Here is a 142,697-nt window from a genome sequence, read left to right on the forward strand (position 1 = left end):
TGTGATAAGGAGAAACACATTAGAGACCATGAAGGGTTCATCTGCTAAGGCAAAAGAAGGACATGTAAGGGCCTGAACCAGCTAATGAAGACAGAGGAGGGCTGTCAGAGGTTCACATTTGCCAGAGGCATTCAACTGAAGACGAGCCAGTGAAATGGGCAACTTTCCATACACTTACAGAGAAGCCCTGCACACACGACAGTGTAACCATGGTATAGTTGGAGGGGAAAGGATGTGTGGAGGTGAACAGTGAAATGTAGCCCCAGGGTTGCTGCGGACAACTCTCAATCTGAGTCTGAAATGTATCAGCTATGCTGAATCCATCAAATGGCAACTGCCTGATGTGGGGTCACCTGTTTCACCTCATCATGCTCCCCAACTAAATGGAGTGCATGAGTACTATGTGGTCTTTACAAACTTCTGCAAGACCCACAGACTTCTGAGGTGGAATGGATGGTGGCAGAAGGCTACTGTCTAACAAGAGGTGCTAACTGCTCATCCTTCAATGATAAAGCACTGGCAACAGTTGTCACAAAACTTGTCACTAACTTGAAAATTCCCGTTTGCACATGCTTGCTGTGGAACGTGTCAGGGAGATGCTGCCTATGTGGTGGCAGGAGAAGCTACTGTTGGATTTCCCTCTGACTGCCCCTACCAAAGCCATAAGCACTTATCTTGCTTGCTTGCTTTCTTGTTTTCTGTTCTATCTGCTAATCATTCTAACTGCCCGTCTGGTTTCAGGTTGCTCATCAGTTTTCTTGCCTAGGAACATGAAACCACAAAAGCTCTTCAAGCACTGACGTCGGTTTTCTGGATAAAACACTTCTGCAGCTGGGTATTCTACTTGGAATCATAGAATCATAGAACATTTTCAGTTGGAAGAGACCTTCAAGATCATCGAGTCCAACCTTTGCCCTAGCATAGAGCAGAAACTCAGCATCCTATTGTTGCTACTGTAAGCACTGGTCTCTTCTGATGGAATGTACACGATGGCAAAATGAGAATGGTTTTGATGTAACGATTTGCCTTTTAGGGAGCATACAGTACTGGTTAAGGCAGTATAACCCACAGACCAGAACACTCTTATGGGATGAGCATTACACTTTTGGCTTGCCAGATGCTAGCTGAGTCTGGGCCAAGTTGCTGAACAAGTGATAGTTTTTCACTTTTGTCTTCCTGACAGGTTTCAGTGCTAACTGTTTTAAAGCAACTTGGTAAACTTAGACAGGTCTAATGATTGCATGGATTTGCAATCAATACACGTGAAATGGAGAGGTTGTGACATCATGTGTCAGAAAGGGACCTTCCGCTAATACTAGCTGCAAGTGATTCCCCCTTTGGCTTAGAAAGCCTGGGACTCTGGTTTGGTACCTAAAGGAAGTGTATGTGATTTAACTATTAATAGTATCCATCTCTGGTACATTTCCTTACAGTGTCATTTAATGTTTAGAAAAAGCAATCTCATCACAAAGTCATTCTGCTGCTGCAGCCCATCAAATAAAATGAATGTAGGTTCAGAGAATTAATATAATAGTTGAACAACACTCAGCGAAGCTCATGTGCCAAGAGCAAGTTGTAAGATGTAGCGTGTGCTGCAACTGCACGATGCATTACCTGGACACAAGAAGACAGAAGTACCACCTCCTTTGAGGATGCCTTCCCTACACAAAGCTTCCCTGTAGAAGGAGATGCTGCTTTACCCCATGTGCCTTTCCATGCTGGAGGCCATAAGTAGCCATTTGGCAACTGGCTCTTGCTTGCTTTTTGCCCTCTCTTTTGCTGGTAAGCAATTTAAACTGCTTTGATACTCTCCTCTACCTGCTCTGAAAGTGGGGTGCTTTGTTTCTCTGGTGTTTTTTGTTTTGCATTGTGTTTTTTGACTTGCATCAGAAATAATATAGAACAAAAAATGGGATGCAGAGAGTGAAGCTCTAAAGTTCCCCTGCAGGTTCCTGCATTGTGGTAATGAGTAGTTTGCCAAGGGGGTGTGTGTGCTTTAATATAGTGTGTCTCCTGGGACTAGAGGAGTCTTAATTAATATTGAAAGTGTTATTCTGGCAATATACCTGCCCATTACCCTGGTTAAAGTGAAAAAAACTTTCCATAAAACCCTAATATTTGCCATGTTTTTAGTGTTCTTTCTTAATTAATAATGTTCTTTGCAGTTGTATTGTATTTGTCTGATATCACCCAGCTTTTAATTTGTGATAACTAGCACCTTTGTAACAATAAGAAAATAACTGTTTCACAGTGTCTGGCACCCCAGCAGGAAAAAGCTCTAAGTTGTAGTCTTAACTCTCCCACAAATGTGTTTCATCTTCTACTTGCTGTCTGAATTGTGGAGCTGCCAGTACTGTTTCAGCTATAAGACAGAGGTGTTGAGTGCCCTGAAAGGGTTATGAGGTTCTAGAACTGTGTAAAGCATCATTATTATTGCTATTTTATAGATAAGAAAAAAGCACGTTTGCAGCAAACAACAAAAAAGTATTTCCCAGCTTTGAATGTGATGTATAGAAAGCGCTATATTGTTCAGCTATTATGGTACCTCATAACAGTGAAATATAGGGTGTTCCTCAAGTTGTACTACAGCTGCAAAACGTGTCTCCTGAAATATTAGGCATGCCAGCCAGTTTGGATGTAAATAGTAAGCATGTGCATAGTTAGCATTTTAGAAGCACAGGAAAGCCATTTGTTCAAGTGCCATCTTGAGCCTTCAGTTCCTAGGAGTAACTGTTTGGTTGTCTCTGTGTGCTCTGGAAATGCTCACAGGTCTCCTTTGCTCCACTTCGGACTATGTTCTTAAGAGAGGTTAAGCTGTACTTCAGGTAGCAATATGCCCTGAGAACACAAAACAATTTATTGAGGGTTTCATAGCAATATTAATCTGGAGCAGGTGTTTGCATCAAAACATCAAAAGCTAGGTATCCTAAAATCAAGATACTGACCTAAAATCTCTGATATTTACAAACATGCACATTTATAGAAACCACAGAAGTATATCTATTTAGTTTTTTGAGCATAATAAACATACATGCTCTGGGGTTTTTTCATGCTTTCCTTTTCAATGAAGTATTCTAGAAATTTTGTTTTAAAATTAAATTGCTGTTTAGCAAAGACACTGGAGCTTTAGTGAAAGGCTCAGATATGGTTCGGTCCCTGATAAAATAGGTGAAATTTGACAGTGCCATTTTAGGGGGTTTGCTTGGATTGTTTTCTCATGCTCTTTTCCTTTTCTGTGAATTTATTGTAGTTACAAACCAGTGCAACGGGTCCATAGTCTGTTAGACTCCTATCACTAGTTTAGCTGTATCCTAAAAATAAACACATGCAGAAACTTATTATTCTGACTGGCAGGCTGTTTGGTCCGAGGGAGGGAGCAGACTTTTGAGGACAGCAGATGAGCTGTGTTACTTTAATGGGATTGATTTCGCTAGGGCTCTGTAGTAAGAGTCTGGAGGCCACTGTCATAAGCAGTATCCTCTTTTCTGTGCTCCAGAGGGATGGGGTTTTATGCAGGAAACTGCCTTTTTCAACAAGCAAAGGAAACTGTTCCTGCCTCATTGCGGATATGTAGGACCTACAGAAAGAAAAGGCATGAACGCCCAAGTGAGAAGACACTTTTTTCGTTCCACATGTGAGACCTATAGCACACAGGAACATGAGATAATTGCACAGCGGTCAAGAAATAAAGCAAATATGGAAATGTATAGTACTGTGCAATCTGTAATCTCACTTCTTCCACCCCCTTCCCTCAAGTCTGAGCACTGCTCACAGCAAAGTACTTAAAGTACTTTTTTTTTTTTTTTTTTTTTTTTGCTTTTCTTATACTGTCAAACATTCCATATCCCAAACCCTGCGTGTATAAAGCAGCACCCTGCTGGAGTCGATGAAAAGCATCAGTGCACACAGTCACAAGAGACACTCGGTAACATCTCCATTGTAAGCTCTGTTGTGCAGGATGAAGAGACAAAAGTAAAAACTCTAGGGAGGAAAAGTATTAGATTTATTTTAGTATCATGATGCTGGTACGACTGTCAGTGTTTCCTGGAATTTGTACACATTAGAAAATGTGACCTTTATATAAGCTTTTATTGATGTTGTCTCAGTGATGGTGATTAATAGTAATTTTACCCCAAAATGTCAGATCTGCTGACAAACCTGAATTTTTACCTTTCCATTCTACTGTTCCTTCAGTCCCTGGAGAGGACTGACATGAGATGAAACTGAAGCTGAGGGGGAATGCACCACCATATGCAACTCCATTAACCCCATCAAGTACCTTCATTATTACCTTTTATTGCTGTAGCATTTTGCATCTACTAAGTGGGGGACATCTGTGTTAGATTTTTGTATGGATGATAGAAAGGGGGTTCTTATTTCAAAGAATTTAGTGCCTAATGAGCTGTGCATGGGGATAGTATCAAACTATATACAAAGACTGTTAGGACTACACCGGTTGGAGACTGAAGTATTTTATAGCTTTTAGAGGAATATATTTAAATGCTGTGTTTATTTCAGAAGGACTCTGCGGTATTTCATTTCTTGGGCAGGCAGGCAATTGCTTCCTAATCACTAATCAAACAAAAGGTGATGCAACAGCAATACATCATCTGCATACCTAATTTGTATGTTGAAATGTAGTCTCTGCTGGTCTATCCCTTAGTGTTAAAGCTAAGGGAAGCTGCAGTTCAGCAGTAGCTTCTAGCTTAAAGCAGATTATTCATCAGAACTGGAAGACTTGTTTTCCTCTCACTTGCCAAAACATACACTTTTTTTTTAAAAAAAAAATCAAGCTCAGAGCTGTATGGCATTTAGCTAACTTCCTTCTGTTTGGAGCTTGAGGTAAACTGAGGTACCTAAATATCTTTGTGGGCTGTCTTAAACACCCGCTGGAGAGGAAAAATAAACATAGTGTGCGTTACTGCTCTGTTTGTGAGTCTTTGAGCAGTCAGAGGTCTTGCAGCTAAATTGCTATTAAAGCTGAATGCTGCTAAGGGTTAGGCTGGTCTGGAATGAGTGATTCTCTGAACACCAGGTGGGATACCACGAAAGGGAAACCCACCGTTATCCAATTTCTCCCTTGGGTCAGGAAAAATAACTCCAGGAACAAGGGAATTTGTGATTCTTTCGCTTCTGAAGCAGAGAGAATTTCTGGGATATAGGTTGAGAGAACCAATCAATAAGTAAAATGATTGAAGATGAAGTTGAATGCTTTTCACCTTTGCCCATCAGAAAATGGGAATGTTCTGTGGATCAGTTTGCCTGCTGCTTGACACAGTTACTGCTGTCTACCGTCAAGTCAGTAATGTTCGATAGTATTAATATGTTGACGGGGCAATATACGTATCTCTCTCCCCACAGTCATACTTGGATGCATGCCTCTTAAGTACAGCCTACTTTTTTAATTGCTGTTTTGCCTGTGGTTCATAGCATGCAATGTTAAGGTGCTGAGGTCAGAATAAACAGGCTGCATCGGAGGCTGTGACCTCAGCAGAGATTTTCTCATTAACTGGTGATGAACTTGTGTTTCCTCGTAGGTTTGCACATGCTAATGTGGATTCTTCATAAATTATTATAATATGTGTGTGTTCCCAAAGGATGTATGTGTGTGTTTTACCAGTAGGTGTGTAAAACTATGCTGCCAATTTCTCGCAAAATATTTACTTTAGATACAACTTCTGAGACTGAAGAGGCAAAACTGGAAATATTTGTGTAATAATTACTGATGGAAGGCCAGTATCTGAGCACGTCGGAAATTAATTTGGTGGAATGTGTATGTGATTAATCTGGATGCTGATGCTATCTTGTTGAGTACTTTCCTTCACTGTTACTGATTCTTTTTCATGCGGAATATAAAACAACAATTGTAATGTTGAGTTAATGAAGGGTTTTTGTGGGTTTTTTTTTTTTTTTTTTTTTGGAGGACATATATATAATTGCTGGGAAATAAAACATCTGTGCAATGTATATTACATATCTGTATCTGTCCTTAATTGTTACCGTTTTTCCCTTTGGATTTTCAGAACTAGAGACTGTGGAGTGTTATTGAATCTTTATTGCTTCTAAGAGCCTGGATTGATCTTTGGAAATAGTGGGCTATATAACATCACTGATCTGATTTTGCTTTCTGTGCTCTGCAGCTTTAAATTTCTAAAAAGTCAAGGCAGCATCTTAAAATAAGAAGCGAGTGCAGACTCTACTTCCTGGAGCCTTCGTTTTTGTTCTTTCTTGGTTTTAGTCTAAAATAAGTCATTCAGAATAAAAGCCTATTTTTGTTCTTTGTGGGTGGAAAAAACTTACATCCCTCAGTTCCCATACTGTGCACATTACTGTGATATATGTACAGCCAGTGTTAGTATCTGGGAGATACCAGATAAAGCCTTCAATTACTTTGATCTACTAGTCATGTGTTGAAAGTAGGAATAAAAGTTCGTCTTTAAAATATGGAGATTTTTAGGTATTTGCAGCATTGTGTTTTCCATCCCTCAGCATTTTGTAAATGTAGGAAACTAATGTGAAGGGATCACTTGAGCTGTTGCATGAAGGCCACCCTTGATGTAGAATGGAGTTTTTGTAACACATGGACATGCAAGACAAGGGCTTAGGAGAAGGTGTGCTGTGGTCAGCTGAGGGGGCAAGTGGAATTTCTAGAGTCTGCAGAGGAGGTATTTAAATTACAGAAATAGAAAATAGAGCTTATGAGGTCATTTCTTCCTTTCCCTCTGCTCCCCAAGGCAGGATTTTTAATACTTAAACCCTTTTTGACAGATGACTGTTTAGCCTGTTCAGAAAAAATCAAATGGTGGATACTCCACAAGTTCCCAAGGCAATCTATTCCAGGGCTCAACTGTCCTAACCATTATTCACGTTTAATTTGTGGAGGACACAAAGGCTGACGTAGCTTGCGTACTAAAAGGAAGGGACTTTTAGAAAATACAGCATCTTCAATTTCATTGGGCTGGTTCTCCTGTGATGTGAAAGATGGTTCTCTCCCAGCACACAGTGCTTTGTGGCACAGATTGGGCACCTGGAAGAAAGCAGCTGCTAAATCACTGTTTCCAGAGCTGCTTGCAAGCCCTCCTTGTGGTGTGAGACTAGAGCATGGGTGCAAACATGTTCCTTGTTCTTGCAGAAATTTTGTATAGCTACAGGGTCTAAATTTTGTCCATTTTTCTGGAATTTCTGGACATGTGCAGAACATAAGCAGTAAATAAACAAACATGAGAGACCTACAGGAGGATGGGACAGCAGCATGTGAAGAGCAACTGCAGCTGCAGGGACATTTAGCACCCACCTGTCATATATGCAGGGAGGGAAAGGAAAAGAAGAGAGGAAGGAATAGAAAAATATGCTAGAAGTGCTGAGAGATACTAAAAACATTCACACAAGGAAGAGAGGCAAAGATGCATAGGAAGGGATTTAGAGTAGTGGTAGCTGTATGCTATTGTCAAAGAAGAAATGCAGAAGCTCAGTACAATTTGTGTCTGTGTCAGTTCCCCTCTGCAGAAGCATGGCTATGTGAACTGGAAGTGCTGATGTGGTAAGCTGTCATGCAGGGCATGTTTCAGCCGTGAGGTACAATTCATGTTACATTTGAGTAGGATTCTTGGAAAGTGGTCCAACATGGTTCTTCTGGACCAGCAGCTTATAGCTTGTTCTGCAGGCCAGAAACTGTCTCCCACTTCGTGCCATATCTCATGCACGCTCTGTGCTGCCACCAAACAAGCTGCAAGAGGAATGATATGTATTTTTTCTAGTGAAATGGGTTCTGAGAGGAAAATCTGCAGGCCTAGGAAGGTGTACTGTTAGGGGTTGCACTGTCACAATCACAGCTTGGAGGAAAAAAGTGCCAGCCACACTGCCTTGCTTTTACAATAGTTGGATGCCTCAAAGATCAGTTAAGTCTCTTTGGAAAATGGCCATCTGGATTTATTCATATTCTGGGCTAGAGCGAATACCTGGTCTTGTGCTGTTTAGCAAGCCATCAGTGGAGATTTGGAATCTGAAGCAGACAAAGCCACCTGAGATCCTGGCTGTGTGCACTGGCTGTGGTTTTTGGTTTTTTCCCCCTAGATGCACACAGGGTAGCTGAGGTGCTCCCACTATAACTGTTGTGCCTAACATATGTCCCAAAATATTCTTTCTTAGATGGCCTGAGAGCTGTCCCTAGCCAGTACCTTTGTTTCTCTTGTTGGAGGAATAGCGTATGTGGACATCCACAGCTTCTGCCCCCTTCTTGCTTATGTGGGGTAGATACTGAATCGGGAGAAGCTCAGAGCTGTGACAGCACCCTCTCTGACAGGTACCTATTTTTGCTAATGGTTTCCTGGCATCTTGGACTAGCAATACATTCTCAGCCCTTAAAAGTTTATTGTCAAAATTTTAAGCTATGACTGTTAAATTTTACTGTTGCATTTGGTTTGAATCTGTTGCAAATTAAATCTTACTTCCTCAACCGGTCTTTACAATGCCATCTGCTGGAAGCGATACGAGAGTACTACCTTAGCCAGTGCCAGATCTGGTAGCTTTCCCTGAACTCTCTTTGTGGATGAAGCAGATAAGATCTTCCCTTAGCTCTCATCCTGTCAGGTATTTCAGTGCATCAGTAATATTTTAATTAAAATGGCAAAGTGGAGTAAATCTAGTAGATATCTCTACGTTATACAAATACCTTAGACTGGAGCATGTTTTAATGTACAAAATGGTTAACTGCACACGGTTTCATACTTGCATGGAAAAAGAATGGCACCTTTTTCTTTATCAGCTGTTTTGGTGTTGTCTTCTTTTAATCATGTCAGACTTTGAACTCCTGCTCTGAAAGAGAGTCTCTGTCTCTTCATCTTCAGTGGCTGCCAGATCTGGAGGCCTAATCAATGCAGGTTATTGATAGCAAATCAATTAATGCAGACAAAGGATCAAAATTAAGGAGCTTTCACTAAATTAATAAGTGATTCCAAGTCTTTTAACAAAGTGCCTCAGATAAGGGCAGCTCAGTCGTCTGGGACAGCAGCCTTCAGTCCTGTGTTTCCAAAGGCAATCAGCTGGAGAGAGCGAGCTCTGCTTTTACATTCCCCCCCACCCCCCCATTTAAATAATGTGTTTTGTTCCATAGGAAGTGCTTAAAATCTGAGTCTGGAAACGCTGCCAGGAAGCAGGTCCTAACTGAAAAGAGCAGATTTATCTGCGTAGGGATGTAATGGTCTTGTTCATCTGATTCAGGGAGGACCAGTTATCTCAAAAGCCAGATTTATATTAGGTACCAGCCAACACCAGAGTTAAGGTTTGCTTCTATAGTAGATATATCTGAATTTGGACTAGAGATGTCCTTGGAAACCACTAGATGCAGGAGAGCCTAGAATATTTTGGAGCTCCTGCCAGAGCCAGACCTTCTCATGTCCTCCTGGGAGAAGGTGGGCCAGGCTCAATCCAAACTCCTTGCAGTTGGTTTCCCTGCCCTGTTTCCTGCCAGGAAGGGTTAGACAAGGTGTTTGTTTCTCCTAATACAGCCAGCATTCCTGCCCCATCATCCTCAACCTGTCCTAGGGGGCTGAGTGGAGAATCTGAAGGCTGGCAGCTCCCTGACAGTTACTGCAGCTTTTCTACCTTCTCTCCTGCTTCAAGGAGAAGGAAAGGGAAACCCACCAACAGTGCTATGCAGGAAGAAGAGAGTATCTCTGTCAGTTTCTCTGTGTGTAGTGCTGCCTGCTATTTCCTCCTATTTTCCTGCTTAATAAGAAGGGTCTTGCTTTGAAATGCCACGAGCTCTCCTGCTGTGACAGTAATTAACAGGGGTGGAGATGCAGCTGGGAAGTAGATTACAGGAGTACAAATACAGCGTGTAGCTCACTGGCAATGAAGAATGGTTCAGGTCACTCCGTGAGCCCCCCTTGCAGTGCAGTGGAGACACTGTCTCCCTCTTTGGCCCTAACTGGGTCACATCAGGTTCATGTGCTGCTGGTGCTTGGTGCAGTCCACCTGGGGCTGGATGCTGTCCCCAGGTGCTGTGTAGGCCAGCACAGTGCTCAGTGGGCTGGGAAGCAGAGGTGAGAGTTGTCTGCTGGCACTTCCCAAGGGACCACAAGAAGGGATCCAGTGGCCTGGCCTTGTTTATGCACTTGATCCCATGATGCCAGGGCAAATTCTGAATTAAATTCCTGTAGGTTTTGATTGTAAGCCTAACTGCATGCCATTGCCTGTTAAAGAATATTTTTTAATATGCTGTGTGAAAGATTCCTCGTAACTAAAATGGCTGCAGCTTGCAAAACTTCTGACAAGAAGCTTATGCCAGAGGTGCTAATATTTAGATGAATATAGGAGATTGCAAATTTAGCCCTTGTCGTTGCTGATGGCAGAGTTATACCTGAATTCTCAGCTTATTGGGTCAAATTTCATATAATCAAAGGATCATCTTCTCTTCTTTCTGCTGCACTGTCTGCTGATCTCTGCCTGGCTGTCTGTTGCCACCCATTGCCTATTCTATTACTGGCACTGAAATCCAGTCTGTTATCTTCATCTGCCTGCCTGTGGACTTAAAACAGCAATGCAGCTGATGTTTGATCTAATCCGCTGGTGATGATCTGCTCCTGCCAAAGAGTTACGGAGCTGGACGCATGGTGTGGAGGCCAATGGACATTATAGTTGGTATTGCAGCCCAAAGCTTGGGTCACTTCTGAGAGAAGGACTAGGTTAACTTACAACCCTGAATGGAGTGGATGAGTTGTAATACTGTGAAAAGTGTTTCTCTGAGGGTACAGTGCTGCTGTTCTCTGTTTCTGTGCCTGTGGGAGTGACTGTCATTGCTATACCGCATCTTGCTTCAGGCAGGGTTTGCAGCCCTTAGATGTGCTATGCTTTGCCTTTCTTCCACCACTTTCAGTTTCCTCCTACAAACGCCTGCACTGACTGCAGTTCTCTGCAGCCACATGTCTCAGTAACTGCTTAACCTAGAAATTCATTGCTAAAAAGATCTGACATCATAACACCCTGGAAAAGACTCTTCTCTCCCCCTTCCCCCTCCCTGATCCTTCTCTTCTTTTCTCAGGATATATGAAAAGCTGTAACTACCAAATCAAAATCTATTTGATTTTTGTACTCCCTTGATAACTGGGCAGCTGATCTCTATCACCCAGCTAAGGCTTATCTGCCGCCTCCAGCCTCCTTGCTGTAGCAATTGGTTCCTGCGGGGACAGCATTGGGTTATAAAGTGAGACTGATACCATGGTCAGCGCGTTTTGCTTTCTAACTGTGACCATTATTGGGGAGATGTTCCTGAGCGAGCAGCTTGGTTTTCTGGGAGGACTAGAAGGAAGAACTGGGCCTCTGCGACTTAGAGGTTCAAAGATATATTTTTAATCCCTTTTTTTTTTCCTTTAAGTTGTGAGGTGATGTCAGGGCCCATACAGGGTGAACAGCATAGGCTAGAGCCAAGGTAAGTGGGTTGATGGTTTTGCTTTATCTCTTAAAGTTCCCAGGTGAGAACTTGGCCTTGTTAGGCAGGCGCTGACCCACATGTGTTTTATTCATGTCAACCTGTTCTGAAAACAGTTCTAGTAGAAGAAAAAATGACAACTGCTGTACTTAGTATATTACTTTCTAATTTTTAACTGTAATCGTAATTTTTCTGTACCTTTTGAATGAGTTTATCAGGGTGCTGAAGAGGCTGTAGATCCCTATCTGCACAGCTGGGTGTAGGTAGCTCACTCTCAGCTACAAAACGCTAGTAGGATGTGGGTATAAGAGTAAGAGCGTTCCCACCCCATCCCTTCTGGCTCAATCATATCCTAACTGTAGTGATTCACCTAACTGGAGCCACCGGTAAAGGCTGCACTCATGTAATCACCTTTTAATAACCAAGATGGGAGAAGAGAAAGCAGGGACTGCCACGGACACAACTGTGCTAGTATTATTTACCTTGTTCAGCCATCATGTGTAATTAGATTTCTGCTACTCTGATTGGGCACTAGCTTGGGGCGAGAGGGAACAGAGTTAAACCAAATTGCCTTTCTTCCCTAGAACTGAGCAGTCTGGGCAGCATGTGCAGCCTTTTTGGCAGTTTGGTTCAAGATTAGTTGGCAGTATACATAAAACTGCATTTTGCTGTCTCAAGGAGAAGGGTAATGTGGGGTAGTTCTTGCAATGGGTGGTATAAGAAGAAAACTGAGCTAGGCGAAGTGAGGCAGCTGATAAGACTCATCCAAATGACAGAGATCAGCTGCAAGAAATAAGAAAATAAAAAAAAAATGAAATAGTAATTATAGCATCTTCTGTGAAAGGCTCACCCACCCTCCCCATTCCCAGCAGAAGTCAGTGACCTGTATAACCTGTCCCTGCTTCAGCAGCAGCCACTTGGGTTGTACAGGGCTCCAGCAGAATACAGAGGGTCCACAGCCATTCTGCCATCCTGCCCGTCAGCTCTCCTGTACAGCTGCTGCTTTGCTGAAATGTAAAGCCACCCCCCTACCCTTTTTTTTATGCTGCAATGCTGTTTTTAAAACTAGCACAGCCAGGCTGGCAATGTGTTTAAGTGTGGTTCTGCCTACAGAGGAAGGTGAGGTGGAGACTTAACTCCTCGCTTTCAGTTTCTCCTTCTCTAGATCTGTTGTTGTGGCAATACTCTAACCCATCGCTAACAATACTGCCTAGCACAGTGATAGCCAGGCACTGGCAAGCTGCCTCAGTTTAGTGGCATGTGTATTGTCTGATTCCTCTCTTTGCTAGGTTGGTCTGCCATGTACATACAAGCAGATCTGTTCCGTTCACAACTTATCTCATTTTGAAACTATCTTACTTATGTCTAATAACTAATACAAATAGCATAGAAGTTAGAATGTTGAGGCTGGCTGCTTGCTGTATCAAGGTGTTCTCCCTGATATGACCTTACAGAGCTGAGTTATAAACCCTTCAGCCAGGCTGATAAATATTGTTTTGGCATTGCTCCCAAGCACTCGCATTGACCACTGAGATAAATGTAGGATTTTTTTTTGCTTTCAGGTGGGCAAAACTGTTCCAGTTGGTAGTCTTTATGTCTGCAACAGCCTAGAGCAAGCCAAAGACCTAATGTACCGTAGGACTCCACAGCTTGGCTCTGATACTGACACTCAGACATCCAACAGCATCAGCTGGATGTGTCTGAAACATTGCTTGCTACTGAGTGGGTTACAGGCCCCCTTCTCTGCACCTAGGTCTTGGACAAGGAGGCATTCTGGTAATGTTTTGATAAACCCTGGTAGTTTTATGGTTTGAAACAAATTCAGGAATAGATGCTTGCAACAAAGCTGTGCTTGGAAAAGAACAACTTCATACATAGGTAGTACTTCTCTATAGTCTAGACAGATTATTTTTTACTCTAAGACTGTATAATTGCAAGGGGTCAAGATACCACAGCTCAGCTTGGGCAGCAAATGACCACATGCATTGTTATCCTCAGTGAGCAGTGAAATGCCTTTGTTTAAACAACCAAAATGAAGAGCTACTACCTTCCCAGTGATTTAAACCACAATGTTGTGTTCTGCATTAGAGTTGACTTAAAAGGGTGTGTATAATATGTTGCCACAGCCCAGCAGACAAACAATAATTTGCTAAGCCAAGGAAACTTCACTGTTTTCAATCACATGGCCATGCCATGCTTCTCTGGTTGAATTAAAGTGACTTGATCACAGCTGCATAACCACTTGAGTTTTAAAAAGGCTTTTGAAATGTGTATGCTTGTATTTGCACGTATCAGAGCTCAACACGCAAATGCAGGAAGTGGATGTGCAGACACATTGGCTTTACATCCACAAAACCACACGTACGCATTCCAATGTCATGTATGTACCAGGAGGGTGCCTCAAATATGTGCTTTTTACCAATGGATTTCTGCAGCAGAAGAAGGATTATAGGCCAGAAATTCCTGGCATTCATTCCTGTCTGATACTGCTGATTGGCAGAGTGTTATAGTTGTGACAATGAAAATCTTTTTTCTTATAAGAAATGTTATATACGTAGCTGTTCCCTGTCATCCAATGCCTTCTAGGTCCTGTGTAGAGACCACTCAAAATCCAGAGAGAACCATGGGGTATTATTTTTGCAGGGCTTAGAAGGGGCAAAGCCTTCAGTGTTACAACAGTGATTGCGCTTTTCCTGTGTTTTACTTTTCTCTTCACAACTGACACAGATGTCCTTGTGTTCATCACCCAAAAGCTTGTGGAGAGCTGAGACAGCCTTATAGCCCTGACTGCAATGAAAGGTCTAAAGTTCCACCCATGTTTGGATGTGACCACAGTTCAGCTGCCAGAAGTGAGTCCTTGCTGGTTGGTTGTTTCACATCAGAAATGGCAATAATAAACTCTGCTGAGACTTTGTTCTGCAAGTGTTCCCTGGTGGGCAAAGGGTTAGCTGTTTTTCCAAAATGCAGTTAGACTCCAAATCTACAAAAATACAAATCACTGCGTTATTCTTTTCCCAGAAAGAGAAAACAAGGTCTAACAAGTGTGTTACAGAACTCAGATGCATCCCACTATCATTTTTTTCTGTTGTGCGTACCCCAAACAGTGTTGCCTTCCCACGAAGCTAATGCACTGAAGTCTGCAAAAGGCACTAAAATGACTTCAGGATTGTGGGAATTTCCATAGCGTGGCAGCAAGCCGTTGTGTAGCAGTTGACAGAATTAAAACCATTTGTCCTTACAGTATGGCAGCATATCCTGTCTCCAACCAAAATGCAAACTCGTATCAAATAGATGCGTTGGGTGGAAGCTAGAGGGGAAAGGATGGCACAGAGACAGTGGCAGAGCTAAGGGGAGACTGACCTTGTTGGGCTGCTGCCTGTTAGAGCCCTACCCACTGGAAGGTATGGTTTTGGCAATGACTTTAGTACGCAGCTGGACATTATTTTGTATCTAGCGTAATTTGAAAGTAGTCAGGATCTAAAAAGCTGTCAAGAGCAATGATACTGAGCAACTGGCACTGCTGCCAGCATTGATAGAAGCACAGATTTGAGCTGGCACTGAGAACAGAAAACTGTGCTTTAAAAAATATTTGACATTGGAAAACAAAGAGTTTGCCACCATTGTCCTACTTAGTCAGGTAATAACTCATCAGGGCAAGCTGAATACAAGTGACTGCTACAGTCCAGCTGCTGGACACCAGCATTCTCTGTATTGGAAGCAGCTCTGATTTTTGCTTGTTTAGCAGTTCTCAATTTTGCTTGCCGGAAAAGCAAATAAACAAAATATCCCAGCACCACCACCCCTGGCGGTGATTGTTCCAACGTACGTCTGTCAAAAAAAAGGCGTAGCAAGGGATTGGGCTGGGCTTGCCCAAGGTTTCTGTTTCTTAGGTCATGGAGAGCAGTGCCAAAATGCTCAGCACTGAAAACTCTCTGACTTCATCTGCTAGGAGAGAGCATGGCAGGGGACAGCCTTCCCTGTTCACTGTTAACAACAGGGGAGGGAGCTGTTTGCAGGTGAATGGGAGACGGTACCAGTGCAATTAAAAAAAATAATAAAAGCAGGGACAGAATCACTCCCCTCCATATGAGTATTTTGTAGGGCCCAAGATGAGCAAGAACACAGGTACTGGTACAACTTTGAGACATAAGGAACTCCTCATTACAAATCCTGCGTTTCTTTGCACTAATGCTTTTAAAATTACCACTTTCCTCGTCTTCCCACTCCTTGAAGAAAAAGCATCCTTTTATTCCTTGTAGAATACACACACACAATTATTTTTGCAAAGACCACATTCCCTTACTAAATTGAAATTCAAAATTTCAGCCTGACGTCCCAGAAAAGGTGGAGATGCTCAGTGTAAGGTAGTTTATTCCATCACTCACTTTGCTTTCTTCTTTTATCCCAAAGCAGTTGTTAAAGGAACTAGTGCACCCTTGCCATCCCTAGTTAGCAGGAAAACCCAAGTCTCTTTGTTTAGCAGCACAGGCTTTCCAAAGACTGTCATTTTACGGCTGCTTTTAGAAGAAATGGCCATGTCATTGGTTTTTTTGTACTGATTGGAATGATACTTATGTTCAGTATGGCCTGAATGGAGGCGAAAAGTGTGTGGTATGTGTACTCAGAACAGCTCTGCAGGGAGATCCAGGTGAAGAAGAAAAGACTGGGGTGGAAATGAAAGACCCTAAATGTAGACCAGTCCAGCTCTGGGTATAGACTCCACTCTCAACACACAAAGAGAAGGGAGCTAAAGCCTAGGAAAGGTGAAACTCTGTTTCTGATCTGGATCAAAACATTCAGAACGCTACTGTTTTGTTTGGTTTTGTTTTGTTTTTTTTTTTTATGCTGTACATGCACTCTTTCCTGCCTCCTCCAGTACCGTGAAATACTCAGATGGTTTCCTAGATAGAAGCTTACTCTCTGTGTGTATGTGTATAAATATGATATTTTCCTTCCAGTGTTTAAGAAATAAAAAGAGAAGTTACTCTCTGGTAGCAATGATGGATTCCAGAGTGCTTGAATGAAGCTCAGTAGCACCTGGTGAAGTATAACCTCCCCCTCTACAGGGGGGGGAAAGCTGAGCAACAGTGGTGAGGTGACTTGACTAAGACAACGTGAGACAGAATTAGGAACAGGAATCAGGACTTTTGTACCTAAGTCTTTGGCTTTCTGACAAGACCACCCGTCTATCATCAACAGATTGGAAACATATGAGTGGTGGCTTTGTCTTTAGGAAGAAGAGGTTAAATCCAAGAGGGTTATTTCAGTTTGGTCTGAAAGGCTCAGTGGCAGGTGCAAACTTTCTGCTTCCTGTCATCCAGCTCTTAATTGCAGTTTTTTTGCTGTTTGGTGTAACATTCTGAATTGCAATGATGTTATGCTACAGAAAGACCATAAAAACATTGCTCTGCTGCTGTCTGATAGCAAATTATTCTTGCAGGAGGACTCCATCACAGCATGAACTGCTAAGCATGATCAAGTGTCAGGGCTTGACTGCAAGTTCTTGGGAACTTGGTGTAGCTAGAGATGTGATATGACCTGACACTTGCTGCATGCAAAGTGGCTGACTTAGGCATGTGTAGCTATCGCCCTGTTCTCCTGACACCAGTGCAATGTTGTGAGATTTTTTTTAAGTAGACAGGAGGTCACATCCCCTTTCCCTCCTTCCCCTCCTTCCCCCCAGGTGAAGAGAAGGGTTGAAATGTGGGTTAAGGTTTGCAGTACAATGTATCTTGCTGACTCAGTTTCGCTTTGATGGAAGAGGTTAACAAGGAAGAGCAGAAAGCAGGAATATTTCACTGATGATACAGGGACTTTTGGAAAGAGAGTTAGGGGAGAAGGAAACAAGTTGTTCTTGGAGTACTCTGCAGGTCTGTGCATTTACTATCACTGCCTAATAACAGCAGTCGCTGTGGAGATGTTTGCTGCCTTGTGCCCTCCAAGAAAACATGAGTGATCCAAAGAACAGTAATCACTATGCCTAAGAAATGCTTGAGTTGCAAACGCTGCAGGATCAAAAAATTCTGTCTGTTCTTCATTTGCTCTACCCTCCACATTGGTCAGCGAGACATCTTTTCTGGTGGGCATAAAATGGGACACTGGCTGCTTGCTAATATTGACAATAAGGTGTGTTGGAGCACAGAGTTACTAAAGCTAGATGCCCCACTAGTGTCTGGTCCTTGCTGGCGGCTCAGGATCCCTCGGAGTTTCTAACATGGAGCACCATAGTGAGACTGGGCTGATCTCCACTTGAAACAGGTTTTAGCAGTGAGGCAGCTTGTTTTAATGGAAGAAGAGGTACCATAATCAGCAGTAGGAATCCTGACTCCTGCTGCCCTACTCTGGTGGAAGCTGGTGAAATTTGCTGTGGCTTCAGGAGTGCCTTGCACTGGCTGGCCCCAAGGGTCTGTCAGGATGTTGCTGTAGCCTTAGGCATATGTCCTAAGGAAAGGGGGAGAGAAGCTGTGATAGAGTGAGAGGAAAGGGGCAGGAATAGGGATTGAATCCAGCTTTGTATTCTGCAGGGGAAAATTAACATTTCTTTTAAGCCAGCAAGATGGCAGAATCTGGCTGCACAGAGGTAAGTGTGTATAGTAGCTGCCCAGCAGGATTTTACAGGTTGACAGTGTTTAGCATGCTGCATTTAAGTTTCATAGCTAGCTTTTCTCAGTGACATGACAAAAGGTGAAAAAGCTACAACAGGAAGGTGAGGTTCCTGTGCTGAAGCCTACAAGAAATGGTTTCTCCACTCTGTGGCCTAATGAATTCCTGGATGAAAGAAGAGGTCAAGCAAGCATGTGTGAAGGACAGGTAGCTCATAACACCTCTGTCTGGTGAAGTGACAAGGAGCTTAATGAGGACACCCTGACAACAGACTACAGCTATGCTGTCTGTACAGGCAGATCAGTGCTGTCATCGAGTTAGATGCTTAGAGTTTGTATGTCTTAATGGTGCCACCTCTGAGGAGGTGAACCTGCCGAATCGTTTGCAGTGGTGAAGCCAGTTTGCATATTCCTACCTTCTTGGCTGTTTGTCACCAGACAGTAAACTGGAACGCTGGAATTGTCTGACTTAAAGAGAACAACTTCTTCTTGGGAGGAAAGGAAAGAGTTGTTCCCAGAGGTCTCTGTAACATCGGTAAACAGGGTTTTTGTCTTGGTACATCTGAGGTGGTTCTGAACTTCTGCACAGAGATGGGAATGAAAAGCCAGAGGGTGATTGAAGAGGAGCTTCCCCCCACCCTCCCCCCTTCTCTGAATGTGACCTTTTTGAGGGCAAGGAAGAGTGTTTCTGGGTTTAAGAAATTCATAGCTTACATGGAAAGGCTAGGCAGCCATTGGTAACTGGGCCTATGTGAGTGCTTGAGCTCAGTGTAATGCTTGGAATGGGCCACCTGTGTTCACAGTACCTTAGCTTAAGTTAATTTCCTCTTGCTGCATCCAAACAGGCTGTTTGGGCTCACCAGTTTTCTGATGTACCTTGGCTCCTACCTGCAAGAAGCCCTTGTAGCACTCTGATCTCACCTAGCTTAACTTCATTGTGCCAACTTGACTTTCCCAGTGGGATACTGAGATGGGTCATTCTGGTGAGGCGGAAAGGTGAGGGCAGGACAACTAGATCTGCCGGAATTCCTTTGGAGGATCAGTGTGAGCTGGCTATAGCCAGTCTAGTATTGGTCATGATCAATGGGATTAAGGCTCATGTCTGAGCCCTGTTCTAGCACTACTTCGACATCTCCCATTCTGAATTTAGCTTGGGAAAAGAGGACAGCCAAGATGATTGGGGAAGAGAGATCCTGTCTAGTAAGAGAATGCTAAAAATTGACTCAGTGTAACTAGCAATAAAAGGCTGATGGGTCTGTGAAAGCTGTCTCCTCATGCATCCTAGGAAAAGGTACTGGGGAGGGAGATGAGTTATTTAAGATGAAGAAAAATGCCGACATAAGTCAACTGTATAACCTAGTCCTCAACAAATTGAGGCTGCAAGTGAGAAAAATGCTTCCAAGTGTCAGAGTGAAGCTGTGAAGCATCCTCCCCATAGAAATAGTGGGGAGAAAAACTAGTTGTCTAGAATGTTGCTGATGAATTACAGAGCATGAGACCCAACAGTAGCAGAGGCTGGACTCAGAAACACAGAACATCACTTCCAAGCCAGATCCCACTTTTTCAGTTTCCGTGCTAAGCTCCCAGCCTTTTGAAATGCAGTGAGAAATAAGCTTTTCTTCTACACTCAGGTTCTTCACCAAGAAGTGAGGCGAGACCACTTTCAGTGCATCTTCAGGAATAACAAATAATTTAGCGTGGAAACTTACTCTGAAGAGGAAGAGGTGTTTAATGTTAAGCTGTAGTTTAAATATGTTTTATCACCACTGGCTTGCTGTATAAAGAAATTACAAGATGGGAAGCTGTCTGCTCTAAGTACAAGTAAGTATATTTTGCACGTACTTTTTTTTAGAGAGCTGCGGGGCAATATTGACAATCTGAAGTTAGTCTGGGCAGAGGAAATTAACCATCAAATCTCAGCAGAGGATGAAGACTGTAATGCTAGCTGCTGAGAGCAGTACAAGATCCCTCTTGAATATCAGTGGAAAATGATGATATTTTCACAGCGTGGACATGCAAAACAAAATAGATACATGGTTCATAGTGAAACACTGGCAGGAATACCTTGGTATCAGGAAACGTTCTTTATATCTTCTGGGATTCTCCTAAATTAAATGGCTCGTGATTTAGAAAATTGATATTTCAGGGATGTATCCCCCAAGTTCTTATTACTGTGCTGTTAGGAGAATGTCCTGATTTTCTGCAATTAAACAAAGATACGTAACTTTTTAACATTCTGTGGCTGAAGCCAGTAGCTGTGTTAGATTACTGTATGTCCAGAGACAGATACCATCGATAGGAATGAAGTTGGCTGAAATGGGATAATTAAGAGGAATGGAGTGACTTACTGCCTCCGCTAGATTAGCAGCTGAACTGTTTGAGAAAGGAAAAGACCAAATGGCAGGGTTTGCTTTAACGTTTTTAATAGCAGTACTTTTTCTCAGCATCTACTCCGTCTCCACTCTTCTGACTCTTCTTTTAAATTGTTGTGGACAATCTTTACATGTAAAAATGCCTCATATGGTCGCTAACCTTGTTGCTCTTTAACAACAGGTACCATATAAAAGGGACTTAACTGCACCAGAGCACCAGACAGACATTAGTGCTGCAAATGTTGAATTGTTTCTGTAGTTAATAGGCAGTCTGGATGTTTCCCTGAATCAAGGCTCCCCCTATGTTGTTACTCATTGCCTCTCTGCATAGCTAAAAACAGATCTTAGCAAAATTTAGTAATGTTCTTCCATCATTGGGCCTGCCTGCATATATGATCGCCAATAATCAGTTGCACAGTAGTAACTTGTTTTCTGCTATCTGACTTGTTGGAGGTGATATATGAAGTATGAAGACTAGTGTGAGATGTTTTTCTTAAGCTACGTTAAGCCCACTGTGCTGACAGCACAAAACAGAACTTGTTTTGACAAGGAGTTCAGCTAACATGACACAAAAGCTAAATGCAGGAAAGATGAGGATCTCTATCAGACCCTAGTGATTTTTTTCTTTTTGAGGGTCATTTTTAAAAGCCTTTCACCAGTAGTCTCCTAGGTTCCCAGGGTTTATTTTCTGAGCTGTTACCTTCTCCACAGTGTGAAAAAGACTTCTTGGGGTTTATTCCATTGGTCTTTGTTGCTTCCAGTACAACGGCTCAAGATTTATTTTGAGACTTATAGATCATTACAATATTGGTAGTATTGCATCTTTATGCGGTTGTGATATGTCACCGTGAGTTGTTGCTTCCAAGGAGACTGATGCAGTTCAACAGCAGGAAGACAGTGTCATGTCTTATGATTTTTCTGCACCATGGGGCATATATGAGGAGTTAGGACCCCAGCACAGATGGTTTAATCCTGTAATCACTCTACATCTTCTCTCAGGCAAGCATGGGGAATTCAGATCATCTTCAGGGCATGGATCAGTCAGGACTTTCTTTTACTGTAACCATCAAGGGGCAATTGCTACCCGAACAGGTCATTGAACCAGCCTCATTGTGCCACAGTCTGAAAGATGGATTGCTTTAGGTCTGGCATTTGTTCATGCTGAGAAGGGTATGAATAAATCCTGTTGTGGTGGTTTGACCCTGGCTGCAGCTCCATCACTCCCCCTCCTCAGCTGGACAGAGGAGAGAAAAATATAACAGGCTTGTGGGTTGAGATAAGGACAGAGAGATCACTCAGCATTTACTGTCAAAGGCAAAAGAGACTTAACTTGGGGAAAAAATGTACTTTATTACCAATTAACTCAGAGAGGAGTAATGAGAAATAAAACCAAATCCTAAAACACCTTCCCTCCACCCCTCCCTTTATTCCCAGGCTTAACTTCATTCCAAATTTCTCTCCCTTCTCCCCCCAAGCAGTGCAGGGGGACAGGGAATAGGGGTTGGGGTAAGTTCATCACACTGTTTCTGCAGCTCCTTTGTCCTCAGGAGGAGGACTCCTCACACGCTTCCCTTGCTCCAATGTGGTGTTCCCTCTCATGGGAGGCAGTCCTCCATGACTTCTCCAGCATAAGTCCTTCCCATGGGCTGCAGTTCTTCACAAACTGCTCCAGTGTGGGTCTCCTTCATGGGGTGCAGTCCTTCAGGAACAGGCTGCTCCAGCCTGGGTCCCCCCATGGGGTCACTAGCAGCAAACCTGCTCCAATGTGGGCTTCTGTCTCTCCATGGGTCCACAGGTACTGCCAGGAGCCTGCTCCAGTGCAGGCTTCCCACAGGTTCACAGCTTCCTTCAGGCATCCACCTACTCCGGTGTGGAGTCCTCCGTGGGCTGCAGGCAGATATCTGCTCCACCACCCATGGGCTGCAGGGGGACAGCCTGCCTCACCATGGTCTTCACCACAGGCCGCAGGGGAATTGCTGCTTTGGTGCCTGGAGCACCTCCTCCCCCTCCTTCTGCACTGACCTTGGTGTCTGCAGACTTGTTTCTCTCACATATTCTCACTCCTCTCTCGCGCTGCAATTACTGCTGCACAATAACTTTTCCCTTTCTTAAACACGTTATCACAGAGGCGCTACCACTGTCGCTGACAGGCTCGGCCAGGGCCAGCAGCGGGTCCCTCTTGGAGCTGGCTGGCATTGGCTGTATCGGACATAGGGGAAACTTCTGGCAGTTTCTCATGGAAGTCACCCCTGTAACTCACCTGCTACCAAAACCTTGCCATGCAAACCTGTTACACCTGTGCTCCAGTGTGTAAGATGTTTGCATAGCAGAGGTTGGAAAGGTCCTGTTCTCTACCCCCCCACAATGTTGCATGAAGGCTTTGCATTACTTTAGAGGTTGAAATATTTGAGGTTACAAGAATCAGGGTGCTGAAGAGTAACAGACCCTAAGACCCTGACAAACAGCATTAATGCTTTTCCATTGATCACCTATACTGGCTGATCCTACTGGTATATACTGGGGTTCCCTCTGAGCCTGCCCAAATTCTCTTGCTGAAGGAAGGATGCATATGTTCAGGTATCTTCCCAGCATGAAGCCAGGAGGCTGCCATGGTCTGCACCTGGTAACCAGGGTTGCAGAGCCAATTGGAAAGTTGCCTATTCCATAGTTTAGAGCTGGTGAGTTCACTGGGGTCAGGATTTCATCCTATTACTGGATTTATTTTTATATTTTTTTGGTCTATGAATGTTTTCTTCTAGGTTCTATCCTCTGAGTAATAGGCTTGCTGCTGCTGTGTAGCAGGGAAATCACAGTGGTACACAGGAGCTGATCTTAATAAGGAACCACTCCAGTGTTGTCTGGTAGGCAAAGGTGACTTGAAAAACTGCTCACTAATAGAAGTATGTTAACAGAAGTCTTTTTTCCCCCAGTGCTTGTTATTCAGTGTTCATCAGTCACCAACATGTCATAACTAAAAATCAGTCTTCTGCAATGCCATAGGATTTGGATGACAGCCCAGTTCCCAATGGCCAGGTAACAAATGGGTGTTATATCAGTAACTGGGAATCCTTCTCCAGGGCTGCATGAGCCGCAGAGGCCTTGTGCCCTGCAAGGCCATCCTGACCTTATTGCAGTGAGGTGAGCTATAAAAGTGCCTTAATCTGTTGTATCTCTTCTCAAACTGCTAGTCCTCAAACAAAATACTGAGTAAAGTGGTAAGTATTGACAAAGCACTCTGGGGTTGTAAGCTGGGAGGAACACTGGGGTTCACAGAAGAATCTAGAAAACTCTTTGACCTTCATAATGCTGAGCGTCTTTCTGCTTTCACTGAAAGCAGCTGCAGAGCTCTCACTGGCCAGATCTGTGCAGGACAGAGACAGGAAATGCAGCACTTCTCTTGCTGCCTTGCCCATGGCGATGTAGAGCTGTCACCACTGTGAACCTGGTCCTGGCAGGTAGATAGCGGAAGGATGAGTCCTTTAATATGCAGGAGAAATGATTAATAAGTTTTATAATGTGTTATTATAACAACCATCTGTTTGGTTTTCGCCCTTGTGTGTCCATGTGCTTGTGCTGAGCAAGAGACAGAAATGAATAGCAATATGTGCAGCAGTCAAAGGGTCTGTGCAAATTCCTCTCAGAAGGAAACTGTCACCAGTGTAGATAGGAGCTGGGGAGAAGCAGAAGCCTTGGGGAGCAAGGAGTAGGGTGTGTGCAGGAAGGCTGCAGAGAATTAAAGGGCTGTGGCAGTTATGTTGGGATGTGGCTTAAATGGCGAGAAGAAATACAGCCAGAGGCTCAGCTCATGCAAATAGACCAGGCTTATAGGTCAGTAGAGTCCTAGCAATTTACAGCAAATGAAATATAGTGCACTGCAGCAGGAGCATAGTGTGAACGTACTCCTCTTGGGAACCTCAGAAGACATCACTGTCTCAACTGAAGGACTAAAGTAGGGAAGAGTGTCAAATAGCCCTCTGAACAGTGAGTCTTGCTGCTGGTGGAAGAGCCAGACTGCTGCTCAAAGCAGCTTCTAGGTGTGTACTACATTCAGTTGGAGTTGGTCTGTTATTTACTGCTTCGTACCACTTAACCTGCAGTCCTACTGTTCTGCAAAAAATTTTACCAGAACCATGTGTTAGGATATAGGAAGTGCAGGTACTCTTTTATCTACTTCTCTTCCTCTCCAGCTGAGATAGCACAGACAGAGACATGTTTCTCACATATGCAGAAGCATTGGGTCTGCATTACTGTCTGTATGCAGGAGTGCGACTGAGGGCCATGGCAGTATTGCTCTAGGCTCTGTATGAGCACATGGGTATGCCTGAATGAAAGAAAACATCTTCAGTAAAACAGAGATCACACTAGCAACCACTTCTGAATGTCAGAGGAGCAGCTAGTATTGTCATAATTGTTAAAGTCACAGTAACATCTTTTCTCAAGCTGAAGATGCAATGGGTGATGAGTGTCGGGCAACAGAGGTAATGGACCTGAATCACCTGAGGTGGCTGATTTGTTGAGTGGACCTCTATAAGTGTTTAGTGAGGAATTGGATCTGCTCCGTAGTTTTCTGAAGGACTGCTGTGCCCATCCAGTGTTGTCCTGCACAGCACATAGTTTATATGAGTACCGAAGACTTGTTTCTAACCTGTGCTTTCCAGTGTGGTAAGGGAGAGTATGAGATGCAGAGCACTGGGTTTCTCTGCCAGATCCTTGTGTGTGGTTCAGTGGAGGACCTCAAACCCAGGCTAGAGATGGATTATTGCTTCTTTGTGGTTATAATAAACCTCCTATCAGTGGCCAGTATAGTCTTATATTCGATAGTTGCTGCAGTATCACATGCAGGCTCAATGTTCCATACAGCCAAAAGCCAGGTGATAAGATAGGATGCTGTCGGCCTTGCTTTCAAAGACTTTGGCCCCTGTCAGAATCACTCCAGTCTCCTTAAGCATTTTCAAATAGCACCTGTGTGCAAGAACGCAGGTGCTGAGTTGCATCTCCAGTCTTGCTGAGATCTACTAGCTGCACACTGGAGTTTGACACTGTAATAATAGTTTTCTTTTGTCAGATGAAATTAATCTTGGATTATCTGCTTCACCAATCCAAATAGAGGCTTCTACATTAGCATCCACTTTCCTTAGGCTTAAATCTTTCAGGAAATAGATGCAAATTGGAAAACCTACATAAGTAACCAAGGTTGTAAATCCCAGCCACATGATACGTGAGCCCGGGAGGCAGAGAATAGCTTTCAAACTACTTCCCACAAATTGAGAGTGAGCACTACACTCTCATACATCTTATTAAAGCTATGGTGAGAAACAGGCTTGATAATACAATGCCCCTGCGCTTGAAGCAACCACTCCCATTTAAGGAACTAAAAATGCTGTCATCTACCTCCAGCCACTACCATCCAGATTAACTTCTGCCCTCTGAATTAACACACCAACACTTTGTAATGAGTCACTTGGGGCTGCACTCAACAGATCTGACACAAGCCTGCTGTGTCAAGAACGACGGTGAATAAGAGGAGCACTTTGCTCTGTCTCTCATTCTCCCTGCCCGAATTGCCTGCAACTTTGGCATTTTAATTTTGGCTGGTAGGTGATTCTGAGGGGAAAAAGTGTGAGAGGGTGTGTAGTGAGGAGTGTTAACACTGCACGTGTCAATGCAGAAATACCTGAGCTAGTGAAGAATCATTTAGAACCGGAAACATGATTGTCTAGGTGAAATATTTTTGTGCATGGGCCACTCAGATGTAAGATGCTCTGGCATAGCTTCCTGGATCAAACCAAGATATTCTGGCCTTTGCTACGCTGTGAGAATGTTGACCCCTTTGTCTTTGCACTACATAGTTGCTGAGTGTCAGACATACCCTAATTGCCTGAGATTTAATTTCAGGAAATTCTGTATTTTCCTGGTTGTTTATTTTCTCCCCTTTTTCTCAGTTCAGACTACATCACTCCAACTGAAACCTTAGAAACTTCAGGATTGTAGTCCAAGCATGATTTAAAAACATGCTTGAAGTGGAAATGCAATTAAGGTACCTTGACTGCCTTTACACTGCCCTGCAGCAATGCAAAGGAAAACAATTTGTTTTTAAAGGTTATTGTAATCTAGAGCTTTAAACTCTAACATGCCTTAATCATTACTGAATGGTTATTGAAGTTCTCCTTCACACAGTCATAAACAACTAAGTAAAATGCGCCTTTTACATTTTTATTAAACAAATAGCACAATAATAATGGTCATTGTGGCCATTTTGGAAAAGACTGAGGCAAGTATCAGATAGCAAATGAAACAATGTCAAGTCTCAGCTGACACTATTAGTGATAGTCATACCGAGCACAGGTATGATGCTCCTTACCTTTTTTGGCTTCATCTGAAGATACATTTCAAAACAAACTTCATGTTTCAGTCTGGTCCTGCAATCACTCACTCACCTGCTTAGCTTGATGTTCCTGGGTTCTACTCACACATTTAATGTGAAGACTGGCATCTATGTTTTTCTAGCACAAGGGCTGGATCTGTCTTCTCAAAGCTTCGCTTCCCATACATTTTGAAGCATAGGGACGAAGAGCAAAAGAAAGGTCTTTGTCAGGTGTGCAGCAGGGCTGGTTTGCTACGACCACATGGGACTGCACTCTGGGTAACTGCTACCAGCCTGTTCTTGCCTGATCTTCCACCATTTTGCTAGTATGATCTGGTAGGTTGTAGAGGACCACACAAGAGAAGAATCTGCCCCTTAAGTTGATACGTCTTAACAAGATGGAGAGCTTGAAGTGCATGTTTTTCCATTTTTTCAAGATCTTTCAAGACAAACCTGCTATTTTTCTCAAAGGGCAAGTTTTTTAATTTTTGGTTGAGTAAAGTGAAATTCTTCATATTGTATGAAGGCTTTGACTTCTCTATGTCTTTGCTATTAGATATCTTTCTGTGAGCTGCAGGCTGAGGATTTCAAGACCTGTCACTGTTGGTCTTGAGTGTTTTCTGTGGAGTGAGGAAAGTTGAACCAATCACATACTTGGAAATTTTCCACCTCTGTAGGAACGGGGACAGAATCCGGTGTGGATCTGTGCTGCTACAAACTCTTCTGCTGGCTGTGCTTGAGATCCAGTTGTACATCTGCAGCTCAGCTGTGCTGGGCAAGAGGGTTCATTACACATTGCCCTGCTTATCAGGTGCACCATTTTGTTAGTGCCTGAGCTGCCATAATCTGACATTTCATTTGGAAAGCATTTGCTGTCCTCTCCTGACAGCATTCTGTGATCCATATTTTTTTTCTTTTTACGGCTGGAATAATCAGAAAATCAAGTACTGCTGGCAGTTTTCATAGCTCCATGTAGTACACTATATTCATCTGAGCAACTGCCATTTGCCTTTAATCTGTCCAGTTCCGATTATTTTAAGCATCCACAGGTGAAGCATTAGAGACTGTGTTCTTTCCTTTTAAAAAAAGGGAATTATCTGTTTTATCTGTCATGGCTGGAGGTCGGAGCTCAGTTCTTGGTCACCCACTGGCATGTGATGTGACAAGCACTTCTCGGTGCATCATTTCTCTCATACATGCAGTAATACTGCACCACTCCTCCATTTAGAACATAGTTGGAATTCTACAATGTGCTTAATGTGACCAGAAGAGGCTTGTACATCTGGCCTCCTTCACTTCTTCAGTCCAGTTTCATTGGAGAACAAAAGTTTATTCAGTATTATCTTCCTTTTGAAAGTAAAAATAGTCTTCTGTAGCAGGCCTGGGCTGGACTGGGACAGTTAATGAGTGCAAGTGCACAGAGGTACTAGTGTTAACAGTGTTATGCCAGTATAATTGCTTTATATGTTTGTTTTAAGAGTCTGGCAAAGAGCTCTTGGCTATAAAGGGTTAGTGCAAGGTATGCAAGATCAAGATTTCTTTTGCCTGAGATCATAGCTGCATGTTCAGCATCTCTCTAATCCTCTTTTCTTCACTGGACTGTGTTTTTTGACCTTCTTGGGGGATTTTGATCCACCAGTAGAAAACCCCGACCTAATACTCAGCCATAACTGCCTGTGGAAATACACTGAACTAAAAGCTTGATTGGCAACACCTCTGAAATCTTAAGCCAGTCTGAATGAAAGGTCTCCATCTCTGGTGGGTTAAATACATTGCTTCAGTTTCCCCACTATTTCTCTGACTGGGCTGCAGTCCCTCATGGTTTGCGGTTGCAGGTACAGGACACATTGCTTATTTCTCAAGTAGCATACACTGTCCCAGCAGTTGTTCCACTCCTGTGTAAGGCCAGGTGGACCTGGTTGCTCTAAAAGAAATCTAGCATTAACATGTGTGCATGCTGTAGGGAACACCGCTGAAAGACTCTTCAGTGTCTTGCTCTGTGTATGGATGTGTACACCATACCACAGATGGCATTTTACAGTAGTGGCAGTGTTACAAGCACTCCAAATGTACAAGAGTGATGAGATGCCTAATTTTAAGCAGTATTGTCTCCTGAGCTCTGCAGTGATGCTGAGTCAGTGATGCCAGTTAGAAAATACTGGCACTTCTCTGGAAACAAAGCAATGTCTGGAGAGAGACCCCGGAACTGGACTTTTTGTCATGGATGTCCCCACCAAGAGTTGCAGCCTGTGCTCAGCTGATAGAGGATTTCTCCTCTCAGTAATTTCTGAGGTAGCAAAAAAAAGTTAATACTGTCTCTTTAGGGGCTATTTGATATTTAGCAAAAAAAAATTGTGGTCTCAGCTGTAAAACAAATAGGCTGTTTACCCCCTCACAGTAGTAGCTACCATAGTTGGCAGTAATTGTCCCTTCAGCCACTACTAGTTACCTCTCAGCCAGAGAGCTGAATTAAGGCCATGGAAACTGAATAATCTCTTTGCTTTGAGACATTTCTGCCAGCTCACCAGCAGCATGACAGAAAGTAGTGCTTGGACTGTGTCCCTTCTGGTGCCAGCAGAGCTCTCAGCCAAACACCATTCACCTGCTGTAGGTTGTCAGGACATCTTTAAAGAGGAAGAGCCTATGGGTTTACCTGCCTGACAGCCGTGTGAAGGACTTAAAAGAACCAGGCAGCTGTTTGATATGCCACCACCTCTGCTGGCTGCCTGCAAGGAGATCCAGTAAGCCCTGGGCGTGCTCAGCCAGCCCAGCTCGTGTGGGCACTGGGCTGGCTGAGGGAGGCACCCACCCACCTGGAACAGACAAAGCCCATTAAGAGTTGATGCCTGCAATTAGAAATGAGCTGCAAGAGTTGGAGGTTTCAGAAAGATGACAGTGGGTGTGAAACACTGTAACGTTCCCATTAATTTGAAATGTCTCATCTCTGGCCAGAAAGAAGAGCCCAGATTTTTTAGTCAATATTAATTTTACACTTGGCACCACAGGAGAATGTGAACTGCTGAGTTCACAAAGGGTCCATCTAATAAACAGACGATAGAAAATCACAAAAGCGAAGATTGAGTTCACTTGCCCAGGCAATGAGAGTATAATAACCATGGGAGCTGCAGAGGGCAATGGAAAATTCTGAGCTGTAATGAGGAGTCACAGAAGTTGCCTGTGCCGTGGTTCTCTGATGGGCACAGGTAGGAGCAGTGAGAGAAGGTGGGATGGTGTAGCATTGTGCGGGAGGGAGGAGGTCTTGGATCTGGAATGAGAGACAGCTGAGAAGGAGGATATCGTGTCACAGGTGTGCTATAGGAAAGGAGGGCCAGATAAGAAAAGCCAATTGTTCCGCTGCAAATGAATCCCAAGCCTGACCTCCATCTGATTTCCTTTAGAAGAGCATTTGAAATTTTAGATGGGCTCCCACATGCATGCCTGCTGTGTGTCAGGTCTGCTCTGACCCTTCCTGTTTTGATTGCCTCTCTGGCTAGATTAATTTTAGCAAGCCATTCCTGTCTCCTGGTGGTCTGCAGAATACTAGACATCAGGCTTTCAAAGCTGTGGTGATTAGCCAAGTCAGTACTGCAGAAGTAAGGGATGAACTTGATTCCAAAGAGCCAGATGCTACTAGCTTTCTAATGAACCCAGAGGAAACTCTGGAACAGGAGATAATAAGAAGAACAGATTGCTTTAAGAAACTGTGTTTACCTGCTGTCCTCAGCTTTCAAGTAGTCCACAAAACAGTCCACAAAGTCTGCAAAACCAGTTTCTTTTATTCAGTCTTGTTGCTAGCACGAGACTTTCCAAACCCAGATCTACTTAATTTCAACACTGTATTGCAACCAATTCATGGGCACTTCCGGCTTGCATCTGTCCTTGTGCTTCATGCCTCAGCCTCTCCTTTCTTCCTGGGATAGCAGGGTCCAAAGATGGATAACAGACTGAAGACTCCATTTCCCACCTTTGGTTGAGATGATGTTTCAAAATAGGGATGTGTTTCAAAACAGATTGATTTTTCTGCAGAATTGTTCTTTTCGTTCCTTTCCCTTTTCTTCTTAATAAACATTTTTGCTCTCTGTGGAATCTGAATTCTACCTTGATTGAAATGGCACCACTGCTATCAAAATTCAAAGCCTGTATCTCAAACCCAAATCCACTGAAATCCCTGACAAACCTAGCACCTGGTTAATGAATACATCTCAAGAGGCCCAGATACTTTATTTGTATTTCTGCAACACTGTTAGTGATTTTGATCTGGCTATTAAAGAAGCAAGGTGAAAGACTGAGACGCTGCCTGTCTGTGACAAGCTACTCATGGATGCTGCATCTGATTGGCTGTAATATTCAGGACTGATTGTCTCGGTTTGAAAGACAGGTGTCTGCTGAGGAAGGCAGGAGCCTCCCTTGAAATGGAAAAATGCAACTCCCTTCCCTCCAAATTATTATAATTTTGAAATTAAGGGGCCTTCAGGCAAAGATATGGGGAATAGGAATAACAGTTCTTTACTAATATATATATATAACACAAGGCAGGGAAAAAACCCCAACCCACTTGTTTACACTGACAGAGTCAGAAATACAACCTGACACCCTGTTAGGGTGGCAGTAGCAGTCCGATAAGATGCTGGCTGCAGTCCTCCTGAAGCGATGGATGTAGTGCTGTTGAAGCAGCGATCTTGTAAAAGGGTCTGGTCTTCCTCCAAATGTCCAGTGGTAGGTAGGTAGCTCTTGTCCTCTGGAACTCCAGTGCAGGAAAAAACTCCTCTGGGAATCCAGTGGAAGAAGGCTGCTAGGGTGTTCGAGATCTCAGTTTTCATTTAGCATGGAATGCTTGGCTCCTTCCCCCCACCCCGCCCCGGGCGGAGCATCTCACAATGGGATGGGGAGTCGTGAGGCAGTTCCTTGATGGGTCATTAACAGGAGATAGTCCAGGAGCCAGTTATCTATGGGTCATGCGATAAGGCATTGTTGTGCCCATTAACAGAAGATAGTCCAGAGGGGGGAGGCAGGGAGCACCGCCCCACCTGGTCTCAACAGCTCCTGAAGATGGTAATAGAATACTTTTTTGGGCACATCTTACACTGTAACCTAGGACACTGATTTATAGATAGAAAGCCACTGATTTTTTTGAGATCAGAAGAGGAAAAAGAGGACTAACCTTCTCAGCATAGGAAGCAGTTGTGATCCTGGCAGTGAGACAAAAAAAAATGAAATGCAGGGAATGCAAAGTCCTTAGAGAGAAAAAGAAAGCCCTGGTAAAGAAACACAAAGACAACAAAGTGTGGTTAGACAATGGAATAAGGGAATATATGTTAAGTGCATGGTGTCAGAGAAGAGAAATGGGGTAAATGGACTCCTTTGGAAGAAGGAAGAATTTCCAGAGCCCCTGGTGTGAAAAAGGGAAGGGAGGGTCTGCAGAGAATTCCTAAAATATACCAGGAATGAGGACAGGGATGGGAGATGGAGAAATCTTACAGGGGCATAGAAGTAGAGTAGCTGGATGCAAACAACTACTGTGGCATGAGAGATCCCCTTCTTCCAGCGGTGGCACAGCACCAAATGTTGGAGACCTGTGACTGGGCAAAGCCAGCAGCCTGCATGATACTGCGGACAGATGGCATAGTAACCCATTGGGCCCAGGTCTCTGGACAATCTTATCTGACATTGCAGCTTCTCAAGTGTGTTCCTTCAAGCCCCCCAGGTGCGTTGCTGAAGCATTCTAGCCTACAATCTGAGATGGAAAAAAACCCCCTCGTGCAATCTGGAGGTTTTACTGAGTTTTTCAGTCAAGCTGTAAATACTGTAATCGCAGCCATCTTTTGGCACCCAAATTTGCAACACTCATGAGTACAACCAAAAAGCAACATCTATTTTGAGTTAATGCCTAGTGTGCATCCTATTGCATATGTCCTGCAGTTGGTACGTGCCCTTCCGCTGCTTCTTGTTGCCTGCAGCCCAGGGGACTCATCTTGGAACTCTTGGGGTGTGAAACAAGGACTTGGACCTCTAGCAGCTGTATGCTCCTGGGGGATCAGTAGAGCTGGGCGTGCCAGCTGTTTTGCTAATGGTCTGCCAGCAGGAAATCCCACTCACAGAGTGCAGTACAGTGAGACTTTTTAAACCTTCTTTCACATCCTGTTTATGAAATATCTGCTTAAAGGTAGCTAGCTATCTTTGTACCGTTTGGCTGTGGTGCTAGCTGTGCTGATAGTGGCTATATCTGGAGGTGGTAGAGGGTTAAGGAAGGCAAGTAAAGCTCTGTCTGTCATCAAAACTTCTGCCCCAACTGTCTTGTTATGCAAGTAGAAGTCATCTTCCCATCTGCATTTCCACAGTGAAGTGACACCTTCTCCTTCAGGCTTCATAAACACTACCTCTCTCTTCTTCCTTTTTTTAAATGTGCTCCCTTTGTTCATTTGTCTTAGCACCTCAGCACGGGGGTTGGCAAAGACCACATCAGAGCTCTGCTGTCTGACGTGGCTTTGATCAGGCCAGAAGGGTTAACCTGAGTGATAAGCATGTGTTCCAAGATAACCACCCACCTAGTAAAATGCTTCATTTGGCCAAATGGATGGACAATTAAACTACTTGAAAATGTATCACTTTGCTGACTGCTACTGCTCTGTGATGGTGGGAGCATGAGGCCTTGTTATAGATTGGTACAGGGAAAATGCCATTTAGTTTCACTGTTACTTCTTAAGTAGAGCGATCTTTGATACATTTGTAATGAGGTCCACCCTCATACATAGGGTATGCGAGTGGGGTTGGTGTAGGAGGGTGTGTATGGGGCTTTATATCCAGCTCTCACTAGACCTCCTTTCCTTCCGAGCTCGTTCACCTGGCTGCTTGGTGAGGGTGTTGATAGCACCTTCTTGCTCCTCTACTCTGTCACAGAACATAAAACGCTGGCAAAACAGTTTTGTGATTTGGATCCAGAATCCAACATTTGAGCAGACTTGAATGCTAACAAACTGCCAGGACTGGAAGGCTTCACCTGAGGTCTGAGGAACTCAAGGATGAAATAGCTGTATTGCCAAAGGCAGTGTGTAACATTTCTCTTAAAAATTTCTTGGCACCTGAAGCATAGAGGGTGGGTAAATAGAACATCAATCTTTGAAAAATGGTTTTGGGAGGATCCAGGAAACAAAAGGCTTGTAAGCCTTGTATCTGTAGTACATAAACTAGTAAAAGCTGTAATAGCAAAAACTATATTTGACAATGAAATAAACACAATCAGTTTCGGAAAAGTCAATTTCTGTAAAGGCAAGATGTTTGTCTTGCTAACCTGTTGGTGTTCTCTGAAAAGTATATAGATAAGAGTGAAACAGCTGGTACTAGATTTCTGTAAGACTTCCGGCAAAGTTCTTTTGCAAAATACCTTATTGGGAGCCTGAGCAGGCACTGCCTAGGAGAGAAGGTCCAAGATGTATAAATAATTGGCAGAGGGATATGAAACAAGGTAAGAGAAAATGGGAGAAAAGTTATCCCAGTTGAAGAATGTTGCCAGGGGAGTTTCACAGCTTGGTGCTGGTATCTGTGAAGCTGAACATATTCAGGAATGACCACTGAAAACAGGGAGAACAGTGAGGCTTCAAAATTTGCTGATAAAATTAAGTTATTCAAGACAGCAAAGACGATGGTCAACAGTGAAGTATTGTTGAAAAGCCCTATGAGACTGAATAGCTGGCCAGTAAAATGGTGGATGAAATTTCATGTGAATAAATGTGAAATGAGGTATGCAGAGAAAACCAGTGCTTGCTGTACACATAAAATCAAGGGGTTTGAACTCCAAAGCAAGATCTTGGGGTTATGTTAGATAGCTCCATGATAGCATCAAGGCAAGCTTAGTAGAAAGAAAGTAAAATGCTAGAAGTTAAGAAAGGAATAAAGAACAAACCAGAAACACTATTGCACAGTACTGGGTGGTGTGTGGGTTTGTTTTTTAGTTTTGTTTTGGGTTTTTTGTTTGTTTGGGTTTTTTTAAATTAAAAAAAAATGGTGCCCTTTCACCTTCAATACAACATGTGGTTCCGTTTCTTTCATCCTCAAGGAGTATACTAGACATGGGAGAATTCCGAGAATGGCTTCTGTATAGGGTTGAATGAGAAGTTGTCTTCAGCTTGGAGGAGACATGACTGAAGTATAGTAAAGATGGAAGAGAACTGTTTATTGTCTTCCCCTATGCAAAAGCAGGGGTTTTCCAAAGAAAACCTTGGCCTGAACCATCAGGAACATTCTTACCTTTTATGTTCTAGGGTGATTTTTCTCATGTACAATGGAATCACCTCTCCTAAGGAATATTGCTGTCCTATCTGAATTTCTTTCCTGAAAAGGGAAGACAAAGTCCGCCTAGGTAAAATCCTGTGTGATAATTGACGGATTCACTATTCTGGACAGCCTCCAAATAGAGGTTTGGCTGTGGAGGGAGTTGCCTCACCCAGATGAATCACTGTCACAGGTATTTATGCCATACATGTGTGATAATCCTTTTGATCTCTGTAGGATCAGGAATTCTTCTGCTTGGGTAACTGGCAGCTGCAAAAGTAGAGAATGATCAGAAATAGTTGGGATTTGATAGGATCCTTTCTGGAGACCCCTCTTCCCTTTGTACTTTGAAGGTATTTCGTGCTTTATTGCCATGTTTTCACCATTACTTACAGGCTCACCTTTGTCATCTCTCTCATCGCAGCACAAGGCCTTCCATAAGAGCTCGGTAAGTGGGAAAGTGCAAAGGTGGAGGTTGGAAGGATCAGGGCTCAAGGTGTATGACAGAGCACCTCTATCTTCAGACTTAGTCTGTCTTACTGAAGACTAAATACACCCGAGTTGCTATCTGAAATCAATTTGTGGCTTAAAGGACTTGGGGAAAGTGTTAGGGTGGACAGATATTTTATCACCAGCAGGCTGGCTCCCACCTGCAATAGCACATGGCCCCATCCAAAGGTCAATTAGGAGAGCTGAGCAAGACTTTTCACATCATGTAGACTTCCTCTCTTTTATGTGCATCACTACAGACATAAGCTCTGATACCTTGTCTCTGTGCAAGATGTGTGTAATATTTAGGTCATAAAGATTAAGGCTTGTGTTCGTCCCTGGACATTTAGCACTTAAGGAGAAAAATCAACACTTATCAGGAAGGCCTGTGTGAATGGCTCTTTTCCAACTCATCCCTACTTTCCCATCACTTCCCCTTACTTAGTCCTGTTTCTCTGCCGCAGTCCTATCAACCCACCATTGTTCTCACTTTGAATAAATCCATGGGACATGTGTCTAGCAGAGAAGTGTTTTGGTGGGTATGTATTTGCTTGGAAGTCCTTGGGACTTTTCCTCTGGGGAAACCATGAAGAATAAACGATTTGCCAGAGTTGAGTGGTTCTGCCAGAGCTATGAAAGGCAGAAGCAGCATGAAGGACCTGAGATCTCAAAATGGTGAAGCCAGAATGTTGAAGTGCAAGTGAGTGAAGTGCAAGTGAATTGTGCAGAGAAGAGGGTGGGAGGAAACAAACCAACCAACCAAAAGGATCCTAAGAATAGGTTTACCAGCAATTTTTAAATCCGATCGTCCTAGTGTTTGGTTTCTAACAACCTATAATCAGCTAATACTTGTGCTGTCAAAGCAGGTGGTTGACCATCTCTGCTGGTTCCAAGTTACATGTGTTTCAGTTACTGGTGGTTTCTGAAAACCCTGTCTGCTCAGTGGCATTTATGCTCCGTAGGTGTCTTGGCAATGGGGAAAAAACCCTGCAGGTTTACCTTTGGGAAATGTGTGGGGAGAGTGCCACTGTGTGGTGACACAAAAAATGTCATCCTTTTCGCGGAAGGTTTCAAAGAGCATCTCTTTGAAGTTAATGGAGGCATTCCTGATTTCTCCCCAGGATTTGGGTTGTGCCTGGTAAAGGAGCAGGAGCAACACTTCAGGCACTTACATTTTGCTTCTATGTTCTTTTTTTCCTTCCCTTATCTCTCCCAATATCCTTTTGACAAAGGTAAGACAAAATGTGTTCTTTTCCAGTTGTGTGTTAACATGTCTTTCCTCAAAGGGTAGTGAAATAAAGGGACAGAAACAGGATACATATGGATAATATACTGTGCCCTGCAATTTTCTCCAAACAATCTGTTATAAATTGTCTCAGGCATGGACAACACAAGTTCAGGGACTTAGTGCTGTGCTTTCTTGTACCTATGCCAGGGCTATACTGTGATCATTCCTCTACTACAGCATGTATTCTGCACCCCACGGTGCTAATGCTGAGACTCAAGTTCTCTTAGTCCCCTGTCCTGGCATCTTCATAACCTGGTCATTTAGCTTTACCAAGTAAGTTTCACACCTTAGTGCTTGCTTTTTGATGCCTTTTAGTTCTAGGTCCTTAAATATTAAGTCTGTGGCTAATTTGGTTTGGTTCTGCTCTGGGGAAGGGAACACTTCCTTCTGAAGCTCAGTTGTTTGTTATAAGACTGAATAGAAAACACAACAGCAGTAAGCAGCAGCCACCTTGCCAGGGGCATAACCTGTAGGCTGTACCTGTGTTGTAAGCCTGGCACTGGCTCTGCAGCTAATCCATCAGTATACTTGTGGGTTTTGCAGGCATGTTTCCAAAATAGCTTGATGTCATGAGCTCTTCAGCCTGATCATAAGAAATTTGGTAGTATTTAGAAGCATATGTGAGCTTCTCCCTTTCATTCTTCCTTTCACTCTTTCAAGACCTCGAAGCTGTGTATGGGATACACATTGCAAAATCAGGGAAGGAAGCATGGTATGCACTGCCATTGTTCCTCCTTTAGCATGAATCTACTTGACATAGTGTCTGGGGCACACCTCGGATTCTCCTGCTGGGACACACCAACCGTTGGTCTACCTAATGACTTTCTACAGTCACTAAAGGAATCCTCCTGAGATGTATGTTGCAATCTTCAGAATTGCACTATTCAGATATTTAGAGGAGAATTTGTCTGTCTTACACTGCATCTCTCTCGCAGAAATTCTGACCTTTCAGCTGGGATACTAGTAAAATCCTTTTGCCAGCAAAGTACCTTCAAGTAGCTGTTAAGTATCATTTCATGAGGAGCTACTGCATTTCCTTTAAACACCACCCTTTTGTGGTGCTGCTGTGCTGTTCCTTTGGACGGCAGCCTAAGGGGTAATCGTGGGCCTGAGCTGTCTCCCACAGAAAGATACATCTGCCTCCATGTGTACGCCTACCCCACCAGTATTTGGGATGCTGCTTGCTACACCTGCCAATCTGTGCTCCCCAGCCATAGGATTCCTGCTCTGTGCCTTAGGGGCGAGTCCTCTGATAGGGGCCGCTTGCCATGGGTCCTTCTGCTCTTGGTTGCCTTTGGTTACTGATGAGAATTATCCAGACTTTACTTTCCCATTGGGATCTAGTCCTCATTCCTACTCAGCTATCTGCTGGGGGAAGGTTCATTTTGTGTTACAAAGGTCCTTCAAGGCCGTCTCCAGGCCATCATTCACAATGTCTCCACATGGCTTTATCGAGCAAGGTGTGAGCTCTTTCTAACTCTAGCTGCACCTTTCTTGTCTGCAGCAAAGCTCTTCCCTCTTCACTTCTCATTCTCAGTTGTCCCCCCTTCCTCGTCTGCATGTTGTCAGGAACAGTAGCTGTCTCCTGCTATAAAGGTAGAAAAGGGCCAGCCTTCATACCAGCTGATAGTGTTTCTGATGTTGCTTTACCAGGGTTCATCCTTCCCATTGCAAGAGTCAAATTCTACCACCTCTGGTAATTAATTGACAGCATTTTGGGCCTGAAATATGAAATATCCTTTAGTTTTCCCCATGTGAATCCCCCATGAATGTGAAGCTTTGTAGCTGTAGGACCAGCTGGAATCCAAAGACTCTAAAGTAATAACTAGCCAATTCAGGAGATTTTGCAGCCGTGGAGAACAACTAGAAATTTTCTTGTTCAATATATTCATCAATGACCTAGATGAAGGGACAGAGTGTATCCTCAGCAAATTTGCTGACCATACAAAGCTGGGAGGAGTGGCAGATACAGTGGAAGGCTGTGCTGCCATTCATCGAGATCTGAACAGGCTGGAGAGCTGGGCGGAGAGGAAACAAATGAAGTTCAACAGGGGCAAGTGGAGGGTCCTGCACCTGGGGAGGAATAATCCCATACACTAGTACAGGCTGGGGGTTGACCTGCTTGAGAGTAGCTCTGCAGAGGGACCTGGGAGTTTTGGTGTATAACGGAATGACCATGAGCCAGCATTGTGCCCTTGTGGCAAAGAAGGCCAATGGCATCCTGGGTTGCATTAAGAAGAGTGTGGCCAGCAGGTTGAGGGAGGTCATCCTCCCCCTCTACTCTACCCTGGTAAGGCCACACCTGGAGTACTGTGTCCAGCTCTGGGACTCCCAATCCAAGAGAGACAGAGAGCTACTGGAGAGAGTCTAGCGGAGGGCTACAAAGATGATTAGGGGGCTGGAGCAACTCTCATGAAGAAAGGCTGAGGCTCTTTAGCCTGGAGAAGAGAAGACTGAGAGGGGACCTTATCAATGCTAGTAAATATCTAAAGGGTGGGTGTCAAGAGGATGGGGCCAGGCCATCTCAGTGGTGCCCAGTGCCAGGACAAGGGGCAACGGGCACAAGCTGGAGCACAGGAAGTTCCACTTGAACATGAGAAGAAACTTCTCTACTCTGAGGGTGACAGAGCACTGGAACAGGCTGTCCAGGGAGTTTGTGGAGTCTCGTTCTCTGGAGATATTCAAAACTCATCTGGATGCGTTCCTGTGTGACCTACTCTAGGCTAACCTGCTTTGGTGGGGGAGGTGGACTAGATGATCTCCAGAGGTCCCTTCCAACTCCTACCATTCTGTGATTCTGTGAGAAATTAATTCTAGTCCCTATGAATCAGCTATTCTGTCCTTTTGATAGATACAGTTCTGCATGAACGTAGTTAACAGCAGCCTGGTTAGAAACTTCCTGTCATAGAGCCTGAGAAGTTGCCACACACACTTCATTTCTAGGGGGAGCCTTATTACCATCCATGCCAATTCTAGTACGTGTGTGTGACCCATTTTTAGCTTCTTCATGGGCAGAGGCTCCACAAACTCATAGCTTATTCCAGTGTTTTGCTGTCCTGAGCATTCAGTCATTAGACTTTCCTTAATGTTCAGCCTAACTTTCCCTTCTGCATTTAAACTCACTTTTTATCCTATCCACCTATCCACTTGTTATTACTTTTGTAGGTGCCACACTATTCTGTGCATTTGAAGCCATTATCATGCCCTTTCTGTTCTCCAGTCTCTAGGTTTAACAACTCAGTTCCTCAATCTTTCCTCACAGGCCATGTTTTCTGAGCCTCTGATTTTTGGAGGCCTTCCAGCAAGTCTGCAACTTTCTCAAAGTGAGATTTTGTAACCCTGCATCATCCAGAGAGTTTGAATTGCTGTTGAGCATAATATGAAAGAATTAAGAAATATAATGTTATGGGGCACACTTCCATTACAATGATAAAATAGAGCATGACAAATCTAATTCTTATCTTGTGAAATCACCTCAGCCTAATCTCCAGTTAAAATATTCATTAATACAGCCTGAACAATAAGCATGTATAGAACAATTACTATGAAATGAGCTTTCATTACACTTATGAGATACAGGTTTTTGCACATGAGAGGTTCTGACAAGATCAGGATAGCAGTGAATGAAGCTCTTTATATACACCTGTCTAACAGAAAGGGATTATACACAAATGAATCTACAGTTGGTGTTAGCCTATGTGTATCACGCTATACCACAGTGACCAGTCTAGCTTCTGGAAGAGTGAAGATAAGGAATAGGAATGCAGACAGAGACTTACACTGCATTGTGGTAAAATCTGGACGTTTCCTAAAGAAAACTAGTAGCTATCTTGAAGGCACAAGCTACCCATTGTGTAGGGCAAGTCTTGCTGCAAACACACAAAACCCTCTCAGGACATAAATATCTTGGCAAGTCACTCAAGAGTGGAAACCTTGCTAATTTGACACCACCACCCCCCACCTAAGCAGAGGGAATTTGAAAGACTCCTGTCCTCTAGATTTGGCTGCTGCTGTTTTTCTGCTGGTTTGTCCAGGTTTGCCCCTTCATGGAACCTCCAAAAGAGAAACTTCATCAGAAGGTGCAGTCATAAACAGGCTTCAGCCCTTGGCTAGAAACTACTGCTCTCCATAGCAGTTTCTGCAAGGTGTTCTGGTGACAGAAGCAGGACAAATATTGAGGCAGTCCTGTTCTGCACCTGACAACCAGGATCCAGGGCTTTGTTTAGCACAGCACTCCGCTGGCTTGATATACACTGAAAACAGGCAGCTCAAATCTTTTGTCTTTGAGCGCTCACCTCTTGGCATTGAGGCTGCCCAGGGGAAGAAATCCTGGGATTTGAATGCAGAGGTAGAGGGAACAGGGAGCAGATCTATCAGTCTGCCCAAGGGTAGCTTTGATGGTATCCTCATATCCCTAGTGGGATGAAACTGGCACATGGTAAAACTGTTTTGCTGGAAGATCCTACCTAGATATTGATATTCAAGAGACTGATATTAATTCCTATTCCTTGGAAAATACACAACTACTATCACACCGTAGAGTGTCAATGGACACACTGGTTAACTCATGTTTGTAAAGCAGTTAAATAGTGTGGTAAGGGCTGCTGTTGTGAAGTCCAGGGGGAAACCGATAATTTTACCTGAAAAAGGGTTGCACGGAGCAGTAAAGAACTGGCCAAAAGGGTAAAAAGAAACACCAAAGTTTACTGGATGGAAGGACAGCTTGTGAAATGAATGGGAAATCTGGAGAAAAAAAATGTTTTGTGTTCTTAAAGGGCTGCTATGATCCTTGGCAGTTAAACCACAGGAGTGGAAAAGAGGAATTAATTTTACCGCTAGTTTAATGGGGGTCAAGGCAGCTACCGAAGTAGGGCATGCTGCTTTGGTGCCCTTCTTCTTTAAAGATATTAGTATTTGAAGATGAGGAGAGTGGCACAAAACCTATTTTTTTTAAAGCTTTACAGTGTGAGACTTAAGGAGCTCAGTCTATTTAATTTTTTAGAAGAATATTGTGAGTGGACTTGATAACAGTGTAGAAATATCACTGAGCAGGGGAGGTAGGGAATAGGTAGGCTAGGTGCTTATCTCAGAAAAGTATGATAAGAACCAGCACCTGCAATCTGAAAGCACACAAATTGTAAATTAGGCATCCTATTTAAAGGGGATTAACCACTGGAACACATGTCCAGGAGTAGTGGTACATTCTCCATCCCATGATGTCTTTAATCAAGAAGACATGATTTTCTGGGACCGATGCTTCAGTGAAGTATAAAAGTTTTGGGCTCAGTCCAAGGATAACAATGAAATGACAGTCATTTATATACAGAATGATTGAAAAATTTCTCTTGGCCTTAAATGCTAATGAAATTATGAGGTGTGGATATTAAATTAAAGACACTATCCTCCAATATATGCCCAATGAAGATTAAATAGGACTCCATGTGCCAATTTTATACCTGACACTTCCTAACAAGAAGTTTAATATCCACAATATTGATTATGTTCTTTAGCACTTGTGGACAGTCAACCATCTCTGGTTTAGTACTGTAGAATCAAGTTTAATATTTCCTTGTTTGGAATTATTTGTATGAAACACAGATTTCTTCAGTTCATACAAAGCATAACAATTCAAGTTCTGACCTAGTCATTATGATTACACTGTTTGTTCAGCTTGCATACAACTTTGTCTCTAGTGATTTTAAGAAAAAGAATAATAAAATATTTTTCATTAAAAAATGAAAGCTTGTGTATTTCCATACAATGCACTAGTGTGTATGCAGCAGGATTTTTGATAGATTAGCTAGATATATTTAAGCATTTAGATTAATAGATAATTAATTAATAATTAATTATAATAATAGATAATTAATAGATAATAATTTTCAGATACTTGAATACATATGCTATTTTATGATTTTTGGATTAGACATTGTTGCAGGGGTGATCAAAGGCTTTTCTTAACATTTCATGTTGATTTTGTTTTATTAGTGGTTAGGAGCTCCAAATAAAGTCTTGAGCCACTTTGCCTAAGACCTGTGTAGTTACATGGTGGGAGGTGTAACTCTTCCCAAAGGAAATAAGCAAGATGTTGCCTGTTTTGTGTGTTACGCCCACTTTATATTTTGGAAACAGAGTACAAAGGAAAGGTGACTTTCCTGAGGTCACAGAGGAAGCGCATGGCAGCCCCAAGAACACTTTTCCAGAGCCACCATGTACATCTTTAACCAGGAGATCATCATTCCCATGTTAATAAGGTCGAGACCGATATTTTCCAGATGCAGTAAGTGATTTAGGTGCTTTACTGACGTTTTCAGAAATTACCGAGGAACTCAAGTGATTGCAAATCTTTTATATGGACAGCTCTGAGAAAAAAAATTAGTCTTCACTTTATTCAATTTTACTGTCACTGTAAGCAATTTAGCAATTTACTACTTGACGTAAAGTGTCTCAGACTTTGTTTCTAAGATACTGTAATGGGTTTTATACAGGTACAGATTGAGATATTTTAATTCTTTGGTATTGTGATGTGCCAAAAACCCCAATATATGAGGTTTAAATATACCAAGTCAGTCACAGGAAAAGTCTGCATTCGCCTTTGCAAAATACTTCTGGGGACTTTTGCCATCTCTAATGTTCACATAGTTAGAATACCTAACTTAGAGCCATGCAACGTCTCCTTTCTGAAGACATTTATGCTCAACTGAAGTCAGCTTCCCATTTTTGTTTGTGCCTTATAGTAAATGCCCCGAGCACATTTTGCACTCAGATTAATAGCCACTTTGTCATCACATGCCTTCCTGGGGCTACCCAATTGGGGTTTTTTTGTTTTGTTTTGTTTTGTTTTTTTCTTCCATAAAACAGGGTCAGCTTGATTCTTTGTAGCATTTGTAAAGAGGGAAGTCGGTGAAACGATCTGTCTCCTTTATTCAGATCATTCCTTTCACATTTGGAAACTGGTCTTATTTTTAGTAAGCAGGGCAGTGGTACAAGCTGCCTGGTGTAAGTGGTCTGGTTGGGGATTTTTCTTATTTTTGGTTGTTGCCAGTTCAGCGTGAGATTCCAGATAGGTTGAAGTGAACTTGGTTTCGCTTGCTGTCACTACTCAGGACTGCCATCAGAAGGAAATCGCTGGCAGTGCTCATGCAGCTTTCCATATCACTAACTGGGAGCGCAATAAATAGCGTTCGGCTCACTGTAAGGCTCCTGAAATGAATGTGTGCAGCGACTTCGTTTAGCTGCTTCTCTCCAGTGCAGAAAGGGTATCAGCTGCTGGATACCTCTGTCTTTCCTGCCTTCATTGCTAGGTCTGCTGGGGTCGGGTCAAGTGGCGCTGCCCAACTTCTCAACAGGTAATTTTGTTCCTTTCTTACTGCATTAGCAAGCCTGCATCTGAAATGTGTATGCACAGCTCATCTGCAAGACGCTGGGGTTTATTAAGGCACAGGGATTAATAAATTGCATCTTGGTAATTGAGAGAGACTGGAAATAGGTTGAGATGCAAAACTTGATGCCTCGTATGTCCTCGTGCCAGGTGCCAAAACGCCTGTCCTCGCCAGGAAACGCAGGGGGCCGTTTCCTGGTTTTGCGCAAGTGGACAGTGTTTTGCAGATGTCAGTAGCTGAGCTGAACAAGATAGTAATTCAGCAGAGGGGCGAGGCTTCATGCTATCTGAAATAAGAGTTGACTGTGATTTTTAATTTTGTTTTAGTAACCACAGATTTCTTCTTATCCTTTTATTTCACTGTAAATACTGTTGGTTTTTCTCCATTGATTTAACTCCACAGTGCTTGGGGAGCTCGCTTTTTGGTGAAAGTATCTGGTCAGAGACTTTAAGAGAAGAAAGAGTCCTTTAGCAAACATTTGGGTCTTTGGGCAAATTCCCTAAGGGAGAATTATAACAGGCTCTTAATATGTAATGCTAGGGAGTCTACAATGCACAGAGGCATTAAGTGTAACTGATCTGGCTTGATACTTTTGGGATAAGTGCTAGAACGGTGTCTAAGACTTCAGGTGGTGGCTTCAAGACTTGAGGTCCTGAGTTTGAAACGCAAGTTTCCTTGGATAGAGACAGTGAGCTGGGCCCTCTATCCCCTGCCTGCTCTGGTTTGGAAGTGGGTAAGAAGTGCTGTGCGGTTCAGCAACATACTGCAGTTCTGGGGAACCTTAACTCGCACTCCAATGTTGCTCTGTGCCAGGTTCTCAGGACAAGGAACACCAGCTTACAGCTCTGGGCCAAATTGAGCCTTCAGCTTCCTTGAGTAAGAGGGTGAGGGTGTGTTTTGCTGCTCAGCAGATGCGGCTAATCCTGGGATGTATTTCTTCAGTTGTGACAGCCTCTCCTTTGTCCTCCTGAACACGACAACATGGGGGAGGCTGCTGGTGCAGTCTGCTAGTAATGGCTTGCTCTGTTCTCTTCTGCTGGGGGTTCTTAGTATTACTCTACAAATAGGAATGACTTAGTCCTGAGTCCCTCCAGTCCAGGTTGAGGGCAAGTGTTAATACTTCCAGTGTTATTCCATAATCTTAGAGACAGAAAACTTGAAGCACAGGAAGATTACATGATTTGCTTGAGATCAGAGTCAGGAACAAATTCCAGATGTCTCTTCTTCTCTGGTCTTAGTATGCAGCAGTGCTTTTCCATGTCTTCCCTGGGATGGTTAGCTGCATCCTTGCTTTGTGTGCTCTGACTGTAAGAAGCCTGAGACCTTGGCAGGGCTTCAAAGCTGATGGTGCTGAGGTAGGATTGAGGCTGAGCCCTTCACTGTGGAAGTATCTGGCATCCTTCAGGGGAAAGTCCTGCACATACTGAAATGAACAGGACCTCAGTGCAGCTAAGACTCCACCCATGGCCTGACTCATTCCACAGGCAAGTGCAAAGCCTCACTTTTCTGAGGAAGGAATGGGAATGTTTTAGGCTAGCTACAGCAGAGCCATGGTGGAATTTCTATAATTAATTGTGGTATGGATTAAGATAAGCAAGTTGCCTCTCAGAGTAGTAGTAACTGGCTCAGGTATCTGGACAGAGAGCAAAATAAGGTGGCAGGTACTGCATCAAGCATAGGCTCATTCAAGAAAGTTTTCTTGCAGTGTATTGATGTTGTGCTGAAGCTGAGTGCTCAGGATCTGGAAAATAGGACACAGAGACTGTTCATATCCACCACATTGATTGAAACTCAATAATCAACACCCTTTTCCCATGTAGCTGTACATGTCTCTAATGTAAAAAAGCTTCTGGCACTGTTTCCTACTAGGCAGGTCTTTAGTCCATAAGCTCCTATCCCAGCTGGTAGCACCTGCCTACCTTGCTGCTGTCTCAGAAGAACAGGCATGGACAGGATGGCCTATTCCTGCCTCACTCAGGTTCTTTCCCCTCAGCCCCACCACCAGCATAGCTCGGCAGTCAGAGAACTACGCACCATTTTGTGGATGGGGAACTGAAACACATGAAGGCACTTTCATTAGGGTTACACAGAGAAATGTATGACAAAGTCGGAAATGTAACCCTGTAGACAGAGCTACAGAAGTTCCCATTCAGGCCTTGAGCTGGTCCCTAGCACTGATGTGAAGCATGGAAGCCCATACAGTTCCTGTATTTTTTGTCCTCTTAAGCTTAAATGGTTTCTATCTTCTGAACTGAACATTTTATCAGTCAGGATATGCTGGAGGTTGTGGAATAGCTTGCTGGTTGAATCAGTTTGGAAGCTCATGCTATCAATGTTACACAGGAACTGAATTTTTCCTGCTGAACTGTTGCTTAGCCCATGCTTCTCAGATAGATGAGAGGTTAAGTTAGCCAAGCTGTCCTCACTGAAAATAGTTATGAGAATGAGAATCCTTATCATATTCAGAAGTGTTGAGCTCAGATTGGAAAGGGTGTAAACGACAACCAAAATGATCAGGAGATAAGATTACATCCCAAGAAACTGGAACACACAATCTTGTTCAGCTAGGCAAGATGGGGGGAAATCAGATTAATGTATATATCTGGTAGAGTGGGTTTTTAAATGGAGGAGAGGGAAATGTTGCTGCTGAAGGACTCTGGTGTGCAATAACAAATGACAAGAAATTGCTCATTAAAAAAAAAAAAACAACAGGCAAGGAACTAGGAGACTTTTAAGCATGAGACTAAAGCAGGCTTAGACTTAGCCACTCAAAGTAGTTAGGGAAATCACGTAGAGAGGTTAAATATGTTCTTGAGTTGTGATTATGAGACTGTGGCAGTTACTTGCTGTTGCCACAAGCTTGATTAGTAGCCCATAGGTTCCTCATTTCGCAGAAAAATCTGACAGAAAAGGTGCATTTGCCAGAGTGTTACTGCCACTGCTCTTTCCCAAGGGAGATATTCCAGCACTTGGCTATCCTGCTTTTCTGGTAGAACAGTCTATGGGGAACCACAACAAGCTGTGGTATTTCTTGATCTGCTGCGAGGTCTGAAAAGACATGAGCATTTGATTTCTCGGAAGGTGAAAGTGATTTCTCGGAAGGTGAAATTAATTTCTCGTAACACAAGTGCAGATCGTTACTGCTGCAGTTATTGGAATGAAAGGTTTCTCTCTGCCTGGGCACCTCAGTCCTCTTTAGATGTCTTGATTCACAAAGTCTTTTCTCCTCCTCTGCTGCATGCAGGGCTTGGGCCAAATTTTTCCCTCCCTCTTTTACTAGAGGGACTGAAGAGTGACCATATTCATATCAGTGAAGTTACCCTGGGTTTATTTTGTCACAGGTGACAGCAGAACAATGGTGCTGTACAACTAAGTGGGAGTTGGGCTTTCTGGTTATTTTTCCTATTGTTGCAGAGACAGCGGCAGAGTTAAGTCTATAATGAAGGGTCTGTTATAATCACACTCCTATTATGCTTCAAAAAAGGCTTTGTGAGCTTTGTATTTTTTATGTGGGCACTGCAGCTAGACAATCATTTTCTGGCAGCATTTTCTGTGAATCATGCACGCAGTTTGGGGGTTTTAGTATGATGTCTCAAGCATCGCTGTGTCATATTGTATTTCTTCCAAGGATATAGCCTAAAATTTAACCTCCCTGAGGAAACAAACAGGAAGGGGTCCTGGCATTTAATTTACCTGCCCAAGTCAGCAGGCTTATCCCCAAGGCTTCCTCTGTAGTCTGTGGAAAGGGAAAAGTCCCTCAAGAAGACTATTCAATACACTGTGTTAGACTACAGCTACATTACCCCCAGGAGGAGATTTTCTTTCCTGAGACTTTGGTATGGCAGAAAATCTGGCTTTGCACAACCTGGCACCTAAATCAGGTGTAATGCATTAGACTGAGAATCACCTGTCCTCTACCAAGTGCCTGGGAATGCTTTTGGGACATGAAGTGCTTTGTTTTAGGTGATGTCTCTGCAACAGAGAGGTCTGTATACTGCCAAATACATGTATTCACATATCTGCATCATTTGTAAAGCTGTGTATATGGCTGATATGAAGGTGATACGTTTTTTAGATCTTGTGCCCTTGCGGATAGTGTATAAGACTGGAATTCAGCCCTGCTGGCTCCACTCCTAGCAGGGAGTGCAGTGACTCTGGAAAGTATACTTGTTTTTTGGTATACAATGGGAATCAATATTGGTTTGGAATTTCATGTATATAAATACAAAGTTATTGTTTGAGAAATTTGAAGCAGAATTGCACTGGGTGCTTTTGCTTTGTATGCATCTTACATTGAGTCATGTAAAGCTTACAAAAGCCCTAAGGACTGTTGCTTGTATCGCTTTGCTTGTGTTTTTTTCCTTTTCACACCGGGCTTCAAGAAGCCTGTGCCTTTGGTGTGTGATGGGAAGGTGAAAGAGAGACGTACAAAGACATTGCTGTCTCCTGGCAGTCTCTGTATGTTTGTCTGCAGTCCTGTCTGTAGAAATCTTGCCAGATATGTTAAAGACATTGTAGAGTGTACCAGTCTAGCAAAATCTGGAAAACAATCATTGTGCAAGAACTGACTTTCTTTACATCTGGGGAAAAATGAATTCTGTACACTGTGCTTGCTCCCACTTGAATAAGGACATGCAAAATTTGGATTTAATGCAGGTTTCAGTTACAGTCAACTTGTGAGAAAGGTTGTGTCAATAAGAGCAGTGGCTTCAGTGTCTGTCATGACTGCATGTATTTTGTTGGAATATGGAGTGAAGGCTGGAAGTTTTCTTGCTACATCTGCCGGTGGCATTTTCAGATTCTGTGTGTCCAGCCTGAGGTGACGAAGCAGATAGTGCAATCCGAAACTGAAAAATAAAATAAAAATTCTTAACTCAGACCTCTTACCAGCACAGCCTCCCCCAGATATATCTACGTCTGCCATACCCCATTATTCATCCTGTTCCTTACGTTTCGGCATTACCATGGAAAAACAGGGAAAAACATGCAGATGTGATACTTTTCAAGGACATGTTTATATTTCCTCTGTAATGTTTTTCCATATATTAACATTAAGGCCTGAATTCCAAGGGGCACTGAACCAGTGCTTTCAAATTACTGTGATCCATATGTAGAAGCTATGTTTTCAAAGCAGCCTTAATGTCTTCTCAGGGACCAGGCTTGGACAGCACGTTCACACTTGTCTGTTCCTATGGCGATGTCTGCTCCCTTTCCACAGGCGGCTGAGGGGAGTCTTAGGCTCAGGAAGCCTCAAGCCACCTTTGCAGCACTCGGGGCTGATCAAGCAGCAGATGTGTGCAGCACTAGCCCGGGCTGGCTTAGACCTGCCTTCGGGAAGGCCCGTCTGCTCCTAGGGCAGTCCAGGGCCCGGGTACCTCAGTGGCTCCCTCCTGCCTCAGCCAGCCCCAAGTGCCAGAACCAGCACAAGGCCATTTGAGCCCCAATTCTGACCAGTAAATGTGGACACAGGAAACAGTAGCTGGACAAGGGGGCAGAATATTTGTTCTCATCTTCAGTTAAGGCCCTCTCATCTTTGGAACTCGAACATCTGATCAAACTACAAAGCTCTAGTAACAGTTTCTAAAAGCACAGCTCTTCACTGAAAAAGACTGCAAAAGTGTTTCATGCTTGTCTCTCAGGGACTTGGTGGCGACTGTGCGTGGCTTGCAAGTAGAAGGAAGCTTCTTTTTTCTGTCTCCTCTCCAGATGCAGCCTGAACATGGAGACCAGAGCTATGGTTTTTCCATTGCCCTCTGATTAGAAGTTTTGATAGAAAAGTCAAGTGTGCAGCAGCACCTGTGAGCAGGAGTCCAACAGCCTGCACAAAGGGACATCAGGGAGTTCACTAGGTAGCGTTTCTCATGCATGAACTGGAACTGAACCTAACTTCTGCCCTCCAGCATTATTTTGAAGAAAACAGTCACACTCTTCTACATGGTTCAGCTGTGCTTTTACTTGCAATACTGCCTTTATTGCCTCAGGTAGAGCCTGCCTTTGGAACTTAGGGACCCATCAGCCCTCAAGGCTGATGGGACAAAGAGCCATTTAAGCACGCTGTTGTTACCTTTCATTTAACAAGCGAGAAAGAAGAAATAAACCATGTAGAGCAAAGAGCTGCAAAAAACATTTTTTAGGTGGAGGTAGAAGAGCTTCTATAGGCAAGGCAGATTACACCTGCAACGTCTAGATGAAAGAAGGTAATGGTTTTGCACAAAAGATAGACATGACATGCATTGTTCATCTATACACTTCTGCTTTCCTAAGCAAGCAATGATGTTGCTCTTCCAACCATGCTATTCTCAGCTATTTATTTTGTGGTAAGAATTATGGACAAGTAAGGATTCAGCCAGCACTGCTGGCTTCTGTCCAGCCAGGCTTAGTCCCCTCAGCCCCTCTCACCTTCTTGAGCACTCCCTCCTGTGCAAGAAGTGAGGGCCAAGGACTGGGGCAGCTGCAAGTGCCTTTTTCAAACAGATCAGCAAACTGGGAGCTGAATTCAGATCCTTGGCTAGGGTTTACCTCACACACAAGCAAGACCCATGACCCCCACCTCTCTTAATGTGCCTGGGATTTAGGTGCCAGCTGAGCTCCTGGTCAAGGTCTCTTCCTGCTTCAGGATGTGAGAGTGTAATGTCTCACAGTCAGACTGCCACCTTCTCTGGCAGACAATGCCAGAGGAGAAACCTCAGGCAGAAGCAAGGAAAGTTATTGGTTTCCTATGTACCCTTAACAGCTTATGATCTTGGTTGTTTCTTTGAGCAAACAAGTCAGATCAGGGCTCATTCCAACCACAGCAGGCACTAAGTAGAGCTTGGTGACAGGCAGGAGGCTGACTGGCAAGCCTGCTCATAAAAATCTTGCAATAGACAAACCAGTGCTCAGGATCCCAGCAAAACCCAGGTCTAGGTGACTTCTTTTGTCCTATAGGAAACAGTGAGCTTTGTGCAGGACCAGAGGCTGAACGCTCTGAAATAGGGTCAGGCCATCTCTCCAAACAGTGCCTGCTCAGTCAGTGATTAAGAACAAACTCTTGAGGGGCAGCTCCAGAGCCAAATTCACCTTTTAGTTTGTACCCTGATACTTGCTCTCTCAAGCATCTTGATATAAGGCTCTCTTTGCTGTGGATTTGCATCTCAGGATTAGCTTTGATATCTGATGATACATGAGTTCCAAACAAAGCTTTATATTGAATGGGGTGTTTATAACTTAACATTGCCACTTTTTCTCCCACCTCCCACCTGTAGACAAAGGAACCCTACAAAGCGGGGAGTTCAGAGAGCTGAAGTCGTAGTCTTTGTCAGTTCAGATGAAACTGGCCAACAAGGAGGGAAACGTACATGCAGGTACCAACACACTTTGGCACATGGAGCAATCAGCTCCTTTGGCCAAAAGCCTCAGAAAGCTGAGGAACTGGCCATGTAAGAGAATGGCTCAATAATGTTTCTAAAGCATGGTTATGCTCCTAAATGTCTGTCATGTCCCTGACTCTTACAGCTGATAAAAGCAATAGCAAGCTGTCATGCCTGATACTGTTTCACCATTTCAGTCTTGCAGGTAGAGGAGAATCCGTAACAAGATAGGGAAAGAGGAGCCAAGTTTTCTTTCCCAGTGCATGGAAAGATAACCTGTCGAATTATCATCTGGAAACTGTGGAAAGTGCCAACATGAGCAACGAAAGGCCAGTGAACCCTGGCTCATCTACACTGACTGAGGGCCTGAAGAGAAAGAGAGGAAGACCAAAGAAGCAGCCACAGGTGAGGGCACATCATCCTAAGAGGCTACCTAAGGATGCTATGGCATTAGGCTGATAGTATTTGCAGGCAGCCCTGGAATGTGGCTTGCTAACAAAGAGCAAGGGAAGCCAAGGTGTTCTGTGGTAAATACTATTGCTATTCAGGAAAGCAGCACTGTGTGCATCCTGGGGCATCCCAGCCACTGCCTTCAGAGGTGCCTCTAATGAGGCAGGCCATGACTGTTCAGGCCAGGAAATGGCATGAGAGCAGCTAGCCAGATCTCTGTTCCAGCGTGGAGACTTTCAGGTGTCATGACCCTCGGTTTCTGCACCAGCAGTTAGAGCAGAAAAGGCCAAGGCCTGTTCTCTCCCCATTCCAGGCACTATGGTCAGAGTTCTGGGAATGTATTCATTTCCCCAGCCCAAAAGACAAAGAGGTAGGGATATTGCTGGTCATCTTCTAATGCACTTCACAACTGGAAAGGCAGAGACAACCAGGTATTTATTGGTCTGGGTGCTATTATTGGTATAAGACAGTCTAAGACATGTTAGAATGAGAAGCTGTAAATTGTTCTAGGGATCATCCTGCTTAAACAATTTTCTCCTTTTATCCCAGGAGGAGGCTGTGGGACCACTGCCAGTGAAGAAACCACGAGGTAGGCCAAAAGGAAGCAGGAAAGTAACTACTGTATCTGGAGAAATGGTGAGAATAATAGCTTATACTTTTTATGGGAGAAAGAGAATCTGAAACATTGCTAGAAGGACAAGCTGGAAGGTTTATCTTAGCTTAAAGATAGACAGTGAAAGTTGCCCCTATTTCAACTCAGCTTTAATTGCCACTGTTGGGCAACCCAGTTATTGTGCTTTTAGTCCTAACTCACCTCCCAGCCTTCCTGTGTTGCCACTGCCTGTTCAGCATCTTCCTTCTAGCATTTCTCCTCCCCCATTGCCAAGTAATCACAACTAGCATAGTCTGGCAGGCATTTCCTCCTCAATTGTCTTCTGTCCCCAGCTTTCACCTTTTCTGCTGTTTATCTCACAAGAAGTTTACACAGAGATCACTTTGGCCAGGTTCAGTGTATTAGTCAGTGCCCAGCAAATATAAGAGCTGAAAACATATTTTTTCCCTTTGTTTTCAATAAAGGTAGAATCTTCTTCCGGGAAAAGACCAAGAGGGAGGCCTCGCAAGTGGGTGAGTACAGTGTTTAGTCCTTTTCCTCTTCTCCAGTCACAGATCCTGGGGGATTTTCAGTTGTGTTTTGCTCTTTTCAGGCTCTCTATCTGCAACGACGTTCTTTCAGCCTAGGTGGTCTGGAAAACTAACACATTAGGGAAGCACTGACTGCCTTTCCAGTTACCCCTAAGATTCAGCTCTTGAAGAATTCTGAGAGCCCAGGAGACCTGCTGTACAGCACGTTGTTCTTCCACAGTATTTTCTCAGGTTTAGAATGTCAGACCAGAGATTCCATCCTTTCTTGGGCAGAGGGGTTGGCTTCCCAGGAGTCTTGAAAGACTGAAGTGATTTTTTAGCATGCCATTTTGTCTCAAAAGAAGAAATTTAATTTTAAGCAAAAGGAGAAATTTGGTGAATGACGAAACTTTGAATCCTGCCAGCAGGAGGCTCTTTTATGCAACAAACAAAGGATTAGTAAGAATCAGTAGATGATAATAGAACATTTCAGGTGTGAAAAAAAGATGAAAGCTTTTAATCAATACGGGTATTCAGTCCTGTATTATCTGTCATCAGGAGTGATTTAAAAAAAAATACAATCACCACAAACCATTATTTGGTGTGTATCTGTTATCACAAAAAAGACCAAACCCAAGTATGCACTTGCTGCAGGAATCCATAGGCTTTTTCTGCAGCTGCAGTGCCACAGGAGTGCTTAGAATAGAAAGAGAGACTGTCTGGTTCAGCAGAAACACAGTGATAGAGCAGTCCATGAGGGCTATGCAGAAGGCTTGGAAGAAAATCTTCACCAAGGAGGAAGTGCAAGGATGTGGGAGAGATTAGAAGACTTTTCTGACATGACAGTGACATTAGCGTACAAATATTGCTTGGATAGTGGTGGAGGGAAACTGTCTGCAAACCCAATGCAAAACTGAATCTGCCAGACAAGAGATCTACTCCATAAATCTGTGCAATTACTCTTTCTTCTTTGAAATCCAGATCAGAAGGTCACAGTCTAGTTCAGCACATAGCTTTTGCTAAAAGCCCATCGCTTTTTCTAAGCCTGCTTATTTATTATGTTATTTAAATACACTGTGTAAGGGAATCTGGTATGTTATCAGTGCTTAAAGCAGCCAGCTCTGCAAACTGGGATCCTCAAGCTCTATTGAAAAGCATTGAAGGCAGAAATGGCTGTGTCTTCGAGACCAAAACATCTTACCCAGTGAGTTCTGCTGGTGTCATTCGTGGCCTGACAAATCTCAAAGAGAAGCAGGAGGGCCTAGGAGGACATGAATAAAGGACAGTGTTCTCCCTTTCAGTAGTGGTTGCATGCCATGGCCAAGTTGTTGTGAAAAGCGCAAAGTACATTTGAAGGAAAAAGAAATATCTCAGGGCTGCAAAGTGGAAGAAGAAAAAATTTTTTTTTTATTTTTTGAGGTTGTCTGTTTTTTAGAGAGAGGAAGAAATGAGACAAGGGAAAAAATACAAAGCAGCAAATTAGGAGAGAAGATGCTCTTTTATGAATTAGATGCAAGCAAGCAATAAAAATTACTTGAACACCTTGGAGTGCCATGTGCATTGGAGATATATCAGAAAGGGATAGGGAAGCACAGCCAGTCCTAGGTCTTGATTCGCTTTCAAGGACAAAGTGGGTCAGAAGGAGCTCAGATTCTGTAGGGAAGATGTTATTTTCCTGCCCAAAGACTCTATAAGCAGGCATACACAGATTGCTCCCTGGACCAGATGAGGAGCATGGTCCTGTTTAAGCAGAATTTTCAGGACAAAAGGGACTGTAAGAAGGGAGGCTTCGTTATCTGCTGATAGAGAGCTGAACTTTGCTGAGCTGGATTGAAAATGCTGGGATAATACAGCTAAGTGTGAGAGACAGCATCAGCCTGAACTAGGGCTGGGGACAGGGTAGGACCTGTGCAGCTGGAAAACATACCTCTGACTCTCCAGGTAACATGGATCAAAGATAACTTTACAAAAATAAAGTGAGAGATTGTATAGGTGTTCCCTGAAGGATCGTGACTGCAGGCTTCTCCCTGCTCTGAGAGTTGTCCTGGATGAGAGGGTTTCTCACTCCTTCATGGAAGGGCTGGGTGCTGACAGTATACTCTTCAGTTATGATTGAAACTGTTTGAACTCTGATAAATTATAAATTGCTCTGCAACAGAATTTCAGACAGACGCTGGAGGCAAACAGATGGAAGTTTCAGGGAGCTCAGGAACCGACTGTTAGAAGTTGCTCTGAAGTTGCAACCCAGCTAGAAAGCAACAGCTCGGAGAGGAGTAGTTGTGCTAAAAAGAAAGCACTGATGACAACAGAGCAACATCAGATGTCATACTCTCACCAGGTGAAAGTAGGGTCAGGGACTGGCATTCAGGTGGTTGCATGAGGGCTAGCAGACGATCGGAGTGGTGTGACAGTCCTTCCTTGGGAGCAGTGAAAGGTGGTAGGGCTTCGCAAGTAGCTTCGAAGCAGTCTGGATATTGCTGAATTTGAGATGGGGTAAGAGGGACATGCATCAGCAGCTGCAATTTGACCTGGCCATGTGCATGAGGGGAGGCAGAGATTGAGGTGGAAGGAAACCTCAGCTACTGCCTTGTCTTGGACAATGGTATGAACGGATGTGTCCTGTATGTGTGGCCACGAACTACAGTGGCTATATGCAAATGCAGAGGAGAAAGGGCTCCAGAAGAGCTGGCAGGCAGTTTCTGGCACTAGTTTATGCATTCTTCATCTAAACTGAAATGGGCAAGTTTAACCCTCATGAGTGCTACAGTACCTTTCTTCTTCCTGCCTGGTAAGGGAAAGAGCAGGCAATGAAATTCTGTGGGAGGTATAGATTCAATCCCAGCTTCTGCTGTTGCCGTGATGCAGTCTGAACTGGGACAGAGAAGCCTTGGCTGTGAAACTCTATTATTGTACAGTCCAGGAAAGCCAAAAAAAGTGAAGTACATACTATATAAAGCTGAGGTTCCTATGCAGGACAAGTCTGAGAGAGGGTTTCAGAGCATGGGATAATTTATAAAACACCTGCTGGTAGGGCTGTCTTGTGGTTAAACTGACAGTAATAGTGATAGATGAGATAGATAGCTTCAGCCCTGCTTTGTAGCTATTCTCTGTGCCTGACTTGGCTGCAGAGAGAGACCCCCCTCTTCCTCCTGGGGACAGGCTCCTGCAGTGGAAAAGGAGATGGGGGCAGCCAGGCAGTGTTGAGAACAAGCTCTCCAACATCTCCCAGGGCACAGACACCCTATATGGAAGAGTTTTCCTGTCCTATGTTCTCTCTTTCTCTCTTTCTTTTTTTTTTTTTTTTTTTTTTGTTGTTGTTGTTGTTGTTGTTGGTAGAAGTGCAATTTAAAAAAAAAAATTCCATGGAATCCTTATTTTTCTGTAATGATAACCTAATTAAAACACTTCCTCATAAATTCAGTTGGCACTTTATTCTTCATTGAGACCTTTTTGCCATGCAGAAGAAGCAAGACAACAGTTTGGAGCATCCTGATAGCTCCCAGTATCTACTAATAGTGGTACTGAATATCTGGTATTCCTCAGCTATGTGTATACCTACACTTCTTATTTTTTTGGAATCATAGAGTTAATTTAGGTTGAAAGGGCCCACTGGACACCCTTTAGTTCAAACCACTGCTCAAAGCAGGTCTAATTGGATCAGGGTGCTCAGTGATTTGCCTAGTCTATAAACACCTATAGCATGCTAGCAAGAATTTATAGCCATCTCTCATCCATAGTAGGCTGCAAATGAGGTCAGAAAAGACTATTCCAGCCATGCTTTTCTGTAACAAATTGTAGTAGCTGCAGTTCTAGGGTTAGGCTTGGAGTTTTCTGGTCAAATTAGTTGAGTTGTGTGCCAGAGCTGTACTTTAGGGTGTTTGTTACTATAAACAATGAGCTGCATAGTAATTTAAAACGAAACAAAACAAAAACACTTTGCTGCATGACAATTTACTGAAGTGAAAACTTTTTGTACACTGGCTCCTTTTTCTTTTTTATGTTTCAAAATGTGTCATCCTAACTTCCATTAGTGAAGCATTCTGATGTCTCAGTTCAAAATTAATTTGTTATCACAGCTGAGGAGGTTTTTGGAGGCAAAAAACAAAGCAGAAGAAAAAGAACAGCCTTTTGGTTTTTAATTTTCGATGGACAAAATGTTTAGCTGTTCAGGACAGGAAAATACCCTGAAATATAGGAAGTGTTCTCAAGGATGAAATAATTTCTCCACAGCTGCATAATGGGGAGATTTTTTCAAAGTGTGGGGCCATGTGTCTCCTATGACTGGTAATATGTGGCTTATTATGGATTCTGACAACCATTCAGAGATGCTTGTGAATGTGTGTGGACACCACATGCACTGGTGCTTGCTCTTGCATATGGTTGGATATAGGAATTGGTGGCAAATGGGTATTCTTTCAAGGCTGCACAGTCTTATTTAAATAACATTGATCAAAGGCTTTTTGCTTTCCATCTACTTTGTGTATTTGGAATTTTGTCTCTTGATACCTAATGTTATTGGTTTTGGTATTTTTCTTTGTAGCCTCAACTAGTGGTCCAAGAAGTGTCTCACGAAGGAAATCCTCAGGGAAGCAGTGACTTGAATTTGAACTCTGCACCAGCCACACAAGGTTTGACACTAGATAATCATAATTACATGAGACTGAACTGTGTAGCCATGTTCCTGGCAAACCATGCATGTACCCCCAAAGCTCTAGATCTGGCTGCAATCATTCTGGTAAATCCTACAAACAGAGGAGAATTTGGAAGGCTTCCAGGCACATTACAACAGGAGGGCTAGCACATTCCTTCCATCTAATTCAGTTATGAGTACTTCAGCAGAAGTGGAGGCGGAAGAGAGGGATGGGAAGAGAATCTATATCTTTGTCTTTCCAAGAAGTCATGTACCTGAGGTTCTGGTCACTGTTCTAAGTACGGCTCAGTGAAATTGTCTGGCTGTGCTATGTAGAAAGTGAAAATAGTCTATCATGAATGTCTTGGCTTGCTTGGAAAAAAAAAAAAAAAAAAAAAGAGTTGAAGATCCCTTGACATCTGTGACATCCTAGTATTCTGGATTAACTCCAGCATGCCTCGATGATAGTCTTGCTCTCTCCTTCCTGGCTCGTACTCTAAGGCAGTGCGCTCTCTTAGTGGCTGGCACACTAGCAGGCATGCTAGTGCACCAGCAGCACAGAGAATGACGACACTGGCAAGTTTCTATGCAGGGCTGCAAAGTTATCTAAGCTTCTCTGAGATGAGATGCCAGATAACTGTTGTCACTGTCATAGGAACTTAGAGGCACCACCCAGAGCCCCAGCCTCACTCTACAACCCTGGGAAAGTGCAAATCCAAGTCCAGCCTATACCATTCAGTTTCTGAGGTAGATGCCAGGAAGACTTGTGTGCAGCTGAGTCCTACCTTCAGTGAGCATAGTAGGAAGCTATTCATTAACTATTTTTCTCTGAGTGGGAGGGGGAAGGGGACAGCAACCCAGGAGAGGCAGATGTTGCCTTGTTTTGCCATGTGGTCAGCACAGCTGCTCCCTCATCCTGCTGCCGTTAGCACTGTTGAGTGTGGCGGGTGAAGTAAGCTAACTGATGCTGGGCAGCCAAACCCAGCCTCAGGTTCTTAGAAAGTCCCTGGAAATGCCACATGATAAAACGCCAGAGTAGTTAACCTCAGTTGCTCGATTCAGTTTCCTCTCAGGCTCCTGTTCCCGTATCACTTCCTGCCACCAAGTTGTGTGATGACATCAGCAGAGCCACAGGCTCACAGATGATGAGCTCATCCCCGGCCCAGTCACTGCCTTTTTGTAGTACTCTTAAGCAGCGCTCAAAACCACAGCCGATGTGGGTACTTTCTTCTTCCTTTCAGCTTGGGTGGGACAGAGGGCAGTGACATGAGGAATATGTTTCCCTCCTGTCGCAATGAGGTAGAACCAGATGTGACAGGATAAGCGGATGCTGCGGTCAGTGGGAGACAGCAGTGCAGCACATGATACTGCAGCGCAAACCGCTCTGTGTCTGTATGCTTAGCCCTAGGGATGGAGAGGGGAGTTTTACTGTTGGGGAAGGTGTGCCCTTCTGTAAAAAAACAACAGACAGTTGAAAAACAGTGGAGATAAGCATGTACAGTATGAAACCTGGCAATCCTCTTGAAAATTTTGTAACAGTTGTTATTTACTCAGGAGCTTGAGATGGAGTGGTAATCCTGTCTTAGAAACTTCTGACTAAAAAGGGAAAGAGGTGACTTACTATTCTAACTTGCTGGAAACTATAGATCCTGTGGCTTGCTTGCAAGTGAGATGCAGCTGTAGCAGCATTCAGGCAGGTAGTTTCTAGATGAACCCATTCTATGGGTCTGGGTTTAACTTAGATATTAGATGCCTGCAAGCTTTTGTGCCGCTTGTGGAAGAGGCTACTGCTCTGAGATTTGTTAACAGGAGTCTGCAATTGCATAATAATCTTCTGCTATAGGGACAGCCAGAGATTTTGGTCACTGTGGGGTTTATTGATTTGCGTTTTCCTTTCAGATGAGGATTTTTGAGCTGCTGTACTAGAGGGAGGGTATGGGAGGATACCTGTGTTTGCTCATCCTGCAGGTTGTACGCTGTACAGTTCTGAGTGGGAAAGAGATCTGTGCTGGGCTTCACATCTGCAACATTAAGGAAGAATTGTTGAAATAATGACTGACTCCCTACTTTTCAGTCAGTCTGTCATGGGGAGGATCAAGAAATAGAAAGAGCAAAACTAGAAATAAACAAGACTTGCAAGCCTGCCATGGGGCAGAGACCTGCTTTAAAGCTAGCTGGGGATCCAGCACTAGTTTTCCCAAGGCACTGGTTATGCGTGACTCTGTTATCCAGGAGCAAGCAGGGATTTGTTAATGGTTCAGGCTTGATTGTGTTGCTACGTTCAGATGCTGCCAATTCCAACTCAATCGCTGGAGTTTTCTCTTTGGGTCAAAAGCATTTGTCTTCTCTTCCATGAGTACCACTACCAAATGACTGATGAAGCTGATTTCAAAGCCTCCTAAGCCACAAAATCAGCCTTGGTTTGTTTCAATAACCTTGTTTGGCTAATGGATCATAGGTGTGAGAGGGAAAGAGTTTGCTTTATGGCAAAATTTCCAAGACCCAGTCCAAAGCCAGAAGTAGGCTTGGGATCTTGCTCCTTTTTGTCTGTCTTTCCTTCCCTGTGTTCTTCTCAGTACATTGAGAGATGCAGCAGCTGCAAACTCCTTTGTCTCACTTTGTTCCCTCTGCTGCCCCAATGGTCACCTCAGTTTTCCTGAAACCAAGGGGTTAGCTGCAGATCAGAGCAAGCCTGTGTAGCCAGAAACATTCCCCACTGAGACAATGTTCAGACCTTCTGTGCATCTACTTTCCTGATGTTTATGACATTGGATAAGGCACTTCTGGTACTTTGTGTCTCAGGGGGATCCAGAGTGGCAGTTGGAAATACATGTAACTGCTCACAGCAGAGGTTGATCATGTGCGTTTGCATAGCAGAAGCCAGAAAATTTCACACAGACTATGACTTCTGGGCTCTCAGTAGCCTCATGTTGAGGCCTGCTGCCAGGGAAGCTATTTGTGTCAGGCTTTAGCCTGTAGCTGGTACAAGAGCAATAGGAATGTTGTTGTGGAGACCTTTGGTTGTTTGAGAATGGATCTTTGCCACCTTTTAATGTTACACTGACTCTGTAATGGGGCATTTGGGCAGCTAGGCTCCTGGACCCAGAGCTCTAACCCTCTCTCTCCCATGATCTTTCCCTTTAGGCATCACTGGAAAAGATGGTTCCAGGCCCAGCAAAACTACTGGTCTTAGGAGATCTCTGAGTAACATCCCTGCCACAGTTCAGTAGTGTGCCACCTGTTCATGTCTTGCTGAAGCCAGAGGACTGGAAAGCAAACAGGATTTTTAATGTCGTATTTCAAATTCTTCCTTTGTGATAAGTTTAGACAAGTTTCTCTCCTCTTTGTCTGCTGGCTTACCCCAAACGTCCAAACAGAGATTTAGGGGAAGAAACGGCAGATGCCTTGTTGGAGAGATGCCTTTCACAGTTTGTAGTATATCTTTTGTGAAAATATTAATCTTTCTTTAAAATACTTGTATAACATGGTACCTTGCCATGCCACAGACAGCAACAGAAAGACAGTGTTGACTGAGTGATGCAGATACAGTAAAGGAAACCTATTTACACAGCTAATTGCTGAACTTATATATTATACCACCTTTGGCAGATTGATGGAGCAGTCCCAAGGGTTAAGTGTTGCTCAGTTGCCCATAGGAATTGCAATCCATAAGGACTGAAAGACAATCTCAGAGTCCTGTCTTTACTATAACAGAAAGAAAAACCTTCATGGCACTTCCAGCTTACCTAATGCTGTTGCTCCAGTGGTCAGTAACTTGGATGCTTTAGTGGAAACTTCATACCCTGATGTCTTGGAGATTGATTCTGAAATTTTTATCCTAGCATTATCAACTCAGAGCCACCTCTTATAACTAGCTCTTGGCCCGATGGCACTCCCCCTGAATTTGATAGCAACTCTCAGTGCACAATGTTTACAAGCTTAGTCACAGCCACTGTATTTCATCACTTTAAAGGAGTGTCTGAGAAGAACCACTTACACAAAGGTTGCTTCCTTGCAGAGCCTCAGGATTCAATGTAAATTAGTTGTATCTTCAATCCATAGTGTGCGCATGTGGGGTCCTCTAGTGTTGCAGCTATGCAAATAAAAGCTTGCTGATTCAGTTTAGCTTGGGATACAGTAATAATAGCCAGTTGGTCTGAGATTGTTGCTGGCTGCTCTCAGTCTCACATTGTACACAGGTATGTGCTTTTGGTGTCAGAGCTGATCTTACTAAATTCTGAGGAATTGAGGGTATTTCCAATATCCACTTGCAAAGAGTGAAACTCCAGTGGTATTTTCCATCTTGTGGATGTTCTGCCTGCCTATTAAAGGGACAAAGTGGGTATTGAATTATCTTTGACAAGATGTAAAATGGGCTAGCTTTACAGTGTTAAAATATTTAACAGAACATAATTGGCTTTAAATTTATGGCAGTGCATAGCAGAAGCCCATGAAATGGCAGTATATGTTGGGCTCATTCATTATCCTTTCATCAGAGGTCTGTTTCCTTAGCAGATATTTATTTAACAGAAGAAAATGTATGCAGAATTAAGAGGAAGGGCTGATTGAAGAGATATAATAGGGGGAAAAAAGGGGTTTTTTCCTTCTAGGTCATTTGTTCCAGTCTGCCACTTTAGTAATGATCAGAGTCCAGATTCTGGTAATTCTGTGCATTATCTGGTTTGCCCTAACAGTAGTTTCTTGCGTATGGAGGTCTCAGCAGAAAACTGCATCACAGATAATCTTTGTGCATGCAAATCTGTAACTGTTGATGGTTACGTGAGAAGATCCAACTGCTATTCCTCTGAATTCGAGTTAGGGAACTGCTCTTCTCCAGTGGATACACAAGTTCAGCTGCAGTTCATGTCTGCATTCAAAGGCCACTCCAGCGGCAGACCAAGATATTTTACCAACTTCTTTACCTGATTTTCAGGTGAATGGGCACGTTTAGTACTCTGCTTGCAAGGCAGTACTGCCTATTTAATTAACCCCAGTTACCTGAGAGTAATAGCTGTTACAATGTGAGACTGGAATTTCATCTTCTCCTAAATGGATTAGGGATTGCATCTCTAAGAGATTCAAGCTTTTCTTATGACATCACCCAGACCTTACTCAGCTGGTGGCATGGAGTAGGGATGGAGACTGCCTCAGACAGATAGTAAATCCATTTGCTTTAGGTCAGCAGTAGTCCCCTGACATGCATACAAAGTACTTCTCTCTCTTTTTTTTTTGTTGTTTGTTTGTTTTAAAAATCTAGTCTTTGCTACCTCTTAATACTCTATTGGGAAGCCACAATAGAAAACATGTCTCCATAAAAATGTAAGTGCTCAAAGAGAACAAGCAGAATTCCACAATATTAGGAGCTACTTTGTGTGTAGTTGAAATCCCAATCCATAGCTTCAGCTTCTAAGTTTATGCAGAGACTTGGAATGAAAGCCAATGCCTTTCAAAGGTGGGCAGAATTCCAGCCATCTTCAGAGAGCTAGGATCTCACACTGGATTACGTGGATTTTCTTTTATGAAATGATAAACACTCTTTATTTCCCATATAGTTAGTTACCTTTTCTGTGTAGGCAAATCCCACCTCTAAGCAAATGAATTTCAAGTGTTTTTAAGCTCGGATAGTTTTGGTCTGACGCAAGTCAAGAATAAGAGGTCATTATAGTTGGATCAAAACATGGAGGATGAAGGAGACTTGTTACCTAGCAAAGTTTGGAAGATTCTCATAAATGGTTTTGGTGAAGGCATAAAGAGTGTTGGCAACTTGGAAATTATCCTTGGAGTTTGTTTTTAATAAAGGTATAAAACATCGCACCTCATGCTTCTGCTTTGCCTCCTCCATGTGCAACAACCTCAGCACACATGTATTACCAAACAAGGTGAGTTTCTCTTTTATCTGAACTGGAGTTTTGGGGATTATAAAACAAGACTTAGTCATTCAGGAGCACCCACAGATGTATGTGAAAACAAGGAATAATGAGCATGAGGAATCACACATGGAGGAAAACAGACAGGCCTCTAAACCCAAATGTTGGTACCTAATTCCATCCTGTTGTGGGTCTTACAGTGCCTCATAACTGTCTTGATTGAAACTCAAGCCAGTTCTGCTTCATGTATATAACCTGAAGTCTCCCCAGCTGAGTCTTTTTATGCCCCACATTGTTCTGTGTGCCATAAAACTATTTAGCTTTTCATATAATTAATTCTGCTCCTGTGCTTAGCCTCTTCAGTTAATCTGACAGATCATGTTCACCCCAGTGTGAGCAGGCTATCGTGGACAGAATCCCTAGTTTGTCCAGGAATTCGACTGGTTAAAGGATAATATGGCAAACAGACAAGTTGGAATTTGTCTTTCTGCATGCTGGATGCCCAGGATCTGCTAGGCTGGAAGCTCCTGCTTTCCCAACTTCTCCACCAAGCACCAAGCCTTCCTGAAGAAGTCTGAGTTCTCATGCTGTGGAGCACTAAAGCTTGACCCCTGCAGCGCTTGTCCTTCCAAGGTTTTCACACTTACTTCAGTCTTTGAAAGAGCAGGGGAACTCACTGCATACAAATTACCAACAGGTACTGAGGATACACTCCAGCAGTCTTCTGTGGAAAATGCAAATGGGGGAGGGAGGAGACAATCACACTAGATTTCATGTAAATAGTTTAATTATATATTTCAATGCTTGAAACACAGAAACACTTGAATTAAATTACATCATAATGCTTCTGCTAAATTGTATACATATATCCAGGAACTATGACAGGAGGCGCTATTGAACTAAAAGAATACTCCAGTACAAGCCCAGCAAATACCCGTAATATTCTTTTAGTCTTATTACCTGTACTTCTTTAATCTAAGGGCAGTCATCACAGGACAAAGCCTACCATTACAGGAAGAATGGTTAAAGAGAATTCCTCTGGAGGTGTGCTTGTTACAAAAGATATATCTCAGCACTAATGTGGAACAAGGTGAATGTTTTTGCACCTGAGCTGGCAGATGCACTGCTTGGCAGCTGCCTGTGCAGCACATAGAGTTGGGTAAAGAGCACAAAGTAGGCTGTTGGTTTGAGGAAACAGCTGTTTACACTTGTCTTTTACTGAGGTTAAAACAACAAATGAAGTTCCAATCCTAAGAGTTCTAAGGGTAACATTGCGATTTAGGACAGCCAAGCACCCGTTACCGCTTGCATCCCTGTCCTGCTGCAGAGCATCGTGGCAGTGTGACAGGCAGCAACGTGCCAGCTTCTGAAGGGAGCAATCTGATGTCTCTGTGGCTGGCTGCCGTCAGTGAGCAGTTGAAGGAGATGGTAGGTGTGCATGTGTGTGTGGGTGATGAATTTGCTTCTCAGCTGGTCACATAGGCATAACCTCCGGGAAGACCCACAGCATCCAAATTCTAAGGACCTAAGCCAGATTACATTGAGTATTTGTACCCACACACCTTCCTTCCAACAGTATCCCTGGAGTGCAAACACCAGCAGTAACCACCAGCCTGGGACTGCCTCCTGCCAGATCTCCTGGGTATGAAGGATGGGCTGTTTTACAGAGGGGATGATACTCCTAGCCTTAATACACTCCCAGAACTCCCTGGTTTTAAAAAGAGAGAGGGCTATTAAAAAATTAAAGCAACTTAGCCCTGCAAAATTGTCATGAGCAAAGCTGTGTCAGTGAACGAGGGAGGGCTGGTAAGGAACTGTGCACTGTAGGAAAGTCTGTATTTAATGAATATGGAAAAAAAATCACAGTGGGAAAGTGAAAAACAAAGATATTGGAGAACAAAAATTAACTGGCAAGTCCAAACTTGCAACAAAGCATGATACTCGAATGTGTAACATCTCCTTGTTTTTAATAAAGTGTAACTCAGTTAACATCTCCTTGCATAAAGCCTACCTTTAGATCTGCATTCAAATTTTGGCTTGTCCCGATTCCCTTTTGACTGGTGCTGCGGCTGGAATATGATCTCAGTGACAAATGCATGTACTGCAAAAAAAATCAGGAGATGATCAGTGCATGGCTGGGCACTGATCCTTGGATGCAGGCTCTGCTGCTGGCTCCTGGCCGCTGTGCTGGCCTGCAGCGCTCAGGGCTGGTGGCTACCTAAAGGCTCTGCAGAGGACAGCCCCCCTGATGCACTGCAGCATGCCAGGGTGGCCAGAAACCCCTTTGAACTCTCTCCCTCCTGCAGCCCTCAAGGATGCACAGGCAGGGAAACTGCTGGCTTACATATCTGGTCCCACCTTCTGCATTAGCAGGTCACAAGAGCAGAGGCTAACACAAAGCTCTGTGTTCCTTCAGCAGGAAGAAAAGAAGGCTCTGACTGCAGGTCATAGCAGGTAACAAAGTACAAACCAGCTGTTCAGTCACCTCTGGGGGCAGACGTGGGGCTGTTGTAATGTTGAGCCAATACGTGTTTTTCCTTATTTAAAAGAAAATATTTCAAGGCTTAATGTTTTTTCTGGATAACGCTCTGCATGGTAAAAACTTCCTTGAGCCAAAGCAGGAGGAGGATACATGGTATCCTAACCTCAGTTCTACTTGACTCCTCTCTGTGGCCCAAACACCATTATTCATAGCTCAGCAGCAAGGAGTCAGACTTGACACCCTGCCTCTAGCTGTGTGAATTCCCCTCCGCTGCCCATAAGCCCTAATTTGGGATATTCAGCCACTTCCTCGGGTAAGATGTAATCAGCCAAATGTTCACCATTTCACTTGTTAAAGCTAGTGAATTTCCCATGCTTCAGCATCACCCTGGGGGCAGTTATCAACCCATGTGCCACAAGGGGGATAAACCCATGGTATGTGTTTTCCCTGGTGGACCCCAGATTACCACTCAGATAGGGGAGTCCGCTCTCCTTGCTCAAAGGGGCTTTGCCATTAGTCACCCTTCCAGGATCTGCCAAAGCTGCAGTCACTGTACAGAGAGGCTCGTTCATCTCTTTCCTTGGGGTCTGGTGGCACAAAGCCAGTGGGGAAACTGTCTCAAACATGCACTTCTCCTCCTTCCTGACCCAGAGAGTGTGTGCATGTGCTCTGATAAGTTAATCTCCAATGGAGCAGGCACTCTTCCTAAGCATAAACCTTGGTAGATGGTACCAGTCAGCACCTGCCCAGAAACTGGAGCTCAGGACCTTTTAGTGGTAACAGACACTAAAAAATCACCACTGCCGTCACAAAGGGTTTGCTTCCCAAAGTGATGACAGTTCCCAGTGCTTGTGCCCATTTGTAACACCAACCAAGAAGGTGACCAGCTGGGCTCAGTAGATTTGCCATGCTTGTGGGATGTTACTGATTTGTTGCTTTCATCCTCCTCGGTCTCAGCACGATCCCAGAGCAGGGGCAGGTATTGTTCATGCATTGATGGCATTGGCAACGTCTGTGAACACAAGACGGCTGGGTCTCTGGAGGGCTCCTTGACTTGTCAGCAGAATCTGCATTGAAGCAGTGAAAGATGAAACCCAGCATGTCTGGTTTTGCTCAGGCCCGTGTGCTTGGGCACAGACTGCACAGTACTGTAACTAGGTTCCACTGCTTACTAAGGGAAGGCTAGCTGACTAACATGGCATTAACAAAGCTGAAAAATAGGCCAGAGAGCAAGTCAGCACATCCATGCCAGTTTAAAATCCCCACATCATTGGATTACTGGGTCTCACTACTTATACATACAAGGCAGCATGAAAAGACGTCAAAATCAAGAAGGCCAGGAAACACGCCATTGTCTTAATTCAGACTGTTGCTTTAGACACTTCCTCTCTTACTGTGTTAAGCCTTTCAACTGGCGTACTTTCCAAGCAAAGGTATCTGTGCATTAGCAAGCTCTGGGGAGATCTGAGGTATCCTGCTGGCCAGTCCCTCTATAGGAAGGACCTGCTTTTACTGGGCTAACTTTAACTCTGGCCTTGTCATTTCCCCCCTTTACTACCTGAAGAGAAGTCCTCTGTGTGCACTAATAGAGGCATCTGATGTTCTCCCAGTATGTGCTACTCTGAGGACAAGATCCTTTGCTTTTATACAACAGTATTTCTTGCTTTCCCAAACCAGTGTATGGAATATGTTGACTATCTTTCATATTCCAACACACGTATCTCATTTGTGCTCTTCAGCATGTTGGGAAGCATGTCTCAAGGTAAATATTTTATAATTACAGTTGTATTTATTATTTCCTCTTTTCCTTTCTGCCCACACCAAGCTTGCCACAGATTATCTGAAGGTGTAAAGTGTATGGAAACTGAGAACTGTTTGGGAGTACTCCTGCTCCTGGAACTGGAAAAGCAAGGGAAGACATGGGCAACACAGAGCAGCTGGAGAGGAATTCAAGAAAGGAGAGATGTCTACTCTAAGGGGAGGCTGCGTCACTGGCTAAAAGACATACCTGTTCCAACCATCCCTGCTGGCTCTGTCTTTCAGAAAGGCTTTTTGTGTGGTGGTGGTGGTGACAAAGGAAACAGAAAACACTGTGAAGCTGGCTGCAAGTGATGGTGAGAAGACCTTCTTCCCTATTTCTCCTACCTCTTGGTACACTAGGGAAGGAGACAGCCTCTTGTCAAAGACCCATCTGGACCATTAACCAAAAACAACTGGCCAATCTATCAAGCTCTTTCCTAACTCATAACTGTAGTAAGTTGGTGGTTTCTGAGGAGCTTGTAATTTCTCAGCAGGCTGCATGCCTTTGAACATTCAGAAGTGGTCAAAGCAAAGCCTTCTTCCCCTCTTCCCAAATTCACGCAGGGAACTCTCCTCCCTTTTCTCTTTCTGAGCCATGCCTGCTCTGTGCCCAGCAAGGTTGGCCTGGAGGTGCTGACAAGACCAGATGCGCCATGCCAAAACAATATGTAGGCCTTCTGCCTGCGTTCTCCAGGGCTTGCAGCGCAGTTAACTGTTATGATTACAGGCTTTCATTCAGCAAGGCCTTGTTCCACACTTGCATTCTTAGACAAAGCAGGGATACCTTAAAACTGGGTGGAAATTATTTGCTTTTCAGGGCCAGGGCAAAGGAACCTCAGTGCTTTGTGGGCACTGAAGTCCCATCTCCCAGAAAATGGCATTCATCCTACATCCTCCCTTGCCCCGGGTGGTAAACTGTAGTAAACTCACCCTTAATTACCGAAGCTGCTCTTTTCTCTCTCCTGGTTGAGTAGAGCCAGCACTTTGCCTCCCCAGGCTCTTCATCCTAGTTGCCCAACTCTTCAGTCCGTCCTAAGCACTCCAAAATGCTCAAGCCCCCTATCTCCAGTCTGGCAGAGGTAAGGGAAGTCCTCCTGAGGTCTTATCCTACAAGTCTACAAAACCTCTTTGACTCTGTAACAAAAGCAGCGCAGGTACCAGTGGTTGTAGTAAGACCCGCTGGCCCCTGCTGCCTACCTTGCTCTGCAATGCCTGGGAAGATGCTGCATCTCGCCCATGTTCCAGCAGCTCCTGCTCCAGTTCATCCTGCTCCTCAGTGGGATCAAAGTTGTACATGGGCATGAGCTGGTGCCGTAGCTTCTCCAACCTGCCCGTAAGGGGGAAGGGAAAGGGTTTTTTGAGAAGGACAGATGCTCAGGCTGCCTTCCCCACCCCACTGCTGAGGCCTTCTGTGGGCTGTTTCTCCTGCTGCACAGGGATTCTGCTCTTGTGCTCTTGCTGGATAAGGGTCATGTCCTGTCTTGCAGGGATGAGGATAAGAACCTACTACACAGAGCTGGGAGGAGTGCAAGATACCCAGAGTGCAGTTACAGGGATTAATTGCCATCACTAATCTATGTTGGCAGGCATTATGCACAGAGGAATCAAGGATTTAAGTCCCTGCAGACCTTAAAAGATCAAGCTTTATGTGACAGGACAAAAGAAACGGTGGAACATACTGCCACATTTTGTGGCTTCTCCCTCTGTCCCTCTGCCCACAGCAACCAGTCCTGTCATGTCACACTATGTCTGCCAGCATAAGTCCACTTTTAGCTCCAGTGGCCTAAGAGTAGTACTTTAACATAAAAATAACTAGAAAATAATAAACCAGAAATAGAAAATAGGAAACAGATTCTCATAGGAGGCTGATGGGCAGACTGTTCTTACTCTTTTATCACTGTGCCAAGTGACAAGAGCTATAAAGTATTATCCCAAGGGGTCTCCCTAAATACTGGGCAGCTCAGAGATGGAGGATGGATGGGTGCGCATGCTCCTGTGAAAACACTGAGCCCTGCCTTAGGCTGTAGCTGAGTTTTGGGTGGTGAGGGAGGGAAACAGACAAGCTGTTACTGGCAGCATCACCACAAATATCTTTTTTTGGCAAGTGTTAGGATGACACATTCCCTCCCTGCTTCTATACGGGTTTGCCAACACAACCATTGTTGCCAGCAGCACTACGGTCACAGGCCAAGCATTAGCTGCTCCTGTGGCACTACCCAGATCTGGGCTTCAAGGTCTGGCTTGGAAATTTTACAGTGGGCAGCAGCACTTCTTGAAACTCTGTGGCCAGGCCAGGCCTGCCACAAGTCGTCAGGCAGAGAGGAGGGACCACATCTAATGGATCTTCACCAGTGTGTCTGCTGTCAAGAGACAGAAGAACCAAGACGTGTGTCTCCCTGCATGCTGCTCTCCTCTCTATTTTCAGCCAGGAGCTTAACAAGGAAATTAAGATGTTAAATCTTGGGCTAGAAAGCTGCATCTCTGCTCTATGCTGCTGCTAGTTGCTGTGACGGCATCTAAAGAAGCCTTCAGCCTTGCAAGGCCAGTGTCATTGGCCCAGGCTGTCGGAAAACACAGGGATCTGGGAATGGCTGAAACGTGAGATCCGCACCTCTCATGACAGAGTTCCCAGCTTCTTTATACACTCATAACCCTTTCCTTTGTTTTAGTGCATCTCATAGCTGAAGCATGAAGAGTCTGCAGGATCCCTAACCTCCCCCTGCTCAACCATGTTTTCCTTTCCAAAGCTGCAGAGGAGACTTTGACACTCTGGTGTTAGAAGGTGAGCCAATACCAGGAGTGCAGTGTCCGTACCCCTGCCTCATTCATGCACAGCTGATTCCCCACAGGCTTGCTCTCAGACAGCCATCCCTTACACTCTCCCCATCTCCCTGTCTCCTTTCTATCTCTCTCTGGCTTTTGAAGCACTGTTTCTCTCCAGCCAACAACAGATGTTACTTACCTCTTCCTCTTCCTGATATACAGAACCTGAAGGAAAAAGGAAACCATCATTACAACAGTCCTAGTAGGATGGGGAACAGCCGAGAAGAGAAATTTTAGGCACAAGGCACACAGAAAGGAGGTGTAGCAAGTCTAGTGTCACTGCGCACCAAAGCAGGGGGAAGGGAGAAGTGACAACCGAAAATTCAATTTCATATGCATCAGTGTAAGCTCGGTAGCACATCATGTCTGACACTAAGTGCTCAAGTGGCCTGTTATTAGGTGCGTTAGTAGTAGTAAGAGTATTAGGTGTATCATTATTAGGTGTAGCTCAGTACATTTCTGGTGGCTGCAGGACATATATTGCAATGGAAGAGTGGATGAAGAGCCTTCCCTTTGTGGTTTTCATCTGTAAATTTCCTACAGCGTAGAAGTGCTGTTACACCCTCCCCAGTATAAAGGGAAGAAGCAAAGAGGGCATGCTCAGTGACTTGCCTCGTGTCAGCCAGTAAGAGTGGCTGTGGTGGGAAGAAAGTGAGGCTTTTGGCCTCCAGAGCCTTGTTCTGAGAGCTACGAACGCTGGATGTTGCTCTTGGGAACTTATGACCGTTTCCAGGATAATGTTTCCAAGTTCTCTTAGGGACTTTTGGAAAAACTCCTCCTTGGGCCTGCAATGAAATTTTGCAGTAGTCCCTTTCTGTAGGCTCCTCTGACGGTTGTATTAGCGAAGCTCTTCCTCACACGAGGAATGGGAGCTTGCCACTACCTTCTGTTCTCTGTTGGCAGGTAAATGATCTGGTTATATATCAAAAGAAGAACTGCAGCACTTGCATTGCCCGTGTCAGGCCCAGAACTATAGTTTCTGAAAGTTTCTGCCTACAGCATTAATGGCAAGGTTAGTTACGCAGCAAATCCTCAAGGACTTTGCTGATACCCAGCAAGTAGAACCTTAGAAATACAGTCCAGAATGAGTCTAGCTAAAATGGATCAGGCTGCCTTAATTCAAAAAGACATGTCCACAGGGGAGATTAATGTGGTTTCAACACTTTGCTTTAAAAGTTAATTTGGATCAACTTTCTTGGGGTGGCCCCCATGTTGACAAGGTTTAAATCAATGCAGCTGTTCCAGTTAACAAGTCAGAACACAGTCTGCTTTGCGTTCTTTAACTGAACTTCCTATTGCTATTAAAAGTAAACACTGATACTATATATGGCTTCCTCTAAGCCTACTAAGCATCCCATTCGGACTAGACCTCAGGGAGACTGCAGAAATACTGAAGCACTGGAGAAAAGGCCTTAAAAAGAAAGGGATCTCAGGAACTATCATTTACCCAGCAGTTCTCGGTAAGCCTTTAGTAAAATGCAAATAAATTTTTCAACCCAAATCAGTCCTACAGCCCCTTTGCCACCCTCTACCCTCAACAGACAGAGAAATATTTAGCAGGGCTCTCTTACCACAGCTACAGCCAACCCAATCACAGTAATGATCCCAAAGGACAGCAGCATTGTGCTCATGCTGGGTCCAGTGCTGGCCACATCTGGGATTTTGGTGCTGTTGAAACTGGTAGTCTCGGGGCTTGTGGTAGCTGTTTCTGGTACAATCACATCCAGAGATGTCCCTGGGTCTGGCTTGGCTGTTGTGGTGATGCTGTGATACAAGTCATGCACAGAGGGTGGGCTGTAACTCATCCTGCCAGCTCTTGGTAGTTCCTTTTACCAAACTGTTGTCCTCACTCATCAACTACAGAAGCGGAGAGCTGCCGTTCGTATCAAGGACCTTCATGTGAAACCTATCCTGTAGCATCATCGCTGATGGTTTTTCTTCATAGGAACGACACTGATTTCTGCCTAGGAAAGAATGAGACCAAATGAACAGTGCAGAGCTCTTAGAGACAAGTACAACCTTTGCCAAAAGTTTCCTAATTCACTAGTACAATTTTTGAGAGCAGCTCACAGATGCCTACACAAAATAAGAAAAAGGTTTTTCAGGGGTACCGAGAGCCCCCCAAAGTCATGCCTGATTCACTTGAAGTCAGTGATACACTCTCCCCTCGCTGCTTCAGCTCTGCCTCCTTGCAGGCACTTGGCACATCTATGTGGGGACAACCCCAGAACCCCTGTCTTTGGTCTGCTCCACGCTGAGCCAGGTGGCCTCTATCTGCCTCAGGAGATACAGCATTTTCCTGCTTCTGTCTCTTGCTTTTCATTTTTGGAAAGTTACAAGGATCCCCTTATCAGTGGGAACACATCCAATAAAATGGCACTCAGCTGTGAGGCATCCATATCTCAGGATACTTCTTACTGAATCCAAAGTAGGACTTCCCTCTTGCAGTAGTCACTGGTGACTGGTAAGTCACGGCACTATCCATCGCTTCACTGTCCCTCACCCCCATGCACTCTGTAAAGGCAGCTTACTTAAAGCAGTGGGTTGCACCAGTCCTCCATCTGCTAGTAAAGACACTGAGTATTTCTCAAGGCCCCCATGAAAGCACTCACTCAAGCTTAGTCACGCACTGCTAATTATCAATATTAATTTAAAAATTAGTCCAATTTTGGATTGGAGTTGTGAAATTTGTTAGATCTGTTCTTGCTGAAAACATGAAAAGCTTTAACTGCTTCATGCTTCTGTTGTGCAAAGGAATAGGCGTTGCAAAACACCATGGGATGACCCTACGGGAAGCTTTGCACAACTTTGTTTATAAAACTGCTCTATATAACATTAGTTCAGCAATTGGTTCTGTGAAAATGCAGCTAGCTCTAGACCAGAGCAGTGCTGACCCCAAGAACTACTGTAGCAGTCCTCTGATGATTTCTCTGCAGTGTAGCAGACATTACATCTCTGGACTGGAATGCAGCTGGAACATAGGGGTTAATGAGCTCTGAATAGAAAATGATGTGCCTGCAAAGAGAAATGAGCCATTGTTCTGCTCCACTCTGTTCTATTCTAGGCAAGGTTATTGCGCAGTTCCCATTACCGTGATCCTGTACTGCTGTCCATAACTGCATTAAACAGCGTGATTAACATCTGTCACTAACAACTGAAGCAGAGAAATCACACCAGGCAAACAACACCAGGCCGCCCTGTGGTCAGCCAGCAGCCTGAGTAGTCACCTTGACTTGCACTGCACTTGTCCTGCATCGCCCTGAGCAGGTAAATCTCTCACCACACACGCAGGATCTGTCTCACAGCTCCCTGTGAACAACTTTGTGAAGCAGGAGTTGCTGGGGGATTTTGAAGTGCCTGGGAGACTCTGGGAGCTGTCAAGCTCGCAGAGTTTCTAGAGGAATGTTACAGTAGCAGTTCTAGCCTGGTCCCACCTAACATCATGCTGAAACATGAGTTCATTGCAGCTGGAAGGGACCATGTCCTTCATTGACCACCAAACCATGCATGCGTAGTTTAAACCACATGGCACCTGGATTTCTCCAGCCATTAGTGACCACAGTGGAGCTCAGGTATAGTGGACACTTGGGCAATGGCAAATTTGATGGCAAATTTGAAATGTGAGTGCCACAACAGCAGCAGCAGCTACAGGCCAGCAGGGAAAGGGAAGGAATAATTGAGCAGGTATTGGGCAGACTAAGCAGCTGCTCAGAGAGAATCATCGATTTGTGCTATTCAGGGAAGCTCTCCATGATGATAATTCACATTTTAAAAAAAGCCACCACCGAGGAAATAAAAAGTGGAAAAACAGGCTAAGGGAGTGAAGCAGGCCCAAGGGCTTTGCAAACTATGGCTCTAGATCTTGAACAGCTCCTGAATTTTGGAAGCAAAATGGGTTAGGCCTTCACCTCAGCAAAGTGACAGTTTTTGAAAACCACTGGAACTTGGGTATTGAAGCTGATACCAAGCCTTTGGGTAAGACCCCTTTTGTATGGCGCACACACTATGCTGCTGTGCATTGCTCCTCTGAATGAAGTTAGGCTAGGTTAAAATTAGCCAGCTGAAATTCTGGTCCAGTGGGAATGGGGGCTCTTGTTCATGCTCTCAGGGTCCTGTCCACACTGAAGGATTCCCAAGCCCAGAGACCTGGCTCTCAAAGTGGTACTGCATGAAAGGCTTCTGACATGGCTTAGACAACAAGTTTCAGGTCCAGGTGAGGGTATTTCTGTTCCCAAATCCCTTCTGGTCCAGGTTGCAGAGGGCCAGATGGGAAGGCTGAGTGCAGTATGGCCCAGGGCCCATGGCTTACAACAGCAGAGCTGGTGGTGAATGATCTTTCCCACCACCTCCCTCTCCCAGTTGTCCTCCTGATGCTGGAAGTTTGATCTGCAGGCTGGGCACACTCCAAGTCTCTGATGGCTGCTCTAGGGCCAGGGCCAGCTACTATCACTGGCATAGTACTGCACAAATAGAACAAGAGAGGAACCAGATCCTCAGCTGCTGCAAGCTGGCATTCTTCCATTGCTTGCACCAACAGAGCTTCTCACGCAGCCAGGACTGCTCTGTGCTGGGCTCTGCTGGGTCTGGGAATGGGGAGAACATGTTTGTTTCCTTCCTAAGCCAGCCTTTTCAAACTGGTCTCTGATAGGCACTGCAGTTGCCAACACCTCTGAGATGCAGAACATCATGTCAGGCACTAGCTTGAGGCTGCTGGCTTTTCTGTCTCGGTTCTGATCTCTCTGTGCTGCAGTTTCATCTTGTGTATGACAGGAATAGAGGTTTGTGTCACAGGGATGAAGATGGGTCACGGGGTCTCTGGATGAAGAAGGCAAACAATAACTAGTATTTTTTCTGCATTACTTCACTGTGATGAAGTGTCTCTAGTAATTCAGCAATGCAAGCAGCTTTGGGTTGCTGTTGGCTACGGGATGTGGCTTCCCAGTGCACGAACTTGTGGCTTCCTCTTCCCCTGCTACAGGGCTGACCAGGCTCCAGGGCCGCCCCAGGGTAGGGGGAAAGCCCCAAACACGTGTGCCCACTGTCCTGGAGCACTGGAGCTGTCCCCCTCCCGCTGTCAGAGAGGTGCCACCGTCCCATCCCACCCTCGCACAGGTGCGGGGACACTCCCCAGCAATCTCAATGCTCCTCCAACTCCGCGCCGATAGAAAACTGAAGCACAAGCAACCTCCCTGACCCCTATAACCCTCTCCGGGCAGGGCCACCCTACAGCTGGCTGGGGACTCTGTCCCTGCGGGAAGTCACTCTTTCCCCGTCCCGGGGAGAAGTTTCCAGACGGATAACGGGTTACATGGCCCTTCCCGCTCCGAAACGCTACCCAGACGGTGACGGACCTGCCTCGGGGCTCCAGCCGGCTCCCCGCCGCAGTGCTGCCTGCGCTCCGCGCCCGCCGCCCGCAGCGCTCCGCCTCGCCTGGCCGGGGCTTGCCGGGCCTCGCCGGGGCGGCCGGGACGGGGATAGGGTCAGGCACGGCGCGGGGCGCCGCCGTTCGCCGCCGCCAAGAAGCCGCGGCAGCCCCCGCCTGCACCCGCGGCCCGGCGGGACAGGACGGGACGGGGCGGCGCAGCCGGACGCCCCCGCGGCCCAGCCCGCCGCCGCGCCCCTCCCCAGAGGCAGCCGCCTTTCAGCGCTGCGCCCCCCGCGCCGGGGCGGCCGCTGCCCGCCGGGGCCAGCACTTACTGAGCGCTCCCCGCTGAGGCGTCCGGTCCCCCCGGAGCGCCGCTGGCGGTGGGGCCGCCAGGGGGCCGCGCCCTCGGCCGCGGGGCCGCGCTGCCCGCGGGGGGCGGGCCGGGCCGGGCCGCTCAGCTCCGTGCGCGCCGCCGCACGGCTGGCGGCCCCGCCCTGCCTCTCCGCGCCGCAGGTGATTGGCAGGCGCCCGCGGCGCTCGGCTCGTGGTTGGCCAGCGCGTCTGTCACTCATGTGCGCGATGGCGGCGGGGAGACGGCGCGGCGGCTGTGGCGGCGCTCGGTGAGCAGCGGGAGCATACGGGCTGCGCCGCTGTTCTCCCCACACCGCTTCCCAAGCCCCCCGCTGCAGGCTGCGGTGTGGAAGGTGGCTGCCCACGGCCCCGGTCCCCGCGGGAGCCGGCTGCGCCGCCAGCCTCGCCAGTGGCGGCCGCCTCGAGGTGAGGCGTCTCTGCGCGGGCGCGCACGCTCGCCTCTGAGGGGCCGCCCAGGTAGAGGGACCCTGGGCAGCGGCGCGGGCCAGGCAGGTGCCTGGTGTTGGTCAGGATATTGCGTGTGCAGGGAAGGCCGGGACAGCTGGAAGGAAAGCCGGGCTGCGGTCCCGGCGGTGTTCTGTGTGGCTGGTTTACCGCCAGAGAGCCGCCCTGTCACTGAAACAAGACGTGATGGGCAGCTCCCTGGCTGGCAAATGGGGAGTTGCGCTCTCTCCCCGGTACGGCAGTCGGGGCTGTGGGGGATCCGGTTCAGCTGACTGCTAGCCCAGCAGCAGAAAGGTGTCGGCTTGTGAGGTGCAAGCCCCAGCTCCTGCCCGAGCCTGTGAGCGAGGTGGGGAGTGTAGGGCAGGGGCCGAGAGCGGGACAGGCCGTGCCTTTTGACGGCACCAGTGTACGTGTTGGACTACAGCGAGTGGGGAACTGGGGGTTGAATGGACCAAACCACAGAACTTTTCCTTTAGTGTTCCTCTTGGAGCAGTATCCCCAAAACAGGGCCTTGGAGTGGGGAGCTGCGTGACATAAAGGCAAGTTTTCATAGGGGCTGTATATCTCTGTTGGGGGTAATGAAGACAATAAGAAGGGGATCCTTGGGCTCTTAGAGCACCCACCCCTTTGGGAGGAGGTAACAGGTGAGCTAATCTTGAAATCTTTGCTGCTTACCTAGTCTCTGTTTGGTTTGATTTTGCAAAGAGCAGCGGAGGCCTGGCTTCTCCCGCAGTTTGACTGTGCAGCTAGAACAGGACAGGCCCCACGCTGCTGCCTGTGCAGTTGCCCCATACAGCAGGGTCGAGGGCTGCTGCAGGGGTTCAGTGCCAGCATCTGCCCAGGTAGGAGCTGACCCAGACTCCCCAGATGTCCCTGCAGCAGGAGCCACCCACCCTGGTTGCTGCTGGCTGCTCAGGAGAGGTATTTCGTTGTTTGTGTGATGGTTTTCTGGAGGAATTGGAGGAGGGGAGGTTGTGGCCTCTCTGAGACAGTGATGAAAAGCAGCCATCAATAGAGGAATGGGAATGGGTGCTTAGGGAAATCCACAGTGGCTCCAGGGACTGTGAGTCAGAAGGGGGAGGGGCCCTCTTTTCTGATGGATCACAGCAGGAAAGGGGGGCGGTCTGTCTGTCTCACGCAGTTCCAAGTGTGATATGCAGCAGCTGTTTTGTAAAATTTCATCTACTTTGTCTCCTGCGGTCATCTTGTTTGTTTTTCTTCCCTGTCTGTCTGGCTCTGCTTCTTCCCTCTGGCAGGGTTTGCCTTTTCTGACCTTTGCATCTTTCAAGTGTTTCTCTTCTCTCTAGTTGTACCTTGTGAGCTTTTCTCCTTCCTCTGGTCTTAGCAGCTCAGCCCTGGCTCTGTGGCCCCTTGTCTGCCCTCTGGAGATGGTGACAGTGTGGAAGACCCTTGACCCATGGAGTCTAGGTCTTCTGTGAACACACCTGCTAACCTAGGACTTGGGCTTTATGAACAAAGGGGAATAAAAGAAATAATCTAGGAGGGACTGAAGGTCTTCCTGCAGGGAACCAGGGTGACCTGCCCATAGGGTGGAGACCCAACGGCTGGAGCTGAAAGTTGGTGTGTCTGTGGCTTTCTGGGACCAAGGACAGGCAGGAGTGCTGTGCCAGTGTGTAGGCACGCTCGCTTCTGCCCTGCCGTGTACACAGACTGGCCTCCTGGTAGCTCTGGCTTGTGGAGAGGGTCAGCTCTGTGAAGAAGTGGATTGCAGTGGCAGAGCTGGTTAGCTGTCACCTGAGTCTTTTCTTGCGGTAGTCCTTTGTTGCTCTTAGGGTGTGAGTAATTGATTTTGTACCTGTGGGCTGGGATTAGGGCAAGCAGCCTGCATTCTGTCAGAGGGGAACCTGTGATTTGCTAGCTTGAGGGATTCAGGCTGTCCTCTTGCCTCCTTTTCTAGACCAGAAGAGCTGCAAACCAGTGCCATTTTCATGCTGCCCTGAGAAGAATCCACTGACTGTGTTCAGCTGGTGCTTAGCCACAGCGGGTTACGGTAGTACCGAGTGTCCTGTGAGTCTCAACGCTGACTAGATGAGCTGATGACGAGGAACATGTGTGGAAGTCGGGAACCAATTTCACAACAATGAGATGCCTTACCCACCTGCTACTCAGGAGGTTGTTGGATCTCTCACCTCCATGGGTGCTAGGTGGATTCAGTCAAATTAAAGTCCCTATCCTCAGTCCAAAGCGGTCATCCCTGAGGCAGAGCTGCGGTGCAAGACCTGGGCTCGTGACTCCTACTGATGTGGTCAACTACTGGCAGGAGATGTTTGAGACAAATGGGATCCCTGAAGCACGAGAATCCAGTGAATATATTGTGTCGTTTGTCCTGGGAGCAAAAACAGTTAAGTAACAGGAAAAGAATGAGGTCTGTGTGTGCCTCTCACTTTGTCATTTTGGTTGAATCCTTTACCTTTCTTTTTATTTCACATATAGGAAGTAGAAAAACTTTTCCTTCCTTAGATGGTAGAGAGGATGAGGCATAGTGTATTAATGCTGGTAGAACATTTGGGGTCTCTTTAAGTGCTGCCTTTTGCAGAGACTGAAATGTAACCCATGACATATACACCCCCACTGTACCCTGACTTGCTTGGTTGAATGATTCTTAATTGTACCTGTTCTGCTGACTCCAAAAAGTAGCAGAACAACAGTTGTACAGGTTTGGTCTTAAACATGCAGATAGGTTCTCCTAATAATTTGTGGTTTCCAGCAGTCCCAGGCATATGTGTTTGTCAGCATGCTGGGTCTCCCTGGAGGATGCCTGTGCGGGAGGGTGCAGAGGACACCCAAGTGGTACAAGTGGGCAGGTTTTAAAGTGTCCTTGTCTTCAGTTTCAGAGCTTGAATTCCAAAAGCCTCCGCACTCCACTTACAGCAGTGCAGCAGGAGCAAATCCAGCAGCTCAGCAACAAGAGACTGGAAAGGTAGGAGCATCCTCTTACAGTCGTTCCTTTGGAGGGTTTTCCTTCAGTCTTAATGCAGCCAGAAGAATGGTAGCAGAGAAAAGGCAAACACCATTGGCAGCTGACATGTTAAGTGACAGTGCTGTGTCGTCTCTCATGGTGACTCAAGTGATGGGCATTTGCTGTTGTTATCAGGTACCAAATCACCTGTCTGGGAGCAAAGAGGATTTAAGGCATGTTGCAGAGGAGCAGGAAACTGGCAATACTGACTCTGAGTTGGGTACATTTTCATTAAGCTCTTCTGTGCTTACAAAATGTGGCCTTGGCCCCTTCTATCTAATTCGGCACTCCCTTCAGCTGCCAGTCCTATACTGGTCTGTGGTGTTGCTGTGTTTTCCTTTCTAGGCCTTGCCTGCAAAGAGATTTTATTGGTGTTTAGAGGTATCTGTGGCTGCCATAGCTTTGGTCTCCATTTGGCCTCCATTTGTTTGCTCTGTGTGAGGGGTTCTCTTAGAGCAAAAATTAAATGGGTTTGGTGTGAAGGAGCTACCTGGAATCAAGCTGGACCTGGGAAGTAGTGTGCGGGGAGAGGAAATGCTCAGGAACGTTTAGAAGGGTGGGGGATGCTTGGGAGTATGTTTGGAGGTAGCATCCTCCTGCTTGTCTACATGAGTGTGGTGATGATGTGGATCCTCACTTTGCTGTATGGATTAATCCTGCCACGACTTACACAGAATAGGATGTGAGAGTTTCTCAGGCAGTCAGTGTGTTAGCTGTGGTTACTGTTTGTAGGATCCGAGTGTCTTCCCTGAAATTTTCCAGCTGCTCTTGAGTCTTGTGTTAGGAACAGAAATGCAAAATTCCCAGAGCTGTCTGACCTGCAAGTTGGTCTGTCTTAAGTCCTGTTAAGGTTGCAACAAATGTCTCCTCTGCATGAAGAAGTGAGGTCTGGTGCCTCACAGCAGCTGAAAACATGGCCCCAAAGTTCATGGAATCATGGAGGTTGACAGGGACGTCTGGAAACCTAGTCCACCCCTCCTGCTCAAAGCAGAATCAACTAGAGCAAGTTGCTCAGAGCCATGCCCAATTCAGTTTTTGATATATCCGAAGATAGATACTATGCAACCTCTCCAGACCGCCTGTTGCAGTGTTTGACCACCCTCATAGTCTTTAAAAAAGAAAACAAACAAACAAAAAAAGGGGTGTGGTGGTGGTTCTTAGCTTTAAATGGAATTTTCTGTATTTCAGTCTGTGCCCTTTAACTGTTTTTTCACTGGATACCACTGAAAAGAGTCAGGCTTCATCTTCTTTACTCCATCTCACCGGATACATGTGGTTATTGATGAGATTTCCCTTCCCTGCCCCTGCAGCCCGAGTCTTCCCTTCTCAAAGCTAAACTGTCTCAGCTCTCAGTCTCCCTCCTTGTATGTCAGATGCTCCAATCCCTTAATCATCTGAATGACCATTTGTTGGACTTACTCCAGCATGTCCATGCCTCTCCTGTACTGGGACCCTAGCACTCCAGATGTTTCCTACCAGTGCTGGACAGAGCGGAAGGATCCCCTCCCTTGACCTTCTGGCAACACTCTGCCTAATGCAGCCCAGGAAGCCATTGGCCTTCTTTGCTGCAAGGGCACATTACTGGCTTATGGTCAACTTGTCCACCTGAACTCCAGGGCCTTTTCTGCAAGGCTGGTTGGCCCCCAGCCTGTACTGGTGCATGGGGTTATTCCTCCCCAGTTTACATCATTTTTTGCTGAATTTCATGAGGTTCCTGTCAGCCCCATGCTGCAGCCTCCTGAGGCCCCTCTGAAAAGTAGCATGTTCGTCTGGTCTATTAACCCCTCATCCCAATTTTCTGTCGTCTACAGATGTGCCGAGGTGCTCTCTGTCCCTTCATCCAGATCATTAATGAAGATGTTATGCTATATTCACTCCGGGGGTACTCCACTAGTGATCGGCCTTCAGCTGGACTTTGTGCTGCTGAACACAGCCCTCCAAGACTGCCAGTTCAGTCAATTTTTAGTCCACCTTATTTATCTAGTCCATAATTCATCAGCTCCAATCTGAGGATATTAAGGGAGACGGTATCAAAACCCTTAGGAAAGTCAAGATAAACAGTATTCATTACTCTCTCCTCATGCACTGAGTAAGTCATTGTATATCGGGTCAGTCAGGAGTGCTTTCCCCTTTGTAAATCCATATTGACTACTCCCAGTCATCTTCCTGTACTTGGTATGTTTGGAAACGATCTCTAGGACTATTTGTTCCATCACTTTACCCAGTACCAAGGTGAGCCTGACTGGCCTGTGGTTCCCAGGGTCCAGTGCTTGATAACAAACCCTTTTGTGGGAGGGGAGCTCCCGCAGCTCCCTTAGAGTGCACATGCACGTTGTGCATGCAGTTCAGAGCCTTAGGGGTGTCTAGGTGCTCGCCCTCAGAAGGGTTGTCTGGTCACTACTGAGATAAGCATGGTATTTAGAGCTTTTCTGTGTTGTGTAGTCCTAAAGTGTTTGCACTTGCTTTTGCCTTCCACAGAATGCCAGTGCAGTACGTCCTTGGTGAGTGGGACTTTCAGGACCTGACTCTGAAGATGAGACCCCCAGTATTTATTCCTCGGCCTGAAACAGAGGTATGGTTGTGGAGAATGTGGCGGAGGCGGGCTTGAATCTGTGAGTTACATCATACAATACAATTGTAGCGTTGCCATGAGGGTGCCCTGTATATTGTGAGGCTGTAGTGATGAGGAGGTCAGATCATTCCACTGCTTTCAGAACAGAGAGGGATTCTAAACTTGTGATCTGGAACAGGACCTTTGCCTCCTGGCTCAGAGCAAGAGGTGTTGCAAGCCAGCATATCATTTAATTACACAGAGATCCATCTCCATTGATGAAGGATATGGTTTCTTTCCTTATTTCTGCTATAGTAATGACTTCTATATGTTCAAAACCTATACTGCTATATCTCAGTGGCTTAGTACATTGATACACGGATGAGAATCTCAACGTTGTCCAAAGGTTGTTAGCAAAATCCTGCAGTTAATAGCTGCTACTGGAAAACGGTAATGGACTCCTGAGAACTTGTTTATCCATGTGCAGACTCGATCAGTGCAGGCTGGCAGGAAATGGCACCTACCACCTGTCTGATGGCTCCACAGTGGTGTCTGGAGAAACACTGGAAACTGAAGGGTTGTTTCCTGAATGGTAACAAAGCAAACGCTGGAAACCAAAGGGTAACTTCTGAGCTGGGCTGGAATTAAAGGATATGTAAAGGGTAACCATACATGATCAAGTTAAAACTCCATTTTCCCCAGTGTACCTGCTGCTAGGGAAAAGCTTAAGTCACATGTTGACACTTTCTCTGGCAGTAGCCTAGCCTTCAGCTCATGGACCATTGCAAGGAAGTCTTTCTGTCCTCAGGAGGTTTCTGTTTACTAGTCCTCAGGAGGTTTTAGGTTTTGTGGTGGGGTTTTTTGGGTTTGGCTTTTTCTGGGTTTGTTTTGGGTTTTTGTGTGGGTGTTTGGTTTGTTGTTTTTGTTTTTGTTTTTGTTTTTTTCCCCTGAGAATTTGTTTTCTCTTGAAGCCTGTGTTAGCTTTTGGAGATGAAGTGGTCTCTGTAGCTTGTCCATTTAGGAGTCCCAAAAGCTTAAACCTGTTTCAGTCTAATAAGTAATTTCTTCAGTCCTGTGCCTACTGCTTGGTGACTGTTGCGATATGCTGGTGGCCCTTTGCTCAGATCCCTATAAGTAGGGGCCTATGCTGTGAAAAGAATGAGAAGGGTCATTCAGACAGAACGTCCCCTACTGACAATGTCAAAAGAGATGCCAAGGACTGAGTGGGCTTTGGAGATGGGAAGACCACCTTTTGCTTTTTCTGGGGAAGGCATAGTATTGGGAATGTATGAAGAAAGCAGCAGCTCACTAAAGAGAGGATGCAGTCTGCAGAATCCTTCGTGTGACACCTTTTATTACACAAAAGTTAAAAGCAAAGACAGCCTGTGCTTCTGTTGTGCCCTTTGAAGAAGGTGGGTGCTACTGAAATCCATGAGAGGGTTCCAGACAATTTAATGGGAATCAGCCCAGCTAGCACTTAGTCATCCCCTCAGCCTGTGGAAGAATATTTGGAACCAGAGTCTTGATTTGGTGTGGGGCATCAGCAGCATCTCATTGGGCCCTAAATCATAGGGACACTTGTGTCCAGAGAAGGTGTGAGCTCTCTGTTATGTCTGGGTTTGATCACTCTGGGGCAATTAAGTTTGGAAATTGGGCTCTAAGGAGTAGTTTTGCCAGTTGGAGCCCAGCAATGGTTGGGTTTGTTATTGCCAACAGTATTTCTGCTCCAGTTGATTCAAGAGAGTATTTCCAACCTCCAACTCCCCATTAATTCATGGATGCAATGTGAGCATTAAAACCAGGGAGAACTTACGTGTTCTGCGAGTCAAAACATCTTCTGGCAAGGCTTTCTCTGGTGCTGTGCTCTGATTCTCTCCATGCAGTGCCAGGCTTCAAACAAAGGCCTATTGTGTGGAGTGGAAGCCAGGGTGGATAATGCTGGAGAACGTTGTTAATTGTGCCCACATGTGTGATTGTGGTGAAAGCATCTCCATTGGCCCAAACTGAAATGCAGTGCTGTGTAACGTGCTGTGTTTGAAACCACTTGACATACCCTGGTGCAAAAATGTAGCATAAACAGCTTGACCCAAACCTTGTCTCTCTGGGAAAACTATCTGAGGTGTCACAGTACTTACTATGAAGGCACATTTTTTATCACATTTATTATGGAAGGCTAGAAGTTTATGATGATAGCTCAGGAATGGAGCTCTGCGATCTGGTTTTCTTGTGATCTGGTGCTGGGGAGGTTACCTGGACAGGAAGAGCATGGGGACAAGACCCAGCTATTTAGCAGCACCTGGCAGGACATTGCTTTAGGCATGTGCTGCCTCCCGGAACTGTGTACTGTGTGTAACCTGTAGCCCAAAGTGAGCTGGTGTCCAGATCCTTTCCTTCTGCTAGGAAGGAAAGGTTGATCATCTCTGACTCAGAGCTTTGGGTGGTGTGTTTGTGTTGAGGTTTGCCTATGTTTTGTTTCATCAGAGTGTTTTTCCAGACTTCACTGGACTTAAAAACTGTAGTGGAAATATCTCCTGTCAAAAGTATTGAAGTTGGTTGCATCTGTTGCCCTCTTTCTGTTTAGGGTTTATCTGCAGCATTCTTAAAACCAATGGTGCTGTAAGTTTTCACCAAATACCTGTAAATAGTCCTTGTTCTTTAGGAAGCAGTTCATTATCAACATTGATATCTCAGGTTCAAGTTGCTTGTCTGTGACTGCACAAACAAGCCACATGGCACATCTTGTCCTTTTGTCTCAGAAAATGTGACTGAATTGACTTGGTAGTGCAGATACACAAGCAGCTGCAAAATTTGCTTCCCAGTTAGATTTATGAAGCTTCTGCAAATGCTCCTGCTTGTTGATTCAAAGTCTGAAAAGAAGAGGAGCCATCTTTATGAGGCACATTTTGTTCTGTGGTTACAACAGAAGGGTTATGACTCTTGCTCCCAGATGTGTTGGTAATGGCATGAAGGCAAACACAGTATGACGTAAACCACCAGCATTGTTTTGGTCCTGGGGACAGGGAGACACATGCAAAAAGAGAGAAGCTCAGTTGTCTGGTTAATTTTGCTCTGTGTGAAATTTGCCCCTTCGTAGTCTATTTAATTCCCTCTGGTAGCTGAGCCTTCTCCTGTTTGTTCCCTCTGGGAATATTTTTTCAGCACATGTGGCTTCGTTCTTCTGTTCTGTGGGAATCTGTGTGGCGAGGGGACAGGCAGACAAAAATTAGGAAACCAGCAGGTCCTGTTTAAGCTCTGAGAATGGGATAACAAAGCTGATTGCATGCAGTCATAACTTCTTGGTGTGCAGGGCTGATAGATACTTCTGTGAGCACAGACATACTGCATTGGAGGAGAGGTTTGTTAAGCAATCCTCAGTCTCACCTTCCTCCAGTTACCCTCCACCTCCAGTGGCCCTCTGTGAGCAAAAGCTTTGGACTCGCTGCTACAAGCACTGAGTGGGTTTGCAAGGGCTTGTGGAACCCAGCGTCCTGCCCTCTTTCCTCGTGTGACCACCAGAGCCAGGCTTCTGCACTGGGGAGGTGTTTGGGTCAAAGTTTAGGGGTGTGCTCAATCTCATGAATTATCTTTGTTACGCGATTATTACTGTAATGTCATGGAATCTGTGTCTCGAGTCACTGTATTAATGGAGAGGAAAAGTCCTTTTCCCAAAGCAAGGCCTTCTAAAACTCAGGCAGCAGCCTTGTGGATGAGGGGGAAAATAGGACAAAAAGGAGGAGAACTCAGCCAACCGTGGATACATAATTCCTTTTTTTTTTTTTTTTTTACAGGCAAATACAGGCTAAATGAAGCCTCACCATGAGTTTATTAAGGAAAGGTTTGGTTTGGCCCAGGACTTCTCTGAGGCAAGCAGTTTGTTGTGTGCAGCTCACCAGTCTTTTATCCCTAGAGGGCACTCCAGGCTTAGGCTTGCAAAGTTCCTTGTGGCCCGATTTCCTGTCGATTATTATAGGATTTCTGGTGTTTCTGATCCCTTCCTCTCTCAGGTGCTGTGTTTTAAAGCCAATGCAGGTTTATTTGTTCACTGGAAACAAAAATGGTCATTGTTTATCCCTTACAGCTACTGTGTGGGTAGAGTCAGATTCTCAGACATTGAGTCTTTGTTTTTGCTGGAGCAAAGGTGCTGGGAGGAGAGGTCCAGTTCTGCTTGGGAGGATTGTCACAGTCCCACCATCCCCTCTGACCCTCGGGCCACCCAGGAGTCCCCTGGTGACACTTCCTTGACCTGTTGTAATCTCAGCATGAGCTCAGACCCTACGTATTAATTTTTTTCTCTCTTGGCTTTCTTGTGCTGGCTGTGCCAGAACAGTCAACTGTCCTGTAAGGGAGGTACACTGTAGGGTGAGGATGTGTATTTAGCCTGGGAGTCATCTTTCGGAAAGAAATTACAAGTCTGTGCCCTGCTGAACATTTTTTAGTAATCACGCAAAAGAGATTGTGGCTGCAGTCTCTTGTGAGAGCAAGAAAAAAGACTTAGTGGGTCAGAGTATATTGGTCTGCCTAGTTCAGTGTACTGTGTCTGGTTTTGGCTTGTAGCAGATAGTGGAGGCAAAATTACAAATTAAAAGATAGGTATGGAAGGATCCCCCCTTCTTTTGACAGTCGGCAGTTAAGGACTGTTCTTAGCCAAAGCTGGATTTGGGGCCATCCTGCTTAATAATCGCTAATGGATCTGTCCTCCATTAATTTGTTTAATCCTCTTTTGAGTCTGTCTGTGTCTGGCCTCTATGACATCATCTGACAGCGTTTCTTTCTAATTTTGTATTGTAAGTGGGAAAAAGTATTTTCTTTCCTTCTGATACTGCCTGCTCATTTAATAGAAGAGCCCTTGCTGCTTATGGCACAACACGTAAACCATCCCTGCTCTCTATAGCATTTGTAATTTTTAGTCCTGTTGCTGTCTAATCAATTCTTTTTCCACCTATGATTTTTAAGCTTTTAACTTGTTTCCAAAGATAGATTGTTTCCTTGCCACGATAACATGCTCAATACATCAAAACCATTGCTGTTTACTTGCATCTGTCAGCTGAATGGCAGTTGTGCTGGGGTGTACTGCTAAAGCACTTCAGGCAAAGATTTTCTCAGAGAAACCTTTCACAAAGTTTAACCTTACTTCTAGATAAACATAATCATTAACTTTCAAGAAGGTCAAGCACACAGAGAAGGGAGGATTTTTGCTTTCTGACATGTATATGCAAATATACAGATTGCAAGGTGGGGTCTTTCTCCAGCGCTTTTTGTCAAAGCAGTGTACACATTTCTGTTTCAATCAGTGCTAAAAGGAAGTTTTTGATACAGAGTGACCTTTCATTTCCCTAATTTCATTGCCACAGATGGTTGCTTTTCAGAAAGGTCAAAAAGTCACACTGTCTAGTGACTACAACCATTGATCAGGAGTCAGGAGACGGGCTTTTTTCATGGTTTTGCCTCTGACCAGTTGTCTTTTCAAAGGAAGGCTGCTTCTCCTTTCTGCATCATTGGCTTCCCAGTTGGGAAATGAAAAGGATAGTGGTACCCTATCTTGTACGTAGCTTAAGGTCCATTCTTGAAATATATATAGACTCCTATAAAGTATATTGAACATAAATGCAATTATTTAATCAAAAATTAACTGCTATCTGTCAAAGTGTAGCTATAAACAAATGTGCTAGAGTTGGAGCATTGCTGTTGTGGCCTCACACAGATCAGATTTTGCCCACGTGATAGGCAATATTTTATCAGTATGTTGGAAGAAAACTATTTTCTGAAAGTGGGCTTTGGTAGAGAGGCTGGGGAGTGGGAATTATGAAGGAATCCTGCTGTTGCTGCAGAGCAGTTTGAACTATCCTTTGAGCTAAGCACAAGTGTTAATAGGATTATGTATGCAGATACAAATAATGCAGCCTCTGCCTTGTGGCTGAGGGGCTTCTACTGCCAGAACAGCTTGGAGAAAGATTTGGGGCTTGTCATGGTTTAACCTGGCAGGCAGCTAAACACCGCACAGCCGTGCACTCGCTCCCCCCCAGTGAGATGGAGGAGGGAACCGAAAAAAGGAAAACTCATGGGTTGAGATAAAGACAGTTTAATAGGACAGGAAAGGAAGGGAAAATAATGATAAAAGAATATACAAAACAAATGATGCACAGTGCACCTGCTCTGATGCTCACCACCTGCTGACCGATGCCCAGCCAGTCCCTGAGGCAGCGGGCTGCCACCCCCGCCAGGCAACTCCCCCCCAGATTTATTGTTCAGCATGGTGTCATATGGTATTGAATATCGCTTTGGCCAGTTTGGGTCAGCTGTCCTGGCTGTGTCCCCTTGCAGCTTCTTGTGCGCCCCCAGCCTCCTTCTGTCAAGGCAGTATGAGAAGCTGAAAAGTACTTGACTTAGTGTAAGCACTGCTCAGCAACAACTAAAACATCAGTGTGTTATCAACATTATTCTCATCCTAAATCCCAAGACACAGCACTGTACCAGTTACCAAGAAGAAAATTAACTCTATCCCAGCCAAAACCAGGACAAGGCTCTTATGCATATTGGCTGACCACGAGCACCCATTTTCAGTGGGCTGCCCAGCAGGCTAATATCATCTTTGAATGTATAACAGGGGATTGACAAGTACGAAGGATTAAATGATCTGTGTACTGCAGTAGTGGAATAGTTGCAAAAATACTATGTCCAGTTATGTTACCGATGATTGAGAAGGAAATGGAAAACTATGAAAAATAGGTTTGGTATCCATACAGGCTGGGGGATGAAGGGCTTGAGAGCAGCCCTGCTGAGAAGGACTCAGGGGTGCTAGTGGACGAAAAGCTGGACGCGAGCCAGCACTGTGCGCTCGCAGCCCAGAAGGCCAACCGTGCCCTGGGCTGCATCAAAAGCAGCGTGGCCAGCAGGTCCAGGGAGGTGATTCTGCCCCTCTACTGCGCTCTGCAGAGACCCCACCTGCAGTGCTGTGTCCAGCTCGGGAGTCCTCCACTCAAGAAAGACGGGAACCTGTTGGAGCAAGTCCAGAGGAGGGCTGTGAAGATGATCAGGGGGCTGGAGCACCTCTCCTGGGAGGACAGGCTGAGGCAGTTAGGGTTGTTCAGCCTGGAGAAGAGAAGGCTCTGAGGAGGCCTTCCAGTACTTAAAGGGTGCCTGAAAGAAAGATGGGGGCAACCTTTTTAGTAGGGCCTGTTGCAACAGGACAAGGAGTAATGATTTTAGAGTAAAAGAAAGTAGATTTAGACTAGGTATAAGGAAGAAAGTTTTTACAGTGAGGGTTGTGAAACGCTGGCACAGGCTGCCCAGAGAGATGATAAATGCCCCATCCCTGGAAACATTTAAGGTCGTCAGCTCAGACAGGGCTCTGAGCAACCTGATGTAGCTAAAGATGTCCCTGCTCACTGTGGGGCGTTGGACCAGGGGGCCTTTAAAGGTCCCTTCCAACCCAAACTATTCTGTGATTCTAAGAACCAGTAGGTGGATTAACAGCTGGAAAAATCTGCCTTGTGAAAGGCTGTTTAGCTCATCAAAGACAAGCTTAGGTGTTAATTACCTGGCACAGGGAGCAGAAATTTGATAGCAGAAGTCTCTCTGGTTTCGTAAACAAGCACTATAAATGCAGGGCAGAAGAAAAGGTGCAGATCTTTAACAGAGAGTGTAATTAATTACTGAAACGGCTAAGCAGGAGTCTATTGCTGGCCACTTTAAAATCAGGACAGGATAATTTTCCAGGACAGATTTCTTCTTGTTCAAAAGGAAATGGAGGAAGAAACAGAGTTGCTCCTGGCTATCTGGCCAAGATGAACTATGGCTGTAGTTTCTCTTGGCTTCCTATGCAAGAAAAAAAGGCTGTGCTAGTGCAGAGGATTACTTTAAAGTTGGTGATTTCCAGGACAGAGTCAAAAATGTAAATTTAAAGCTAGAATCTCTGCTGAAGGCAGGGAAAGCAGCAACTGTTCAAGTCATGCACAAACCTGTTCCCCAGGTTAAGTTTAATGGATTTTCCTCATATGTTCTCACAGATCTCAGTGTTAATGCCTTTACTTTTTCAGCCCTAAAAGAACTCTATGAAGTCTTTAGCTTTTTAAGCTCCCTTTTCTGGTTGAAAGAGGGTCTCTATTTCTGTGAGTTTCAGTGGAGTAGCTTAGCTCATCACCAGTTACAGCAGGATTTAGGACTAGAAGTGGAGAAAAACTGTAGAATGGCTTTAACAGGAGGGATGGAACTCAAGGGATTCCCATGTGAACAGGGGAAAAAATACATTTCATATCCCCCAGTTTCTTTCAGTCATTCAAGTAACTGGAATTTTGGAGCTAGGGATTAGCAAGCTGGACCAGTGCATCTGTCCAGATGCTCTATCTGTCAGTAGTTGAAAGCAGTATCTGCAGAGGAAGAAAATGCTTTGCTTCTGGAGAGATGTGCCTAGATAGAGGTTTGTACTGGAGACCCAAGATACAGCAATTTTACAGTGACTTTTTGATCCACTCTTCTTGTCTCTCTTGGGCATGGCTAAGTTTAGATGTGACAACTGTGGTAATTTCTCTTGGGCATTAGTGCATATGAGTTGCATAGGTTGCTGCCTTTTGGTAAAGTCATTTTTGGGTGCTATTGCAGCCTCTCCTCCAACAGATGAAATTGCTTGGCATGTGCCCTGACACATCAGGAGCTGCTTTGTTGTGTGACAGAGAAGCCTAACCTCTTCCTCGGTATTAGATGTGGCTTCACCTGTTTGTCTGTCACTGCTTCTGTCTAAAGCCACCTTTTCTTTCAGGATCAGTGCTCCTTCTGGAGTATTGTGGTGTTCTGGTTTCTATACCTGTATAGGGGGAGTTTCATGAGCTTTGTGCAACGTTTTCTCTTTCCTGCTGTGGTGCCAGGCAGAAAAGCCAAAAAAATGCCATAGTGTGTCTGCCTGCTAAGCACTGGGCTGGCTTGGTGGCTTGGTTTGGAAGGAGGGTATGTGGCAGTGATCTTCTAGGGCCATTGCCGTGGGGTTATGCTTCCAGCTTGGCTTCCTGGTGTTTTGTTATGTGCTGATGAGCAGCCAAGTGGACAAACAGGAGGGGAGGGGTAATTTGGTTAATATCAGATCAGGCTCTATGGAAAGTCCTGGATTCTGAGAACAGATGTTTCTGGAAAGCACACAAATAAGTAAAACATTCCCAGGAAGTGTGTGAGAGCAGAGAGGTTACCCAGCTTTTCATGTGTCTTTTGCTTTCCTTGTTCTGTCTGCTAACCTGGGAGGTTAGAGCCTCTTGCCACCCTGGCTCATATGCCTGGATCCTTGTCTTTCCTCCTTTCCCCAGAGCATGTGGGGCATGAAAAAAAGGTGCTTCTAGGGACTGCAGTGTGTATTTGTGACCTTCACCCTTGCCTTTCCCATTCCTCCCCTCCTCTTGTTTTTCTTAGCCTTGTACTTTTAATTGCAGAAACATCAGATGGGTCATTCAGTGTTGTTGGACTGTAGCACATAATTGCCTTAACTCTGGACTTCCACACAGCTCTGTAGCCACCGTTGAGCAGCAAGAATCTCTGCTGTTTCCTCCCAACTATATCGGTGCTGAAAGCTGCCTGACTGTCTGCTGGTTGGAGCTGTGCAGCTGTGGAACTTGTGGTTTGGGTGCTGGCAGATGCTGTCCTCATGCTTTCTTTGTGCAGCTGCGGTTCCAAGAAATACAGTGAACTAGAGACCTGGCCACAGGGAGGGGGAGGTAATACCAAGAACCTGTCAGAACATAAGTGTGTGCTGGGGGTGGGTTGGGGAACAGGAGTTGTGGGTGGAAGGGTGAGGCGGAGGCTTATGGGAAGCTGGAGGTGTTCGCAAAGTTTTGCATTTGTTTTGCTCAACAGAGAAGATGGCGGGGGCGGGGAACCAGAACCAAATAAGTGACGGCGTGAACTTAGGGCAAATCTGGCAGTGAAGCAAGACTTCCTGGAATTGCAAGGTGAGAGCAAGCTGTGAGTGGCTTGGCTAAAAGACAAAAGCTTGAGAACCTCTGAGCACTGGAAATTAAGTAGCATGGGAAGCAAATATTTGTGTTCCCTGTATATGGAAGCGCAGGTGATAGGTCTCTTCTAGTCCTTGCAAACTCTTCCTTTGCTAGTCAGGACCATATATCCTTCTCCCTCCCAAGGATGTCCTGCATTTTTCCCTGTAGATTTTTAAATTCACTTCTGGCAAAGACATAAAGGGTCTAGATACCGTCTCCCCGCTCCGTTTTGTGCTAAGCAACAGAATGTAGGCCCCTGAAAACCCATCACTTGATGCCTGCATCACCACCAGCCCCGTGCAATGTAAAAACCATTCCAGATACTTTGCTTTGCACCTAGCTTACCACCCTCATGATTGCACAGATGTCAGAGGTGGCTGGTGCACAAAATCCTGTAAAATGGGGGAGAAAGGGAAGTTCATTGATTATTGCTGTGCAAGAGGAGTTTGCAACTTGCAGAGAGGTTGGGATTTAGTTGCACTAGTAACTCTGCAGAGCTGTGAGCTGCCCCATTCCTAAGCCTAGCCTATTGCCCTGATGGTTGTGCTGTCTGCCTGTAATAGATGACAAAAAGGCCCTGGAGCACACTGGTATTGCTGACGTGCCCTGGAAAGGTGCATGGCAATCCTGCAGGCTGCAGGGGAGATGACAGCTGTGGGGCAGTTTTAGCTGTACAAGTGATTTGCTCCAAGGGAGGGCGGTGGCTACTGAGCCTACCTTTCTGTGCGGCTTTTAGCTCTTCCTCTCTGCTGCTTGAACATCTCTGGACATCCATCTATTGAATGAAATCTGCAATCTGCCCCCGCAGCAGATGTCAGCAGCTCTGAGTCGTGGGGGCTGCCCAAGCCATGTTCAGGTCCCTCCTTCCCTTCTATCTTCATGCCATTGCTAGAAGACGCCGAGAGAGGATTTTAGTTTCTCTATGGTTTCGTCTGTTTGCCATTGAGTCCCTCCACTCCTTCCAAAAGTGGCTTTTGCTGGAGGAAGGAGCTTCTTGCAAGACTAGGGGAGAAAAGATCTTCAAAATGTTCCATTTCCCTACACTGACAGTACTATCACACTTAAACCCATGTATGTCTACACCAGGCTCCAGGATAAAAGTAGTTCTGCCAGTACCTGTAGAACTGGTTAGCAGGATTTTGGTGTAGGCTGTGTTGTTACTGACAATAATGGCACATACTGTAAGCAATAATTTGAATTTTAATAACTCCACAGTTGAGCGTTCATCCTACCCATTGGCTAGCATAGTATGGGTAAATGTGGAATCGGGTCACATTTCTAAGATACTTTTTGAATTTATGATTTTACTTGCTCCTTAATACAGCACTTTGGAATTTTTTAAAATATATTTGCAGTTTTTATCTACAACAGTAAAAAGATGATTCAAGAGCAGCCAAGTGCTGTTTGTTTAGATGATAGCTGTGATTTTTGTGCCTTCTGCTTTTCTGCAGGAGGTCAGTTGCCCTCACGCAGCGGTAGACCTGCCTGTTCCTAACTGGAGTTTGGGGGACCTGTTTCCACGATCTAAAGTGATGTCTTTGGAAAGATGCAGATGAGGCTTCTGGAGCATTGCAGTCAATGCTCTGCTCTCCTGCGGTCTTTCTTTGTGAGTTTTCACAAAGGGATGGTCACTGTTTTACAGTTGTTCATCTGGAAAATGGGAGTTGCGAGGATAAACGTGTTAAAGGTAATGAAGTCCTCAGCATGTTGCAGGGATAAGGCACCTGAGCAAGCCAACTCATTTTCCTGTTTTTAGAGACTAGAAACATGCTGATTGTCAAGTCTTTGTTTTATCCAAAATAGCATTTTTCTGAAGTGAAGGACATTTCTCTCTCTGCTGTATTGAATCCTGAAAATGATGTGAGTGAAAGTAAGCCCTTTTGAACAGCCTGCCGTTTCATTAGAGTGCCAGGTTGTGGAGAACTTACCTAACGTACTCCAAAGGTTAAATACCTAGGCTGCCAAAGTGTTTTCTCTTATTTCCCAGTGGAATTTTTATAATTTCGTCTCAACCTTTAGAGCTGGCGATCAAACTGGCGGTTAAGATGGCTTTTAGCAATGATGGTGTTGTATTAGCAGATGTTTGTGCTCTGAATCAGTTCAGTCTGAGAAGATGTGGGGTATCCTACACAATAAAGACCACAGCCTTTGGCCATCTGTTGTTGTTCCAGTTCCTCTGTATCTGGGAATGACATCTCTTTTTAGCATGTTCTGTCTCTTTCTTGCTGTTCCCCAGCTGTGGTCTAGTCGGATTCTTCTACAGAGGTAGGGAATGTCTGTCCTGCAGGGTATTTTGTAGTCTTTGTATGAATGCTGTAATGCATGGCCAGAAATATTTCATCTCCCAAGGTGAGATTTGAGAATGGTTCTGCTATTTTCTGCAAAGTGCTGTTATTTATCAATTTTCAGGGGTGGCGTATTGCAGATGATGGTGTGCTTGGAGAAGCACAGATTTTGGCTGGATTGCTTGCTAAAAGATGAAAAATGCTGAGAAGAATCTGAAGAATACTGTTTCAAAACGGTTTTGGATAACTTAATACGTGATTTCTGAAAAGGAAACCTAGTAGCAATGGCAGTAGGCTAACTGGACATACACTGTGTCATGGTTGCTGGGTTTTCCTGATTCTTTGCAGATGTTAGGGAAATGAGGTTTTTACGTGAAAAGCTGTAATGAAGAAAAGGACCATGGTGTCATAGCGAGTTAATGCAGAATTACTAAATTCTCATTTCAGTGCATTCTATTTTGTCTTTACTGCTTGCTTTTAATACATAAATAATGGCAAATTTAATTCAAGATCGAATAATCTGTACTAGTAATATTTTTTCCTAATTTGCCAGTTAGAAAGCAGCTTCTGTTTTGCTTTCCAATCAAATTTATTTAATGAAAGAATTTATTTTCATAATTATTGAACTTTTTGATTGTAGTGAGATACTAATGTCTGGAAAAGGATGTAGTTTCTTTAAGTTGTCACATTAGTATCTTTTAATTTTGAACTATTGCAATAAACACTTATTGTAAGAGAACTAGCCTTTGCCTCAGTAAGAAGTATTTGAAATAACCAAGGCAACAAGGCAAGGGAGTCAGGAAGTAGGATGCAAAGCCTAAGTAATACTAACATCCTTTTATCAATATACAACTGGTAAAAACTGCAATCAGTTGTATTTAAGTAGGAGCTTTGGCAAGACTAAAAATGCTTTCAGAAGTGGAATGTGTAAACTAGAAGTTCCAATAAATACTGCAAGCTTTAAATTGCTAGTGATGAACCTTGAGGAAGGTAATAAATGCTGACAATAGTTCTACTGTATGGAAGTTACATTTGGACACTTGTAATCAGTAGTTTGTGCGACTCTGTGGTCAGCCCTGGAGACAGATGGTTCTTCTGAGTTACTGTAGAGAGTTCCTGGAAATATTTGTCAGTGACCAGAAATGGCTGGTATTTAAAAGTGTGATTTAATGGCCGAGCAGAATTTTTTGGGTGGCGCTTCTTCTGTGGTCTTGAAATCATCAGCACCTGCTTCCCCAAACCAGCTGTGGTTACAATCTCTGGCTGCCTCCCTTGCAGAAGTGTTTTCAAACTGATTCATCTGGGGCTGTTGGCTGACAGGCAAAAGCCATTTTCTTAAAAAAGTGGGTAGATAAGGTGCTTATTTTTCCCTCCTGTTATCTTGAGTGCTGATAGTCCTGTAGGGGTTTCCCACAGTCTTGTTGGGAGCCTGTAAGAGTATTTTCTTCCATAATTGCGTAGGAAAGGAATCCTAGAGCAGCAACAAGGAATATGTGAATTTAGAGGCTGTTAGCAAAACTCCCTTAGGAGTGCAGTGCCAATAATGACGTAGTGACCAAGGTAGGGCATTGCAGTGTGGCTCCTCATACCTGGCTGAGCCTAGCTTGGGTATCAATCACCAAACTTAACTTTGCAGTAAAGACACGCCTCTGAGAGAGGCCTCTCAGAATAGTTCCCTCCAGCATGTTGATATACAGCAGGTAATGGAAGTTTTCACGAAGCTGAGTCCTGTTTCACAAGACACCCTGCCCATTGTCTTTTGCCTGATGGACCAGATGGTTTGTATCTGGCTAGCTAAGCCAAGTTATTTACTTTCTATCAGCCATTCGTGCCTTACTAACGACTACGCCCTTGAATAAGAACTGAAAGACTGATAAAAGAGGAACATCCTGCCCCAAAAGGCTGCCGCAAGATGGATGAGTGCCCAAGAGGCATAAAGTCAGCAAATTTCTACAAAAACAAGGGGAAAGGTAAATGCAGCGAGGGGAGATCACAACCACCTGACTCAATTCAGGACTGAAAATATTTGCCCCACCCCATCCTCATAGGGAGTATGTGTGGTAATTTAAATATGACAAACCAAAACCAGAAGGAATGGTAATTACTAACCAATAAGCATAAATTTAGGTGGGGTTTTACTAATCAAGTAATAAGATAAATACTTTGTAACTCCTGTGTTATGGTGTGCTAGCTTTGTGGAATTATCACCTAGTACCCATCTTTGTGCAAACATGAAATACCTCTGCTCTGTGTGTATTGGTGTATTGCACACAGGGTGTCCGACCCCGTTTGTGGGACAACACTGTGGGCTGCTGCTTGTTCGCTCTTGGGCTTTTGGGTATGAGCACAACAGAGCTCGTCACTAGGAGTACTGAAAGCTGTGGAAGGCAGAGAGCATAGAGGAGCGTGAAAGCTTTGGTGAGCAAAGGCACGGGCATCTCTGGCTCTTTCCAGCTTAACAACTGAAGAAGATTCAAGCAAAACCAATGAAAACAGTTGAAGGTGCTTGTGGCTAAAAAGTCCCTGAAGGCCCCCAAAGGCTGTGGCTGTGGAAAGGAACCTAAAGAAAGTCGAGGAGCTGGTGGTTCCCAAAAGGCTGTTGGCTGAGCCAGGCTACTGGAGAAGCAGCAAAGCCTAACACAGCTGAGTTGAAAATGGCAAAGGCTCAGAAAAGATGGTCAGAGGAGGAAATAATGTTACTAGAAGAAATATGGAGCATTTGCGCGTTCAAATAAACCAGATATTTCCTTTTTACTTATTGTCTTGGTTTGAAAGACCGGTGTCTGCGGAGGAAGGCAGGAGCCTCCCTTGAAATGGAAAGTGCAACCCCCTTCCCTCCAAATTATTATAATTTTGAAATTAACGGGCCTTCAGGCAAAGATGTGGGGAATAGGAATAACAGTTCTTTACTAATATATATATATATATATAACACAAGGCAAGGAAAAAACAAACAACCCACTGGTTTACACTGACAGAGTCAGAAATACAACCTGCCACCCTGTTAGGGTGGCAGTAGCAGTCCGATAAGATGGTGGCTGCAGTCCTCCTGAAGCGATGGATGTAGTGCTGTTGAAGCAGCGATCAGGTAAAAGAGTCTGGTCTTCTGGTCTTCCTCCGAAGGTCCAGTGATAGGCCGGTAGCTCTTGTCCTCTGGAACTCCAGTGGGGGGAAAAACTCCTCTGGGAATCCAGTGGAAGAAGGCTGCTAGGGTGTTTGAAATCTCAGTTTTTGTTTGGCATGGACTGCTTGGCTCCTTCTCCCCGGGCGGAGCATCTCACAATGGGATGGGGAGTCGTGAGGCAGTTCCTTGATGGGCCATTAACAGGAGATAGTCCAGGAGCCAGTTATCGATGGGTCAGGCGATAAGGCATTGTTGTGCCCAGTAACAGCAGATAGTCCAGAGGGGGGAGGCAGGGAGCACCTCCCCACTTGGTCTCAACAGCTCCTGAAGATGGTAATAGAATACTTTTTTTTTCCTTTTGGCACATTTTACACTGTAACCCAGGACACTTATGCTTTCAGGCTCTCTCAGTAGGAGGAATCAAGAGGCAAAGGGTTCTATTAAATGGAGTGGTTTGAAGCTGCCTGGCTTTGCAAGGCCTGGACAATGTTAAAATACTCCTGTTTCTCCATCCTGGACTGTGAAGTAGTGCAAGCTTTACCTCTTTTCTCTAAGCACTGGGTGTGTGCTTACATGCAGGGGCACAGTACTTTAATATGTTTAAAGGCAGTTCTTGTGGGAAACCTCAGAAAATACTGTCTGAGAAAACAGCACATGTCTCAGGTGCTCTGAGGATGGGGATGTTTTGTTGAAGCTTGTCTACCCCAACGCTTCATTTTTATACCTGTTTGCATCCTCCCTCTCTACTTACTGCAGATGCAAATTGGCCTAGCATGAAGGATGACCAACAGCAACACATATCTTCATAAAAACTACAGCTTTGCACAAGGCATCTGTTACACTGCACCCCAGTTAGGGTGATGTATCCAAGGAAGGGCTTATGCCCTTATATACAAGCCTGTCCGGTTTAGGCTCCTGAAAAAGGCCATTGCTGTACTAAAGCTGAACTGCCTGCCGAGGTGTGTTGCTTTTAAATATTCCTGCTGATGCCAAGAACATGAAGATTCCTTGTAAAAATGGAAGGCCAGTAATTTTCCTGGTAATGCCTTTAGTTTTTAACTCTTGGCAAAATCAAGCCACTTATTCTGTGTAAATTTTGTTAAGCTTTGTTGATTTATGGGAGAGATCCAAGAGCGGACCTGTCAAGTGAAATAACCTAGCCATCAAGGGAGCGCCTTGGGAAGTAAGGTCTTGTTTCTGTACTGTTGTGCCATGGAAGCACAAGGGTTGCTGGGAGTCGTGAGCACCTGCCGAAGCTGCTGATGCACTCAAGGTAAAAAGCAAGGGAAGTTCATGCTGCAGTCTGAGGGAGGCACATGTGTGCTTTCTCTTGTAGCTAGTCGCTCATTTTCACAAACCTTAGAATTGTGTATCTTGGAGACCTCTCCTGCTGTGTTGGATTTTATATGAAATTGTAAAAGGATTTTAAAAAGAAGAGATTGATGGGAGGGAGGAAGCAGCGATGTCAGAGATGCATATGGATCCTGGAGCATGGATGAAAATCTTTTCCATGTGACTTTATACCAACAAAATGTAGCAGGAGTCTACAATCTGAAATCCATGTAGGGAGCTGCTCATCTGAATCATTTAGTAATTCATTGCCTTTGCATTTCATCTGCAGGTTGGATTATTGGTTTAGATGCTAATAGGAGCTGTGCCTCTGCCTTCAGATTACATGCTGTACTGAGACAGTGTAGAAATCTTCCATTTTCAAGCTTATAAATTCTGAAAGCTGGAATTTTGGAGTAAATAAAATGGTGTTGCAGAAGATAATGTCCTCCAGCTGTTTGGTTATTGTTTTTCCTAACAGTGGTAGAAGATTTCAGAGGATCTGTGGGAAATTGTATCCTGAGAATTTTGTTACTAATCAAAGGACCCTGGGGGGGAGATGGAGCTGAAGTGACTTCTGGCATGTCAGTTCCATTACTGCCATCTGTGTTTTAAAAATTAGCAGCAAAATACATTTCATTGGGCTATAGAGTCAAGAAGTTTAAACTCCAGTCCTCAGACCACAAAGGTATGAGTCAAAAGTGCTCCCTTAGAAAATTTTTGTTTGTTTGTTTTGTTAGGATCTTGTCTCTTTAGTTGTGGAGGAGGAGTCTTGGAAATGTGAGAAGAATTCAGGCCTCTGCTTCCCAGTTCCTGTCCCTCATCCTGTGATCCTGGAGGTTGGCTGTGGCTCTGGAGCAGTTGCTCTGAGTCTGTTGTGCAAACTCCCACAGGTGAGCTTTTTTCAGTGCTCATGGTGCAATAGATGCTTGTGTTACAGGACAGTCACACTCTACTAGTCTTCATTGAGACTTCACAGACAAACTATTTTGATGGGACTTCAGCAGCTAAGGTCTCTGACAGGCTCTAGAAGTTCATGCTAGGTAGAAGAGGGATATTTAAGAATTGCTCTCTCCAGCTCTCCGCAGGAGTAGCAGAGACATAGTTGGAATGAAAGAAGCGAATGTACTCATTCTTCAGCTGTCACAGCTTGCTATTAATTGCCTTAGCTTGAAGCGCTGGTGGGTGTTTTGGTTTAAGCCAATATCCTGGGCTGTGGGCAAGAGGTACTGAGCTATGGGCACACACTCTATTAGTCAAATTTGTGGGGCAGTCATTCACCTTTCTGTGAATCAAAATCTTGTCTCTAGGAGACTGAAGACTAACTGAATACAGGGAAGGGATTACCACAGAAGTGTCAGTAATTGAGGTCAATACGACAAGCATATGTCACACCGCCAAGCCACTTTTTTGAAGTCTTTTTTTCCCTAACAACAACCCACCCTTTTGAACACAGTGAAAAGAGCAGGAAGGGGACTGAGATCTGGGTGACCAAAGCCCTTCTTGCTCCTCATTATTGTGGCATGTAATACCACATGTAGCATGCTTACTGGGATACTGTTGGTAAACAGAAAGAGAAATGAATCAAAGATCTCATCGCATGTGGTTAAGGGAAAAATACTCCCCTTTCCTCAGAACTGCAGACCAGCCAATTCCTTCTTGTGAATGAGAATTGCTGTGGCCCCAAGAAGCCCCTCCTCTTGTAGAAGTGTAAGACTTGGTGTGTAACAATTAGAGGTTGATGCCTGTGTTCCTCCTCCTGGTGACCTGATAAGGTTAATACTTAAGCTTCATGACTTCAAAGTATAATTACTGTGATTTCCTGAGCTGTACTTCATGGTCTTTTCCTTGCATGTTAAGTTAAAGTTGTGTCAGTCTGTCCCTGTAACTGATAACAGTCCTTTCCCAGCTGGCTAACGCAAACTGCTGCGCTCAGAGAAATAAGGAGCCTTGACTGATTAGGGTTAGTGGTAGCCACACTGGCAGCTAAGTGGAGTTTACACTCTGTGTGGTCTCGTTAGTGTTTGAGATGGAATTTTGCACTCGGGTAGTGAGAAAACAACAGCAACTTTTCACTCGTGGACCTGGCTGTGTCCTTCACCTTAAGTGTGAGCTTCATGTGTGTGGGTGCTAGTCTCAGGCTGTGAAATTAATCCCGTGAGGAATGATGGTGAATCATACCATCATCTCCAAATGCAGAGTAGTTTCTTTAAGCATGCTTTCTCTATGTAAATACTTACCAATATCTGTGTTTAAAAAGCATTAAGCAAAGCAAAACCAAGTCAGGCCTTTGCCTACACTTTTCCCAAGGAGGAATGGAAGGTCAAATCTCTAATGGTGTAGTCGTATCTCTTAATGTTACGATGGAGGACCCTCAAATACTTGACACACAGTCAAGTATATGCAGTCAATACACGCATGAATGTGGTGTAAGGACTTGCGGTGGAGTAACTAGGCAAAAGGTGTCTGCGTAACAGAAGGAAAATGCCAGAACCTCTGTCCGAGTGGTTGTGTTAATGCTGGGAGGGATTCTGTCTGCATTAGGGAGAAGTCTGTGACATGATCTTCCTTTAACCTGTGTCTACTCCACACTAGCCAGAGTGTTGAGTCTCACACTACTAGGAGCTATGAATATATTGGGTGATGTGAGTCAGTGTGACTCCGTTGTCAGATGAGTTGGTTTGGTCAGAAGCCTGTCTGTTTTGGTAGGCTGCTGGCAGTGTTGCAGAGTGCTTTCTATCACATTAGCAGCCTTACTAGAAGTGACTCGTGATCCCACCAGTGTCCTGAGATGCATTCTTCATGAGCTATTCCTTTTAGGAGCCGAGAGTGAGTAGTCAATTGTCAATTTTTATCTTGCATGTCCTTTTTGGCAGAGTGTGTCTGCTCAGGAACCTTGATGTTGTAATACTTGTTTGGTTTGTTTCTCTTTTCTGTCCCAGAGCCGAGTGATAGCCACGGACAAAGAGGAGGCTGCTGTGGTTCTCACCAGGGAGAATGCACATAGGTACAAGCCCGCATGTTGCTTTTTTTTTTTTTTTTCTGTAAATTGTTGTTTGAGAAAGACAAGGAGTCCTCAATGTTTGGACATGTGGTTCATGTTTATCACCCCTGGAAAATGGAGAATGTTTAGTTAGTTGAGGTCCTAAAGTGTGTAAGAATTCAGGAAAAAAAGCTTATATTTATATTTGCTTGTATTTACCAGAGTATTTTTTTCTTTGACTTGTGAATGTGCTTTGCAAAGACAGCAGCCTAAATAAAGCAATAGTGCTGTCTGCCTTCCAAGGGTTTTCAAAATGTTTCCCGGCAGCTACTCTTATAATTTTCTGTGAACTTGGGAAACTTGAGGCAGCAGGTAGTAAGAATGTATATGTCACTTAGGAGGTTAAGGACAAGTATAGCCTGAACCTTTCTCTCTCTGGCTCCCTATATCATTATTGCCATGCTTGTTTCTGTCATTGCTTCTCTAGATACAAGCTTGCGCTCTTACTCTGATGTGCTAGTGTGGTATTCCTCAGCATACTCCTTGCAGTCTTGAGTTCGGTGAGACTGGTGCTGCTGGGTCCCATGCTGTTTGGGTGACACCTGTGCTTTGGCTGGATGTTCAGAGCTGCTGAATCAAACATCTTGTGCTTGAAGTCAGAACAGATCTGTATCAGCTTGACCTTGTCCTTCCTAATGGCTCTGCTTCCTCAGCTAGTTCTTCCTAGCTCAGGTTATTCTGGACTGTCACTAATGTAGCAAGCCCCAGAGCTTCAATCTCAGTATACTTTTGAGTCCAGGATGCCAGTCTCTGTAGACATTGTAAAAGGTACAGGGTTCTAGTATGTATTCGTATCCTCAGTAACTGCTGGGCCCTAGGCATCCTAGAAAGGATTCCTGTTGCTGCCTTTTATGGAGATACAGCTGTGAGTCTTAAGTGGTGCTCACTAACTGACACTTCTGTCCACAGGGCCCACATACCCTTTTTTCCCAAGCTGCTGCCAGCACTGGGGCTACAGAGACAGGCTGCTTCTGTTTCTGGCTGCACTGACCTGCATCTTTTCACTTCTTGCAACCCAGTCCTAGCTCTTATGTGAGTCTGAAGTGATGTGTAGGGACAAGCCCTTCCCAAACTTGTCACCTCACTATTACTGTTTGCCTCCTAGTCCAGTTATAGGGAATAGGGAACAGAGATTTCCTTCTGATGTATCGGTGTCAAACCAAGTTCTGTTGCAATTTTTCATAGATATAATAAAATCTGATCAGATGTTTGTATCCTTGATAGATTATTGCTCTGGCATCTGGGAGAAATCATGTTGCTTCTTAGCATTGCTTGTTGTCTCAAGAGCAGATGAGGGAGCGTAAATGCCATGCCAGAGAACCTCATATTTCTCCGTGGATGTTTTCATGGTGTCCTTGTGATCTTGTCCATGGCATGGTGCCCTGTAGCTCTTGGGAGAGAAGCCTGTAGGATAAGCTGTATTACTGATTGACTGAAGCCAGCTTCATTCCTGCCTTCTTTTCAGAGCTCCATTATCACAGCTGTGTTCTCTAGAGGCTTAGGTGAGTCTTGCTCTCATTAAATCAATCCCAATGCCCCATGGCCCATCTGGGCACACTGTGAACAGATGGAGCAGTCGCTGCCTTTCTTCATGCCTGTGTATGCTGACACGGCAGTTCCACAGGCTCTCGGCAAAGGCAAGTAGGACTTGGGTATAAAGCCTTTGTCACAGTATGCTCCATGAACCCTGTTGGGTAGCCCTGAGAGGGTTATGCTGAAGAGCTGGGAGGAAAACTCTCCCACTGTGGTGGGAAGAGAGAATGTGCTGGGAAGAGCTGGGCAGTTTTGTTTTCTCTAGATACTGACTGCACCAAGGACAGTTAGGGGACAGTGCCCTGCCACAATGTGCTGTTGCTGGTTTGGGAATGGCATCTCCTGTGGGAGGCTTGGAGTCTTTCTCCAACAGTAGATCTTGACCAACCTTGTCTTTATGACTTTGCCAAGTGCTTCCTCTGACATTGCTCAAATGCCTTCACAAACGCCAGAGGCAAAACTGGTGTGAAAAGAGAGGTATTTTGATGGGTGGATCATGAGGCTGAGGAATTAGAGGTTCTGTTCCTCCTTTGCTGTCTCATGCCCTCTGTTTCTGTGACCTCTCCTGTTGTCTCATGCTGCCACCAAGCACCAAGGCTACTTTCAAACTGGCCTCTCTTTCCTGTCCCAGGAGCATCAAGGGACCTTTGCTCAGGATTCCTAAGATTTAAGGGCATCACCATCTCAACTATTTTTCCTTGGCAGGGAGCATATTCTATAGCAAGGTGAGACCTAGGGACAGATTGTGCCAGGTTGTGACAGACTGGAGCACCATAAGCACCATGCAGTGGCAGTCTGGCAATCTCAAGGCTGTTCCACCTTGGATTAGTGTAGTGAGTCAGAGAGATCGGAATCTTGGCCAAGATTTCTACCTAATACCAAGGCCTTTGTAGACCTGTTTCTTAAAAATAGCAAGCCAGCATGCTTCCGTGCTCACTTGTCACAGGTAAAGGAGAGGTGTCTGTGTCTTTCTCGTGCCTTCAGGGGTTCTGCTGGTGTGAGTACCCTGGGGACATCTGGCTGCAGATGGAAGGCACTGGCCAGAACATGTGTTTCCCAATTAATGTGAACAGAGATATCGGGGGCAAGAAAGATCATGAGTTAGAAACTAGTATCTGAGAGGTCCTAGTGTGTATTTTAAATCCATTATACTGTACAGTCTGTGTACGAGCTGTTACTAAAGGAGTCTTTTTTTTCCTAGCTCTGTGTCTGACACAAGGGTTCTGCTGCACTTCATGTGCTGGCCTCCCAGTAGTGTGCAGTAACATCTCATCATCTTAACGTTTGCATGTGAGATAAGATCCAAAGATGCCTAGAAAATACACTTAGATGCCAGAACACTGTTAAGGTCTAGGAGGCTGGAGAAAAAAATGTGGGAAACGCGAGCATGTTGTCTCTGCTTACAATAGCAGGTTTACATATTTGAAGCAGGTCAGTTTGTTGTGGGGTATTTTGGGGTTTTTTGTTGGTTTTTTTTTTGTTGTTTATTTGTTTGATTGATTGTTTTTTTCAGGGAGCTTACCTGGGGGAGGCCTTGGAGATGTAGTTAATATGCAGCAGAGTGGGGCAGTACTGCTATATGTATGGCAAGGGGGTGATACATAAAGGTTTTGGGTGCACAGGAGCTGCATCTTGGAATCAGCATAGTTGTGGAGTGTGCTCTTTGCTTTGAATTTTCTTCCTTGGGCAAAGAGCAGATCATAAACTTCCCTTGTGGCTTGAGAGGAATCCAGCTGCAGTCAGTGGGGCAGGATATACGTTTGTCAGGTAAAAGGTATGATATTTAATGATCTGTTTATAGAAGGTGCTGTTTATGAATCCACACAAACATGCCTCCTAATCTTTCATCTTTCTGTTCTTGCGTCTGGAATTTTACAGGCTGCAACTCCAGGAGAGGATCTGCATCCTCCACCATGATGTTTCATACAGTAAGTCTTCTCATGTTATAATCCCGTTTGTCTTTCTCCCTTTTTACTTTGATGGGGGGAAGCAGGCATGAGAGACAGACAAGGGACCCCTTTGGGATGCAGATGTCAGGACGGTGTTGAAGTTAATAGAGAAAAAGGTCAGTAAGAGCTGAACCAGTGAAGCTTTGCCTTCAGAGATTTCCACGCCAGATCATTAGCTGAGAGAAGTCTCTGACTACATCAGAAGGTGAATTTTTCCTGGTTTTAGGTGTCTAAAGGTTGTGTCTGAGCTGGTAGTTCAGGGCTCTCTAGTGTTACTGGGGAGAGGCAAATATATACAGAGTGTGATTCATTCCATACTGGTGTGGATGCTTTAGATAAACGTGTATGTGCCTGACTCTCCATTGATGTCAGAGAGAGCCCAGATGCTTAGCTTAGCTTAAATGTCCAGCCTTAGTCACCTGAAATTAGGTGAGCTGAACCAGGGAAGGATACCTGTTGTCTTCACTGGACCCAGGTGAAACCAGTTAAAACTGCTGTTTGGTGAGACTTATCCAGTTAAGTAGATACGTGCTCAGGTGTTTCTTAGCCAGGAGCTCCAGCATTGTGGATTCATTAGTGCACCTGACACTATTGTTTTTGACACTGTACTACCTGTTAGGGGTATGTCTGCACAGTCTTCTGCCTGTAAATCCGAGTTGTGCTGCCTATACTCCAAACAGCAGTAAGCCAGCCAGCTCCAGTCCAAAAGCCACGTAGCTGTGTTGGCATTGCACCTGCACAGGTAAGCCCTGTGTTAAAAGGCTGAGGGCAGTGCCACACTCACATGGTTACATGATGTCTGGATTCAGGGCGGGTATGTGTCAGTCCAGACAGCAGCATGAGCGTAGTGAGCTGAACCTTGTCTGCAGAAGAGCAAACCATTAGATGGTTGATACTGCTGAGAGGGCCTGGCTCTTTTGCTCATTAGAGGTCTTTCTGCAGCTCTGATAAGAGGAAGGATATGCATCCTGACAGCTAGTCTAAGCTCCCACTTAGTTCTTTGTGGGCTTTGTCAAGTTCTGGTTGTACCTTTAGATCCAAATGGGCACAGAGCTTCAGCGCAACAAGGTCCTTTGCTTTGGAACATGTTCCGCTAAGCGGGGCCATTGATACAAAAAAATGATACTTTGCCTGTGCTTAGCTTTGTATCACTTTTGCATTCAAGGTGGGAGAGTGAGCAGGCCAGGCTATCCCAAAAAGAGATAGGATAAAATCTTATTAGAGAAAAGCAGAGCCAAACACATGGGCACATGTCTGGAGGGACAGTTTCCTAGATAGGATTTTGACACTGAGCTTATAGGGCAGACTGCTGTTGTTGAGAGCTGGTTGTGATTCTTTTTCTTCTCTAGGTTCTGTCAAGCAGCTGCTACTCTGGGGCCCCGTAGACTTCATAGTCAGTAACCCCCCATATGTCTTCCATGAAGACATGGCTTCCTTGGACACAGAAATCCTCTGGTAATCAGACAAAGAATTTTTTCTTCTCATGTTCCTTGAAGCAAGATTTTCTGTCTGCTTCCTTGTACTACACACAAAACCATGCAAATGTAGTATACATGTACATAGTGTAGGTGTGTTTATATGGCATATAATAACACGGTGTTACTTTGATACTGCTTACAGGTCTGAGACAATATCAAAGTATTCTAAATATTTATATAAATGGAAAAAGCACACACTTTGAACTTAAGAAGTTTCCAATCCAAAACTGTTTTCAGAACATTTTTTATTAGACCTGTTTGTTGGGGGGGTGGGGGGTGGGGGGTGTGCCTTTTTTTTTTTTTTTTTTTTTTAATATTTGGTCTGAGTTTGTGAAAGAAAGTGCAAGCAATCTGAGCAGCTTTTTGTGATAGGAAAAAGGCTTGTGTGGAAATGCTGTGACCCACACTTATCCCAATACTTATCTTAAGCAAACAATCAACACAAACATGAATAAGCTCTTTTGGGATGTGGAACTACTTTGTGTGTGTTGGTTTTTCCTCAGAATTTATTGTCATGTGTGTCAGGACAAAGTCCTGCACCCTGCATTGTACAAGATGTGTATCAGAGCAGATTCTGAAAGTTTTCTACATTCTAATATGGTCTGATAGGTTAAAAGACCGTCCAACCTGGTTGTTGGCATGAAATAAAGCAAGCTGTACAACGCACTCTCTCCCTGTCTGGCTAGCACAGAGAGAAGAGATCCATGTGTTGGAACTGTGTGACCTTGGCTGCGGCTGGGTCGTAATTTTCAGGAAGAGTTCAGGGGGTGTTTTCTGCTTGTTCTCAACATGGAGTTTCTCAGCCTAGCGGTAGCTGCCTTCTTACTCCCTGTATTTTACATAAAAGCTATGAGTGCTGTCACCTGCTGTGGGAGTACTGGAGTTCAGGTGTGTTGGGTGCACCTTTCTCTGTGGACTGTGGGGCAATGCATCCTCAAGGATGTGGCTCGTGCCACATGAATTGCTGTTAATGGCTTCTTATTCCCACACTCCAGCTACGAGGACCTTGACGCGCTGGATGGGGGACATGATGGGATGAGAGTAATCAAAACAATTCTGGCTCTGGCTCCTTCTCTTCTGAAGGATTCTGGGTAAGCACTCTTCTCTGTATTTCATGTCTTTTGTGCATTTGCTTCTATAACTTCTGTTTTCTTTTCATCCAGAATGGTACAGAGGGAAAACAGTTGCAAAAATGTGTCCACCCCATCTAATAATAGCAGTTTAAAAAATGTTGTGTGTAAGCAAAATTAGCTTGAAATTGGTTAATAAAGGGATACGAACCTTTCTTGACCAGTGGTGGTGTTTCATAGCTATTAGTGAACTCAGAATCTTTAAAGGTCAAAGCAGCAACAAAAAGAACATGAAAGAGCAGCAGAGACAGGGAGGTGGGGGGGAAGGAAGCTTTCTAAGCAGAATAACTGCTTGAACGGGAAATGATATAGAACTCTGTGAGAATGGATGTAGATCTCTACTTCCTTCCCACCCTTTAATTAGGGGAAACTTGTTTATTGTGGCAGGATACAATGCTGAATATCCCAGAAGGAAGGAGATCAACCAGGGATAATTTCTTAAATGTTAAATTTCTCCATTGTTAATACTCAAGACTGATTGTTCCTATTCTCTGTCATGTGGGATCCATTTTGTGCTTAAAGCTCAACATGCTGATACCCAAAATTCTGTTGTGCCAGGACATTCACATATCTTGTTGAAAATTCCTAACATTTTACCAGTGTAAGAGAGTTCATTGAAAATCTGCTGTTTTGAGAAGAGGAACAGGAATATTGAGAGGCATTCTGCATGCAGGAGAAATCATTCCTTGTGCTTTGCATGACCACAAGAGCAAAAGATGCTCATCAGAACTTCCCAGCAACAGAGATGGATCCCGTGGGGTTGTTTGTTAGGATTTTTTTTTTCCCTTTTTGCTTGGAGTTGGAGCTCCTATTGAGGAGTGGAAGTTTTTTAAGGTCAGGAAGGAGATCCACACCCAGCTTGTAGTTAGTTTGGTGAATTTATAGGGAGTATTCAATGTAGGATGTTTTGGGAATTCTCAGGAGAGTATGATAGGGGCTTGGCCTCTGTTCCTTGCCTGTTAAAATTGTGTCTTGCTACACTGTCGCAGACTGTAACCAGTTCCATTGTCTCTGCTGCCTGTAAACTAGGGTGGTTCTGCCTTGCCGCGGGAGTGGAGCCTCAGAAATGGGCCAGTGTCATAGAGCCCAGCTGCAGCAGAGGTGGAAATAGCCCTGCAGTGTCCAGGCCTAGTTCTGGTGCACTAAATGTGGTTGTCTGATTAGTTCCCTTATCCCTGCTGCACTCTTTTGTACAGTCCTCTGTGTAGGTCTGAATGCTGATTGGGTTTTCATAACTGATTTATGGAGACATTTACTGTGGGAAAATGTGTGTAGTAACCTGTACTTTTATGACTGTCCCTACTGCGACTTAATGTCGCCCTGCTTATACAAAGAGGAACTTCATACTGCCAGTCCAGTGCTCAGGGTTCATGCATTGGCATCATAAAACTTCATTCTGGCCTTAAATCTTTGTAGGCTTCAGAAAGCCAGAGCTGGCAGTATCTCTGCATGGGGTTCAAAAGGGGTCCTTACGTCTTGATACAAGGGTTTACTGCTCACACAGAGGACTACCATGAGAATTCCCTCCAAGATCAACATTTTCTCCTCCTGAAGGAGGCAGTTGGGGTCTGCATCTTAAATGGACAGCTGTGATCTGTTTTAGGATTATTGGATTGCAGTGTGTTTGCTAACCTCATTTGCTGCGCTGGTAGGCGTCATCCAGAAAGGCAGACCTTAATTTTTATCAGTTTAGCAACCTAAATGTTTGCATCTCCCCAATTTCTCCTCCCAAATGTGTCCTTTCAGGAGTGTGTTTCTGGAAGTGGATCCCAGACACCCAAATATGGTGGAGAAGTGGCTACAGGCACACCCCAACTTACTACTCGTTCTCCGTGCTGTTCACAAGGACTTTTGTGGCAAGTAAGTCTTTTTTACCTTCAGATTTTTGCTTCAGGTGTAGCTCTGTGTCCTTTGTAGATTATGTTCCTGTGCTCTGATGTATTGAATGAACTCAGCCAGAGAAGGTCCACAGCTGAAACCAATCTTTACAAAATAGGGGCTCCCTTCAAGTCTCTCAACCTTCTCATATCCTGAGTTAGCCTGGCAAGTGTTTCTGAGTGAGAAGCTCTGACACAGGTAAGCGTTTCTGATGGGATGACTAGCTCTGGTGAGATTATTGCCACTGGAAAATTGCTGCTTATACAGGAAGGAGGTAGAGGCACGTTCTCCCTAGCAAGACTTAAAGCTCTGGTCATTCTTTTTCCCACAGACCTAGGTTTCTGCATATCCAAAAACAAAGCAGATGACAACTGTACCAGAAATAACTCTTCTTGCAGTATGCTTTTTGCTGGTGAGCCCTGCTGAAGAGCTTGTTGAAAACTGCGTGGCAAAAGGACTCTCCACTTCACTTCATTTCCCAGTGCACTGAACTCTCCATGCAGTGGCAGGCCCCCTCGTTTCCTCGTACAGGCTTCATCCAGAGATGCAGAAGTTCAGCAGAGCATATAGAAGTGTTTCACCTTCCTCAGGGAACTGCATGCAACTTTTTAGTTTGCTAAAGTGACTCATTAATTTTAGGACCCAATATGGAAGAGTTCACAGCTCCAGATATTTCATTAAAAATAGAACTTCTCAACACATCAGATCACCCATTTGACCTAGAAGGCATTTTACTTTTTTTTTTTTTTGCCTTGAGGTAAATTTATAAGGAATGTGACCAGATTGGATGATAGGTCTACACTCTGGCTTATATTGGCACATGGATTTGCAGGTATAATGGGATATGCATGTTTCAGATTCAGTTCTATTCCAGGATCCTGGAGTAGATGTCCGACAGCAAAGCAGCCTTTATTTCCCAGTCCTGCTGAGTGACATGTCATTGAAGTATAAGTGCACATGTTATGCTATCTGAATCTACAGCACCTGAGCACCTGACACTTGATAGATGCTGCCAGAAACAGAACATTGTAATAAAGACAGTGCTTCAGGTCAGTGACCTTACAAAAATTGCTGTGCAATTACGTTTTCAAATATGCTAGCAGACCTGAATAAACACCTGGCACCTGCACATTGCTTCTGATAGTAGAAATGCCTAACTTCATGTAAGGCACTTAAATGCAAGACTTTGCAAATAAGGCCAGAATTGCTACTCCGGTTTTGCAGATGGAGAAGTTGAAAAATGGGAGTTGAAATGACTTGTACAAAATTCTACAACAAGCTAAGTTTCGAGTAGGACCCAGTCTTTTGACAGCCATGGGAATAGCTGAGCTCTGTTTCTTTGGGAAGGATGACTTGGGGTAGGGCTGCCTGAAACAGGCAGAGAGCCCTGAGAGAAGTCCCTGAAATGGACAGTCAACATCATGACATTATTTATAATGGCAGGATTAAATTCAAGCTGCTACTTGTTGTGGCTGGTGTTTCCTATGTTGCCTGTTCCCTTCCTGACCATAGCTAGCCAGGGGAGGAAGGAAAGAAAACAAATGAAAGGATCTGGTGTACCGATCTGAATGGAAGCAGTTGCTGGGCAAGTGGAGGTGAGCGCTCAGTATGGATGGAAGTGTCCAGATCGTGACCTTTGCAATCCATGTGTGCCAGGGAGGTGCTGTCAGGCTCTCTGTCCAGGCTGAACTGGGATTGCATAGCCATAAACATTAGGTAAGAGATGCATCAGCAAACTGCATCTCTTTGGAAGGCTGCGGTGGATTCAGAGGGCTTTATGTGAGCAGTAATGCATCTAGTCCCTTTCCCCTCTACCACTCACACTCCCTGCACTTTCATTTGCTCTTTAACTCTTGAACATCGGCCCTGCTTTTCCACAGATACCCAAGCGCTCTGTGATGTACCAGCGCTCAGGTCTCCAGCTGGATCCTTTCCCCACCCTCTGGGCTTTTACAGCTCTGTTCACAGACTGGCCTTTCACCCCATCGTACCGCTTGCATTGCAGTTATCCTCCCCACTGCTCTGTGTGCCTCAGAAGTTTGCCATATCCCATACACTCTTTACTTGAAGTTATGAGCCTTCTCAGGACTGCAGTACCTGTCCTACTTAAACACAGTAGAGGAAATCTAGGGAAGGAGAGGACTAAAAAAGTTCAGTTAAAGTGCACTTGATGCTAGGTTTGAAAATAAAGTTCCAGCACAGCTGATTTCTGGCAGTTTTGCCTGCTCGAGCTGTGAGTACAAATTGTAGTCAAAGGGGTGTTTTTTGGTTGTTTGGTTTGGGTTTTTTTTTTAGTAGTAGTTTAGGGTCTTTTTTAAAGTTCAGTTTGTCAGACTATGTTTAAAAATTAAATTTAAAGAAATGAGTTTACAGATGTTCAAACCACAACCACAGATTTTTGTCTGTGTTAGCAGTGTTTATGTATGAAACAGCAACACTCACAGCTTAGTTCTGCAGGATACTTTAAGAACTGGATAGTTTACTGGCTTATGAGAGTGTTAAATGGCATCATATTGCAGCCTTCAAGGGGTAGGCTGATTGCCTGCAGCAGGCTAGAGTTAGATGTCCCTCTGAGAGTGCTGGTGGCTGAGCTGCAGAAAGCAGCATGCCTTTTCTTGGAGCGTCAATCAATCACTTCTCTGAGCTCTGAGCAGGATGCTTTTTCTGCAAGACAGATTCTTGGTCTAATCCAGTAGGACAAGTGTTAAATTCCTATATTTATAGCTAAAGCAATAATAAAAATGTTTGCATTTCTGTGGGTTTGCATTGCGTAGTGGTTATATGTCTTGGAAAATCACGTGGTGCTGCTGACCTTCTCATAAAGACAAGAATGAAAAATTGTTCTTCCTCCCAAGAGGCTGGATTTATTTGTAAGACTCACATCTGAGGGAATGTGCTGGTGTAGTACAATGTGTTCTTCAGTGCTTTATGCATATTGGCGCAGGCTCATTTTGGTACAGAAGCACTGCAAAGCTTTTTGGAGATGGTGGTTTTAAGGAACCACAAGCATTCCCAATGCCCTTGCTAAGGCACTGGACTGTGTCTGTGTTGTCTTTGTTGCCTGTGAGCGGGAGGCTTAGCTGACGCCAGCAATATACTGTGCACGTGAGCTCTCTGCAGAGACATAGCTGCTCCCTGAAGCCACCAAAGGCTGACATTTCAGTTGGCATTTTACGTAATCGAGTATCTGACGTACATTTAATTTTCTAGGAACTTACTGGGTCTTTGGAACTGTATCAAAGCAGTGATTTGTTTCCTGAAGTGGTGCTTTCGGAGGGGGGCTTTGGTTTCCTCCAGGATCCCGAAGAGTGTGGTTGTGTGTGTGCTCACCTTTGTGTTTTGGCGAGTTACCAGGTATGAAGTATCTACTAGGATAATGCTGGTCTTCCCTGAGAAGGAGCTGGCAAAAGCTTGGCCTTTGGCAGAGCCCTGCAGATGGTGCTGTGGTTCCAGCTTAGGTGTGTCTGTGCTGGAGAACGGTCCTGCCACAGGCTTCCCATTGTGTGGGGAGCATGGCAAGATGCAGTCCCCCAGTGAGAGAACTGGGGTCAACAGAGGGCTTCACTGTACGTGCAGCTGCAAAGTCGGGCTTGAACCTCTATTCCTGTGCCAGTAAAACAGCTTTGGCATAGGGCTCACGTAAGGAAGCTGGAAGGGGACCTCACAGCTTGTGATACAGGACTGGGTTTGCACCTCATGCTGTTAATGGGACGCCTGAAGCCCCCCTAGGCCTACATTAATCCATGGTTTTGAACAATCTCTAGTATTCTGGAGGACAGAGATAGTGTACCATTCTTGTTCTGATGTAATTTCCATGTAAGCACCCTGAAGTGCAAGTACCACTTGTGTTTTCAGTCTTCCACCCCAGATGTGGAGTGAAAGAGATGTTCTTGGGACCTTAGAGAGTCAAAGAAATGTGTTTATCCTCACAGTGCTCTCAGCCGAGCCTGTAATCTTGTAGGGATGAGACTGCTTCCCAGGTGAGGGGCTGATAGAGAGTGACTCCACTTAGGGTGACACAGGAAATCTCTGGGGACCCAGGTGACTGAATGTGTGTGGCTTACTGCCCAGCACTCAGTTCCTTGATGCAGGGCCATAGATCAAAATGGGTTGGAAGAGAGCTTGACAGTCACCTAGCCCAATTTCCCTGTCCAAGTAAGAATCAACTTGGCTTACACCATTCCTGACAAATGTTTGCCCAGCTTGATCTAAAAGGTTTCCAAAGCTGATAAGGACTTTTGCTTGCAATCTGTTCTGGTGCTTTGTTATTCTATCCGCTAGAAAGTTATCCTTTGTACCTCGTCTTCCTTGCTGCCATTAAAGCTGAGTACTTCTGTCCTGAGGTGGAGAACAGCTCGCTCTCTCCTTAGAGCAGCTTCCGTGTAGTAGTCTGTTCCTGTGCTTCCTCACAGTCTTCATTTCTGCAGGAAAGAACATCAACATTGCGTTGTTTCTGTAGGCTGCCTGCACATCCTTCCCTCCCTGCTTGCGAGATTTAAGGAGGAACCAGGTGTGCTGAAGGGTCTGTGCTTCGAATGTGTTGCCGGTGATACTTGGGCCTATGGTGACCAGAATAACAGACCTGCTACAGCTCATCTTATTACAGGAGAGGAGTCACTTCCCAAGCAGTGAAGACCAAGCCAAAACTTGCATTAACATTTTGTTTGTCTGTGCAAGTTTTCCAAAGCTGTATTTAAGTTTTAATAAACTACTATTTCTACTCCAGGTTGCGTCCAGAGGGACAAATACCCAGTGAGAGAAGACTTCTCTCTAACAGTCAAGAAGATGATGGGATACCAATAGAGCCCTTATCCAGTTTCCAGCCTAGTTCTTCTTCCACAGATGTTTTGATATGCTTTAAGTGTCAGAAGTTTCAGATATTCCTCCCTGTGGAGGGTCATGTCACAGTCCTTCTCTGTTTCTTTTGCTTGGCAGCTGCTTGCAAATCTCAGCATGGTCCATCCAGTCCCTGGTGAGCACAGGAGGCTATTTACATGCTACCATCCTGCAGCCCTGGGATCATGGCCGAAACATGCTCTGCATTCAGCTGTTGCAAGTGGGACAGGTAGCAGAAGTTACTGTAGCCTTGAGGATGTTGTAAAATGTGCCCTAGTTGCAGAATCAGACCTGTATCCAGCATTCTCCTGCCTTGCAGTCACCTGTGGTTGTGCCAGATGGGCTTAGGCTGACATGCCTGGAGTTCAGAGTCTGCGTCTGAATTGTTCCCAAGATTTGCCCTCTTGCCCAGCGTAGTCTTTTGTAAGTGTGCCTGCAAGCAGGAGGTGGTGTCTTGCAGGATACTGACCTATATGATCTCTCTGCCCGTCAACTCCTTGATCTCGCCTGTCACTGCCACAGGGGGTCTGGCAGAACAGCCTTCTGAGGGTAGAATAAAACTACAAGCTGTTGGCTAAATTGCCTGCTCATGTTACGTGGGTTCTTTGCTCCCCTCCAGAGAGAGTATGTAAGGGTTATGTTGCCTCCTAGGTAAAAGGAATGGAGCAGACCAAGGAACATGCAAGTAGGAGAGGCGTGATCATGCTGACCTATGTGTGCTGTGCTGAAATGCATACCGTGATGTTTTTCCTTCTGGGATTAGGCCTTTGGGGAATATGGTGTGTGCATACACTGCAGTTTTGCAGAATCAGCTGTTTTTCAAGGGATAGGCTCTTGAGCAAACTGCTTTAGATTTCTTTCTGTCATGACTGAGGAGAGAAATCCACACGCCTGTGGATTTCACTGCGGGGACAAAGTGGGTAGGGATGACAGAAGGGGGAACCTGTTTGCAGCAGTTCCTGCCCACAAGCAAGGCCTGAGTAATTCCAGCTGTGCCCAAAAGGAGGTATGAGTTGCACTCTTTTCTCCATCTGCTATTGCCAGCTCAGGGGCATATAAGCTGTCATTCTGCTTTGCTCCCTTTGGAAAGTTTAACGCTGTCTTTGCTGGAAACTTGCCAGTGGTTCCATCCTATACTGGGATTCACCAGATCTGGATTCAGATCCCTGCTGTGTGACAAACTACAGGCCTGACCTTGCGTGTATTATTGCTTACTCTGTTCCCTGCTGTTAGCGTTGGAATAATATCCCTTTGCTGTCTCACAGATCTTTGTAAGACTACCTTATATAGAGGATGTGGGGTACTTGGTTACTTCAGAAAGGACTGTGACTGTCCTGTGGCAACCTCTTCTTCAGTTACATCCAGAAAGAGCAAAGAATGAGCCAACTTCTATGAAATTGATCTCATCTACTTCTTGGTGACAGGGCACACCACCCTGTGCAGCATGATAAATCAGATTTACTCTACTGATTTCCAGTGGTGCCAGTGCAAAACCAGAGGATGTGGGAGTAAGCCAAAGTACCAGCGCTAATTTTTCTGCAGCAAGCACATCTCTGAACATGATGGGAGCATGACACACAGACCCACCAGCCTGCTGCAGAGTGCTGAGAAAGTGCATCCTGTTCACAAAAGCAACTGGTACTTTTACAGTGCATAAGCACCAAATATGTTGCTATTGCAGACAGATGGAGAGAAGTGCTGTCATGTGTTGTGATCTCCATGGTTTGTCTCCTTTATGTGATTGGTGTCAGAATTGTAGCTTTGTTTAAGCGGCAGCTTCTAGCTCTTAAAGATCCACTTCATGTTCTCCCTTCACCAGAAAACCTGAATGGTCACTCTTCTGCGTCTTGCATGCTCATCCTAGCATTTTGGGCAGAGTAGGCATCAACATGTCTTTTCAGTTGTAGCTACCCTGTCAGTGTTATGATGACAACCATGGCTACATGAGCAAGGTTACCACAGGATAGAAGGCCTGAGAACAACTGCATGTGAACAAACTGCTGCCTGGGGAGGAAGGGGCCTTGCTGCCATTAAGTATTTGCTCTGGATTCAGCTTGCTTCAAAGGGCTACATAAGTAGTCTCAGGCTTTGTCCTTTCTTTTGTGACAGCTGGGATGTCCTGAGGTCATCCTGTCTGCAGCAGGGAGCATCAGGAGACATTGCAGGGATTCTCACCTCCCGGGCTGGAATTTGCAGCATGGCAAAGAGGAGTTTCCCATCTAAATATCCGGGGCCAACAGGTGTGGCAAGAAACAGAGCACAGCAAAGGAAGAGCCATGGCAGAGTCACGGGAAGAGCCTGAGTGCTCTTAATGGCAATTCTGGCAACCTAGCTCTGTACTTGTTTCTCCCTTTACTGGTTCTTTAAATAGTAGAGACATTCCAGATATCACTTGGGAGGACAATAGTGCCTCAGGAGTAGGAAGTAGTTACTGTTATTGCTTCATGTTTGAATGAAGAAAGGATGGGAGAGTGTGACCAGAGAAATGCTCATTTTTGAGAGCCTCAGTCTTGAGATATGACATGAGGGTAAATTTCGTAGTTTGTGTTACTGGCACAGCCATTACTAAATGCTGCAGGACCTGGATGTACGTAAGTGACAGATGTGATAGAGAAGGGAGGGAGTGGTGAAGAAGCCATTACATGAAGTTCATCTAGAGAAGATGAGATTCTTGAGAAAGAGTGTGTTAAAATGAAGGTGAGGTTTTAGGAGGGATGGCCTGTGCTGCCACATTCCTGCTTTGCCACTCTGAAATGATAAGTAGAAGTGTGAGGCTGAGTCTCCATAAGGTGCAAGTTGTATATAGGAGGCAAACTCTGAGCATCTCTGCTTGATGTCTGTACTTCAGAGTGAATGGAGCTCCTTCTCCAGTGTGGATGGCTTTCTGGTGGATCACAGGTGATGAGCCTTGTTGATCGAGAGCAGAGCACTGCTCAGAGTGTGTCACAAAGATACCATTTGCTCGAGTTTCTAGAAATACCAGTTGCACAGTTAAGTATGAGTATATCGGAGGCAGAACTCTGCTTCTAGTGGGATGTCTTCAGCAATTCTTACATGGGAGATTTTAATTTCCACTTTATGCTAGCTGCTTTCTGTAGTTTTAGTTCCCCACCTGCCTCTTCTTTGTTTCTTCATAGTTGGCTTATCTCCTGTGTTTTGTATATACGCTATAGCATGGGCACAGTGGGACATGCCCATCAACTCGATAGCACAGTGCATACTGCAGTGGAATCTTTACCTGGCAGTCTGAGCTGCTGCAAGAGCCATGGTACCCAGCAGTGCTGGTGGAAGAGTGGCTTCTGCCGTTGAAATACCCACTGTTTATCTGAAATATTCTTCCAAGACTGTCTAGAATGTGAGCACAGTTGCTTGGGTTGTTGAAAAAGGCTTGAATTACTATGAAATTCCTGGCCTGGTATTTGGCTTATGATTAATTACTTAGGTTTGTGTAGTGCTTTGATGTTCCAGCTCTAAATCCAGAGTAAACTGTTACAACTCCGTTTGACCTCAGTGGAGTTGTCCCACTTACTCCAGTTGGGTTGAAGTTAGCTCACCTGGTGAAATGTGGTATTTGTATTCTGTGAAACAAGTATCTAGTCATTGATTTAAGCCTTTCCAGGGCCTGGAGGCTGTTAAGCTGATACATCTTTCCTCCTCTTCCATATTGATGTGCCATTTACCTGGGAGTGACCACACCGTACCTTTTGACTTTGAGCTTGCTGCTTCTCTGGAGTCATTCTCTGAGCCTTTGCAGTTCATGGTGTGTTTGTATTGCCATAGTGCTTAGAAGTTTTTCTCACAGGTTGCTCCATCTCTTTCTAAGCTTTCGGTACTCTATTCCCCTACCAGTATCTTGTTGTGTAACTCTCCTCCTGCCAATATTGTTGGCTTGCATGGATGAATTTCTTTATGCTAGATAATTTGGAGTAACCTTGTGACAGAAAAATCCTAATCTTGCATTGTCCTTCACGTAATTTTGCTGCTGATAGGGTTTGCTGGGGTGAGAGTCGTGGTGTTGGCATGTGCTCTCTTTGCTTGAGAGGAGCAGATTAAGATCATACTTCACTCAAATAAGGCTTCTTCATTTAATGTGTACGGGCAGCGGGCACTCAGGCTGAAAGTAGATGTTGTACTTTAATTTCCAGGTCAATGAGTTTTTTGTCTCATTTGTGTCAGCAGACAGTAGCCCTTTGTTCAGCATCACAACTTTTTCCACCTCAGCAACACGCACGCATACACACACACGTGATGCAGATCCTGAATTGTGCAATAAACTCCGTGGTAGGTTCCATGGGCCCAGCAAATATATCATCTGTTTTGCTTCAAGGCTTGATTGTGTGCCCTATTGACCAGCAATAAAGCCAAGAGTATGGAGGTAGTTAGTTATTCGTTTGTTTTGTTTTTTCCATCCGTCATTGCCTATGTGGGAAAGAAAAGGGGCATAAATACTTTGTAAGTGAAAATTTTGTCTTTGGAGAGGTGGCCTTTGTAATTTGTGAAAGCTGGCTAATTTAATGGAATTAGTCAATTATTAAATAAAGTATTTAATTTGGTAGTTCAAAAAGTAAGGCTAGAGTAGGTCATGAGCATGAAAGATCATGAGTCATGAGCACAAAAATTAAAAAATGAATGCATCCAGATGAATGCCCTGTAGCCTGTTGTTGGTGTCCTGACTGCAAAATAACTGCTTGAAATCCTGTCTTTGCAATGGGTGGTGCTTGCTGGCACCCTCATCTGCTAATGCAGAGTCTGGAACAGCAAGAAGGGAGGCACCATCCTGCTGCTGATGGCATGCGTTTTCCTGAGCACCCTTCTAGAAGGTGTGGGTGCTTGCCAGTAGAGCCTCGAGCATCAATTTATGGATAGCAGTGTACGTCCCGCACAGGGGCATGACACTTCTCTATTTCAAGGTCTGACTGCTGCTTTTCTGCAGACAGTGGGCAGAAGAGTGAAGGCAACCCCCTTTTTCCTTGCTCTTCTAACCTGGCAGTGCCTTAATCCTCCACCAAAGCTCTGCTCAGCACTGGAGCGCTCTCATACCCAGTGATGCCTGACCTCCTGTAACCTTGTTGTTTGTGCTGTGGATCCCTGCAGAATTCCCTCTGTCCCGATCCTCTTGGACATTGTCCCTAGCAAAAAATCCTGCTCAGGCTTCTCAGAATTAACGCCCATTAGCCTAATTCAGAATTGCCATTTCCTGAGAAGTTCTGACACTGTAAAGCCTATTCGTTTGGGTTTTTTACCCCCTCTTTAATCAGAATGAAATAATTTCTCTTTAAAATTTGCGATGGGGACACCGTGTCCCAGATTTTAAGTTCTGGAAATGTTTCGCTCTGGGATTTCTGAATTTTTCTTTTGAGTTGTATCCATTTTAAGTTCTTGTACTGCTTATGCTTACTGCTGAATTGCTAAGTAAAGACTACTAGTAGGTCACAGTATGTATATTATATAAGAAAACACAATCATTAGTTACCTCTCTTTTTTTGAAAAAAAAAAAAGGTAAGAACAGCTGCTGCTTAATATGACTGAAACATCTTATCTTATTCTCTAGAACAAGAAGTCCCTTGTTTGCAATGTAATGAAAGTCTGGCACTGCCATTACAACACCCAGGAATGCTTTCATCTAGAAAAGCAGGTAACATTTCGTTCGGTAGTAAGTAGCGATTCATCTTAATGATCTAAAGAGTAATAAAATATTTCACTACTTCTGTCAAGTTAGGGCAAGGTAACAACAGTGCGTGTGGGATAAACCCCTCTAAGATAAAATAAATACAGTTTGGAGTTCTGAAATAGAGCTTCTGAACTGCCAGAAACAAAGCTGTTCCAAGTAGCTTTGGCAAGAACTTTTCTCAAAATCAATGCTCTTTCAAAAACAAATTAAAAAAAAAAATCTACTCTTAAAAGAAGTTCTTCTGACGAGAATGTTTTGATGTTGCTTTTCTGTCTTTCTGTCCCAGCAAAGGCACTCTTTGTTATGCTTTTTAGCATTGTGAGTAGATGAGACTTAGAGGTTTCTCACTAGGACTTAAACCCACGTCTGCATTGTTAAAGTCCTAAAAATTCCTTCATTACACAAGCTGCCCTTATCTGGCTCCTGCGCTGCTTTTGTACTGTTTGTAACATATCACATCAGGTGTGAAATAATTCTCCTTATCTTGAGGCAGGAGCATGCTGTTCAAACAGCTGCAGTCATTTCCTGCCCCTCACATGGGGAAAGGACAGTGTGCTCTCGCTGTTGGACCTCTTCCATGGAGGCCTCCCTCCACGTGGAGGAAATGGCAAATGTTGTCATGGCTGTTTCTCTTTTCCAAGGTGCTGCCCAAACAAGCAACACAAATGAATTCCAGAAAAACCCAGCATGGCCTGAGCAGGGAAGATAGCTTGTATGACTGGGAGGCCACAAAATTAATAGAGCCAAAGTTTTCTTTCCTGTCATGCTTTGCATTGAGATTTGGTGTCTAGTGGGTGGGCCTTTGCTACTCTTGTTGAGGAAGGTGTTTCTGGGGTTACCTTTCAGCATTCATTACTGCAGACACTGGTGGGAAGCCACAGTTTGGGGAGACAAATTCCAGTGTGACTTGTAGCACAGATGAAGAATTTATCGATCTTAAATCCATGCAGCTCTTACACCATATAGTTGAAACAAACTGATACCGTAGAAGTAGCTTTCTTGTTTGTTTTAAGCAAACATGTTCAATTTGGGAATAGCACCCACAGTGGAGGAGCAGAACTGGGCTGTGGCATGGCAAAGGACTGCAGTGGCAATGGGATTTGTAAGTAGGATATTTTCATTGGAGGTGGTACACAATCCAGGCATCAGTAGTTTTAAGATGTAAAATATCCCAGCAGACAAGCGTGAGTTGGCAGTGTGCTGCTGAAAGTGGTCTGCCCTTAGCAAGACATAGCTGCCATGTTCACCCCACTCCACTGATTTAAAGACTTTCTTTTTCTTAATAGTATCAGTGAAAGAAACTCTTACCTAACAGGGAGGGCTAAGCTCTCCAGAAGTCAGAAATAAAGATGCTGACAGCTTTGCTGCAAATGCAGAGATAAGAAGATGACCAACAAGTTTTTGTGTTAATGTAGAACAAGCAGATTTCATGAACTGGTTTATGCTGTGCGACCTTAATGCCATTATTACTTCAAGGATCTGGGAGCCGTGTATGAGGGAAGACAGAGTATGAGGGCAGTTTCTGGAACCATGCCACTGAAATAGCACTGGACAAGTTCCCATGGATGTGCTCCTCTGAATTTTATTTCCACAAGACAACAGATGTCCCAATTCACAAAGTTAGACTGAGGGTTGGAAGATGGAATAATTCTTTATTCCCTAGGCTAAGATCTGGGTTTAGCTATGTCCAAATTGATTCCTTATGCAAGTATGAAAATGCCTTTTCTTGTTCTTTCTTGTATGCCATTTTTGCCCTGTCTGGGTTTATACTGAAAGTGGATCTTTGAAAGGCTAGGCAGAAACTTGTACTCTGGGAGACATCATAGCTACGTGTACAGCGCTAGAGGCTACAGGGAAACCCCAGTGTAATGAAGTCAGCAGGAATTTTGCCAATGAGCAGGGAACTGGTGTTTCGTTAGCAGGGAAGCCTGAAGAGAACTAGCCCATGTTAGGAAAAGGATGTTCCTATTGTTCATGGGAGCAGGGAAAATTCAGTGGATGTAGCTGGCCATTCTGAATGGGTTGTTTGGGTTGTTTGACTGCATTTTAAAGCTAGTTAAGGGCTGCATACTTCTGAGTAGGACAGGGGTCTACTTGAGGGCCTAAGGGAGCCTCTGTCCTTCTGTCATCAGTGACTGAGCCACAGAAGATCCAGGATTGAAAGCCAGAGAGTCAGTGATGTTCAGAAGAGCCTACCAACAGGGGAAGGAGACCCAGGAGGCATAGGATCAGGGGATTCTTCTGTAAGAGTTTGCTTGCTTTAAAGTCGAGGAGCAGGGCAGTGTGACTAGTACCTGCAGTGCACATGGGAAGCCCTGTGAAAGCACAGAGAGCACGGGCCGGAGTGCTAGCACCAGCTTTGGGCCACGTGCGTCCTCAGCCAGTGTGGGAATGATGTGTGTGAGGCGCTGGCAGGTGGGAGCAGAGGAGGGAATGAGCTGAGTGCTGAGGAGGCTGCTGGAGGCAGCAGAGGAACTTTGATAACCATAGAACATATTGTGGAGAAATGTCAGGGCTGATAGAGTTGTAGGATAGTTTCAAGGAGCCAGTCCTGTTACAAATAGGGAGGTTTAAAACCAAGATGCAAGAGTGTGCCAAGAACACTGTGTACCGTTCTGTCAGAAAAACGTATTTGCATAGCAGCAGGTGCAGAACAGGGCTAGGAGAATAAGTAAGGGACAGAAAGCTTAGCTGATGAGAGAAAAACTAAGAGATGAGTTTGTTTTGCCTAGCAAAACAAAGACTGGGAGAGGAATGTGATGTCTCTCTGTAAACACTTCATTGCAAAGTAAATACTAGAGGGGAAGAAAAGATCTTCACTATAAAGGTCAATGCTGGCACAGGGACAAATTGGTACAAATTTGCTATTAATAAACTTAGCCTGGAAATTAGATTTTCAGCTACTAGAGGAGTGAGATTCTGGAGCAGTCTCTCAAAGGGAGAGATGGAAACCAAAGGAGCTTTGTGAAGAAGCCCGAGGAGCCTGCAGTACTAAAGGGAGGGTAAATTATTTTAGTCTCATTTTAATGCATGTTGATGCTATAAACAGCCTGACCCAATAGTTTAAGCAGGAGAGCAAGTTCCAGTAGAAGGTGGAAGCATCAGTCAGTAGCCATAATTAAGAATCGATAGCCAAGTTGCAAGTCAGCTGCAGGAGGTGGGGAATTTCAGGATAGCTGAGCTGTACAGATATCAGCACTGGCTGTATCTAGTGTTTAAGAACAGAGACTTCACCAAACTGATTAAGTTTAGAGCCTTTTCACAGTGTCGTTTAGAACTAAAACTTGCACAGGAGGACTCTGTGCTAAATTTTCCCTCCCCGCTTCCCAGTTGCTGCCATTTTGTGCTTTATTCTTGCACAGATCTACATTGTGTCTGTAGTATGGTAGCTTTGTCTCTGTTCCCCAAATTCCTTGTTCATAAAAGATTAGGATATGGTTTAGGACATATTTTGAGAATGCCTCCAATTTTGCTGGAGACTCCGAAGAGAGCCTTTTTGGTATGAAATAATTGTAGAAGGAAGATTAGCAAAGTTTAGCAGAACTGCCTTTGTCAGAGGAGGTGCTAGTATCCTTTTGCAAACCAAGCTTGGTTTGCAACAAGCTTGAAATTGTGTCAATGAATTCTTGGATTAAGAGAAAATGAAATAATTTCTTGAAAGTGTTTTGAAAATTGCAGTGTTTTCCTGGGTCGGAACTGAGGAATGCTCACCTATAGGACAAGCTGGATTCTACGAGACTTAGAGCTATAGGGATTTTCTTTCACTTCTCTTTTTCTGCAATATCTGAAAAATGGAGTTAGTGACTTGTTATTTTGTAGAGACAAAAGTTTCATCCTCAGTTGTCCCAACAATGCCTATTCAGATATGACAAGAATACACCTTTGTTCCAAGCTGTCTTAGGATGTTTGCCTGAGCAACATAGAGGCATTTGGAAGAAGCATACCTACATGCTGAGTAGCTCACAGTCTTCTCTCTTGGCAAGCAGAAGAGGTGAATACAACAAATGCTCACTAAGAAGTTGAAAGCTTTAGGAAACCATAACTAAGATGAATCTATCTCCTTCTGAGATCTTCCAGAAATTCTTTTGTAGTTTGTCAATTTATCACAGAGGACAGTCTGTGTAGGGGATAGTCAAAACAAATTTCTGTATTTATTTCCATTTGTTTTCCTTTCTTCCTGTGCCACTCCATTCTTTCTCACAGAAATTCACACTACATTCTTTCTCAATGAAACCAAATAAGGTGCTTTGTAAGTGTTGTACTCTTTTAATTCCTTTTCTTTGTAACTCTACTAGTTAATGTAAGGAACTCTTGTACATTGAGGAGCTATTTTTTATTATATTAGTTTCAGCAAAACAGCAATAATAGAAACAAAGGCCTCAAATCTCATTTTGCTTCTCTTTTTGTATTGCTTACTCCAAACCAGAGCAGTGGATGTAACTGCAGTGGATGTGAAAGAGGACTGAAAGAATTCTGAAAAATGAGTAGTTGTAAACTTGCAGGTTTTGCCCTGAGTGCATGGTCAGTTTTGCAGCTTTCATTTGTGCAAGGTGTTTGAGCTTAGAACAGTGGGTGCTCAAGAGCTGGTGTATTTCTGTAAATTGTATTGAGAATCTGTCTCAGCTATGGCCATTCCGGAATGGCAGTGCCCTCAGAAAAATGGAAAGGCTTGGGAAGCATTTGTTGTCTTTTCACCTTGTGTCACTGCCACATCTCCTATCTGCTGCCTGTGTGAGTTAGCCACAAAATCATGTTTAGCCTGGTTTACACAACCGTGAGTCCTAGCCAACAGACTTGAGAGCTTGTAAAAGCAAACTGTGGGTGTCAAACCCCACCAGCAGTTGGTTGGAAAAGCAGACATCCATGGAGCAACCCAAGCAGACTTCAATAGGAAAAGGAAGTTGAATGGTATTTGCTAGCTAGCAGAGATAGCTGGGTTGAAAGAAATATCAACTTGTTTTTCTAATCAGAGGGTCATTTTTCCACACACAAATGCAGTCCTGCTTATCCTATGAGAATGACACACTTGCATCTCCCTCAAGCTGAGTTTCGGTCTTTCCACTTGCTTCTGCCAGTTGAGGGACGTTGCAAAGAGGTTTTTCTTGAACCTGTTCGGCTCCTGTTGCATTAGCTTCAGTCTGACAATAAGTAATGAAGGGTGGAGTATGTGAATCCCAAAGAGTGTGTTCATAAATTCAGACTGAAGAGACTGAGTGAGTTTGGAGTGTGTTGCACAAGATGTATTGAAAAATGCAGCCACAGTTTCCCTGTAATCTGAGTGCTCCTATTCATGGTTGTCAAGATTTTTCCATTAAAAGGATAAAGTCCCTGCACTGAATCATGAAAGGTCTCCTGTCCATTCCTCCTATCAGCCGTTCCTGTCTCCGTAATTAGCTTGGCAGCTGGAGTCGTTCTTTGTGTTGGTGCAGCACGTCCACTCATGCTGAGATGGTTTCTTGCTGCCATGATGGAAAAGGTTAAGAACTAAAATAAGCTCTGCCATCATCTGTAAGGCATTAGGAGCCTGGTGCTGCTTTGCAGAATTCCAGCACCCAATAGACTGGACTTTGCCACCTTCTCTAAAAGTCAAGCCAGCTATGGGGAATTTATAAATACCCTTTCATACACTGGACAGGGAGCATGGCAGAATGGAACTCAGCACATTGCTGTGGCTTGGTTCAGATTCAAGTGGTGTGAGCCTGTTCATGAAATGTGTTGATTATAACCAGTACCATGGTGTTATATTTTGTACCACTTTTGTCTAGAAATACATGAAGGGGCAAATCATGGTCTGCTTCTCTGTCTAGGATTATGGATAATGTTGCTTCTTTTTGACATCTGAATGCAAGGGAGTCTGCATTCTGTGCTTTCTGCTGCTCAAAGGTTAGGTTTAAATGTAGCTGAACAGTCAGGGAAGAGGAGGAAGGGATGTTTGTGTGATGCTGAAGTCAGTGTTGAAGCCAGTAGTGCCAGACCCTGGAAAGGAAGTCCACTTGAGGAAGCAAACTAACATGATGTAATGCTCTGAGAAAAACCTGTACGAATCAGGAACTACACTAGCCTTGGTCTTATGCCTTTCGGTCTGACTCTTCTGTGCTGCTGTTGACCAGGTGGAGCAATGCTAAACAGTCCCTGCAAGTGATGAGGCATTTGCCTTTCATTTCCCTGGGTCAGGGTAAGGGATGTCATATAGTGACAGGACATCATCGACTAAAAGTTAAGTTTAGCTGCAAATATCATGTCATATCATGGTGATATTTGTGTGAGGTGCTTCTAACCTGTTACTATAAAGAGGTAGTGCTCCTTATTTTAACCGCTTTTCTGAAGTGCTTACACCTTCACCATGGTTGAGCCATTCACATTGACACCTGTTGAAAGTATCTGAAACGCAACCATGCAGACTGACCTGTTGCACAGCCTTGGTCTACAACACACCTGTAACTTTCCACCTTAAATCCTAATACTGCTGGGAGGGGTTAGTGGTAGTGTGACTCATGCCAAGTGACTCTTGACCTGCCTGTTGCCTGCCCAGCTCTGATATCTCTGCAGAGAGGGTTTGGAGGATCACTTGCTCAGGTCATACCAGCTCATGTGGGTGCTTGTCTCTAAACTGTCTCTGCTGGCAGACATCTTATTTGAAGATTTGAAGTTGACAGTTCACATCAAGCTCGTGGACTTTTTAGTGACTTTAGCAGAACGATACCCAAGAACTGTATTTATGATGGAACATATTGTGTCATAGGTTGAGGAGCATTGGGATTTTTTTTTCATTCTCTTTGAAGTGACAACAAAAACAATGACCAGATTATTTGAAAATATTCTGGTTCTTGAGCCTGTGTATGTTGGGTCCTTCCACCGCTCTGTGCTGAATTTGGTCCATGTTGGGGATGGATGACCTCTGTGAAGTATTGAAACGATTGGATTGGTAACTGGGGGGCACCTGTGACAAATGACCTTTTTACCTGGCTGGTGAGGGCTGCTAAATGCTTGCCCTTCTTGCAGTGTTACTCTGAACTAGGCAGGAGCTGTGTGTAAATCAGGAGTATGTTTCCTGCAGAGAGCACATGGAGCAGCTTGGGCACAGGTCTGGCTCGCAGTAGTGCTTCTTTACATCTCTCTGGCAGAGTAAAGGTGTCTCAAAGTAGGCATGAATTAATTTTTCATCTGTTTGACCTCACTGACAGAGTAGTAGAGAGGCACTGTGACTTGAGGACAAAGAAAATTGATCAGTTCTGGTCAGCACAGTGGTGGTGATGAGGCTGCAAGTGTGCTGATAAAATGGTGCTGTATTAACTTTTTGTTGATTTATTCCGAATGCTAGCACTGTGTGTTCCTGTGCAAGCAAGGAAGGAAGAAATGGAGAATTGTGCTTAATATCAGTTTTCAGTGTTGCAGTTAATTGTAGAGGTCTCTAAAAGTGAATATATTCCCTTTCCTAGCATTCCCCCTTCTGTTAAACTAAGCATAGGTTAAAGCGTTGGTTTCCCAAGATAACTATATCAGCACAAGGTCATTTTTGTTTTGTCTCACTGTTGATGTGTTTTAAAAGGAAACAAACCCAGCATTACTTGTGTGCCTGAAAGATGAAGCTTAAATATAGTTCTCACTTCTTTCTTCAGAAAGGAGAGTCAAACCAATCCTGGTAGCCTTTGAGAACTGAAATGTCTGGGTTTTGACGTATGTCAAAAAAAAGGTTTTATGTAGATCTGCACAAGAAATGGAAAAAATCCATAGTACTTAAAAATGATGGGAAAAAAATTTCTTTTTTAAAGACTTGAAAATGTTTGTTTTGATTTAAAAGGCCATTCTTTAAGGCAAAGTTCTGATTTTTTTTTTTTACTTGATTGATATTATTGCTCATTTCTTGTTTGAACAGCACATTATGCTTTATGTTTAACTGTGAGGGGGTTATTGCAGCTTAGATCACTCAGAGCCTTGATTACCTCTATGTAATATCTGTACCTCAGCCAGGTTCAGACTTGTAGAAGGTATTTATGTTTATTTGATAGCTGAGATCAACTCTTTAAAGTTTGGTCTAATAAGAGATACAGAATAGAAAGGATAGTGTATAAAATAATAATATGTTCAGTACAGCTTTTATATAAAAAAAAAATTGTACAGGGTACACAGGACTCCAGTTTATAGTGGAGCATGAAAATGGGCTATGCTGAAAGCTTTCAGATAGGAAAAGTATTTGTAGGAGAAAGTAAACGTTTACTGGGATTGTATGACAAAGTTATCAGTTTCATCTCTGTAGCAGTGGAATGACAATATAAACAGCCATTCCTTTTCTTTAAACAGCATTGCTGGGTTTTAACAGATGAGCATATTTTGTTTAGAAGGGTAGTCCCAGGTTTCAAATAATATCTCAGACATCTGTGATAAAATAAGGACCTCAGAGCTGCTTATTTCCTGTCTTAGTTCAGATTGAATACTGTGGGCCCTTAAATGTGAGCAGGCTCAATCTTGTGCTCAGTAAGTGAGCAGTGCTGGGACTTAGTATCACTCACAAAAATGTATATAGTACTCGTATGGTTTGGTGGTATTTGAATTTTGTTGCTCAAAAGATGCACTGAGTTGCAAAACCGGGAGGACTTTACATCACATCTGTTTCCCAAGAAAGTGCCTTTGTGCTACAGGCTGCTATATGTTAAGGGGAGTTCATGCCTGGAGCCCACTAGTGAAACCCTTCCCCAGCAAGTGATCCAACTGTGGCCTGAGCACCTTCTGTCTTTCTGCTTCCATGTGTACCATCACCTGCTCTCTGTGTTATTTTCTAACCAGACACATCTGTGGATAAACTGTGGCTCTGTTTGTTTGAGCATTAGAGTCATGTTGGCAGGGTATGGATTGAACAGGCAAACAAGGAAAGAAAGGCAAAGCACCTGAGCAGTCCTGCACAGCAAGGCTCATAGGACTCTCATAAAAATGGGGAAAACTTCTCCTGTCTTTTCTGAGGTCGATCAGCCTCCACAGCAGTAGAGAGCAGAGATCCTCTGCTGACTCAGGAAGCTGTGTCATGCACTAAGGCCTTTGTGGTGGCCACAAATGTGCAGCATTTAGCAATACCACAGCACAGAAGGCACTAACTGTACCTGCCAGTGAACCGCACGGCTCGTCTCAGTGTGCCAGTGAGCAGGGACCACAGCTCTGAGCGGGAGGAGTCCATCCTTCATGCTGCTTGGGAAGTTGCCAAGTACAGTTTATCCTCTTAGGATTTCATCAGACGCAGCAGGGACAGAATGAATGGGAAGGGAAAGTTGGGGGTATGGTTCCAGAAGCATTGCAACTCCTTCTTCACAGCACATCAGCAGGTTCTAACCTTTGGGGTGGCAACAGTTCCTGGTTCCAACTGAGTACCTGCAAGGTCTGGAGCTGCTGCCTCACCCAGGAACAAGTGTTTCATTCTTTCCACTTTGAGGAAGAAGCAAGGAAAGAGTGTGCTGGATTTCAAAATGGGGCAGTAGCCATTCTCCATATCGTACCACAAATTGCAATGTAAGTTCTGCCTACCTCCCAGTCCAGGGGGATTTATGAGCTCTAGAAAATGCAGAAGCAAGCACTGAACAGGCAGCTGCTGAAAATGGGCTCAGCTGCTGTGGAGAAAGGGGCAGAAAGATGGTTAAAAAGATTTTTTGACTAATAGGCCAGGTAGATCAAGCCATTTGCCTCTGATCCATGAAGGGACAGTGGAATAAACTCAGTAGAGTCATAGAATATGAGCCTACAAACCTAAGAAATGCTGGATCCTCCAGCAGAGCAGTCTGGGCACTGACAAATGAGTGTACGTCAGATTCAGGTGGAATGTATCTTTCTGTCACCATTGACCGTCAAGAAGCTCCTGTTCTAAGAATTTCAATTAGATGTCTGCATTTACTTTGGTCAGTATAGGCAGCAAGGGCCTACACTAGTCTTGTGCTGAATTAGTTTAAAAAAAAAAAAAAGTCCAAGGTGTTGTTTAGTGAATTGAGTTTTTTCTGGAAGAATATATTCCCAAAGAGTGAAATTACCTATTTTTTGCTTTCTTTAAACCATTTTCAGTGGCATGAATGGAGCCAAAGATTCTGGGCAGAATCCTCTATCAGTTGCAAATTTTGCTTAAGGTAAGTCACTCCCTTGCTTTAAGATTGTTAACGCAATCGGTGTTGTGCGTTGTGCCCTGTGGTATCACTGTAAAACCTGCAGTGCTGGGGAGAGAGAATTACACTCTTTTATACCTTTTCTATTCTGATGGGCCCAGCGGGCATAAGATACCTTGGGCTACTGACCAAAAGTGAAACACAGTGCTTGGGGCAAGCTCTGGCAGGTGGAAATTGCTGAGACTGGTTCTGTTGTGATGTATGGTGGGTACACAGCTCCAGCTCTACACACTGCCCTCTGAGTTTGGGCTTGCTGGAAGGGGACTCCTAGGAGTGCCTTAAAAATAAGGGAATGTCATGCAAGGAAAGAGGTGGGGGATGCCCAAGGCTCTGCCGTCCCCTTATGCTGTGTGCCAGAGGAGCTGTCTTTGGCTGTGGTCTCTTGCTTTATTCTGTGTCTGTGTTCTTTATAACGGGTTTAGTGAACATGCTTCCCTCAAGAGTTCGATATGGCAATGAAGTAAAGAAACGTGGGTAAAACACAGACGTTCCTTCCAAAGCACTGTTTCTGTGCACAGGATAATTCAAGGCAGCAGCAAAGCATCGTAAACCCCACAAGCTGCTGGTGCTATATTATAATGTCTGTTGAACAGCAGTTGTTGATTGTGTTTAGTTGGCTGAGGAGCCAGGAGTTAGTAACAAGTGTAAAAAGCTGATGTGACTGAAGGCTAATTGTTTTTAAACAAAAATTTCAGAGCACTTATATGTGATTGCTGGGATTTTTTTGGCTGAAAAGGAAAATCAGTTTACACTTAATAAATTTGTTTCCCAGTTTCTCCAAAAGCTCTCAATTTTTAACAAATTGTGTGTGTATGTGTCTAAGTAAAAAATGGAAGCATAATGTTCATTTGAGGATGAAGTTTATGTGTTTAAGTTGTAATACCCTTGGGTATCTGGTGAATAGTGATGTAAATATTTCATGAACAAAAGTTTTATGAGAAAAAATTTCTAGAAGTAGCTACAGCTCTCAAGACTGCAGAGTTCCATGTGAACAGGATGGATCAATGTGTGACAAGCTGAAGAAATGGGCCTTTTGGCTTTAGCCTGACTTTTCAGGATTGGTCAGTGAATGCAGCTTAAAGACTCTCCTCCTCTTGGAAATCAGTTAGCATTTCAAGTTAAAACTTACTCCAGTTAATAGTGAGTTATTTCATTATTTCAATTAATAATGAAAAAAAGAACTGTAGCTGTCATTGTTGAAAGCTAGAAGTACAGATAGAGCAGAAGTAAATAGTCACATACCGTAAAGGTTATGTGCTGCATCTAGATAAGCTCCCACAAACCCCACCTTTTCTCATAAACGGCTTTTTCTTCCTTGACTTCTCCTCCTACTTACCCAAGCTTTCAGGAAGACTATGCAGCAAATCACAAAGTTCATCAGACTGTTAGCCAGAAAAGAACAAGACAGGCTCCAGAAAGGACAAAAGCTTTTTGGTTTCCTCAGAGAGGTTTCCCATTATGTCAAGCATTCTCACTCCACCTCCTCTTCCAAGTTCCCTCTGCACAGAAGGGAACCTAACAAGGGCATTGAAACTAATTGTGTTTCTCCTGGATGCACAGTCAGGGTGCTGATCTAGAAAAACTTACCCACAAAGACTGCTTTTTACTCTGGGCAACAGCACAAAATCACCTCATCACTGTGTAGCGTTTAATTCCTGGACACCTCTGTGGTCATGTAAATCATGCCAGGTGAGGGGAAAGGGAAGATGCCTTGTGATTTTTGTATTGAATCTGACCAGTGGTGAAAACAGCCCTTAACATCTTATGGAGTGATGGCACTGCAAGTGAGGACATATCACAGGTAATGTGTCAGCCAGCTAACCTGACCTAAGTGGTGGCTGCTTGCTAAACTCAGGCTATCATCGGAGTTTCAGAGATGAGAAGTATTTGTTTTTTTAAAGCTTTGGGACAGACCTGTCTTGTCTCAGATAAGAGATCCCAAATGCCATAAGCATTCCTCATGGTGTTTTGCTTCTGTAGGTGAATGTTTCCGATAGATAGGAACTATTGTTTGTGTTCATATGTAGCTAGAAGAGCATATAGCTGTCTTCATAGACGCTGGTATTGCCAGTTACCCAGCTCCAAGTCACTCTGCTGCAAAGCACTGAATATGAGACCATACACTGAAATCACTCTGAAACTGAAGCCAGCACAAAATAAGACCTGCTTGTTAAACAGTGCGTCATGGAGAGAATATGCAGCAACAGTTTCTCAGAACTTGTATTGGCTTAAGTAGTATCAAAGAGGAATTCAGCCTGTGGTTGTAACCTATACCAGGGGTTCCAGATTTATGTTGCTGTAATGCACAGGCAGCAGCAGTAGCAACCATAGGTATTCACAACAGCCGTCATTACCAGTACTGGAGTCAAGGACAGGTCATGAGACAGTGGCTGCTGGAAATATGCTGTTTCATCTGTATGGGAAGGTGTGCCTCTAGTTGCCTGTTTGCACCCTCCCATCATATACTTTTCTAATCCTTAAGCTACCATATTCCATCCCAGAGACACCCATCCTCTGTGTCTCGAGTCAAGGCTTGCACTGCACCCTTTCATTTACCAAACCCCATCTCCATCAGCTTTAGCTGTGCTCATGGAGGTGTTTGCCCTGTGACCTGGGTAGTTCCTCCTTCAGGGATTCCAGTACCACAGTTTAGGAACTACTGGCATATGTGTTCATAAATATATTGAGATCATGTCTTTACCTCTTCATGTTTGAGAGAGTATTTCTTTCCCTGCAACAGGTGGATCTCTCTGTGGTTTTACACAGGGCCCTTGAGATAAGATTAACTGAGGAGGCCAGTCCATGGCTGAGAGACAGTAACCACCAAGGGCCAGAAATGTGTCCCCTGTAAACTGCATTGCATTAGTAATGAATAAAATGAATTGCTGAAATATCAAAACAGTGCAAGTTTGTAGTGAAATATAATTTGTAAGTGGAAAAGACAACGGTGAATGAAAAAATCTTCAAAATAAATCAAGTCACATTTCCCTTTCCTGATTTTCTAGGACTGTTTTGTTCTTTAACAGCTTTGTTAGGTCTATAGGTGAGCTGACTCCAGCACAGAATTGAAAGAAAAACAGTGGATAAGCACTAATGCTCTAATGAAAAGGTCATGCAGCTTTTTGGGTTTGCCTGTGTTCAACCAATTTAAAGAAGATTGCAGTGAAGGCAACTTAGATATCTTCATAAAATACAGACAAGCAATTACATTTAGTAAAGCATGAAGAATTATAGAAAATAAGGCAGGAAAGTCCGTCTCTCTTGTCCCAGGGCAAGACCAGATCTTTTCAGATAATCCCTATCAGATTGCTGACTTGTTGACAGCCTCTGCTGCATAGGTGAAAAGTCTCAAGGACAATGTTTGAGTGAGTGCATTGCAAAGCAGGCTCCTCAAAAGAACACCTGCAGCTTCAAAATACCACAAGGTGAATGTCTCAATGTCTTGTGGTAAAGTAAACCTTATTTACTCTTCATAAAGCTAGTTGTGGGGTAGGTGCTGTGCTTGGTAGATCCTTGCTTGCAAAGGTAGAGTAGTGCAATATTCTCCCTCATTTTCTTTTTTTTCGTCCTTTTAAGGTTGCGTTTGATATTGTAAGCAACCAAGCCAGAGAAAAGTGATGTTCTAATAACTTGTGAGGCTGAACGACATCCTGAAAGAACTTGAGAAGTTGAACTGAAGCACTGGTAGGAAGCAAATCAGTAATGACTGCAGGGCATGTGTACTGTAGGATGTACTTTGCATGTGAGTGAATGCGTACAGCATCCACAGGGCATACCTGGGTGAACTATGTGTAGAGAGCACTGGATGCTTAATCTTCTGCTGTACTTCATATGGTACTCAGTGCAGAGAATTAAAATCCCAAAGGAAAGTCTTGGCATCTCTTGGCATCCATGGTTTTGATAGTTTATAGCCAGACTACAGTGTCACCAAACGTGGGTTTATTTCTCCACTTATTTCTTTAGTAAAAAACTACTGAAACCCAGACATATCAGGATGGTAGCAGATTTACTGAGTTTAGAACAGTTGTCTGTTTGCATAGTATAGGATGTAGCTGAAGAGGTTTCAAAAGAAATGTGATTGTGTAGTATGTTGATCTGAGAGAATTCTTTAGTGACTTTGTGGTGTTTCTGTAACTCAAATGTATCTAGCATTGAAAAGATAAACTTTCAATTTTATTTGATACTGTATTATTGCATGTATTGCCTGTCAGTGTAGTGTACCATTTGGAAACCACTTAAGGAAGCTAGAAGGTCATCAGGGAGCCCTTGACTGTTCTCCTTGCTGGTAGGCTGCTATCCACATCCAAGAGTACACACCAGTTTGGCTTTCAAGAATTGTGGTCCTGTTTTGCAGCAATGCTTTCACTTTACAAATGGGGAAAAACCCATTTGCAAATGCAGCTGTTTATCCCAGTATTTGGTCTATTCATATGTGTCTCCTCTTTTGCAGCCTAGCTAATTGCAGACTTAGTGTGTGAGAACTCATACGGACAAAGACCTGAGCAACCTGGTCTAACTTGGAGGTTATCCCTGCTTTGAGCTAACGACAGACTAAATGAAACCCAGATATCCCTTCCAACCTCAATTATATCATGACAGACATACTGAATTGCTCTGGTGCTGGTTGTAGCACTTGCTTCTTAGTGGCTGATTGTGCAGTGAGAAGGCTGAGAGCTTTTGTTTAGCCGCTGACAACTGTCTTTACCTGTAAGTCTGAATCTGGTAGTTTTCAGCAAATGGGTGTATTCTGTGGTCTTCGCTATATTCTTCAGGATCTGTCTTTGGGAATTCTTGTGCAAAAAATGACAAGATAGGAGAGACAGAGCTGGGGAAAGCAGAAGAGTCAAAGTCCCAGCAGAAGACAAGCCTTCAAAAGAACCTCTTGCTTAATTCTACATGATGGATTTTTGTTTGTTTATTTGTTTTGTACTTCCCTTTGAAGTCTTGGGCACTGTCAGATGTGGGTAAGGCTTTGGCTGGATCATAGCATTGATCCTGTTTGGCAATTTTGAGGGGCAATTTTTAAGCTACCCTGATTTTTGGGGTTAGTTCTGAACACACCAAGTATCGGGACTTCTTTAAGATCAAACCACTAATTTCTCCATTGAGATTCCAAATGCAGTTTTTTTCCCTACCTCTTTCTACTCTTCTCCAAGAACAGAAAATGCAGTTCTTCAAAGAAGAAATTTGAAGAATCATTTCATGCTCTGACCTAGGAATATTAGCAAGAGGTGTAGGCAAGTATCTGGGTTGGGGCCAGAAGTGTTCTCACAGTGAGATTTAGTGAAAACCCCGGGTTGATGGGCCTGACTTCAGCCTGCTGGAGGTATCTTGCGCAGTTGGGCCTGGCCACTCAGAGGGGTTTTGTCTTTGTCTTTGCACAGGACGGTTCAGTGAAGGTGCCAGGAAGAAGCACTTTGTCTGAACAATCAAATCCTGAAAGCAACAATTTCTTGTTGGGTGGCATGAGATATCTGTGGTCCTAGAAGTTAAAAGCTTTTCAGTAAAGGCGGTTATTCATCTGACCCTTTTCCATTCTTATTTTTCTCCTCTGGATTCCACCTGGGATGCTTCTGCCCCAAAAGAGAGACCCAATAAGATATTTCTACTCCTTTCACTGACAATCTCTTCCCTTGCCTTTCCATTTGTCCTTGCTGGAGTCCCCCAGGGGCAGTGGGGTCTCAATCCCTAGCTGCCAGCCTGCATCACCATCAGCACTGTGTAGAATTCAGGCTTTTACTTTGCCCCTTTCTGCTATTTTCTAGCCATGATATTTTTCTTCCCTTTTTTTCACACCCATTTTGTGAGCACTTTTTTTAAGGTCTAAGTGTAAGCCCAGCACCCAGTCAAAGCAGTGAGAGGATGCTCGGCATGCCAAGGAGAGCAGAAATGTTCGCACTTGGTGGTGGGGGTGGAGCTGCATGTTAGTCCCTGGATGTTGTTCAGCTGGAGTTCAGGAATCTGCATCCAGAGAAGATAAGTGCATGATGGTTATGCAAATCAGCAGGTGCAGCGTCTCAGAGTGGAAGGATTTATGTGCTGCATGGCCTTCAAGGAATCATTGAATAGTGTTTTAACACACCCTGCACATCTGGGAGCAAAGGATTTCAAAGCCGGAGTGAAAGTTGGTGGTATCTGCATGACTGTGACCTCGTTAAAGATAAATCTAAATAAAAAGAAGACTTCCCCAACTAATAACGAAACATACAATTTACCCAAAGTTAAAAGACTTTTTGAGTTAAATTTGGGGAGTGTTTTATAGGAAAAAATATTAAAATATTACAATTAGGTATTCTTTAAGAACAGTGCATTATATGGCAAAGAACTGTGATTCTGCCCTCAGGAAAGATGCATTTTTGTAAAAGCTGATCGTTGTTCGGTGGTGAAGACAGCATTAGGAACAAAAAAGTAGAAGCAGTGTGGAAGGGGAGGGAGAGTAGGGCACAGTTAATGTAAGTTAGAAATGAAGTGCAGAAAACTGGAAATGAAAAGGAAAATGTGAAATTATCCTTGGCTGCTATCTTCAAGGACAATAAAGAATTTAAACATTCTGCTTGAAACACAAAAAGAATTGTGTAAGGCCTCTTTGAAATGGAAATAGTGCAATTGTTAATGATGATGAAAATAGAAGCGTTTAGTAAGTATTTCTGATCAGTGTTTGGATGACAGCAGAATAATATGCCAGAATCACAGGAGGATAATGAATTAATTTCTAAATTATTAGGCCTCAAGAAAAAAGTATTATAAAACACTGACTAGTAATAAGCATTTTAGAAAGTACATGTTCAGATAACTTGCAGGCAAGAGCCCCAGTGGTGGTGCTAAGAAGGTAGGTGGTTTGCAGATGGCAATTTTTAATGCTGGAGAAAGCCAGGATTATATGCCAAAAGAGAAACCGTATTAGTCAAGCAAAACAGTTATGAGGAGTTTAGAGTGAAGGACTTCTTCCCTCTTTCTCTGTGGTCTTAGGGACGAGCCCTGTGGGAGATGATCCCTTTGTGTACCTGCTGGATTTAAGGCCTCTTTTGACTCTTATAGGACAGAATGACACTTCAGGTTCTTTAGGAATAGTTTGTTTGGAGCCATTGAATTGGGAAAAAAAAAAAAAAAAAAAGGGCTCAGGGGTCAAAAAAGGCCACAAAGCGCTGCTGGTTTGAGAGGGAAGTGAGCTGGCTGAGGTTCAAAGCCATCATCCTCCAAAGCAATACCAATTTTGGATTGTCAGTGGGAAGTGGTAACATGCTGGTAATTCTTGAATATTCTGTCCACCGGTGAGTTAAGCTCCTGCTTACTTATGAATTAATTCAGATGCTGAAATGGTAATTCCTCTTTTGATGGGCTAGGAAGGGGGTGTGGAGTCTGTACAGCTCCAAGCCTCCCTGCTAAAGAAAAGGTATGCTCAGTGTTGACCTTTTGTGCTTGCCACAACACTGTCCAGCTGCAGGGCTTGAGTGCTCTATAGAGAGCATGCCCGTGAGCTGAGGCAGCATTCCCACCTTTGCACCCGCTCCAAACAAGGATTTATAAGATTAACTATAGGAAGGTCACTCTACATGCTGGCTGAATCTCCACTGAGGCACTAACAGAGGCTTGCCTGCTATAAGCTCAAGGCCTGGATGAGCTGCAAAAGCCCAGGCTGCTCCTACGTAACAAATTGGAGCATAAAAGTCTGAGATGTTGCCCGAGGAAGCTCTTCAAAGATACAGGAAAGACATGCCTGAGTGCCACTTACCAGCAAGTGCATTTGAGCTCCTCACTGCAAAAGCATGCAGCAGTAAGGGAAAGCCCGTTCAAAGGAACAGCACGCGTCTGGGGAGAAAAAGAAGGCAAGGCTAAGGGTGAAGCATCAAACTGGTTCACATGCTGATTCTGCTTTGAATTGTATGATAAAAGGTATTTATTGTCCATACATCTGCACAGTCTCCCACCTCCCCATCAGCTTTGCCTCACAGCTTCTCATGCGCCCTCCGTTACAGCTCTGCTGTCCTCAGCTTGAATGCGTTCACCACAATGGCAGAGGTGGTAGTTCTGCTTCTATTTCCTGAATATTCCCTTGATAGGAAGGTAACTTGGCTTTTCTTAAAACACTGGAGCATGTTTCCCTGAATTGCATTTGACATGTATTTTTCAAATGTACTTATGTCTCCAGTGAGAGTTTTGTAATTTAAGAGTAAATTATTTCTTCTCATTTTGCTTCTAGGAAATGCTAGTATCTGTGAATATCAGAGAGGCTTTTGTGTTGTTAGGTTAGCTCAGAGGTTAGTGCAGTCACTTCCTGTACTCTCACATTTTGCAGTTTGCACCTGATATTATTTATCACCATTCATTATGAATAAGATTCTTGGCCTAATCTTTTGTTTCTACTATCAAGCTGGTATCTTTAATGGTGACGTGAAACCAATATTAATTATCAGATGAGTGGAAGGAACAAAACTAGAAATGGAATTACAAATGGAATTATTAATATTTATGGAAGCTTATTATGCTATAATGTTTTGTAGACCTGCATTAAAAAAGATCTGCACCGTACAAGAAACACTTTCACTGAAGCGGCTGTACATAATCAATTCTTAGTATCTGGAGCTTTGAATGACTGATTTTTAGATTCAGCTTTAAAGCCCAGCGCTGCCTTTCCACTGCAGGGAGGGGAGCTAGCTGGGTCCTTCCTTCTCAGCTGTCTTGCCTGAGGGCAAATCAAAGGCACAATAGCTGACTTAAATTTATGTTACTGTTGTCTGTTTCCCATATCCTGTTTCTCCTGTTACTTTCTCACTTTCCCTGATCTGTCCTCACCTTATGCTTCCCACAATAGCAGGGGGTAGGAATGCAGTATACGAAACCAGTGCAGGGAAACTCTTAATCTTTCTACCTCATTGGTCTTGATCCAGTAGAGATCCCTTGTAATGCAGGAAAAATTTGTCAAGAGAAGGCAGTAGCTTCTACACGTGGGAAGTAAATTCAATCCTAAAATGTCTTTGGCAAAAGCTGTTTGGAGGACATTTCTAGGAGCTTACTCTGTGCATGACAGGCTGCTCCATCTGTTTGCAGAAAGTTGCAGACAATTTGAGCAGAAGAGTTGGGAAGTACAAATGACCTCTTCAAGGGTATTGCCAAAGCTAGAAAATACAGCTGCAAAATATATTTTAAAAGACTTTCCTCTGACTTAGCTGTGCATCAATGCCTTTGCATGCCCTAAGTGGCACTGTGAGGCTTGTGGTGCTGGTACTATAGAAATACATAAAATGAAGCTCCCTTTCATTCGCTGTCAGCTGCAAGCTCTGACAGTTTCTGAAGTGTTTCAATGCTTTTTGAATGTCTGACTATGTTTCTGCTTACAGAACATTTATTTGTCTTTTCTTCTGGCAGTTGTTAGGTTAGAATGCGAAGAGGAGATTTTCCTAATAGTAATAGTGAAAACTGGTGACAGAAAAAAGATTTAAAAAATATAATTCTGCTATTCATCCACCCAGTAGAAATTAGAAGATTAAGAAGAAAAGGGCAGAAAATGGAGTCTATCTTGTAAGACCTATTAATAGTGAATTTGAACGAGTGAAGTGCTGCAGGCTCCTGCCTTCTTTCCTTGCTTTGTGTTAAGTGCTGTTGCAATATGATTGCTGCCTGTTTTATGCACTTCGCAGTTCGTACGCTGGATTTGCCTTTCAATCACTCCTTTCTGTAACTGTTGCTGTTCACAATAGTTGCTGACAGAAACATTAGCATTATTTCAGAGGTACCTCAGACCTGTCCTTTCCTTCATCTGTTAAGGACAGAGGCCCGAGGACATTCTTATTACATAGAGAATTGCAGACCAGGAGAGTTGTATCTGCTCAGTAATTCCTTGTACGTGGGCTGCGCACTCTGAAGTGTTCCATGTAATCCCTGGCAACCTCTGGACCACTGTGAAGCCACATTTCATTTAAACAAGGGTACATTGAGCTGGCCAGAATGTGTGTTTGGAGTTTAAACTCATGGTGGTTTCCTCCTGCCTCCATGGGGCTGATTACCACACATTCCTTTCTTTTAATTTCAGCCCTCTGCAGTTCTAGGAAAAGGTCCTTGATTAAGTACTGAGAAACCAGTCTATTTGTGGGTCTAATTTTGTTGCTTCAGTTACATTACTGTATGCTAAATATAGGAAGGCACCAAGCAAATCCCAGTTCCTGGACTGAACAGGGTGTTCAAGAGCACTGTTCAAATTTAAATGGTGTGGCCTGGGCCTCTGTTTAGTTCTAGCTAATGAACCAGTTTCCCACAGAGTGTAAACCAGCACATTTACATGGATTTATAGGCAAGTAGCTAGGTCATAACAGTTTCACACAGCTAAAAACTAGCCTAGTGCCCAACTCTTTGCTTCTTGTTTCTAATTAGAGGTAGCAGAGAAAAATGGTGTGTCATACTGGTGGAGTTCAGAAGGCCTGGAGGGACAGCAGAGTGCTTCAATCTCTTAGCACCTGGAAATCAGCAAGTGGAAAATATTCAACAATGTGTAAACTGGTCTTGTAGTTTGCTGCTGACACTGCGTTATGTTCTGTGCTATTCCCTGGGTGTTTTTTTCTTACAGCTCTGAAATCCATGAAAGATAACGATGAAGTCTGCTTGTCTTCTAAACCTGTGTGTATGGCCTTGGCATTGCAGGGAACTTCAGAGTCCTGTGTAACGGTGCAGATTTTCATTTTCCTTCTGTCCAGCAGGTGAAAAAAACACCCAACAAAATAAAAACCACAGCATTTTAAGTGCATGGAACACTTGTAATAGGTGAGAGACTGATTGTGCTGGAGGCAGATGTCTTATCTGCTGAGCAGCTACTGTATATCTCAGGGAACAGCTCCTTCTGCAGCGCCTGCATGGCAGTATGCCATGGCCCTGTCCTGCAGTGACCAGTTGTTAGTCCAAGCCGCTGTGTGGCCCATTCATTACGGGCCCGTTGGCCAAAATGCCTGATAAGGGAGACAGTTTGATGGGTGCTCAGCTGAAGCCTACCAACACAGATGTCATGGGCTTTCTTTTATTTTTCTGCAGGGCCAGACTTGAGTCTTCATAAAAGATGGTGAGAATTTTCATCCGGGTGTGCCGTGGACTGCAGACTTTGCAGCAGGATTTCTCCCTCCCTTCACAGCTCAGTGCTGCTGCTGCCTTGTATTTCAAGGGCAGCTTGTGGGGAACCATGAAACAAACTCAGTCCTATTCCTATTTTCCCTTTTCTGTGTGCCTCGAGGCTATCCTCACATTCCTTGCAGCTGGTGACTGCTCTATTTCCCTGAATCTAATTCAGAGTACCGTACCTACAAGCCAGATACTTGTCATCTCTAAAAGATGTTTGTTTCCACAGAAGAATAGCAATGAAGTTACTGTCTGCTCCCTTCACAGTCAGCCAGGCTGGGAGAAATCCAAATATCCAATCATCCCCTGGAATTTGTATTGCATGAAGATAAAGCAGCCAAAAATAGTTTCCATGAGCTGGATGGTTCTATAGCTTTCTGTGTTTATCTAACAGAAAAATGTTAAGAAGTACAGTAGGTCGTGCACTAAACCGAGCAAAATCATGGGGTATGTGGGAGCTCAGGGAGATGAGCTTATAATTTATTTATTTGATTAACTTAACCTCTGTGCTTGAGAATTGCCTGCAGTTTTCTTGCATTGCTCTTATGTTTATTTGATAAGAGAAAAAACCAACCCAGCTGTACTGTGAGGAATTAGAGATGCTGAAAAAGGCTTTGGGAGAGGGGAGGAGGGAGAGAGCAGAGTGTGCACAGCTCTGCCAGAGCCTTATTTTTTCCTGCCTTCCAAGAACAGGGCTGTGTTCCATCCCCTACTGCCCCCTCAGCTGATGCTGGGAAGAGCAGCTGAGTTTAGCTCACTATTCCTGGAAGTCACTGAGACACCAAGCATCAAGAAACCAT

At 44.3% G+C, this 142,697-nt stretch overlaps 3 protein-coding genes across 3 annotated transcripts; 2 read left to right on the forward strand and 1 right to left on the reverse strand.

The window, feature by feature from the left end:
- The first annotated feature begins 51,825 nt into the window (after positions 1 to 51,825).
- On the forward strand, positions 51,826 to 61,175 carry LOC147414879 (high mobility group protein HMG-I/HMG-Y-like). The gene is made up of 5 exons (XM_086470126.1): positions 51,826 to 51,947; positions 52,542 to 52,628; positions 53,070 to 53,117; positions 57,655 to 57,742; positions 60,889 to 61,175. The coding sequence occupies exons 1-5, from the start codon at positions 51,858 to 51,860 to the stop codon at positions 60,972 to 60,974; spliced, it is 399 nt and encodes a 132-aa protein (XP_086326252.1). The 5' UTR covers positions 51,826 to 51,857; the 3' UTR covers positions 60,975 to 61,175.
- A 5,899-nt stretch (positions 61,176 to 67,074) lies between these two features.
- C9H3orf18 (chromosome 9 C3orf18 homolog) lies at positions 67,075 to 72,521 on the reverse strand. Its single transcript, XM_009951427.2, has 4 exons — positions 72,288 to 72,521; positions 70,856 to 70,881; positions 69,091 to 69,220; positions 67,075 to 67,160 (listed from the first exon to the last, which is right to left on the reverse strand). The coding sequence occupies exons 1-4, from the start codon at positions 72,519 to 72,521 to the stop codon at positions 67,080 to 67,082; spliced, it is 471 nt and encodes a 156-aa protein (XP_009949729.1). The 3' UTR covers positions 67,075 to 67,079.
- Positions 72,522 to 78,998: 6,477 nt separating this feature from the next.
- On the forward strand, positions 78,999 to 110,587 carry HEMK1 (HemK methyltransferase 1, mitochondrial release factors N(5)-glutamine). The gene is made up of 10 exons (XM_086470263.1): positions 78,999 to 79,259; positions 79,747 to 79,838; positions 82,356 to 82,449; positions 99,881 to 100,033; positions 102,083 to 102,147; positions 105,595 to 105,644; positions 107,015 to 107,120; positions 108,139 to 108,234; positions 110,020 to 110,133; positions 110,483 to 110,587. The coding sequence occupies exons 1-10, from the start codon at positions 78,999 to 79,001 to the stop codon at positions 110,517 to 110,519; spliced, it is 1,068 nt and encodes a 355-aa protein (XP_086326389.1). The 3' UTR covers positions 110,520 to 110,587.
- Positions 110,588 to 142,697: the final 32,110 nt, after the last annotated feature.

This window comes from Leptosomus discolor, chromosome 9 (genome assembly GCF_034619465.1).
Source record: "Leptosomus discolor isolate bLepDis1 chromosome 9, bLepDis1.hap2, whole genome shotgun sequence".
NCBI classification, from domain to species: Eukaryota; Metazoa; Chordata; class Aves; order Leptosomiformes; family Leptosomidae; genus Leptosomus; species Leptosomus discolor.

Coding starts and splice junctions, on each gene's coding strand:
- LOC147414879 (XM_086470126.1), top strand. CDS start 51,858: ATGAGCAACGAAAGGCCAGTGAACCCTGGCTCATCTACACTGACTGAG. Junction 51,948..52,541: donor GACCAAAGAAGCAGCCACAG/GTGAGGGCACAT, acceptor CTTTTATCCCAG/GAGGAGGCTGTGGGACCACT. Junction 53,118..57,654: donor GAGGGAGGCCTCGCAAGTGG/GTGAGTACAGTG, acceptor TTTTCTTTGTAG/CCTCAACTAGTGGTCCAAGA.
- C9H3orf18 (XM_009951427.2), bottom strand. CDS start 72,521: ATGAGTTACAGCCCACCCTCTGTGCATGACTTGTATCACAGCATCACC. Junction 69,221..70,855: donor TATATCAGGAAGAGGAAGAG/GTAAGTAACATC, acceptor CCTTACGGGCAG/GTTGGAGAAGCTACGGCACC. Junction 67,161..69,090: donor CCCAGGCATTGCAGAGCAAG/GTAGGCAGCAGG, acceptor GCTTCAATGCAG/ATTCTGCTGACAAGTCAAGG.
- HEMK1 (XM_086470263.1), top strand. CDS start 78,999: ATGAGATGCCTTACCCACCTGCTACTCAGGAGGTTGTTGGATCTCTCA. Junction 79,260..79,746: donor TTGTCCTGGGAGCAAAAACA/GTTAAGTAACAG, acceptor CCTTGTCTTCAG/TTTCAGAGCTTGAATTCCAA. Junction 79,839..82,355: donor AGCAACAAGAGACTGGAAAG/GTAGGAGCATCC, acceptor TGCCTTCCACAG/AATGCCAGTGCAGTACGTCC.